This window comes from Ctenopharyngodon idella, chromosome 24, assembly GCF_019924925.1.
Source record: "Ctenopharyngodon idella isolate HZGC_01 chromosome 24, HZGC01, whole genome shotgun sequence".
NCBI lineage: Eukaryota > Metazoa > Chordata > Actinopteri > Cypriniformes > Xenocyprididae > Ctenopharyngodon > Ctenopharyngodon idella.
Genome location: NC_067243.1, coordinates 28,087,523 through 28,210,009, shown reverse-complemented (window position 1 = coordinate 28,210,009; position 122,487 = coordinate 28,087,523). Strand labels below are relative to the sequence as shown.

The window sequence follows — 122,487 nt, the reverse complement described above, 5'->3', positions numbered from 1 at the left end:
GCTGGGTCTGTGCCAGTTGCGTTTTAGTCTGCTTTTACAGTCAGCATTCACAATCATGTGGTGTGTTCAGTTCAGTCTTAGAATGTTTCAACTATAGTCGTTAAGTGTGTCACCGGATTAAGACCTTTTCACTGCTTTTGAAAAATGCATTTGAATGTGTGTGAAGTTTCAGACAATTTGCCAAAAATAATTTACCATACATAATTTTTTTTTTTTTTTTTTTTTTATGGAAAATTATTTTAGATTTAAATATATGTAAAATATAGTCATCTGAAGTTTTTTTTTTTTTTTTTTGCTGAGATTCCATAATTAGTCCCATAGAAAGTTATGATTGTATTTACTATATGTGACCCTGGACCACAAAACCAGTCATAAGTCACACAGGTATGTTTGTAGCAATAGCCAACAATACATTGTATGGGTCAAAATTGTTGATTTTTCTTTTATGCCAAAAATCAATAGGATATTAAGTAAAGATCATGTTCCATGAAGATATTTTGTATATTTCCTATCATAAATATATCAAAAATGTATTTTTGTGAGTGGATATGCATTGCTAAGGACTTCATTTGGACAACTTTAAAGGCTATTTTCTCAATATTTTGATGTTTTTGCACCCTCACATTACATATTTTCAAATAGTTGTATCTCGGCCAAATATTGTCCTATCCTAACAAACCATACATCTATACACACACACACACACACACACACACACACACGCACACACACACACAAAACACAACTTTATGGAGCCCTGCATTAACAATAAATGTTCAGCATGTGAATCTGTCACGTTGTATAGCACCGCCTTTGCATGTTTCAAGTAGGTCCTGTAAGAGAATGTAAATTTCTACTCGCACGCCTTCAGCTTTTACATATTCTGCTGGGAAGAATAGGTTGAATAGTAGCTTGACGATGTCAGGAAGAGGCAAAGGCGGTAAAGGACTTGGGAAAGGAGGAGCCAAGCGTCACCGTAAAGTTTTGCGTGATAACATCCAGGGAATCACCAAACCCGCCATCCGTCGTCTCGCTCGTCGTGGCGGTGTTAAGCGCATCTCCGGTCTGATCTACGAGGAGACCCGCGGAGTGTTGAAGGTGTTTCTGGAGAACGTGATCCGCGATGCCGTCACCTACACCGAGCACGCCAAGAGAAAGACCGTGACCGCCATGGATGTTGTGTACGCGCTGAAGCGACAGGGACGAACCCTGTACGGCTTCGGAGGTTAAACTTAATTGTTCTGTTGAACGAACCCAACGGCTCTTTTAAGAGCCACCCACATTGTCAAAAAGAGTATTAGTATTATTATTATTATTATTATTATTATTATTATTATCAGGGCCTTGATATGTACGGAAAATATTTGTTTCCAGGCTTTTGCTCCCATTTAGTTTTATAAAAATGTTCTCATGGCAAACGTTTAGTGATTGTGTAAAACGACTGAATGAATTCAAGATGCACATTTTCATTACATTTGTCTTTACCATACATTTGTCTTTACTGTTTTCACTAAAATAATATTTTCTCAAATGCCACTCAAACCAACAGATAAAAAAAGTAAACGTTCATCTAAATCAGACTATACTTTGCTTTTTGGTGATTGTGAAACATCAAACCATATTTACAGTATGAAACTGATATGTCAGGTGAATATATATGTTATTTGGTTGACTTTCTCCTCATCATGTAAGTTATTTCGAGAAAACTAATGGGGTACAAATAAAAGTATCATGCAGATGACTGCACATGCCAAACAGTGTTGCCAGATTGGAAATGTCCAAGTATCGTACCAGAAGCTCAAAATTATCGTATTTGGAAGAAAATTATCGTTCACGAGTTTTTAGTATAGGTAAATGAACTAAATTAAAACTATGATTTTTACAACGGAATGAATCAATACTTAACTTACTTAAACTGGACAATCACACTATTTTAGCTGCTGAACAACCAAAATTATGTTCCCTCTATCTCTGTAAAGCTATACTTTGACACAATCTGCATTGTAAAAAGCACTATATAAATAAAAGTGACTTGACTTCACGAGTCAAATGTACGGAATACAGCTATTTATCTAGACCAACAGCTTTTTGACATGACTTGCAAATTACCAAAATAGATAAATAGGCGTACCTTAGTGGGAAACAACTGACCTAAAAGCGCTGCAGCAGGAACATTAATTTGTGTTTGTGAGAGAGAGTCATTCTCCACGATGATTGGTCGAGAAGACGTAACGTGAGAGGAGATGGAAGACATGCCTGACAACATTCACGTTCTCCTTACAATCATGATGTAGAGGATCCACAGCTAGATCAATGAGTATAAACTGATTATAACGACCATCATTTGAAGTGTCACAAAATTCTGAAATTATCGTAGATTATGGGATTTTTTTATTATTATTGATCGTACATCGTACAGAGGTCAAAATGATCGTACAAATACGATAATTATCGTACATCTGGCAACACAAATATAATGCTGTATGAACCATTTATGTTAAATATGGTCTGAAAAATCTGTTTGGAAATTTGAGTCTGGAAAAGTATGGAATTTTGAAATTGAAAATGTTACACTATTTTATACATTTTACACTAAGGCTAAATAGTTCGAACACATCGCGAGACAATCTGGTACTTAATCCCCAGGGACTTTATTTGTGTATTGATACTGATGTATGATCTTCAAATATACACGTTCTCCCAGAGTTACTTTAATGATCACAATATCAAGTAAGAACATTGCAGAATTACAATTGTTAATTTAAACTACTTTATTGACATGATTGTGATCTGCATTGACATCTTTTGAGTGGGAAAGTCAGACAAAGAGTCACTGGCGGTTCTGGTTCTGCTGAATTTAGATGCTTTCAATTGGCAGATGTGTCACTCTAGCCAGCCAATTTCTGACCAATGAAAACAGGCAATCCAGCCCTCTGAAATTAGCATAAACTGTGTAGTGCACACTTTAAATAGCCACTCATGTTTTTGTAATTTTCTTGAATTGCTATATGCACATAAATACACGCATTCAGAAATTGCATAAATTCAATTAGTTGACCTTCAGAGCCGTAAAATGTTGCAACCGTTTCTGAAAATGCGAAATTTCCGTCACTCATATATTTTTTTTTTTTTTTTTTTTTTTTTTTTATGTCTCCAAAGTTGACGTCCAACCAAGGGTCAAGTTGGTGAAACTTTGGGAAACTGCCACACCTTTACCCAAAACGTGTGAAAGTTAAGATAATGAACCTGAAACTTGTAGGGGAGTGATTCAGGGGTGCTATAAGAGGGGACAAAGGAGCAGACGTCTATGCAGCGCGCCTTTTCTACCCAATGAAATACTTCCAACCTTTCATTGCGTGAATTACAGCCAATCAGAGGGAGATAATCCAGCCATGTGAAATTATCATGAGCTTCAAATACAGATCCAGTGCAAATCTCCGTTTATGCTGAACAATAACATTCCTGAACCAGTGAAATATGTTCTTAAAGAAGGCTCAAGAAATGAATGAAATCCAGAACAAAAGAGACTTAAGCAAAAATACAAAGTTCAATGGGTTTTCCTGTTCTAGTTTTTTAGCGCCGGTCTGGCCACACCCACCCGCAGAGCGCTTTATTCATATGCTAATAACCTGAAATAAGACAAGAAATGTGGTAAACACCCCCTATCAATACGATAAAATTAGCAGCAAACATTTGTTTGGCTTTATTGACCTTTCATCAGGATGGCACGTCACGCACACCAGGAAGATCTCCTTATGACTGTAGACAGCGAGGAAGAATTAAGTGTTTCATCAGAAGACGACGAAGACATTGATGATGAAGGCCTGCACTTTGAGGAGGGCTGTGATCCAGCGCAGGACACATTTTCTGATGAGTAAGCCGTTTATTCTTAATTTAGTTATTAGAATTGCTTACACGCGCGGTTTCAGTCCCATATGTCCAGTCAGAAATCTACCAGTTTGTAATATTATGAAATGTTGTTCTGTGGACTTTTCATTACATATTTAAATGTTATACGAAACGAGCATTTATTTTATACTCTATAATGTGGCGGGGGGAAATGTTTATCCTATTCTAATGGTCTAGTTTGGGTTTGCTCAGGACGGTGTTTGCTGCCACATCAACAGAGCTTAAAGGGATAGTTCACCCAAAAATGAAAATTATTCCATGATTTATTCACCCTCAAGCCATCCTAGGTGTATCTCTGATTGTGTTCGTCTGAAAGAATATAGTCATATACACCTAGGATGGCTTGAGGGTGAGTAAATCATGGAATAATTTTCATTTTTGGGTGAACTATCCCTTTAACTGTGTTCTCCATTATCTGCTTAGGTGTAAATGTTTCAAACTTGCATGACATAAGGTTGCTGATGCCCCATCAACACATATAAAGTGTGTGACCATATCTATTAATTGCCCATCACTTATGCATGCACTGGTATGCCACCTTGGACAACCTAAACTGAGAAATGTTACAAACATTTACCATTTCTTTTCTTAGGGATGTGATTCCTTCACGTGCACCTCATACAGGAGCGGCACACAAGCATCGTTCAATTTTCAACGCAGTTGAGAATCTTAATGAGTAAGTGTGCTTTTACCCCTCATTTTACAGATGACAGTTTCATTTTGTTTACATACTGTGAAATAATACACACAAAGTATACGTGTTTGTAATGAGTGGGCAATATATAAGTTTTAGTAATTGATAATGTTCTGATCCTGTTGCCAGCATGCTCAGTTTTGTTTTCTCCCCCCCACAGATGTGAGAATGACAGCAAACAGATACTTGTTGGAAAGAGAGACAGGAATCTGTCATGGAAAGCAGAGACTGATGTCGACATGACTCCAAAGACTCTGAGATTCCTGCCTGCACGGAAACCTGGGCCGCAGTTGAGTCTCGCTGACTCACACTCCCCTATGAGTCTTTTCAAACTTTTTTTCTCAGAGAGCGCTGTGTCAAATCTGTGCCACAACACAAACGCTCAAGCTGCCAGGGCACTTGCAAAGGGTCGCAAATACAGTTGGACAGATGTCAGCGTTGACGAGATGTACCGCTACATTGGACTCGTTTTCTACATGGCCACGGTGAAGATGAGCTCCATTGCCGACTACTGGCGGCAGGACAGTCTTTTCTCTTTGCCTCTTCCTGCCACAGTTATGTCAAGGGACAGGTACCGCACCATTTCATGGAATTTGCACATGAGTCACCCAGATGCAGACAAAGAAAATGACAAAAAGAGGGGCACAGCTGAACATGACCAACTTTTCAGGCTCAGACCCCTCTTGGACACTATCCGTCTTGCATGCAAAACCTTCTATCATCCTAGAAGAAATTTAGCTGTGAAGGAAAGACTGGTGGCATGCAGAGCAAATGCAGGAATGACACGGTTCACGAAAGCCAAGCCAACAAAGCTGGGCTTCAAGTTTTTTGTCCTTGCTGACTCATCAAATGAATATACTGTGGATCTCTCTGTGTACACGGGCAAGAACAGCTTTCCTACAGGCCATGGGATTTCGTATGATGCTGTGATGTCTCTTCTGGACAAGAAAGCTTTGGGCTCTGGGTACCATGTTTACATGGATGATTTCTTTACAAGTCCAAAGCTCTTAACAGACCTGCTTGCAATGAAGTTTGGTGCTTGTGGGACTTACAGAGACTACAGGAGGCGCTTCCCACAGAGTGCATCTAATTCACTGACCAAAAAATCCACCAGGGGATCCATTAGGTGGATTCGTGATGGGCCTCTTGTGTGCGTGAAGTGGATGGACAAAAAAGAGGTGTCTGTTTGTTCCACCATCCATGCTGCCTATACAGGAGACCGTGTGCAAAGAAAAGTGAAAGCACAAGATACATGGAGGACAAAGACTTTTCCGTGTCCCTCACCCGCGACTGCGTACAATCATCACATGGCGGGTACCGACCTGTCCGATCAGCTGTTGGAGTACTACACTGCACAGCACAAAACCATGAAGTGGTACAGAAAAGTCTTTCTACACTTCTTGGACATTGCTGCCACCAACGCTTTCATATTGCACAAGGAGCTACATGGCAACATGACGTGCAATGAGTTTATGGAGCAGCTTGTTGCAGATCTCTGTGGTGTGTCTCAGAAAGAAGCACCGAAACAGACTAGTAGTGACCACGTGCCGGTTCCAGGAGCTGAGCTGACCTCAGATGTCAGAAAAATTGCCACTACCGGTCGCCGCATATGTGCGCATTGCAAAGCAGTGTGTGGCAAGAAGCAACAAACACCTTGGAAATGCCAGGCATGTGACGTTCACTTGTGTCTTCAGTTGAACAGGAACTGTTTCCAGGAATGGCACAAAAGTGTGTGATTTCAAAATGTGCCTTTAATCACACACCCCTTTTTTTATTTGATTTTATTGAGTATATTGTGCACTATGTTTGTAAATAAACTACAAAAAAAAAAAAAAAAAAATCTCACATTCTCATACATTTTTAATTTTCATATTAATAGGGAATGAACCAATAGGGAATGGGGTGTTAAAGGCACCGTATTTATGACCACTGGCACGGTCTTGCATACTGCCTTTCTAAAACAAGAAAATCTATTTAGCATTTTAATTGCACTACAATCTGGGCTGAATACAGTGTAGTGAGACGTTTGCCTTACAGTACACATAGCTGAAATAAGCTCAAATATAGAGAATGTCCAACTTTTCAGGATCCAAAAAAAAAAAAAAAAAAAAAAACACCTCAGGTTGTATGTGTTGGGAGATTTTAGACCTCCATGTACTACTCTGAGAAATTCAGAACAGGTAACATCTACATGTATTCTCTTAAAGAGTTTTCCCAAAAACGGCCTTTGCTTTTGCCAGCATAATCCGTTAAACATCTTCCTGTCGTTCTCTGTGGCACATTTACTGAATGATTGGTTGTTCTAGTTCATCCAGGGAAGGTTTCTCAGGAAAACAGGAACGGAGCTAGTACACAATTCAGAAAAGTGTTTCATCCCCTCTAAGATTTCTTAAGTTGAACTACTATTATTTATTTATTTTCAGAACAGTCCCTTGTGTGCTTTGTAACCCAAAAAACCTTCCCTTAGGATGATCATAAATGTGGTAGCTTCACATCCATTTGGAGTTAATGTAATAGAACCTGATTGCTGGAAGCTTTTAATAAGCTGACTACACAGATGAGAGAGTTGGACAGAGAAGGTCCTGCACCATAAACGACTCTATAGAAATCCCAAATTCCAAACATCCATTCTCCCAACTGCAGCCAGTGTCTCAGGCCACAGAAGAGAGAAACACCCTGGACTGATGGTCAGCCCATCACAGGGCAAACACACAGACATGCACACAGTCACACCTAAAGACAATTTACTGTCTCTAATATCAAAATTACCCAGGAGGAGGAAAACAGTCATATTTTACACTATTTACAATGAAGTCAAAGGGCACCACTTGCCACAATGGGGGAAGAAAAAACAAACAAACAAACAGGTAAACAGAATAAGAAATAAACATACAAGAGAATATATTATTCCACAATATAAAACAACCTGTACAAACTCTCCATTAAGACTTGTGAGACCTGTGCCTCAGGTTTTCCTTCTCGCCTCCCATCTTTTATTTCACCTGGGCAGACTACAAACCCTCTGACAGAGGTTACAAGCCAAAGCTTTGTTTTCCTATGTAATGCATTAGCCATGGTCCCACACCAGCTAAAACTGCTTGCTCCACCTGCTACAGTTGCCCAAACTCTCACTATAGACTGCAACGATCCCCTCCCATTTATTCAGTGGCATTGGTTCTGGAAATTTTTTTCCATCCATTTGTCCCACAGGAATTTTTAAAAAAGTCTTTGTTAAACCTTTATAAGCCATCAACCAAGCCAACCAGCTAAGGTGAATCGTAACATTAGAAACTTTGATTAGAAGCAATACTTTAAAAACAATATATTTTAAGATTGTTTCAAAATATGCATACAGAAATATTCAAGTATTTTGAGAGTGTACAGAGTTTCATGGGAAAGTGGGCGGCGTTAAAGAGATCTTTTGGTGCATTTTGCTTTTGGCAAGTCTGGTGGAATTTTCTGTACAGCATAATGGGTAATGTACATAGTTTTTCACCAATTTCAATGAACCGGTTGAAAAAAACTAATTCACCAGTTCATTTATATAATCACACAATGTCACGTATACACAATTCTATTATTAAGGCACCCAATAATGATGTGAAAGGTGGATGTTTGACATGTCTAAAGTGAATAGTGCATATATAGTGAATAAATTTAGGAGAACTCTTAGTGGTAAGATTAAATGTTTTGTGAATACGGCCCCGGAATTATTTGTTGAGATGTCAAAACACTAACTGCTCTCGTTCTTTATCAAAATATCTTCTGGTATGAGACAATGTTGTTGTTTTTTTTTTTTGTTGTTTTTTTGTTGTTTTTTTACAGAACTTTTTGCCTCTGACCTGTTAGCTTTCAGATTGTACCTTTGCTTATCATCTATAATTTAGTCATTTTAAACTGTCTTTCTGCTTTACATCTGTGGACCAGCAAGCTTATTTTATGATGCTTTTTGTATACTATTACATGTTGGCCTACAACATACTGCACCTTTTTGCCACACACTATAGATCATACAAAATAAGTGTCTCTTTTTTTAACTAGTCAGTAATAAATCTGACTGGCTGGTAATATTAGCAAAGTTCATAGGGACAGTTTCCAAAAAAGTGCATCAGGTACAACATTAGGCTTCAGTATTCGGGTGATTTGCATTATTAAGACAAAACTGAAAATGAATTGTTAGATCCTTAAAACGTCTTGTCCTCAAAATCTCACTGACCAGCCAAACAAAGTTAGAAATGATACTGTTAGTTTATGAATAAAATAACTCTATCATTGTTCAAGCAGTTTTAAGAGCAAAGTTATATCTATTTAAGTTCAGCAATGTCCAAAGTATGTTGTTTTAGGCTCATTTTTGGTTCAGGGTAAAAGAGAGATGGTTTATAGGATTCAGGTCTCATCATAGCACAGAAACTGCGCTCGTTAAAATTACAAATGACTTACTTCTAGCTTCTGACCAAGGCTGTATCTCAATACTAGTGTTACTTGATCTCAGTGCTGCGTTCGACACTATAGATCATAAAATACTCCTAGATCGACTACAGAATTACATTGGTATCCAGGGACAGGCATTACGGTGGTTTAGGTCGTATCTATCAGACCGTCACAATTTTGTTTATTTAAACGGGGAAAAATCTAAGATAACAATAGTCAATTATGGAGTGCCTCAAGGATCTGTGTTAGGCCCTCTGCTATTTTCAATATACATGCTGCCACTTGGTAATATTATAAGAAGACATGGAATTAGTTTCCACTGCTATGCCGATGATACTCAATTATATATTTCAACACAACCAGATGAAAACTCTAAATTATCCAATCTGACAGAGTGTGTTAAAGAAGTAAAACATTGGATGACTAGTAATTTTCTTCTATTAAATTCAGATAAGACTGAAGTATTACTTATTGGGCCAAAAACCTGTACACAGAATCTCTCAGACTACAATTTGCATTTAGAAGGATGTACTGTTACTCCATCCTCGACAGTTAAAGACCTGGGTGTTATATTAGACAGCAACTTGTCCTTTGAAAATCATATTTCATATGTTACAAAAACAGCCTTCTTCCACCTCAGAAACATTGCTAAGATACGGAATATGTTATCTGTTTCTGATGCAGAAAAGTTAGTTCATGCTTTCATGACGTCTAGACTAGATTACTGTAATGCTTTACTAGCTGGTTGTCCTGCTTCCTCAATAAACAAGCTACAATTGGTACAAAATGCAGCTGCTAGAGTTCTTACCAGGTCAAGAAAATATGATCATATAACACCAATTTTATCATCTCTTCACTGGTTACCTATTAAGTTCCGTATCGATTATAAAGTACTGCTAATGACCTATAAGGCTCTAAATGGTTTAGCTCCTGTGTACTTAACCGACCTTTTATCGCCCTACAATCCTTCACGCTCTTTAAGATCACAAAACTCTGGACTTCTGGTTGTACCTAGGATAGCTAAGTCCTCTAAAGGAGGGAGAGCGTTTTCACATTTGGCTCCTAAACTCTGGAATAGCCTTCCTGATAATGTTCGGGGCTCAGACTCGCTCACCCAGTTTAAATCTAGATTAAAGACACATCTCTTCAGCCAAGCATTCACATAATCCATCTCATATCAGATCAATTGCACATGACTATCTTTGCTTAATGTTATGAACAGCAGCTATGCTAATTATTCTCCATTTGCTTTTCTGTCCCGAGGTGACTAGAGAGTACATCAGTTTCAGTTTGGATCCAGCCTCTTAAGAAGACCTCAGATGACTAAAACTTTGGAAGAGACGGCGCCAACTCATGCGATGACTTCAGAAGATGCAACATCTGGATCAACACGCACATTCACATTCTATAAATCCTAATTATTGTTAATATGTAATTCATTTTTCCAGGAGCTCTTTGCTTCTACCTCCAATTACATTGCTAACAGTGATTGTATGTTAATCGCCTAAATTATTACATTATTAGCTAACTGCAGTCTCCAAATTGTAATGTTGATATGCTTTCTCTGTAAAGCTGCTTTGAAACGATATGTATCGTGAAAAGCGCTATACAAATAAATGTGAATTGAATTGAATTGAATTATGTTTGGTATTACGTGTGAGGCACAAAATATCCTCACTACTCAAAAATATCCTCACTAATATAGTGGACCACAAAGAAAATGTATAATTACTGTATGTCATGAGAGCCCCATTTCTTTTCACAAGAACAAAAGTAAGAAAAATATTGTCCTGGGTCAGAAAACCGTGGTAACCCCTGATGTTTTCAGTTCAAAGAAACAAATTTTAGGAATACGTTGTAAACTTCTAAACAACTGAGACTAAAAAAAAAAAAAAGGATTTTTAATTGCTTTTGAATGTTGAAATTCAAAATGTTTTAACGTGATTTAAACGCTTATTATCAGCTCTTCATTTAATAGTGGTTAAACCAATATATATATATATATATATATATAAACAAACTACAGTAAGTGACCTTTGCTTTATTGTTTACATTTATTCATTTTATCAGGTGATTTTATCGGAATACAATCTTAAGGAGGCAATGACAGAGAAATGCTAGCGTTGCAATACAAAGTTTCAAACATTGTCCAGAAAAGTACAAGCTAGAACAAGGAGGGAAATAAGAAACAGTGATACAAATAAGTTTTATTTTAAGGAAAATATTAATAAGGAGAAACAAATATGACGATTTACATTTTAATTTAGCATGGTGTACATCACCTTATGAAAGCGTATTTAAGTTAAAACATTAATACTTGCGTGATCAGACTTAGGCTACATATTTAGTAATTATTATTCTTATTCTTATTATTATTATTATTATAAGGACAGATCATCTGCTGGCAGAAGATGAGGGCCAGACAGGAGAGTCACAAACACTCGGATCTTCCGGATGATGTTCGTGTGCTTCAAGCTGCCCAAAACAACAGCTGTATGAAAGCCTCCTCACGCCCCTCACTAATGCTGAATTCATTAAAGTTGCGTTCAGACTGTTTTCTGAACACACAGCGGACGCGTTCAGGTTTTTATCAACTTTTCCATTAAAACTATCCATCAAATTTACACGCGGCTTTTCCCCGTGGCTGATGCTCGCCTTGGATTTGGTCTGACGGAGGCAAAAGAAACATTTCCTCTCCGCGTATTTTATTTTTTAGCTCGTATTTTAAAGCTCAGAACCTCTGCTTGGTGTTCACTTTATTTTTTCTGCGCCAAACTATTTTACTGCTTCAGTTTTGCTCCAAATGTAAGAGAAGAAAACACAAGCGCGAGGGGCTCGTGGAGGCGCAGAGACACCGAGCAGGGCTAGGTTGAGTCTATAAGGTTCTCATGTGTTATTTAAGAGCGCAGCGCCGGTTGAGAGCTGTTCATTGCTGAAACCAGACAGTGTTTGATACAGCACAGATCCGATTCGAGAGAGATGGCAGAAACCGCTCCAGCACCGGCTGCTGCAGCCCCGGCCAAAGCGCCCAAGAAGAAGTCAGCTGCGAAAGCCAAGAAAGGAGGTCCAGGCGTCGGTGAGCTCATCGTCAAAGCTGTGTCCGCATCCAAGGAGAGGAGTGGCGTGTCCCTCGCCGCTTTGAAGAAAGCTCTCGCTGCCAGCGGCTACGACGTGGAGAAGAACAACTCTCGCGTCAAGATCGCCATCAAGAGCCTGGTGACTAAAGGCGCCCTGGTGCAGGTCAAAGGGACCGGCGCCTCGGGCTCATTCAAGCTCAACAAGCAGCAAGCCGAAACCAAGAAGAAGCCGGCCAAGAAAGCGGCTCCTAAAGCGAAGAAGCCCGCGGCCAAGAAACCCGCTGCTGCCAAGAAGCCCAAGAGCGCAGCGGCAAAGAAGCCCGCCGCAAAGAAATCGCCCAAGAAGGCCAAGAAACCCGCCGCCACAGCCGCTAAGAAGGCGACGAAGAGCCCCAAGAAGGCAAAGAAACCAGCAGCTGCTAAGAAACCAGCCAAGAGCCCCAAAAAGGCCAAGGCGGCTAAACCTAAAGCGACAAAGCCTAAAACCGCCAAGCCTAAAAAGGCAGCGCCCAAAAAGAAATAAAGTCTCTACCGTTTTTTCTCAACGGCTCTTTTAAGAGCCACCCACTAACTCCGAATAAAGAGCAAAACTCGTGTATATTATATCGCTTAAAGTAAATAGCCAAGTTTCATTTTAGACCTCTTAGACTGCATTCAGAACAGACAAGCCACCCAATTCTGAAAATAAACTCGAATGAACCGTTTTTATATGTGAAAGCTCATGAGGGTTCAGACAGTGATCACAGTCCAAATGGGATGTTGTACAACAAAGTACAGACAGAATATTTACACAAAACACTCCGCTGGAGAATTGTGACAATACAAACAACAGTGAAAACACTCCAATATTACAACAGGAACATAATACTGTACAGTATCAACGTGCACAGAATATAGTGTGTGAAAGGTGTAGCACTTTTAGCTAAAAGAGCGTACAATATATATATATATATATATATATATATATATATATATATATAATGTATTTCAATGGGTTAATGGTTTCATGTCTTCTGTCTTAATAGTCAGAAATACGTGTGCATACATAATTATTCTCGGCCGAAAGGGGGTTGGTCTTTGGAGGGAAGTTCAGTGATTGGTTTGAATCTTTACAGACTCTAAACCAATGAGCGACTGACACTCTAGTTTAAAGACAATATGTGGAAACCAAAAGTCTCATTTTGTGCTTTCTGTATGTGAAAGTTACAACAACTGAATTAAAAATGAGTGGAAGAGGCAAAACTGGAGGTAAAGCAAGAGCAAAAGCCAAGACTCGCTCATCCAGAGCTGGACTGCAGTTCCCCGTCGGCCGTGTCCACAGGCTTCTCCGCAAAGGCAACTACGCCGAGCGCGTCGGTGCTGGTGCTCCTGTTTATCTGGCGGCTGTACTCGAGTATCTTACCGCTGAGATCCTGGAGTTGGCTGGAAATGCCGCTCGGGACAACAAGAAGACCCGCATCATTCCCCGTCATCTGCAGCTGGCGGTGCGCAACGACGAAGAGTTGAACAAACTTCTGGGCGGAGTGACCATCGCTCAGGGCGGCGTGCTGCCCAACATCCAGGCTGTGCTGCTGCCCAAGAAGACCGAGAAACCCGCCAAATCCAAATAAAACTATTAGAGATTGTTTAAGTGATCTAAAGGCTCTTTTAAGAGCCACCCATTTTATCTAATAGAGAGTGCTTTTCTTTGTTAATATTAAAAAGCATCATAAACTACTTGAGGGGAAAACAAAAACCTATTAAACCAGTCAAATGTATAAGGTGTGCATTCTTATTAGAAGCACATGATGATCCGCCGACGTGTCTGTAGAGCTCGTTCTTTAGGAGGCGTGTAGGTTGGTCAACTAACCTTAAAATACAGTTACATGTCTGCTTCGATAATGTATCGAATATTATTTTGATAGATTACCCAAAATAAAAACCAATATACACGCTGCTTTATGTATTTACAGGACTTTATGCTGCTTTTATACAGACTATAATGTGACTTTGTTCTAATTCAAAATCTGCACAACCACTGGGAATTAAGGCGAGTATTTCAGAATAAATATATACAACAACTTGAATATAAAGCTCATGGAGGTGTCCTGTACACTGAGTCAACCAAACAAAGCACATCGAGCGGGAAACCCTCTGTTTGTTTGAAAAAGAGGAAACGCGCAGTCATTGGCTAGCACTCATGTAGAGACGTCACATATTAGCCAATCACAAAGCTTGCACCCTCGCGACACTATGAGCTCATGGCCTCACAATGCCTTAAAAGCAGGCGTGTAACACAAAACAGTATTTTCTATACAAGTAGGCTCGAGAGAGAAGTAGACTGCAGCAATGGCAAGAACCAAGCAGACCGCTCGTAAATCCACCGGTGGTAAAGCCCCGAGGAAGCAGCTCGCTACAAAAGCCGCCCGTAAGAGCGCTCCGGCCACCGGCGGCGTCAAGAAGCCCCATCGTTACAGGCCCGGGACCGTGGCTCTCCGAGAGATCCGCCGTTATCAGAAGTCCACCGAGCTGCTGATCCGCAAACTGCCCTTCCAGCGGCTGGTGAGAGAAATCGCTCAGGACTTCAAGACAGATCTGCGCTTCCAGAGCTCCGCTGTCATGGCCCTGCAGGAGTCCAGCGAGGCTTATTTGGTCGGTCTGTTTGAGGACACCAACCTGTGCGCCATCCACGCCAAGAGGGTCACCATCATGCCCAAAGACATTCAGCTGGCCCGCCGCATCCGCGGAGAGCGCGCCTAAATCCATAACCACATCAAACCCCAAAGGCTCTTTTAAGAGCCACCAAAATTACACTGAACGAGACCATTTCCAGTTTAACTAGTTTCCAGTAATCCTCTGTAGTAATTATTTTAGTTTATTTTTGATAAAATAAAACATTCGTTTCGTCAAAGAAACATTGTACCATAAGGAAATCGCATGAGGCCATACAGGCATAATAGGTGTGAATACAAATGTATTATATTTGTAAGGAAAAGAGTGAGAATAATCTAAATATATTTACATTTTCACATGATTTTGTAATGCACTTATAAGAATAGTAATTCACAAACTATATCTGCATATATTATGATCTGCACATTTTCTATAGCACTTAAAAAAGCTATAAAATACGGGTAGCGCTACCGGTTGATGAGGAAGATAAAGTCATAGTGACAATCCGTCCCGGTGAGGTTGAGAGCGAAGATGGAGATGGGGATGAAGATGGATATGAAAACTTGATATAATAACATAATATGATGGTTTGATAATACTTGTGTTCCACTATGGTAAAATGTTATTTTTTTTTATTAAATATGAAACTTTAAATATATTAAAAACGGGATAAATTTGTTTGTTCAAGTGTCTAGTTAAAGACTGATGTTTTCAATATATATATATATATATATATTTTTTTTTTTTTTTTTTTTTTTTACATGAAAATGCCAAATGTTTCAAGTTGTCTTGTGGTACAATGTTGCCTCGAGGCAACAAATTTATAAAAAATAAAGTATTTATTTATTTATGAAAATATTTATTGATATCGTTAAAGTGTCCAATTTTAAGATTTTATTTTCCCTCATTGATATCATATTGCGTACCATAGAGGGTTAATTGGAGTCGAAAGGATCAAATTAGATCAGAATGCGACCAAAGTTAGTAGATTTGAAAAAGAAGAAAACATTAACGAAACTGGCATTTGTTTTACACAAATGGGCTTTTATTTATTATTCGTGTAGTTTAAACAGTTCAACAGTTTCATGAATCAGTTAAGTCCCGAGGAAAAACTGCTTTTTTAAAGGGTGCCTAACCTATAATGGTCTCTTTCCTCCAACACTCCCTCAATGGGTCTAAAGGGCTTTTAAAATTAAATTACACAATTGTTCACAATATTTGTCTAGAATCGCTTGTAATAATAAAAAGAGCGGAAACGAAACAAAGGAAACAGGTTGTAGTTCAGTGGTTGGCGGCGGCGCATGTGATTGGCCCTCATTCCGCTCGTGATGCTTTTGAGTTGTCCAATGAAATACGAGTTTATGGATTTGGCCTATTAAAAGAGGCAAATCAGATAGTTCCTGTATCTCTTTGAAAATTAGCATAGGGCAGTGAATAAATACCTCTGTGTCGTTTCTGATCTTATATTGCTTTGTGAAGTTTGCATTTAAAAAGTATCATGCCTGAACCAGCAAAGTCCGCGCCTAAGAAGGGCTCCAAGAAGGCCGTCACCAAGACCGCCGGTAAGGGAGGAAAGAAGCGCAAGAGGTCCAGGAAGGAGAGTTATGCTATCTACGTCTACAAAGTCCTGAAGCAGGTTCATCCTGACACCGGTATCTCTTCCAAGGCGATGGGCATCATGAACTCTTTCGTCAACGACATCTTCGAGCGCATCGCCGGTGAGTCGTCTCGTCTCGCTCACTACAACAAGCGCTCCACCATCACTTCTAGAGAGATCCAGACCGCCGTGCGTCTGCTGCTGCCCGGAGAGCTGGCCAAACACGCCGTGTCCGAGGGTACCAAGGCAGTGACCAAGTACACCAGCTCCAAGTGAGGTGTGATGTGACTTTAACCAACCTAAAGGCTCTTTTAAGAGCCATCCATCTCTTAGTTAAAGAGCTTTTGTTTGTAGAATTTGTTGTAAACGGATATCAAGTATCGAAAATTGAGATTGAAATAAGTGGATTTTCTAAAGTATCTTATAAAATTCAATTCGAGTTTAATACAAAGCTATAGTTTTCGTTGTTATTCAGCGACAGTTACTCGTTTTTTTTTTTTTTTTTTTTTTTTCTTCGTTATTTCGGGGGGAAAAAAGTTAATCCAGGTAAATTATGGGGTTGGAATGACGTGGATAAAGGTTTTCAGTTTTGGACAAATTATTAATTTAAATACACAGGTGAAATCTCAATTTTAGCTCTCAAAAGTTCCAAATCGTGTACTTTTATTGCTGTTAAAGCTCTTCAAAACTTGAGCTAATTAGTAACACTTACTACATCATGAGAGATCTGCATATTAATGGGAATTAAGTTTACTATATGCATTTACAAAGCATGTGATATAAGGTTCATTACTGTGGACCGGAGCATTTGGGCAAAAGTAAGTTGATTTCTGATTAATTTTAATAGTCTACCCTAATAAAACAGTTTAGTGAAATTCACTTGCCAGGAGGGTGTTTTTACAATAAATTCTAATCTTTCAATCTTTGGATTTCTCATTGTCAGCTTATTATGGACTAATGCACTGCAGCTGTCTGAAAATGTTTTTTAATAAAGTATCTTCCAACTAACCTGTCAAATGATGATGACTGAAGAACACTAAGGAGAACTCTGAATATTACACTGCTCTCATGCAGCTATTATGATGCTAACTGAAAGAAATTAAGTTGTCAAATATTGGTGGTGATATAGCATGAGAGGTTTTTGAGCAATTTTATGTAGGCCGATCACTTTTGACCTGGAACACCACAAGTGTGATTTTGCACCAAATAAAATCATTTCAAAACAAGCTTCCTAGTTACACATTAAAGCACATTAGTGTGAAAAATTGTAAAGAATATATTAATTTCATTCAATTTTGCCAAAATTTCTCTTAAATGTTTTTTTTTCAGTCAACAATTGAGGTGCATAAGTACAGAGTAATGAGGCCTGCAATCAGCCAGATCCAAAAAGAAATACAAAACCTGTGCTAATCGAAAGAGAAAATAAGCTGACAAAAAAGTTTGAATCCAATATTTAGAGATAATAAAGTGTACTGAGAGACTTGCAAGCAATTTTAAAAGGTCATCATTTTTGACCCGGAACACCAAATTAGGCAAAGGGTTTTGATCACCGCACAAGGGTTAAAGAGGTTGTTCATGGATGAAATGGAGCAGATAGAGAAAAAAAATCAAGTGTCCAGCATACATGAGAACAGTTTAACCAAACTGAAAGACTACCTGCTCCATCTCATCCACAAGAATATCCATTAAAAAAAAAAAAAAAAAAAAAAAAAAAAAAGTCCAGTTTGCTTAACATTGCTGGAACATTATCTTAAGGTTAGCATAACGTTCCTGCAATGTTCTTTTGACCTACATTTTATTAATACAACATTCTAGGAATGTTGATTTGTAATGTTCCAAGAATGGAAAAATTTAGTTTTGTTTAAATGTTAACAAAACATTTTAAGTTTATTACACGGCTGGAATACTTGATTCTCATTGGCTGATTGGCCAATTGCGCCATCCAGCGGTATGTTGTTCCCCGATAACAACCTCTGAAAACAGATAACACAGGCTCATCCGGTTTACTAAAGTCAGCAGCACTTGCTAGGAAGGTTTTTTTTTTTTTGTCAAAGTTTTGTGTTTGGTTAGCTAATAAAATATTAAAACTCAGTCAAATCAATATTTTGTGTACAGTTATTTAATTATGTCATCCAGTATCGTGGACCTGCTCTCTCTTGTTTCATACAAATGCAGCTGCTGCCATTTTGCAACTATTGTTTTGTACACTGTTGGATTATAAGATAACAGGTACGATTTTAAAACAGTTTCATCTCAGATCAATATCTCTTATCCCCATAATTATTTAAGTGCCGAAATGCCATTTAATAAGTGGTGTGACTGTGTCTTATCCCTGAAATGTCCATCTAGTTTGAACTTGGTCGCTAGCAACTGCTCTCTCCACAGAAGCTTTGCGTTCAAAGAGCTAACAAAATATTTCAACTCAGATCAATATTTCGTCTATTATTTATTTATGTGGCAAGTAGCCGTGTAATAAACGGGATAATATACATCCAGCCAGTTGTTATCTCGGAATAAACCCCTTCAGGCTGATGGAACCTCCGATTGGAGTTTGGGTCCTGATCACCCTGTCGGGGTTTATTCTGAGATAACCGGCTGGATGTATTATCCCTTACTTAGCATAATGTTCCTGCAACATTCTCCACTAAATTTCATTAACAACACAACATTCAAATAACGTTTATTTGGAACATTCCAATAATGTTAAAATGTCCACATTCTTTAATGTTAAATGTTATTTTATGGTTAGAATATTGTTCCTGCACTAGGGGTGTAACGAGATTTCTCGTTGAGTTGCTTCAATTGTAAACTATTGTAAACATCTGCTCTGCAGCACAAGCTGCAGAGTTGCACACAGTGCAGCAGGAATCATAGTTCTCTGATCACATGACGAGAGTAAGGTAAGATCACTGATAAGTATTTGTTGCGCGCAACTGAGCCTAAGCGTCCGATAAATGTCTCATCTTGTAGAGTGCACGCTCTGCACCGTGAATTTTTGAATTTCAAAGCGAAAGTAAAACGCAAGCTCCCTGGTGCACGCAAAATACATACAATAGCGTGTCTCCCAATATCAAACCTATCTTAGGCTGGACAGTTGTAACCATCTCTTAGCTCTGGTCTCTGTTTGCACTTTGTATATTGACAGAGTACTTTGATTATGGTTGCACTTATTCTTTGCACTTAATAAGACTAAGAAAAAACTTATTTGTTTTTGATATTTATACTTTTTTTGTTTTGTTTCTGTGTTCAGTTTATGGAAAGGAGTTCAATTAGGAGGTCACACACAGCCTCAATCAGAAGCTCTGGAAGCTCATAATTCATGTACAGTAAGGTCTGAAGAGACTCATGTGAAATCATACAGGAGAGAAGCCAGTCAATAACATATACATTTCAAAAGGTGTTTGGAATATATAACTGCACACTTGGAACAAAACAACAACAACAACTGATTGTTTTTTTTCTCTTTTCTTTTAAGGTAAACTAACCCTTTAAAGGTGATTACCCTTGCACAAATCAAAGTGAACCAAGCAATTACCAAACAGCCCAACTGGATATGTATACATACAACTACACATTCGCACTAGACACACACAAACAAACCAACTGGACAGTCTTACAAACATACAAAAATAACTGAAACATCTATCAAATAAAATGGTGTGTTTGATCAGGGTTGGAACTAAACTCTGCAGGACAGTAGCCCTTCAGGCGCAGGGTTGGACACCCCTGTTCTACCTTAAAATGAGCTGTGTGAAACTCTGCAAGGGTCTTACGGGTCTTCCCTAGGGGGACCCACAATCTGCCTCTCACTCATCACCCTGGAATTCACAATAATGCAATGACCAGTACAGGGAGCCCAGTTTACACTGAGACACCATTCATTGTCAATACTGTGGATAATCCCTTTTTATACCCTAAACAGGCAACGTATCTCAGGAGATACAACTCATAACTACATCAAATATTTAAAAAAAAAATCATTTGGATATGTTTTACTTAAGTCCAGATGATATAAAAAAATGACATGAAATTATTTTTTGCTGATCATTTTCCTGTCTTGCCTGTTTAAGGGTTAGAGAATGTGGACATTTTATCGTTCTTGGAATGTTCCAAATAAACGTTCTTTGAATGTGGTATTGTTAATGAAATTTGGTGGAGAATGTTGCAGGAACATTATGCTAAACTTAAAATAACGTTTTTAGAATGTTGTATTGTTAATAAAATGTAGGTCAAAAAAAATTGCAGGAACATGAACGTTAACGTTAACATTAACACAGGAACCTTAAGATAACGGTCCAGCAATGTTAAGCAAACTGGATATTTCCACGTTTTTAGAACATTTCATATCACCGTTCTCACAACCAAAACAGAATGTTTTGAAACATAACTTTGTTACCTGGGGATGTGTCCAGTGTGTCTGGATCTGTACCGCGATCCTCACCTGCTGCCCTGGCCTGTGGTCATAACTGTCTGTCACTCAGACCACAGCCGTTTGAGATGTTTGTGCCGACAGTCACTGCAGCTCTAAACTAGAAGTGCAAACTAAGCCCATCCCAAATTGACTTCCATATTCACATGTGGTACCCTGAGCTTTGAAACATACCTGACTGGAATTTTGTTTCCAAAAAAAATGAAAATCAAGCTGAAATCTTGTTTTTCGTTAAAAAACTAAACAAAAACGAAAAAAACTAATTTTCTCGTTTCTGCTTATTTAATTTCAAATTGGAAAACAAACTATCAAAATGTACACGGACCATGCTTTAATGTTTAACTAGGAAGCTTGTTTTGAAATGCTTTTATTTTGTACAAAATGGCACTACGTCATACTGGTGTTCCAGGTCAGAAATGGCCGGCTTTCTCAAAATGCTTGTTAACCTCTCAATGTGCTATATTATCACCAAAATTTGTCAACTTGATTTCTTTCAGTAAGCATCATAATAGCTGCCCCAGTAATATTCAGAGTTCTCATTATTGTCCTTCAGTCTTAGATGCTTCAGTCATCATTTGACAGGTTAGTTGGAAGATATTTCATTAAAAAACATTTTCAGACAGCTGCAGGGCTTTAATCCATAATAAGATGACAATGATTAATCCAAAGACTGAAAGATTTATCAGATTTACAATAAAGTCTGATAAATCTTTCAGTCTTTGGATTTATCGTCAGCTTTGGATCTATCATTGTCACCCTCCTGGCAAGTGAATTTCACTAAAATAATAGCTATTACTATGAGTCAGAAGTCAACTTAATTAGGCCCAAATGCTCCTGTCTACAGTAATGAACCTTATTTCACATGCTTTGTAAATGCATGTAAACTTGATCCCCATTAATTGAGATTTCACCTGTGTGTATTTAAATTAATTTGTCCAACACTGAAAACATTTTTTTTTCTTTATCCACGTCATTTCAAACCCCCATAGTTTACATGGATTCACTTTTTTCCCCCCAAATGATGCAAAAAGACAAAAAAAAACAAAAAACAACACAATTCTCAATAACCTTAATATAATTAAACTATCAAGTTTTCTCAAAGGGATAGTTCACCGAAAAATGAAAATTCTGTCATTTACTTACCCTCATGTTGTTCTAAACTTGTATAAATTTCTTTTTTCTGCAGAACACAAAGGAAGATATTTTGAAGAAAGTTTATAACCAGGCCGCTTTGGGGCACCATTAACTTCCATTGTAGGAAGGGAAGGGAAAAAAAAAAAAAAAAAAAAAAAAAAAAACGCACTATGTAAGTCAATGGTGCTTCAGAACTGTTCAGTATCCCAAATTCTTCAAAATAATCCTTTGTGTTCAACAGAACAAAGAAATTTATACAGGTTTGGAACAACATGAGAGCGAGTAAATGACAGAATTTTTGTTTTGGAGTGAACTATCCCTTTAAACTACACCGTCATTTTTGCAGAACAGAACAGGTCTCTGAACAACGACCAAAACTAGCTTTGGATTAGACACGGACCAAATTACATTACGGTTTAAAAATCTAGAAATCCACTTATTTCCAACACGTAACACATTTAGATTTCAACATATTATACAAACAACAGAAGCTCTTTAACGAGAAGATGGGTGGCTCTTAAAAGAGCCTTTGGGTCGCTGAGAGTCTCGGTTAAATCTCTACTTGGAGCTGGTGTATTTGGTCACTGCCTTGGTGCCCTCGGACACGGCGTGTTTGGCCAGCTCTCCGGGCAGCAGCAGACGCACGGCGGTCTGGATCTCTCTAGAAGTGATGGTGGAGCGCTTGTTGTAGTGAGCGAGACGAGACGACTCACCGGCGATGCGCTCGAAGATGTCGTTAACGAAAGAGTTCATGATGCCCATCGCCTTGGAAGAGATGCCGGTGTCAGGATGAACCTGCTTCAGGACTTTGTAGACGTAGATAGCGTAACTCTCCTTCCTGGACCTCTTGCGCTTCTTTCCTCCCTTACCGGCGGTCTTCGTGACGGCCTTCTTGGAGCCCTTCTTAGGCGCGGACTTTGCTGGTTCAGGCATGATACTGCGTAATGTCAAAACTGACAAAGGTGAAATCAGAAGCGACACAGAGGTATTTATTCACTGCCCTATGCTAATTTTCAAAGAGATACAGTAAATATCTGATTGCCTCTTTTAATAGGCCAAACCCATAAACTCGTATTTCATTGGACAACTCACGAGCGGAATGAGGGCCAATCATATGCGCCGCCGCCAACCGCTCATGTTTGAACTACACCCTGACTGTTTTCTTTGTTTCGTTTTCCGCTTTTTTATTATTAGTTTGAGAAAACAAGATATACTAGACAAGTATTGTGAACCATTTTAAAAGCCCTTATGGACCCATTGAGGGAGTGTTGGAGAAAAGAGACCATTATCAGTTAGACACCCTTTAAAAGAAGTTTTTCCAAGGGACTTGATTTATGAAACTGTTGAAACTAAACTAGTAAATAAAAGCCCTTTTGTGTAAAACAAATACCCATTTCGTTAATGTTTTCTGCATTTTTCACTCTGCTAACTTTGGTCCCATTCTGATCTAATTTAAAGTTAGTTACATTGTTAAACATTGTGTAATACAAAAGGTCTTTGTGCGCCACTTAAACCAACATATTCTGGGTATAATCACCTAGTACTATAAGAAAAGACACTGCTAGTCCCGATACTTTACCGTGAAACACCGTTTATAAACTATTTAGTAATACTTTCTCCGAATCCAAAAAACAAAGCGTTTTATCAATTAAATTCCTTTGACTCTTTATGTGACAGAGTGGGTGGCTCTTAAAAGAGCCGTTGGGTTTGTGTAGTTTTTCCTGATTTCAAGAGTTTAACCTCCAAAGCCGTACAGGGTTCGTCCCTGTCGCTTCAGCGCGTACACAACATCCATGGCGGTCACGGTCTTTCTCTTGGCGTGCTCGGTGTAAGTAACGGCATCGCGGATCACATTCTCCAAAAACACCTTCAACACTCCGCGGGTCTCCTCGTAGATCAGACCAGAGATGCGCTTAACACCGCCACGGCGAGCGAGACGACGAATGGCGGGTTTGGTGATTCCCTGGATGTTATCGCGCAAAACTTTACGGTGACGCTTAGCGCCTCCTTTCCCGAGCCCTTTACCGCCTTTGCCTCTTCCAGACATGTCTTACACAACTCTATCAAACGATGATAAAAAATGGTAAAAGAGTATTACTAGGAGGCCTTTTACATTTGCTCACAGGACCTGAGAGAAACCAACGCCGAGTCACAAGGCGCAACACGCACCTCCCCTCAATATAGTTCGAGCACAAAATACTGTGATTTAATCCTAACACGGATCTAACGAGGCCTGTCCTTTGTTTAATATGAAAAATTAAGTTTTATAAGATTTATTTAACAAAGAAAATATTATAACATTGTCATATCATATAGAGATACTGAATGACAATGAAATGTGACAATATATTTATTAGACAGTTCAGATATATTTGCAGAATATAAATTATTTCAGGCCTCAAGGATTTAAACTGTAGGTCTCAGCTGAATATGCACCTGCATAATCTCTTCTCTGGCCTTCAAGCTGCGATAAAAGTTTCAAAACAGACCATGCCGCTAGGGAGTAGCTAGAAGATTTAATAAAACTGTGGATGAGCTAATTAAAAAGAGTTGTAAAATACCAAACTATATTTTTTTGGCAGACTGTTTGAAGATAAAAGTATTGTCAAACATCTGGATACAAGGTCACTGGTTAAAAATTGTATAAAAATTAGAGTTTTTCACAACTGCTAAAACACTAAACTCCATTCTCTGAACCAAATGGTGAGTGGCAGGGACCCATTTATCGAATAAATCAGTCTTTGTGTAAAATCTTAAACAGGTTCAGGCAGTTAAACAAAGTTTGCAAATTTTATGCTTTTTTTTTTCTTCAAAACTCTAAACACATTCTCACTCACTAAAACATATCACACTGTGATGCACTTGTGTTGGACAACAGTAAACGCAAGTGGCAAAATTAAACACAACTACAACAGTTGTCGTTTACGAACAACGGCTCAAAATTGATGTGATCAAACCAGCTGTGGGAAATATAAGGCAGCTCAGAGTGCACAGGTGCATTGAATGGTGATAGGAGCAATGAATGGAAACATTCTGAGAGGGAGAGGAGGAAGAGTATGTGTAAGAGGATGAGGAAGAGCAAGGTGTGTTTTCAAGTGCTGAATATACAGACATACAATACTATTCAATATTCAATACAATACTAAACTACATACATACAGTGTACAATATATTCACCCTAGTTGCAATTATACTTTCATAATTACAAATTGTGTTCACATTTTGTTCTGTAACTAAATGCTCTGGATGCTGTTTATGTAGTGTCTAATGAATGATCTGTAGTGTTTATATTGATCTGTAAGCTTGATTTTGCCATAAGAATCAGAAGTTTTGTCAATGTAGTTCGAAGAATTGGTTTTGTGTTTAATACTGAGAAACTGGGTGAAGGTTTCACGAAATGTCATAGCAATTGTGAAAAAAACTGTAAAGTCTGTTTATACACTATTATTGACTATTTGTACAAATATTATTCATTTAAGTATAAAATTAACTTTGTATTTCTCAAAGATATTAATACAAAGAATATTTATGTATATTTATTTTTCTTTATTATTAAACTGGAAATGGTCCCGTTCAGTGCAATTTTGGTGGCTCTTAAAAGAGCCTTTGGGGTTTGATGTGACAGATGCGGGTTTAGGCGCGCTCTCCGCGGATGCGGCGGGCCAGCTGAATGTCTTTGGGCATGATGGTGACCCTCTTGGCGTGGATGGCACACAGATTGGTGTCCTCAAACAGACCGACCAAATAGGCCTCGCTGGACTCCTGCAGGGCCATGACAGCGGAGCTCTGGAAGCGCAGATCTGTCTTGAAGTCCTGAGCGATTTCTCTCACCAGCCGCTGGAAGGGCAGTTTGCGGATCAGCAGCTCGGTGGACTTCTGATAACGGCGGATCTCTGAGAGCCACGGTCCCGGGCCTGTAACGATGGGGCTTTTTGACGCCGCCGGTGGCCGGAGCGCTCTTACGGGCGGCTTTGGTAGCGAGCTGCTTCCTCGGGGCTTTACCACCGGTGGACTTACGAGCGGTCTGCTTGGTTCTTGCCATTGCTGCAGTCTACTTCTTACTCTAACCTGCTCGAGCTGGAAATGATACATTCTATTACACGCCTGATTTTAAGGCATTGCGCGGCCACGAGCTCACAGAGTCGTGATGGTGCGGAGGCTTGTGATTGGCTAATGTGTGACGTGTGCTTATGACTGCTAGCCAATGACTGAACGCTCCCTCTTTTCAAACAAGCAGAGGGTTTCCCGCTCAGTGTGTTTTTGTTCGGTTTAATACTTTGTACATCAGTGTAATACACTCAGAGGCTTTATACTCACATGCTGTATTTGTAAAATATTCATCTTGTTCTTAACGGTTGTGCAGATATCTGATTCCATCTCAAACAAGTTACGGGGCTATATTTGATCCTGCTACTATTGTATAAATATAACATTAATGCCCATACGGGGTAATCTACATTTGATAGGTCATCTTCCTTTTTTTTTTTTAACTTTATTATTATTCATGTATTTATATAATCCACCGACTGCGTTTGTATTATTAAGTTATTGATGAAAACAGCTCTTTAACAGATTAAATGGGTGGCTCTTAAAAGAGCCTTTGGGTTTCAATAAGGCAGATTTGAGTCCGTTTATTTGGATTTGGCGGGTTTCTCGGTCTTCTTGGGCAGCAGCACAGCCTGGATGTTGGGCAGCACACCGCCCTGAGCGATGGTCACTCCGCCCAGAAGTTTGTTCAGCTCTTCGTCGTTGCGCACCGCCAGCTGCAGATGACGGGGGATGATGCGGGTCTTCTTGTTGTCCCGAGCGGCATTTCCAGCCAACTCCAGGATCTCAGCGGTAAGATACTCGAGCACAGCCGCCAGATAAACAGGAGCACCAGCACCGACGCGCTCTGCATAGTTGCCTTTGCGGAGAAGCCTGTGAACACGGCCGACGGGGAACTGCAGTCCTGCTCTGGATGAGCGAGTCTTGGCTTTCGCTCTTGCTTTGCCTCCGGTTTTGCCTCTTCCGCTCATTTTTACTTTCAGTTATAACTGTTCTTTTAAATAGTGTTGAAAGAATGGAAAAACTAGGTTTCGAGGTACTGCTTTTAAGCGAAAGTTCTAGTCGCCCATTGGTTGACATCCTGTTAAGATTTCAAGCCAATCACTGAATTTCCCTCCAGAACACATCTCTAAATCCCACCCCCTTTTGGTGATCAAGAAAGAAAGAAAGTTTCTTTGTTGTCCACAAGTGGATATTTGTCTTTGGCTTCTCTATACACCATACAACATAACAATATACATAAAAATAAAGATATAAAACAATGACATTTCCATGTGTACATATACAATATATGCATTCATGTCCAAACCTCATATTCATTTTTTTAACAACTGTTTATTGAGTTTTCTTTTTTTTTCTTCTTCTTTTTTTAAAGGCAAAGAACTTCAAGAATACAATTAGATAAATCTAGAACCCACACCAAACCATCCCACCCCTGGTAGACTTCCAAAAAATATAATACAAAAACAGATGATTTAATATAATACAAATTAAATTAAATTAAATAAATAAAAAATAATAAATAAAATAATAAATAAAAAAAAAATCAGATTTACAAAGTTGTTAAAAAAGATGTTAATAAAAAGCAGCAATCCATAAATGCAGTCTTAACATTGGATCCATGCATACGAGAAGTTGAGAGTTCCATTAAAATAATGTCCAACAAAGACACTGTCCACATTCGTCTGTCCATTGTGTGAGGTGGATTCCAACGGTTGACTAAATTTTTTTTTTTTTTTTTTTTTTTTTTTTGCCACTGTGAGAGCAGCTAACAGTAAACGGGCCATTCCACCGAATCGGTGCCATTTCTGTCCCCAGGACATTTTATGTATAAATATGCATGAAAATGAACTCTAAAATATATTTTATTATTAAGCAAAATGTCCTGAACATTACTCTAACTGCAAATTTAAAATATATAATTTAAAACATTATTAAAAACTACTGAGAATACTAAAAAATAGCATTTGTTACATGTCCCCGCTATCTAAATCTAAACTTTATCATGAAATATAATCATTAAAATCTTTCAGAAATCTTATTATTTTTGAATTGTTGTGTTACTCCATATACCATCTATGCTAAACAAAAAAAAAAAAATCATAAGAAATCTATAATATGTTATATAAAATACACATTTTAGTCGTGTCCCCAGGTTTTCACTTAGTCCTGTTACCCTTACACATTTCCCCCTCTAAAAAACTTGGAACATTCCACAAGACACATTTTCATCAGGAAGTTGCATCATCTGGATCTTATGCAGGCCATAAGAAGTTCTCTCATTTTAATTTCTGTATATTTGATGAAATTGTAACTATGACTGAGAAGGTCAATCTCAACGTACTGTCCTGTTACCTAAATTATTTCTTTGATGTTATTTGTTTATTTTAAAAATATTAACTTTAGGTAAGTCACTAGAATTTGCTCAGTGTCCTCATCCTATTAGCATGTACTCCATGTGGCCATACGTCATGTATTTCATCATTTTTGCTTAAAAACTCAATCCTGTTACTTTCAGTCCTGTTACTTATATGAAAAATAACACTGAGTTAAGAGTAACAGGAGTGAGTAGAGTCCTCTGTTTTGTTGATTTAATTGTGTGAATATTAGTTGATATAATACTATTCACCTGTATCATGAGTTTTACAGTTGAAATTACTTAAATTGAAGATTTTTAGGATTAGTTTTACAGTATGAATGCCATACATTGCAGGGAGCCAGTCCACCACGACGTGACTTCATCTTTTTGTCTTTCTCTTTCTTATCTTTTGTAGAAGATGGAGAGAACCTATACTTTGCAGATGCAAGAAACACACACCCATGGCATACTGCAAGGGAAGGAGTGAAACACACCCGCAACCCTACCTTTTTCCCCCTTTTTTGTCTTTCCTTCCCTCCCTCTCCCCCCTCTCTCTTTTCCTCGCTCTCCTTCTTTCTCTTTCCACCTCCTTCACTGTGATGTACTACTATCACATAGAACAATCCTTTCAACAAAGACATCTCACTCGCACACATAGCCATGTACACACTCTCTTTCTCACACACATACACACACATATGGACACTCAGTCCTGTTACCCAGTGTTCATTCCTGTTACAAAGTATTTATTTATTTTTCTAGAAAAATAAAGTTAAACCACTGTTTTTATCAGTTTTGTTTGATCCACCATTTACACAATTGTTAAATAAATTAAATTATTTAAAAATATATAAACTTGAGGCTTTTGTTTTCTTTTAAATGAGAAAATTGCTTTGAGCTTTTTATTAAAATACACCTTTGTAGCGAATTAACTCAAAGGGGAAATATTAATAATTACTCATAACTCATTATGATTATTAATTATGATTAATTATGAATATGTAAATCAGTTAATCAGATTAACTGGATGTAGCTACATTAAGATTAACATTACAATCAATTAACCTGTTCGTCCAGTGAACACTCAGTGTTGATTGTTTATTAATTCTAAGAAATGTTCATTTCCAGGTTATGGAAAAACAACATTCGTATTGTACAGTACTACTCAGAGCATGTAGTCAGGATCTAAATCACTTAAGAGGCAATTTATTAGCAGACGGAGTCAGAACCAAACATGTATTGTGCACAATCTTTATTAACTACCTCACAAACACATAACTAAACTAACAGACACATAACATGCACGCAGGTCACACACATGTGATGATAGAGTTGAACCGGAAGTGGAACCGGGAATGGAGCTATAGGAAAAAGTCAAAGACAATCTGGAAAAGAATCATCAGTTTCCTCAGTAATAAAACACCTTTGCTGACAAAGGTAAGTTTTACAAATCAATACTAAATCGCTGTTTAGTGTTCAAATCTACGATACTTGCAAGATGCCTTTAGGCTGAGGAGCATCGGATCTGCAGGCTGGGTTGTAATCTTGATGGTTCGGTCCGAAGTTGTTGCCAGTATCTTCTGCATTAGATGAAGTAATATGAAACCACTTATAGATGAGCACATGGCTGGGTTGTAGGCCGAGGCCTGCAGCAAGAAGGGGGTCTCTTCAGTCGTCCAGGAAGCAAGGAAAGAGAGGGAGTGGCATTGTTCACTGGCTTTTAAGCTCTGGTCAAAGTTAGTTGTTGACCAGACCAATGAAGATGTTGTATTTCCGGGCGACACCACACCTCCTGTCAGGGCTTTTACAACCGAGCAAGATTAACTGGCTGAGTTTTTGAAGAAGAACTATTAAAGATTCTTGTAATACTGATGTGTTGCACAGGTATGGACATACCGCATACACAAGCATTTAAATCTTCTCGATACAAACCCATAGACACTAAACATGGCATAATTGAAGTTACCTTAAATGTATCATAAAACATGTGAATACAATGAGTGCAATACAACAATAGTAATAATGGATACCATTTCCTGGGGATGTGCATGTTCATTTATAGAACAGTCTGTCTATACATTAATGCAGGAGAGTCTGTGTTATGTGGGGATAATGCAGGAAAGATGCATGTTTCCTGTGTCCCTTCTCTGCTCTCAATGTGGCAACCACATGCTTTAGCGCAATAAAACTTGTAACTGAGGACTTCTTGGGGGATGGGGGACAGGCCCCAGAGTGCTTTAAACAATTATTGGTTAACTATAACAAATAATTGTGTCTGATTTGTCTCAGTCGTTACACCTTGCCTTAATATAAAGTGATTTTTTGTCACAAATATCAATCATTTGAACACATGACCAACCATTTCTTCAAAATAAACACTTTCTTCAGGTGAATACAAAGGAATTAACCGACATGCTTTTAAACATGCCTTTTAAATGGCACGTGAGTTTTGGTAACAGGACTGAGAAAACGTGCATCCATCTTCTGCTTTGAAACCTTGTAAAAAATTAAATAAAGTTGCCTGAGATTGACCAATACACATTTTGAATAGTTAAATGTGTGTAGTATTAGATTCAGTGTTGAAAAAAGATAAAAAATAAAGTTTAATTTTGAAGAGTTACAACAAGCAAATGTCACCCATTCGGTGGAATGGCCCAAACATTTTTGTTGAGTGGATAATGCAAGGTCCCCAAAATCATAAAAAAAAAAAAACATGGAGTCAAACATATCAGTGGCCAACAGATACGATGAGTCCTGTGAGAGCTGGGTCCAAAAAGGTGAGAGAGAGGGACAATCCCTAAAGAAGTGCAAGTACGTGCCTGAGTTCAAAACAGAGATTACATTTAGGAGTGGAGGATATTCATGTAGAAACGTTTCATTGGAGTCAAGTAAACCCTATGTAGTAATTTCCAGTGTGTCATTTGATGATTGGGGTTCTTTGAAGACAGCTTAAACATCCCCCATACCTTATCCGAAACAGTTGTAATAGATAAGGGACCTACTCATATTCATGTCTCAACATTTAAAATTCTAATGGCAGATCTAGTACACATTTTTACTCGCCCGAGGTTGTCTAAAACGTCTCCTTGATGGTAACAACTGAAATTGAGAATGTAATGAATGAGAAGAATCCTCATATAACAACCAATGCTTTTTGTTCAACTTTTGGTAAATATGTGTCATTCAGTTGTCTTACCTACAATTGCACTACCTACATGAACCACCCAATTTTTGCTTTGCTTTAATAGTCAGAACTCCATACCACAGCGTCATATTAAAAGACATAGTACTTTCCACATGATTCCTATATTATAGGCTTGCTTATGTCAAAGTGTTTTAGCCTCCAAATAAGATGCGATCTTTGCATTGCCTCTTTAAAAACATAATCTACATTTTCAACAAAACTCAAATGACTATCTATAAATGTTCCTCAATATTTAAACTGTTTCCACCCGATGTCCATTGAGTATCAAGGGTTGCAATTGTTCAGAGAATTCACATTTGTTTCTACTAATCACTAAGTCCTTAGTTTTATTCACATTTATCTCAAGTGCACTCAGTTTGCACTAATTCTGAAAGGAATTTATATATGATACAGTTTGTTCCTTTCAGTTCCATCTTTGTACACAAAGCTGACAAGTGCCAAACCATCAGCGTATTTGAGTAAACTAAAGTATGCATCTTAAATTTTAAGTTAATTTATGTAGAATGAAAATAATAATGGTGATAGTATAGTTCCCTGCCCTGTGTTTAAAATAATAGTCTTTGACACTTTACCATTAGCAAGCACTCTTTGTGGATGATTTAAAGGAAAGTCTCTAATCCACCAGATGAGGCCACCATTCACCCCTAGGTCAAGTAAAAGAACATCTATCTGAATTGTACTAAAGGCTAAACTAAAATCTAGAAATACAATTCTAGCATACTTTTTGGTCCGCTGAATATGTTCAGCCACTAAATTACATAAGGTTAAAGTAGCTTCACCAGTGCCCCTAGAAAACTGAAGGGGGTCAAGTCTTTAACAACATGAGTCCTAATATGCCTTTTTAAAACTCTTTCCATACATTTACCTAAAATAGATGTAAGAGCTATTGGTCTAAAATCCTTTAACTGAGTGGCATTAGATATTTTACATACAGGAATAATATTTGATCATTTCCATGAACTTGGAACATCTTTATTATTTAACAGGAGCTGAAACAGCTTGGTAAAAACCCCAGTCAATTGAAATGCATAATCATTTAACACTCGACCCTTTAATCCATCTGGACCTGGCGCTTTATTTGGCTTAATACAAGCATGATTAGCTGCAATTTCATACTCCTGGCCTTTATCACAGTATGTGTGTCGTCACACCCGACTTTGATTATTAGCGTAAAGGAATTTCCACCTGCATTATTGTCAATGGACAGGAGCCAGTATTGAGAAGAAAATTATACTTGTTTAGTTTAACTTAACAATAAACTTCAATATTTAAAACTGTTTATTTAGACTTACATGATATCCTACAATGTATGTCATCTTTCATTTTAATGTGTAACATAATCTGAATGAGGCGATCATCAGTGCTGCCAGTGTACTGACGGCATAAATTTAACGAGCAGCGCGCAGCTCAAGTTACTGCTAGATGAATCATCAGACTGATTTCATTTTATTTATGTAATGTTATTTTGTTTATTTTTGCAATATAACCACCCATTGTCTACAGCATAATGTTATCCAATATTGCACTCAAACACGGAGGATATGGTTTGTTTACGATAACCAGTTATTTTTGAATAATCGTCTATTCAATTTGATGCCAGCATAGTGAAGTAAGTCCATGAAAGAAATGTGAACATTTTTGTTTAATACAATGAATTTACCCCCAAATTTTTAATTTATCCACCCAAAATAGACTTTAGTCATAGTTAATAATTTAAGCTTTGTCTAATTAAAGCTCTTTAAAGTGTTATGTTGTTTGTATTCTATTTTTGCAGTTCTTTGATAAAATAAGGTGATAAGACTGAATGGCTTGTGCGCTCCTGTTTAAATAACGAAATATGCGTCAGAATATTATGACGCCTTTTTTCTTTGTTTCACAATACTCAATTAATGATTGTAAACAGAGGTTGGTGTCTTTAGAATAAGTATCTGTGCTAAATTTTACAAAAATAAATCACAACATTCCCATGCTATGGGCACGGCCAATGTTAAAGGCTGCAGCGGAAGTTATGTTATGCTAATACTTGAAGCAACCACTTTACGAACGCGGAAGTGTGATAAAGGTCTATTGGCTCATATACAGGAAGGCACAGCCCATCCCATTCAATATTACACTGCCCACCATAGAGACTACTAAAAAACACATTCAGATCATGCGTGTTTTGCATTACCCATATATAACCTACTTTCAACATTATTCTTAAAATCTAATGTATTAGCCTTCTTATTTGACCCCAAAGTTTGTTTCTTTTCTCTCCAACCAGTTCGTTATTAAGTTTTTTTTTGTTTGTTTGTTTGTTTTTTGTACCTATTAGTAACCTCAATAATGTAAGGTTAATCATTTAAAGTTACTAAGATTAATACATTTTAATAACCACTGTTGTAGTTTATGGCATTTCTGAGTACACGGTCAGCATGTGTAAAACAGTCAGTTGAACTAAAGCGGTGAAACAACATTTTAACATAAGCTCTAATAATTAACTTTGCCAAGATTAAGAGTGCAGGTCAAATTGGTTGCAGCAGTGTCAGTCGCCCATTGGCTTACAGTCTGTTAAGACTTTAAACCAATCACTGAACTTCCCTCCAAAACCCACCCCATTCAGCCGGCATTGATTATGAGCACTTTCTTCATGTGACGTCACATTTATAGTAACGCCCACCTGGAAGGATTAAGGATGTATGTACAGAATTTGAGCTTTTGAAACCACTAAGTACATTAAGCCATGTTAAGTGTCTTTTACGTTTTTTTCACATTAAGCATTGTAGAACATCCCTCTGCTTTTGAGTGACTGAAATACTGTGCCCAGAATATGTCATTATATATATATATATATATTTTTTTTTTTTTTTTTTTTTTTTTTTTTTTGTCTAATTTCAGCAATGAACAGCGCTTGAACGGCGCTGCGCTCTTAAATAACACATAAGAACCTTATAGACTCAACCTACCCTGTTCAGTGTCTGTGCGCCTCCACGAGCCTCTCACGTTTGTGTTTTCTTCTCTTACATTTGGGACAAAACTGGAGTGGTAAAATAGTTTGTCACAGTCAAAACAAAGTGAGCATCAAGCAGAAGTTCTGAGCTTTCAGTGGAGATTAAAATTCGCAGAGAGGAAATGATACATAAAACATATTTTTTTCATTTGATCTACTGTGATTTTCATGTTGAAATATTGGGGGGATTGTAACTGATGGATTTGAATATTGGGGGGGGGGTACCAAAACTGAGAAAAGTTCTCGGCTTAAAACAACATACTTTGGACATTGCTGAACTTAGATATAATTTTGCTCTTGAAACTTATTGAACAATGATAGTTTATGAATAAAATAACTCTAACAGTATCAAGGTTTCCAACTTTGTGGCTGGCTGGAGATTTTCAGGACAAGAGGTTTTAAGGATCCAACAAATAATTTTCAGTTTTGTCTTAATAATGCAAATTACCCAATTACTCAAGCCTAATGCTGTACTTGATTTACCTTTTAGAAACTGTCCATATTAACTTTGCTAATATTAACAGCAAGTCAGATTTATTACTAATTTAAAAAAAAAAAAAAAAGACATTTATTTTTGTATGATCTACATTGTGTGGCAAAAAGGTGCAGCATGTTATAGGCCAACATGTTATAGTATATAAAATGTGTCTGACAATAAGCTTGCTGGTCCACTGATGTAAAGCAGAAAGACAGTTTAAAATGACTAAATTATAGAAAATAAAGAAAAGCAAAGGAACAATCTGAATGCAAACAGATCAGAGGCAGAAAGTTCTGTAAAAAAAAAACAACAACATTGTCTCATACCAGAAGATATTTTAATAAAGAATGAGAGCAGTTAGTGTTTTGACTTCTCAACAAATAATTCTGGGGCAGTATTCACAAAACGTACTCGGTTACTAACGTAACCTCGGTTCCCTAAGATACGGAACGAGTACTGTGTGTGGGGAAAAACTCCTTTTTTCCTTGATACTGAAGCCTTATTCAACAACGCAGTGTTCCTAACAGTCATTACTTCGGCGCGAAGGACATGAGCCTGTGCACCGACACAGAGAGCATGTGTCATGTTCAGCTGAGCATAAATGGGCATTGAGCTTGCTCTCTCAATGAGAGCATTCATCCTCAATGAACGCGGTTTGCAAGGGCGGGCCAGCAAGCGATGCGCTGATAGGCTCGGCCCCTCAGGAAAAATATGGTCTCGCGCCCCTATTGCATTGAGCTTGATTTCTCAGAGAGCGTTCGTCCTCAATGAACGAGGCTTGCAGGGGCTGGGCCGGCAAGCAACACGCTGAGAGGCTCGACATCTTAAAAACAAACGCCGGAAAAATATGCTCTTGCGTCCTCATAGTGAGAACTCTCATTCTCAATGAACGCGGCTTGCGGGGTGAAACCTGCAAGCGACGCACTGAGAAACTCAGCAAACACAACAGAAGAGAGCACGGTCCAGCAGGCGAGAGAAGGCGAAGGCATTCAGTCTCAAAGTCCAGTGAAGAGAAGCGTTGTCGTCACTGAAGATGAAAGATCTTAAATCCTATGGCAAAATGCTCGCTTATATAGCCAGTCGCCCCTCCCATTTTGGCGGGCTCTGGCGCGCTGCATCGCCATAGGCTCGCTCAGCTCCGCCGCGCCGTTATTGGTTCAAAAAGTTTTCCAGTTTGAACCAATAGCCATGCAGTTACACTGCATTGTTGAATAAGGCTTCAGTATCGAGGAAAAAAGGAGTTCCCTTTCGATACTTCACTTGTACTGCGTATGGGGAAAGGTCTCCTTTTTCCCCATTACTGAAGCCTTTTTCAATAATGCAGTGTAACTGCATCATCATTGGTTCACTCATAGAAAGTTGTTGAACCAATAACGGCGTGGCATAGCTGCCCGGCCTATGGCGACAAAGCGCGTGAAGAAGCCCGCCAAAAGGGGCGGGGCTTACGGCTATATAAGCAGGCATTTCGCCATAAGATTTCAGTTCTATCTCTTTCAGCAACGACAACGCATCTCTTCGCTGATCTCCGAGCTGAAGCCTTTGCCGCCTGGAAAGAGCTCTCGCCTGAACAAGCTCTCGCCTGAACTGAGCTCGCCAGACGAAGACAGCGCCGGCGCCCTCGCAGACTGCCGCCTCGAGCGCCGCTCTCGAGCCGCCTGCTTCCCGCTTCCGGCCACCTCTCAGCGCGTCTTCTGCCGCCATCCATAAAGCAGTTTTCCATGGTTTTTCGCTGCTCTAAAAGAGCTTTTTCCCACGGCTCTCGCCGCTCTAAAAGAGCTTCCAGCGGCCCTCGCCACTCTAAAAGAGCAACTCAAACGCCATTTTCACGGCGGCGGCGTTGCTGCAAATGCCGCGCCACTCTTGTGGCACATGCAGATCCCCTCTGCATGATGACGACGGGCACGGTGAGTGCGTCGGCTGCCTGGGCAAGTCCCACGCGGAGGCCGCGCTCACCAGAGTCTAACCTCTCTGCGCTCGCGGATCGCTTTCTTCACTGAAAGCGGTCCCGCCGCTTGCGCCCTCCCGTCTTCTTCCTCCCGCGAGCCGGCTAGGAAGAGACAGCAGGGCAGAGCGGTTCAGCGCCCGGAGTTGTGTGAGCTCACGTCGGCTCAGCCCCTGCATGCCCCGCCCTCTCCCACTAGAGAGCAGTCCCCCGTCCTGTTCTCCCGCCCTGAGCTGCGTCCCTCTGCAGATGCGAGCGACCTCGTCTCATTCGGCGGATCGGACGAAGAGCCACTCGACGACTCCATGTCTCTCGCGGCCTCTGAAACAGAAGGATTGGCCGGTGACTCGGAGGACCCCGCCCACCTACCCTCGCTGGAGCCCATTGACTGCAAGCCGGGTTTGGACGCCGAGCTTTTCCGCGTCCTCTCGAAGTAGAGGAACTGGACCTCGAATGGGCCCCGCCAGAAGAGCCATCGCGGAGTAGGCTTGATGAGTGGTTCCTGCTGGGTCGTCGCCAGGCTCCTCGCCAGCGCTCCGCTCCGTTTTTCCCAGAGGTGCATGACGAGCTGACAAAGTCGTGGCGCGCTCTCCCTATCCTGCCCGCCTACGCACTATGCACCATTCAGCTCTCACCACTGTGGACGGCTCTGAAGAGAAGGGCTACGAGCACCTACCGCCCCTGGATGAAGCAGTGGCAGCTCACCTCTGTCCCCCCGTGGCTGTGGGCTGGAAGACGAAGAGGGCCCTTCCATCCAAGCCCTGCAGGACCACCTCTGCCCTGGCTGGCAGAGCCTACTCGTCCGCAGGCCAGGCTGCCTCAGCGCTGCACACCATGGCAATCTTCCAGGTGTTCCAAGCAAAGCTCCTCCGCTCTCTAGACGAGTCCAGCATTGATGCACCTGCCTTTCATGACCTCCGCAGCGCCACCTACTTAGCCCTGCGTGCCACAAGGGCCACAGCCCAGGCCATTGGACGATCCATAGCCAGCCTGGTCATGCTCGAGCGCCATTTGTGGCTCAACCTGACCGAAATATGGGACCTGGACAAGACGGCCTTTTTGGATGCCCCGGTCTCTCCTTCCGGTCTCTTCGGGCCAGCGGTAGAGAGCTTCATGGAACGCTTCACCGCAGCACAGAAGTTGTCCCAAGCCATGCGACACTTCCTGCTCAAGCGCTCCAGTTCTGCTTCCAGCCGCCCCAGGCCTGCGCCGGCTCAGCAGAGCAAGCCTGCACCCTCTACCTCTCAGGCAGCGCCTCCCAAGGAACAGCGCCAGCGTTCACGCCCCGCAAAGCGCCGCTCCTTCCCGAGACGTCAGCTCCTTCGTTCAGTCTCCCCTCCACCCCGTTTAGTTCCAGGCGTGGGAGATATGTTCAGTGTTGTGCTAACTGGGCCCACAAATGTTGCGTCCATGCAAAACGCCGTTCCCACGGTGAACACAATAAATATTTTATCTTCTCAAAGAAAGAGCAAACTTCCTCTTCCACTCTCTCCGGTGTACGGGCCCCCGACCGGTGGTCCGTCATCCGATGCCATTCAACCCCTTTTAACGCTCCTATCGCTGGCCAGTCAGTGGGATGAAACAGCCTTGTGCCGCGTTTCTTGAGAGGTTCTAGGCGATTGAATCCACCTCAATCTCTCACTGTTCCCACCTGGGACCTCTCTTTGGTCCTCAGAGCTCTCAAAGGGCCCCCCTTTGAGCCACTGCGTTCAGCTGACCTCAGGCCCCTGACGCTCAAAACCGCTCTGCTACTTGCACTAGCATCGGTCAAGCGTGTTGGCGACTTGCAGGCCCTCTCTGTGAGCCCTGCATGCCTTGAGTTCAGGCCTAACGACTCCAAAGTCGTTCTGAAACCTAGGCATGGCTACGTTCCTAAGGTGCTCTCGACTCCATTCAGAGCACAGGTCATTTCCCTCTCAGCGCTTCCTCCCTCGTGATGAGAGAGCTGGAATTACTCTGCCCTGTCAGGGCATTGAGGACCTATGTCGAGCGATCACAGCCTTTCCGGCAATCCGATCAGCTCTTTATCTGCTTTGGCGGCTGCACCAAAGGGTCTTCGGTCTCAAAGCAACGTCTTTCGCGTTGGATAGTCGACGATATTGCTCTTTGCTACTCCTCTATGGGCCTGAACTGCCCCATGGGAGTTAGAGCCCACTCCACTAGAGGAATGGCTTCCTCTTGGGCATGGTCCAGTGGAGTTTCTATTAAAGACATCTGTGAGGTGGCCGGTTGGTCCTCGCCGTCAACTTTGTCAGATTTTATAACTTGGATATCCCGATCTTACAAGCTCGGGTCCTCTCGGTATGACTCAGCGGCCTCTATCGAGCTCCGCCTCATGCCACTTCGGGAGTTAGCTCCCCTTTTGCAAGTGTAACACTTGGGTTCGACGGCTCCGGCCCTCTCACTTGTCCGCTGGTTCCCTCGCGGTGTCCATGACAAATTCAGTCGTTCCCTGCTGTGGCACGCCGCAGTTGAATTTGTTCCCCATACGCAGTACGAGTGAAGTATCGAAAGGGAACGTACTCGGTTACTAACGTAACCTTGGTTCCCTGAGATACGGAATGAGTACTGCGTTACATGCCGTGCCACGAGGCTGCGGCTTCAGTGTCGTCGCTTCAGTCGTATGACCTGAAATCCTATGGCGAAATGCCTGCTTATATAGCCGTAAGCCCCGCCCCTTTTGGCGGGCTTCTTCGCGCGCTTTGTCGCCATAGGGCGTGCAGCTATGCCGCGCCGTCATTGGTTCAACAACTTTCTATGAGTGAACCAATGACGATGCAGTTACACTGCGTTATTGGAAAAGGCTTCAGTAATGGGGAAAAAGGAGACCTTTCCACCATACGCAGTGCGAGTGAAGTATCTCAGGGAACCGAGGTTACGTTAGTAACCGAGTACGTTTTTCCCCACACGCAGTATGAGTGAAGTATCGAAAGGGAACTGATTTTTGGCAGTATTCACAAACATTTTTTTTTTTTTTTTTAATCTTACCACTAAGAGTTCTCCTAAATAGCAGTAAAAGTTCCTAGTTAAGAGTTTCTCTTAAAACCTATTCACAAAGCTGCTGAGACCAACTTTTACTAAGGAATAGAGAGAAGTTTTAAGCTAAGATAAAGGGTAGTTGATCTTGTTGCTATGGATGATGTCAACACACTTACTATTCACACAATGATTGGCTGGGATCTCTGTCAGCAATTTAATCATAGAAATATTGTAGAATGAAATATCATGTTGCCATATTCAAATAAAGATTTTAAAATAAAAATGTCATATTCAGATTAAGATTTTAAAATGAAAATGTTGTCATATTCAAATACAGATTTTAAAATGTAGGCTAAGTGTCACTAATTAAACAAGAATATATTCAGCTAACTGTCAGTCTCTTACATGTCTGCGCCTTGAAAGATTGAAGAATTCAAGCGACAAATTATGTTTTATAAACAAAGTTCAGGAGAAGCCTGATCAAATAGTCCATCTAATCAGCTCGAGAGGAGGCTTATATATACACAGCCGACACACCTAGTTACCTCGACAGTTTTCTGCATCTCTCCGCAAGGCCGACTCCTCACTCTCGGCTGATTCTTATTTCCAGGATACGGGGGAGTACTCTGGGTTTGGGATAAATTCCGAGCTCGAAGCCCTCAATCCCTCAGACAGCATGCCAAATACACTTATTTTACTCTTTTACTCTATTTGATCACATGTAAGTGTGAGCTCGTGAAAACAACTGCTACAGGTAATTGGATTTTTTTTTTTCTTATTTATTTATTTTCGAAGATTTTATTTATTTATTTTTTTTTATCTTACCACTAAGAGTTCTCCTAAATATCAGTAAAAGTTCTTAGTTAAGAGTTTTCTCTTAAAACCTATTCACAAATCTGCTGAGACCAACTTTTACTAAGAAATAGAGAGAAGTCTTAAGCTAAGATAAAGGGTAGTTGATTTTGTTGCTATGGATGATGTCAACACACTTACTATTCACACAATGATTGGCTGGGATCTCTGTCAGCAATTTAATCATAGAAATATTGTAGAATGAGGTATCATGTTGCCATATTCAAAGATGTTACAAGTTTGGCATGTATGTTCTTAAGATGTTTCGTGAATACGACCCCTGCCTTATGGCCAAACACCTCCACTTTGGTCTCGTCTGTCCAAAGGATGTTTGTCTTATGGTTTGTTCAGATGCAACTTTCCAAACCTAAGCCATGCTGCCATGTTCTTTTTAGAGAGAAGAAGCTTTCTCCTGGAAACCCTTCCAAACATGCCAAACCTCTCCCGTATTTTTTTACTTGTACTCTCATGAACTTTATCATTTAACATGTTAACTGAGGCCTGTAGAGTCTGAGGTTATAGTTCTTGAGTGTTGTTGTGATTGCTCTGAGCATTACACAGTCTGATCTTGGGGTGAATTTGCTGGCTCGTCCACTAATGAGAAGATTGGTGTCTGTTTTGAATGTCTTCCTCTTGTGAATAATCTTCCTTACTGTAGAATGATGGAATTCAAATTGTTTGGAGATGGCTGTATAACCCTTCTCAGATTGATAGCAGCAACAATTGCTTCTCTATGATCACTGCTGATGTCTTTCCTCCTCATCATTATTGTGTTAAAACACACCTGGATACTCCAGACCAGTAAACTGCCAGAACATCTGCTTTTTTAGAGGTGATCACACTTGCTGATGATCAAATAATCAAAAACATTTGATTAGCAGCGTCTGACTGATACTTAATTTATAAGGAAACAGTAAGGGTGTCCTTAGATTGTCTCCAATGGCGTTTCCATTTTGGCCTAGTTTTTGTTAAATAAATAATGACATGGTGTGTGATATGTCATGTGTTGTTGTTCATCTGAGGTTGTATTTACCTAATATTAAGACCTGTCAAGGACCAGATGATTTTTATTTTGTCCCGTAAATATAAAACCATAGAATTCAATTGGGTGTCCTTTCTTTTTCACATGACTGTATATATAAATATTTTTTCCAGTTGATTTTTTTTTATTTTATTTTTTTTTTGAGTATCAGAGCATTTGTTTAATTTATAGTGTTACGACCCAAAGTCACAACATAAAAGAGGGATCAAACAACAAAGTCTAATCAATGTAAATGGTTTTATTGAATTAAGCTAATACAACAGAAAACAGCAATAATAATAAACAGAAGTCTAGGGATAATAAAAAAAATAAAGAAATAAGAAATATAATTAAAACAAAATCAATTACTTCATGGTATAAGAAATGCAGAAGAAACAAATGAGACAAGAGTCAATAAGGTCTTACATATTGCAAGAGCCCCAAATAATACACAACACTCTTATATATTCCAACTAATTATCAGTTAAAACAAGGAACACCAATCAAAAACTCCCAGTCTGTTAATAAAACTTAATAAAAAGTTAATAAAATATGGTTTACATCTCACACATGGTTCACATTTCACATTATCACAATAAAATTATTGTCGTAGCTGTGATTTCAGCTATGACCATTTGAGAAGTCAGTTGAGTTGTGATAGAGAGTGCATCTGTTCACACTGATTTCATTAGCAGCTTATTATAATGTCCATTGGAATCTGCCTTATTACTTTCCTGAAAACATTTGGTAACACTTTAGAATACTGATCCTTCATTAATGAATAACTACACAGGAACAAATGAGTAATGCATTATTAACACTCTAGTAACTACTATTAACTAATAAGAAACTTTGATTAATGAATTAGTAAGTAATAGTGCTCAGTTGAATGTGGTAGTTCACTATTAGCTAATCAGTAACTACTGTTTTTTCATTCCTCCCAGAGAACTACTAAGAACTACTATATACAGGTTCATAATTAACATGAATGATGCATAATGTATAATTAATTCTAAAGAGAAGGTCATGGTAACCCAATAGTAATGACTGAAGTATTACCAAATCCTTCAGAAGGAGTTACTAATTATTTGGATCAGTATTCTAAAGTGAGAAACATGATAACTCTCTAGTAACTACTGGAGTCATTGTAAACTTTTGAGCAAGTAACCCCAAAGGTTTTTTTAAGAGCCACCCATCTTTTTTAAAAGAGTTTATTATGCTTGTTTATTCAAGTTGTAACTTCTGCTTTTGTGTCTCCACCTCAGTCTTAGATGTTTGTTTTTGAAGATGACTATCATCCTTAAGACTAGTACAATTTTCAGTTGTACCCACCTGCATATAGTTTGTTTCATGTTATGTGCAGCCTTGATCCTACGAGAATTATGTATTATGAACACTGACAAAGATCTTTCAGGTATTTGAGGTTGAGAATACTTTTTGTGCGCCAAAAATAACAAAATAGCGACTTTATTCCACAATATCTAGTGATGGGCGATTTCAAAACACTGCTTCATGAAGCTTTACAAATCTTTTGTTTCAAATCAGTGGTTCAGAGCCCAAGATATCATGATTTCAGTAAATGAGGCTTCGTTACATCATAAGTGTTTTGAAACTTCAATAGTTCACTTGACTCTGGCAGTCTGATACACGCTCCAAACCACTGATAGTCACTTTATAATATTAAGGTTGAACCACTGTAGTCAGATGAAATGTTTTAAATATGTTTTTAGTAGCTTTCTGGGCAGTGAAAAGGGGAGTGTTATTGCTGGTGATGCAGGCCTCACTGAGCCATTGGATTTTATTAAAAATATCTTAATTTGTGTTCCGAAGATGAACAAAGGTCTTGCGGGTGTGGAACGACATGAGGGTGAGTAATTAATGACATCATTTTCATTTTTGGGTGAACTAACCCTTTAATTACTCACTCTCTTGTCGTTCCTACCCCGTAAGACCTTTGTTCATCTTCAGAACACCAATTAAGGTATTTTTGATGAAATCCAAGAGGTTTCTGAACCAGACAAAGGCTGCAACATCATTGCACTTTTCAAGGCCCAGAAATGTAGTAAAGACATCGTTAAAATAGTCCATGTGACTACAGTCGTCCAACCTCAATGTTATAAAGTGATGGGAACACTTTTGTGCACAAAAGCAAAACAAAAATAACGACTATTCAACAACTTATTTTCTTCCCTGTCAGTCTCCTATGCTGTTTATGTTGTATAGTCAGTGAAGAGCTTCCGGGTTCTCAGTAAGAATGCCCTCTCAGTATCGGCCAGCTCCTGCTTCAGCAGCATGACGCATGCGTGTGAATTGGGACACAGCTCAAGTTTGCCATTTGGGACTGTGCCTAATACTGTTACTCTGTTACCCACTTCTCACTCAACTCTTGAAATGGGTTGAACTGGAACATCTAAAATCTTTATCCTCTATGGAGCTGATTTATTATTTACTTTTTTTTCCCCTTATGAACTTGTTTGATGCACCATACTAAGACACATGAAAACTGTGACTGAAAATCAGTGTTGTACCACCTATTATTTATAAAAAAAAAAAAAGAAAAAAGTAATGTGTTATTTGCATTATTTGAGGTCTGAAAACATTAACTTGGATATTGTTATTATTGTTTTTATTATTATGTATTTGTTATTTTGACCAGTTGTCATTTCCTGGAAATAAATGCTATAAATGACAATATGTTTATAGAATGTTGATTTTACTCAAACATAAATATGAATAGTAAATCCAAAGAAATAAAGTTTTTGCATTTAACATTTATCTTCTGTCCCTGGCTGATTACGTTAAAACAAAATGTAGCTAAAGCATATGAATTCAGTTTTAAACTGTTATATATATATATATATTAATTTTATTATATATATATATATATATATATATATATATATATATATATATATATATATATATATATATATATATATACACACACACACACACACATACATACATACATATTAAAAAGGTACAAAACACAGCCACCATTCTTTATTTTCTTTGAAGATCATTTTGAATCAAGGAAGTTTGATGATTTTACACAACAAAAAAAATGTGTGCTCCCACACTCATATATATAGTTGAAAAGTGAAAACTTCACTTTTGAACTTCATGTAAGTAATACAGTTGTGGTTTGGTGTCCATGACATCTACACAAAAGTTGGTGAAGGTAGTGATAGTAAGCCATTTACACAAGCAAGGAATAAAAAGACAATGAAGCAAGTTTTTCTTTTTTTTCCTAACAAACGGCAGCCTCTGTTAGTGTTATGCTTAATTTATTTAAAAAAAATTCTCTCAAATATCTGAGACAGCGTTGTCAGCATTTATATTTAATCAAAACTCTCCTAGCAATGCTGCAAACAACTTTACAACAAAAGCTCATTTGTTGAGAACATGGGTAGCTCTTAAAAGAGCCTTTGGGGTAGTCAAAGTCACATCACACCTCACTTGGAGCTGGTGTACTTGGTCACTGCCTTGGTGCCCTCGGACACGGCGTGTTTGGCCAGCTCTCCGGGCAGCAGCAGACGCACGGCGGTCTGGATCTCTCTAGAAGTGATGGTGGAGCGCTTGTTGTAGTGAGCGAGACGAGACGACTCACCGGCGATGCGTTCGAAGATGTCGTTGACGAAAGAGTTCATGATGCCCATCGCCTTGGAAGAGATGCCGGTGTCAGGATGAACCTGCTTCAGGACTTTGTAGACGTAGATAGCGTAACTCTCCTTCCTGGACCTCTTGCGCTTCTTTCCTCCCTTACCGGCGGTCTTCGTGACGGCCTTCTTGGAGCCCTTCTTAGGCGCGGACTTTGCTGGTTCAGGCATGACGCTGCGTGAATACAAAATCGACGAAGTAATGTATTCTCTGACGCGAATGCAGAAGCATTTATTTATTGCCCATGCTAATTTTCAAAGTGATATGGGAACCTTCTGATTGCCTGTTTTCATTGGCCAAACCCATAAACCCATATTTCATTGGACAACTCAAAGTATCATGTGAGGAGCGCGGGCCAATCACAGGCGGATAAATGATAGTCCCGCCCACCCTGCTGAAAAAACCAGCATATGCTGGTTAAGGTAGGTTTTGGAGCTGGTATGCTGGTTTGAGCTGATCCTGTGCTGGTCTTATGCTGGTCCATGACCAGCATTGGACCAGCATAAACCAGCATACCAGCTCCAAAACCTACCTTAACCAGCATATGCTGGTTTTTTCAGCAGGGTACCGCTCTATTGTTGAACCAAAGTCCCTATAGTCTTTGGTTTGAATGACACTATCAGTTTCATTTATTTCGTTTCCACTCTTTTGTAGTAATATTTTGAGTAAATAAGTGGTTCAACGTAAATATTGTTTATAATCTTTAAACAATTTCGTTCGTAATTTTAAAAACACCGTATAGACCCATTGAGGAAGTTGGTTAATAAGACAATCTTTACAAACAGTTTTTCCTCGGAACTGATTCTTGCAACTGTCTAAACTACAGGAAATAAAAGCACATTTTGACCGTGCATTTTCACTTTGGTACTATTTTGATTTAAGTGCTTTTGGTTAATTTTGTAAAAAACAAAAGAACATTTTCGGTATAGTTAATCCTGGATTCAGGGAGAGAAATTCAAAAAAAATAAAAGTTTTGTAACTAACTTCACATGGTTAAAACATTGGACTCTTAATGTGATAGAGTAGGTGGCTCTTAAAAGAGCCGTTGAGTTTGTGTAGTTTTTCTTGATTTTAGGTTTTTAACCTCCGAAGCCGTATAGGGTGCGTCCCTGTCGCTTCAGCGCGTACACAACATCCATGGCGGTCACGGTCTTTCTCTTGGCGTGCTCGGTGTAGGTGACGGCATCGCGGATAACGTTCTCCAGAAACACCTTCAACACTCCGCGGGTCTCCTCGTAGATCAGACCGGAGATGCGCTTGACACCGCCACGGCGAGCGAGACGACGGATGGCGGGTTTGGTGATTCCCTGGATGTTATCGCGCAAAACTTTGCGATGACGCTTAGCGCCTCCTTTTCCGAGCCCTTTACCGCCTTTGCCTCTTCCAGACATGTTTAACTGAACGCTCCGTTGATTAAACAGTGAAAACGAATAAATAGTGAGCGTTCCAAGGAAGCCTTTTACACTTGCTTACAGGACCTGACAGAAACCAGCGCCACGTCACATGACACACACCCCTCCCCCAAAATAAAGCTAGAGCACGTGATTTAATCCCAGCCCTGACATTTGTTGTATATTAAAATGTTTCGTAAAATGTATTTCACAAAATCATAATTTACAGTAGTACTGTTTGATAATGAAAAGGGACACAAGACGTCACATCTTCTGTTTATGTCTGCATGCATATTTAAGATGTGACGTCTTGTTCTTTTTGTGTTCTTTTTTACCTTTTTAGTAATGCGAATTTAGAAAACGCAAACATTTGGAGACAAAATTATTGTATTAAAACTGCAATGCTCAAATGCAGGATTATGTTTTATACTTTTCCACATCTTTACTGACTGCATACATTTTAACCCTTAAACAGGCGGCAAGAGTAGAAAATGATCAGCAAAACATCCTTTCATGTCACTTTTTATATAATCCATACTTAAGTAAAACATTCAAATGAATTTGATGTATTTTGATGTATATTATATTTTGATAGATTTCATGAGTTGTATCTCCCATGATACATTGCAAGTCATCAATAAAATAAAATAAAAAAAAAAAGTAATATGCTAAATATGCTGCATGCAAGTCTCCTAAAACTGATGCATTTAAATTTCTTGTTTTTTTACACTGCTGCTGTCCTGCAGAGTTTAGATTCAAACCTATTCAAACACACATGCCTGTAATTTCCAAGTAAATCTGAAGACTTTAAGCAGGGTTTGGTGTTTTTGATTGGGGCTGGAGCTCAACTCTGTAGGATGGTTGGCTTCCCCTGTTCTACCCTACAAGAAAATATCTAGTTGAAAATGCAAAGATGTAGGCAACTAAATATGATAATGTCAGTTTAACATGTGAATATTAACATTTGTGCAGTTTTTAAACACAAGATTGTCAATATTGTGGATTAACCTTTTTTTCTTACCCAAATCTGGCAACGATATGGATGTTTCAAAATGTGATGATAAAAGCATGAACAACATGACTTAATTTTCTTTTTCAGCATCTTAAGACAGTTAACAATTAATATTAGCAGTTTTTTTTTTTTTTTTTTTTTTTTTTTTGAAAAGTAAGATTAATATACAACTACTTTCCACAGTCAGAATGTCCGGCACCATGGGCGAAAAAACACAGAAAATCAGGGGCCGCATGTATAAAGCCGCTCAGAGTAAAATTTTAGTCTTAAAGGAACACTCCACTTTTTTTGAAAATAGGCTCATTTTCCAACTCCCCTAGAGTTAAACAGTTGACCCGGAGATCGGCTGAATGGATTCGAAAACGGTAAAACTCAACTGTTTAACTCTAGGGGAGTTGGAAAATGAGCCTATTTTCAAAAAAAAGTGGAGTGTTCCTTTAAGTGTGTCAAAATTCTAAGAATGGCCTAATTTTACTCTTATTCCTAAACTTAAAATAAGTGTGATTCATAAAGGTTCCTAAGGGTCTCAGCCCATAAATTATTTAGGAGAGCTGGAGAGGTCTCCTAACCTAGATATAAATGTTTAAAGTTATTTGATGACATGGAGTTGCTAAAACAATACAAACTCAGTTAATTCTTTTTGTAACTGACCTAGTAAGAATAACTAATAACTTTAAATAAATTAAATCAATTTCTAAATTAAATCAGTTTTAAATTCATTTCTAAGAAATGAAAGTAGTAATTACATTTTTTTGGTAACTGGAAAAATGCAGCAGTGCACCGGTAATGACTTGGGCCCATCAGTGATGGGTGTTAAAGGCACAATATATAATATATTTGGATTAAAATATCCAAAAAAGCACTAGAACAGTGTCTTGTGTACTTACATTATTGAAGATGTTTCCAAGATAGTTTAAATCCAGAAAAATAAGCAATTTACCAAGGACATGGACCATGTCTATGGATCCCCTATCAATGACATCATACCCGTGTATATATATATATATATATTAATTTAAATGTCTTAAAATACGAGGGAAGAATAAAACGCTAAACTAAGTGAAACTACAGCTACAGGTTTTAGAAACAAAAAAGCAGCAGAGTTCTGGTTACTGCCTGTATGGTCCGGGTAATTAACTATTAAAATAATTAACTTTCAATATCAATACTTTTCACACATTACAAAGAATAAATATCTGAATTTATGATTTATAAAAATGTTTTTAACCACTATTTTCAAGACTGCCCCTCCCCCACCTGTGGGACATTTACCATTATATATTTATAACAATATCTTAGTCTAAACCTGATGTAATCTTGACAAACTATATATAATTTGAAAGCTTTCAGACTCTAGTTTTCATATTTGTTGATTTCTTTTTTTTTATTTTCAAAAGAAATGACAGAGCAATAGATAAATAGTGATATATTTTTCATTTGTGATGTGGAGCCAAACTATAACACACGCTCTGATCCTTTCCGTATGTTTTTTACATGCGTTTTAGAGATTGAATTCAAATCAAAAATTAACATTACTGCACAAATTTCTTCTGAATAGGATGTCTACTTTTGAAAAGTATGAAAAAATATGGTTCAGATCACTCAAACCTCTTCAAGAAACTGAAGAGAGCTTATATGGTCACCGGTGGAGTCTGGATGTCATCTAGTGGAAAAGTTTGATACAGCGCACAAAATAAATAAAAAAATAAATAACTTACTGAAAGTTCTTTTATTGAGATATCAACCTAAAACTTGGAACAGACCTTGTTCAGATATTTAGTTTGATTGTCTTGAAGTTTTAGAGTTGAACATTGCAACGATGACTGACTCGGTTGAATATTTGAATCCAGTTGTATTCAGCACAACAGTACAAAGTTAGATTCAGAGCAGGAAGTGTGGTCAACAAACAAGCAAAGGGTCAATAACAATAGCGGCAGTCCAGACAGCAAACTAATCCAAAACAGTAATCCAAAAGTTGCGTTCATAAACAAGCAGAGACATACACGTGGCAAACAAACAGGGTAATATGAACGCTTGGTAGAGACAGGGTAAACTGACAATACTTCGCAACATGATGTACAAACAACATGGCTTATAACAGGTAGAGACAGGAAGTGAAGAGAGAAGATCCGGCAGTGTTCAGTATTCGGGAGATGGCTCCCTCTGGCGGTTGGAGGAATGGATGGCGGATGCAGATGTTACAAACATGTTCAGTAAAATAATTATTTTATATAAAATATATGTTTTAAATTTTCATAAACTTCTACAACTTTTTTTAAACTTTAATTTTCCATTTTTTTTTTTTTTTACCTTCTACAATAATCTGTAAAGTTCCCTTTAAAAAGATGCCAAACTGAAGTATTCAAGATTTTAAAAAAAAAAGTTGGAAAAGTCATTTTCATATCTATGATCAAAAAGTGGGACAGACAATTAACAGGTAAAACAACTTTATATTTTCAAAAACTTTGAAAATAAAAAGTTGTTAAACTCAGCAAGACACTGGCACTTCAGGACTAGAGTTGAAGAGCTGTGACTTACAACACAGAAGTGGTTTGTATTTTGGGTCTAGTTTTTGAGTTGCTGTTTATATGGGTAAAATTGGCCCACGAACAGTAAGAAAGTATAAAGTTTCTGTAGCCTATGCACCTTTCACAACACATCAGCGTGTTGAAACTTTGCATGTATGTTCATGACCCTAATTGGGTTAATCACAATTTCTAAGAAAAAAAATAAATAAAAATAAAGGGTTAATTTACGTTTCAACTCAAATTAAAACGGGTCAAATTCACCCAACAGCATATGCGGGTTAAACGATCGCCCGCTCCCTTTATGTTGCTTATTATTCAGACTTAAGTTATTAAAATATTCGTTATTTTAAGCATTACATTGGAAATTTTCATTCAGTCTGATTTTGGTGGCTCTTAAAAGAGCCTTTGGGGTTTGATGTGGTTGATATGGATTTAGGCGCGCTCTCCGCGGATGCGGCGGGCCAGCTGAATGTCTTTGGGCATGATGGTGACTCTCTTGGCGTGGATGGCGCACAGGTTGGTGTCCTCAAACAGACCGACCAAATAAGCCTCGCTGGCCTCCTGCAGGGCCATGACAGCGGAGCTCTGGAAGCGCAGATCTGTCTTGAAGTCCTGAGCGATTTCTCTCACCAGCCGCTGGAAGGGCAGTTTGCGGATCAGCAGCTCGGTGGACTTCTGATAGCGGCGGATCTCTCGGAGAGCCACGGTCCCGGGCCTGTAGCGATGGGGCTTTTTGACGCCGCCGGTGGCCGGAGCGCTCTTACGGGCGGCTTTGGTAGCGAGCTGCTTCCTCGGGGCTTTACCACCGGTGGATTTACGAGCGGTCTGCTTGGTTCTTGCCATTGCTGCAGCAAACTTCTCTCTATTTTTCTTGTGCTAGAAATACCGCTCTGTGTTACAACGCCTGCTTTTAAAGCATTTTACCACCACAAGCTGATAGTGTCGCGAGGATGCAGGCCTTGTGATTGGCTAATATGTGACGTCTGTGCATGACTGCTAGCCAATGACTGCGCGTTTCCCCTTTTCAAACAAGCAGAGGGTTTCACGCTCAATGTGCTTTGTTCGGTTTACTACTTTGCGCATAAAACAAACGGTATACATGACACCTCCATGAGCTTTATACTCACATTGTTGTATTTATTTGTTCTAAAATACTCGCCTTAATTCCCACTGGTTGTGCATATTTTGAATTATAACAAAGTCACATTATAGTCTGTATAAAAGCAATATAAAGTCCTGTAAATACGTAAAGCAGCGTGCGGCTGTGATAACAGAACAAAAGACCCAGAGTAACATTGACCAATTTCTGTTACCCTGGCGCCGATATGCATATCTTTTTATTTTAGATTATGTATTAAAATATTATCCAATACATTATCATAAGCTTGGCAGACATGTAACTGTATTTTAATATGAGGGGAGATGGGTTGGGTGACAATCCTACACACCTCCTAAACAACGATCTCTACAGACACGTCAGGGGATCATCATGTGCTTATAATAGGAATGCACACCTTGTAGCTCATACGATTGTATTTGTAATCGTCGATACAGAGCAATCACACATTTCTTCTGGTTTGACGGGTCAATTTTCTCCCCTCAACTAAACATGCTTATGGTATTCGTAAATATTAACAAAGAAAAGTACTCTCTATTTAATAAAATGGGTGGCTCTTAAAAGAGCCGTTGGGTTTCAACAAGACAGACTTGAGTCCACTTATTTGGATTTGGCGGGTTTCTCGGTCTTCTTGGGCAGCAGCACAGCCTGGATGTTGGGCAGCACACCGCCCTGAGCGATGGTCACTCCGCCCAGAAGTTTGTTCAACTCTTCGTCGTTGCGCACCGCCAGCTGCAGATGACGGGGGATGATGCGGGTCTTCTTGTTGTCCCGAGCGGCATTTCCAGCCAACTCCAGGATCTCAGCGGTAAGATACTCGAGCACAGCCGCCAGATAAACAGGAGCACCAGCACCGACGCGCTCGGCGTAGTTGCCTTTGCGGAGAAGCCTGTGAACACGGCCGACGGGAAACTGCAGTCCTGCCCTGGATGAGCGAGTCTTAGCCTTGGCTCTGGCTTTGCCTCCGGTTTTGCCTCTTCCACTCATTATTAAGTCAGTTACTACAACTTTCACAAACAGAACTAATAAACTGAGATTTCTTGTCTCCACATACTGTCTTTAAACTAGACTACCAGTCGCTCATTGGTTTAGAGTCTATAAAGATTCAAACCAATCACTGAACTTCCCTCCAAAGACCAACCCCCCTTTCTGGCGGGAATAATTATGCACAAGTACTTGTGACTATTAAGACAGAAGAGATGAAATATTTAAGATATTGAAATATCTGTTATAGAACATTTAAATGAATTGTATATTGTTCCTATTAAAAGTGCTATTCCTTTTACACCCTGTATATTCTGTGCAAGTTGATCTTCTGATATTGTACTACAGTATTATGATCCTGATGTAATACTGGAGTGTTTTCAGTTTGATTGTCACAATTCTATAGCGGAGTGTTGTGTGTAAATATTCTGTCTGTACTTTGTTGTACAACATCCCATTTGGACTGATCACTGTCCGAACCCTCATGAGCTTTTTTTTTTTTTTTTTTTTTTTTGCTGTTTTTATTCAGTTTCTTTAATATAAAGATGATTTACTAGTTGCTTTGTTTTGTTTTCCAAAAAAAAAAAAAAAAAAAATTGACTACGTATTTACAAAATTAACACAAATCATTAAAATACACGAGTTTTGGTCTTTTTTTAGAGTTAGTGGGTGGCTCTTAAAAGAGCCGTTGAGGAAAAACAGTGAACACTTTATTTCTTTTTGGGCGCTGCCTTTTTAGGCTTGGCGGCTTTAGGCTTTGCCACCTTAGGTTTAGCCGCCTTTGCCTTTTTGGGGCTCTTGACTGCTTTCTTAGCGGCTGCTGGCTTCTTTGCCTTCTTGGGACTCTTCGTCGCTTTCTTAGCGGCTGTGGCGGCGGGTTTCTTGGCCTTCTTGGGCGATTTCTTTGCGGCGGGCTTCTTTGCCGCTGCGCTCTTGTGCTTCTTGGCAGCAGCGGGTTTCTTGGCCGCGGGCTTCTTCGCTTTAGGAGCCGCTTTCTTGGCCGGCTTCTTCTTGGTCTCGACTTGCTGCTTGTTGAGCTTGAATGAGCCCGAAGCGCCGGTCCCTTTGACCTGCACCAGGGCGCCTTTAGTCACCAAGGTCTTGATGGCGATCTTGACGCGGGAGTTGTTCTTCTCCACGTCGTAGCCGCTGGCGGCGAGAGCTTTCTTCAGTGCGGCGAGGGACACGCCGCTTCTCTCCTTGGATGCGGACACGGCTTTGATGATGAGCTCCCCGACGCCTGGACCTGCTTTCTTGGCTTTCGTAGCTGACTTCTTCTTGGGCGCTTTGGCCGGGGCTGCAGCAGCCGGTGCTGGAGCGGTTTCTGCCATCTCTCTCGGATTGGATCTACCGTCTATCAAACGCTGTCTGGTTTCAGCAATAAACAGCGCTCGTGCGGCGCTGCGTTCTTAAATAACATATGAGAACCTTTTAGACTCAACCCGCCCTGCTCGGTGTCTCTGCGCATCCACGAGCCCCTCGCGCTTGTGTTTTCTTCTCTTACATTTGGGGCAAAACTGAAGCGGTAAAATAGTTTGTCACAGTCAAAACAAAGTGAGCACCGAGCAGAGGCTCTGAGCTTTCACTGGAGACTAAAATACGCGAAGAGGAAATGTTTCTTTTGCCTCCGTCAGACCAAATCCAAGGCGAGCATCAGCCACGGGGAAAAGCCGCGTGTAAATTTGATAAATAGTTTTAATTGAAAAGTTGATAAAAGCCTGAACGCGTCCGCTGTGTGTTCAGAAAACAGTCTGAATGCAACTTTAATGAAATCAGCATTAGTGAGGGGCGTGAGGAGGCTTTCATACAGCTGTTGTTTTGGGCAGCTTGAAGCACACGAACATCATCCGGAGGATCCGAGTCTGTTTGTGACTCTCTGGCCCTCATCTTCTGCCAGCAGATGATCTGTCCTTATAAGTTATATGATAATAATAATAATAATAATAGTAATAATAATTAATATCCTATCTCTTGTCACGCAAATATTAATGTTTTAACTTTTCATAAGCTGATGTACATCATATCACGTAAATAAAAATGTAAATCGTCATATTTGCCATGTGAATGGGGATTGTGTAATGCTCATTTAAAGCAAGGCATAGCAGGTGACTCAAAAAAAAGTTATTTTACTATAGATGTTAAAACATTTTGAATTTAAACATTCAACAATTTGAAGTGTAGTTGTGTTTGGTCGTTTAGAAGTTTACAATTTATTCCTAAAAGTGTTTCTTGGATTTGAAAACGGGTCACAAGGGTTTTCTGATCCAGGACAATATGTTTCTTTTGCTATTGTGAAAAGAAATCGGGCTCTCATGACACACAGTAATTATACATTTTCCTCATGTTTCACTACATTGCTGAACTTAAATGGATATAATTTTGTTCTTAAAACTGACTGAACAATGATAGAGTTGTTTTGTTCATAAACTAACAGTATCAGGTTTTATATTTTTTCTTACAAAAACCCATCGTTTCGCTTCAGAAGGCCTTTATTAAACCCCTGGATCTTTATAGATTATATTTATGATGGATGGATGCATTTTTTGGGCTTCAAAACACACCCACTGTTCACTACCATTATAGAGCGTGGAAGAGCCACGATATTTTTAAATATATCTCTGATTGTTCCAGCAGTCATATCACCTTGTAGCCCAAGACTGGTTGCCTGCTGAAGCTAAGCAGGGCTGAGCCTGGTTAATACCTAGATGGGAGACCTCCTGGGAAAACTAGGTTTCTGTTGGAAGAGGTGTTAGTGAGGCCAGCAGGGGATGCTCACACTATGGTCTGTGTGGGTCCTAATGCCCCAGTATAGTGACTGTACTGTACTGTAACAAGCACCGTCCTTCAGTTATCATCACTCAATGGCTGGCTGTCTAAGTGGTGTCCGCAGAATAATATAGGTTTCATAGACAATTGGAAAAGTTTTTGGGGCAGACCTGACCTGTTGAAAAGAGATGGTATCCATCCCTCCTGGAATGGTGCTGCTCTTCTCTCTAGTAATATGGCACATAGTCTTAGAGCTGAAACATGACAAACTGGGGCCCAGGTCAGGAAGCAGCAGACAGACTGGCTAAACCGACCATCTGCTAGCCATCTCACGTCACAGAAGTCAGATAATTTCCAACACATAGAAACTCTTTCACCTAGATATTATCACATAGAGACTGTGTCTGTACCCCAAATTAGTATACAAAAAACTTTCAAAAAAGCCATTTAAGTGTAAAAATTTAATTGATGTTCAACAAATAAAAAACAGATAATACTGATAAATGATAAAGCTTGGGATGGTGAATATTAGATCCCTTTCTTCAAAAGCACGTATTGTAAATGATATTATCACAGACAATAAACTAGATTTGCTGTGTTTGACAGAAACCTGGCTAAAACCAGACGATTACATTACTTTAAATGAGTTTAGCCCTCAAGGTTATGATCATCGACACAATCCTCGTCCAAAAAGCAAAGGGGGAGGTGTTGCTGTAATTTATAGTAAAATCTTCAGTATTACTTTATGTAATGTTATGTAAGTTGACATTTGTGCTGGCTACTGTATACAGGCCACCAGGGCACCATACAGACTTTATCAAATAATTTGCTGATTTTCTATCAGAGTTAGTGCTAGCTGCGGATAAAGTCCTTGTTGTTGGTGATTTTAATACCCATGTAGATAATGATAAAGATGCATTGGGGTTGGCATTTATAGACATTCTAAACTCTATTGGAGTTAGACAACACGTGTCAGGACCCACTCATTGTCGTAATCATACTTTAGATCTAATATTGTCACATGGAATCAATATTGATGCAGTCGAAATTCTGCAGCAGAGCGATGACATCTCAGATCATTATTTAGTCTTGTGTATACTACAGTTAGCCATGGCTGCAAAACCGCCACCCTGCCATAAATATGGTAGAACCATCAATTCTACCACTAAAGATTGCTTTATAAATAATCTTCCTGATCAGTTTCATCGCCTTAGCATACCAGATAGCTTAGAAGACCTCGGTGTTGCAACAGAAACTACTGACTATGTCTTTTCCAGCACATTAGACTCAGTTGCTCCTCTGCGCTTAAAGAAGATTAAGGAAACTAATCCAATGGCGTGGTACAACGAGAACACTCTGGCTCTTAAGAGAGCTGCCAGAAAAAAAATGGAGCGTAGCTGGAAGAAAACAAAACTAGAAGTTTTTCACATTTCGTGGAGAGAATGATTGAGTACAGAAAGGCCTTAACTTCTAGATCTGCTTTTTTCTCAAATCTTTTAGAAGAAAATATACAACCCTCTGTATTTATTTAATACAGTGGCTAAATTAACGAGAAATATGGCTTCAACTTCTGATGTTTCCAAGCAGCACAGCAGTACTGACTTTATGAACTTCTTTACTTGCAAGATTGACTGTTACGTCCCCAGCTAGTCTAGGGTTTGAGGAACAGGTAACAGAATAAAAATGGTGAGATGTGTGGAGGCAGCAAAGGTGCAATTCCCAACCCCAGGGCTTTAACAAAGACCGAAGGCAACTCAATGTCAAAAACAAGTTATTTTATTTACTAATGTGGGAGGATTTTAAGGCTTCAAGAGGGGGGCAAGGCCAAAATAACAAACATAAACCCTCTAACTATTAAGAAGAAACTAAACTACAAAAGAAAAGAAAACAAAATACAATACACATACTCCCTAACTAGCTTAAACAAGAGAAAACAAGATATAAAGAAAATGGCACCCACCTCTCTACTAACCCTTCCCCAAATAATTAACAATATAAACTTAGTAGAGAAAGAAACAATAACAAAAGTATGTACAAAAGAGATAACTTACAAAAACAAAAGGGTTTTCTGGTAGCAACAAGTACAACAAGAGTGTCAACACAATATCACATAACAAAAAAAAAAAAAAAAAAAAAAAAAAAAAATCAATCAACAAGGTATAAATCAAAACAACAATAAGGCTTTTGGGGTTGGGAAAAGAAGCCTTGCAGCACAGCCTCCACGCACACACACCCTGCTCTGTGCAATGGTGCTGCTTAAATCCCTACAGCTTTCTCTCCTCCTCCACTCAAGTCAGATCACCAATCATTGGAGTCAGGTGGCAGCCATTACTTCTTGCTTATGAAAGTAGATAGAGAGGAAAAACAGGGAGAAAGGGAAAAACAAAAACAAAACAAAACAAAACAAAACATACGTCCTTGGACGTAACATTGACAATATTAGAGAGAAAATTATAACCATGCAACTGTCTACTACAGTAATGCGTCAGACAGAGCACTGTAGTGTCCCTGAGGAAAAATTCCATTCATTCGTTGCTTTAGGATAGGAAGAATTGTCTAAACTTGTTAAATCATCCAAATCAACATGTATGTTAGACCCTATACCGACTAAGCTATAGAAAGAGATGCTTTCAGAGGTCATAGATCCTCTTCTTAATATTGTTAATTCATCTTTATCACTAGGATACGTACCGAAAACTTTTAAGCTGGCTATTATTAAACCTCTTATTAAAAAAACACAACTTGATCCTAGAGAATTAGTCAATTACAGGTCGATCTCGAATCTACCTTTTCTGTCAAAAATACTAGAAAAGGCAGAATCATCGCAACTACGTTCCTTCTTGGAAAGAAATGGTATCTGTAAGGATTTCCAGTCAGGATTTAGACCGTACCATAGTACTGAGACTGCTCTCATTAGAGTTACATTAGCTAATTTTGACACTATCGACTACAATATTCTTTTGAATAGACTTGAAAATTATGTTGGCATTAGTGGAATTGCATTGGCATGGTTCAAATCTTACTTATCTGAACGTTATCAGTTTGTAGAAGTAAAAGAAGAGATATCGATCACAAGTTCAATATGGAGTATCGCAAGGCTCAGTACTAGGACCGTTGCTTTTCACTCTGTACATGCTACCCTTGGGAGATATCATTAGGAAGCATGGCATTAGTTTTCACTGTTACGCTGATGATACTCAGCTCTATATTTATTCGAGCCCTGAGGAAACTTACCAATTCACAAAATTAATCGAATGCATAGCTGATATAAAAAAATTGGATGATCAGTAATTTCCTACTACTAAATTCAGAAAAACAGAGATTCTAATTTTTGGACGAAAAACTTCTTCACGTAATAACCTAGAACACAGCCTAACACTTGATGGCTGCTCGGTTAAGTCTTTGTTGTCAGTTAGGAACCTGGGTGTGCTCTTCTTTCATTTGAAAGCCATGTTTCTATCATCTGTAAAACCGCATTCTTCCATCTTAAAAATATATCTACACTACGACATATGCTCTCAATGACAAATGCGGAACAGTTAGTTCACGCTACAGCTGGTCCAAAACGCAGCAGCCAAAGTTCTTACTAGAACCAGGAAGTACGACCATATTAGCCCGATTCTGTCAACACTGCACTGGCTCCCTATTAAACATCGTATAGATTTTAAAATCTTGCTACTTACCTACAAAGCGCTAAATGGTTTAGCTCCCCAGTACCTGAGCGAGCTCTTAATGCATTATATATCCTTCACGTCTATTGCAAACTCAGAATTCAGGCCAGCTGATAATACCTATCAAAATCAACTGCAGGCGGCAGGTCCTTTTCCTATTTAGCACTTAAACTTTGGAACAATCTTCCTATCACTGTTCGGGAGACACACTCCGTCAGTTTAAATCTAGACTGAAAACACATCTGTTTAAACTTGCATACACATAACACATTATCTACTTCTATAATTCAAATCATGTAAATTGTTAGGCTGCATAGATTAGGTCAGCCGGAACCGGGAACACTTCCCATAACACCTGATGTACTCGCTAACGTTACATCATAAGAAGAATGGCGTCTACGCTAATATTAGTCTCTCTCTGTTTGCCGCAGCCTGCCAGATCCAGGCCGTATCTAGATGAGATGAAGGACCTGCATCTAAACACGGTGATAACCCAGCCCTGACGTTTCAACTAAATTATCTCCTGCGAAGGCCTTCTTTCCTTTCCTTTCCCTATGTATAGATAAAATGTTATCAAAATTATTCCAGTTCGCATAGATCCGCGGACACAACTAATTTTTTTCTGTATTATGCGGACCAGACAAGTAATTTGGCAAATATCACTTTTTTTTTTTTTTTTTTTAAGGAAAGCTTCTGCGCACATACACACTCAAACATGCAAACCTATAGACTAAACAAATGGCAAGAATGCATTAAAGGTATTCATTTTTTTTTGTTTGTTTTTTTTTTTCAGTAGGAAAGGTGTCATTTAAGCAGCCCCTAACGTAATAATTAACAATTTTTACAACGGAAGTGATTCAATCAAAAACCAGCTTTAGCTCAATAATAATTTTCCTATTGTCACTGTGAAGCTGCTTTGAAACAATATGTATTGTCAAAAGAGCTATATAAACGAAGATGACTTGACGTTAAACCGAGGTCCTGACTCTCTGTGGTCATTAAAAATCCCATCGTAAAGAGTAGGGGTGTAAGGGTAGGCCCAGTGCCTGGCCAAATTCCCTCCATTGGCCCTTAGCAATCATGGCCTCCTAATAACCCCCATCCATTGAATTGGCGCTATCACGCTCTCTCCTCTCCACCTACAGCTGGTGTGGTGAGCGCACTAGCGCCGTTGTACTGTAGCTGCCGTCGCATCACTTTTCGGTGAACTATCCCTTAAAGGATCCAACAATTCATTTTTAATTACGTCTTAATAATGCAATATGCAAATTATCCATGTATTTAAGCCTAATGTTGTACTAGATACTTTTTTTAGAAACTGTCCCTATTAACTGTGCTAATAGTACCAGCCAGATTTATACTGCCTAGTTTATTAAAAAACAACAATGACATTTAGTTTTGTATGGTCTACATTGTGGCAAAAAGGTGCAGTAAATAGGCCAAAATGTTATAGTATATAAAAAGTTGTAGGTCATACAATAGAAGCTTGATATAATCAGATGTAAAGCAGAAAGACAGTTTAAAATGATTAATTAGATAAGGAAAAGTAAAGAGGTCAGAAGTAGCAAGTTCTGTAAGACGACACACATGCAGCCCCTGAATACATTGGTAATTGTTCTTGAGTCTAAATGTAGAGGACTCTCGTTACCGTTTCCAGCGTAAATTTCATTTATGGCAGTGTGAGACGGAAGTTGTGTGTTGGCAACCCTACAGTTTTATCGGTGTCATTAAACAGATGGATGTGCTGAACGCTTGGAAAGGCTGGAAAAACAGTCTCCCATATCAGAAGATATTTTAAATTAAGAACGAGCGTAGTGTTTTGACTTCTCAAAAAATAATTATCTCTGTTTTGCTAGTCCCATACAATGCTATACATACACATTTGTACACAAGCTGATATAAGAACTTGTAATTATCATTGATTTTGAATAAGTTCAATATACAGGGGGATACACCTGAAAACAGTAAGTGTTTTAGGGATGGTAGTCACATCTTGGTTTTTCGGAGTGTTAAAAGATTCAAAAACAAGCATCCAAGACTGAGGCGGAGACAAAAACAAGTTAAAACTTGAATGAACTGCAAGCATTATAAACTCTTAAACGAGAAGATAGATGGCTCTTAAAAGAGCCTTTAAGGTGACTGAGTCTCGGTTAAATCTCTACTTGGAGCTGGTGTACTTGGTCACTGCCTTGGTGCCCTCGGACACGGCGTGTTTGGCCAGCTCTCCGGGCAGCAGCAGACGCACGGCGGTCTGGATCTCTCTAGAAGTGATGGTGGAGCGCTTGTTGTAGTGAGCGAGACGAGACGACTCACCGGCGATGCGCTCGAAGATGTCGTTGACGAAAGAGTTCATGATGCCCATCGCCTTGGAAGAGATACCGGTGTCAGGATGAACCTGCTTCAGGACTTTGTAGACGTAGATAGCATAACTCTCCTTCCTGGACCTCTTGCGCTTTTTTCCTCCCTTACCGGCAATCTTCGTGACGGCCTTCTTGGAACCCTTCTTAGGCGCGGACTTTGCTGGTTCAGGCATGATACTGCAAAAACCCAAAACTAAAGAATCAATGGGAACTCATGAAAGATGCAGAGGTATTTATACCCTGCCCTATGCTAATTTTCAAAGAGATACGGAACTCTTCTGATTGCCTGTTTTCATTGGCCAAACCCATAAATTCGCATTTCATTGGACAACTCAAAATATCATGAGCGGAACCACAGGCGGTTAAAAGATATAACCCCGCCTACCGCCAAATGTTTGAGTGACACCCACACAACTCCGTTTCCCCTTTCCCGCTCTTTATTTTCGTTTTGATACAATTTTGAAAAGACAAGTATTCTGTACTATCGTATAATTTGAAAAATCATTATAAACACATTGCAAGAATTCGAGGAAAGTAATAAGATCTTAGCTTTTCATACCAGAAAGTCTCTCTAACACAAAAGCTCCTTTACTGCTAATGTAACAGAGTTGTACATATATATTGTGTGTCTCCACTTGCTGAATGCAAATAATAAGAATGTTACATAATCACACTGAAAGATCATTGGACGGAGTGAGTGTTGGCCGGATCACTTTTAAGCTTGCAAGCCTTTCAATCATGTAGGAAAGACATACTGACGGAAATTCTGATTATTTCATTTAGATTAAGACAACTGGGAATTGTAGTGCAGTACCAGCACATGTTGGGATACAAGGAAATGAAACGGCAGATAAAATGGCTAAGGAGACACTCAAAGTGGATAATATTAAAAAAGCAGTCACTTTAAGCAGGGCAGAAGGGAAGTCTTTGATTCAACAAGCTTGTGGGAGTAAATGGCAGAAATACTGGGACTCATGTAAGAAAGGAATTTTTATAGAAAACAAAATAATATAAAACAAGGTCAAATTAGTCATAATATTTAAAAAGAAAAGAATCTATTATATTTACAAGATTAAGAATGGGTCAGACCAATTTTAATGCAACACTACATATCATGGGCAAACACAACTCTGGTTTTTGTAATGTATGTCCAGAAATGGAAACTGTAGAACATGTTTTGATGTAAAAAATTTGAACAAGAAAGAATTGAGCTTATAAGAGATATGCAAGCTTTGGGTATTACAGATTTCACCATATACAATATTTTAAAGACAGGAATAGAGTCTGGTAGAAAAATTACAGCATTAATGACGTTCTTGAGGAATAGTGGCCTGAAATACAGAATATAGAAAATCTTCCATGTATCAGCTTCGTCATACTCCAGCACAGTAGGTGGCGGTATGCACCTTACCAGTTGGTTTGCAACCCGCCAATAAATCCACAGAAGAAGAAGAAGAGCGTTGGAGGGGGCCAGAGCCGTTGAGAAACAAAAAGTTGGATTTGACAACAACGTTTATTTGCTTATCAAATTTAAAAGCTTTGTCAAATAATTCGTCATAACCACTTTATTATATGGGGCCAGTGGACCAAGATTGAGATTAGGAGGCACAAAATCCAAAATCCTTGGGCCCAGGGGCGCCACCAGCAATTTTGGGACCTATGAAAGAATATGAAGTTGGGCCCCCTACGGCACCCATTCCGCACCAAACATACAAGCCAAGCTAGCTAAGCTAACCAAAATCTTTGTCTGCTATTGTGTACTATTACTATATTACTATTGCTTTTGACCACTAGGCATTAGTATTTAGTCAGAGACCTACAACGGCTGTAGCTAGCAGATGATTTATTAAACAAATGAAATGTAATAGAAAAATACAGTACTCAAATATTTATAGAAAATGCAACATTCTTAAACAATGTTTAAACATATATTATATTAAATACAAACATATAAACAGAGTACAATATGCAATACACTGCAACAGTGACTTTTAACAAACAATTAGACATAGCATAAATAAGAATATGGTCTTTTCTTTAACCCAGTGCCAAAAGTCAAACTCCTTGGTGGCAAAATCCACAATAAAAAATATTCAACATAAACGTATATACAGAGTGCAAAATGCAATACACTGACTGCAACAGTGAATTTTAACAATAAATTAGACAAAACATAAATTAGAAAATGGTCTTCTGTTTAACCTTCCAGTGACTTAAATGCCAAAAGCTAAACGCCTGGCATTCTTGCTGGCAAAATCCTCAATCAAATCCTTAAAATCCAGTCTTAAAGCCAACTGGCTTTCAATGGACAGTATGGCAAGGTTGTTCAACCTCTCCTGAGACATGGTTGATCTTGAGTAACTCTTTATCAATTTAAGCTTACTAAATACTCTCTCTCCACTGGCAACAGTGACGGGAAGAGTGCAAAATATCCTCAGGGCAATGCACACCTCTCCAAAAATGCTCTGGAGTTGCATTTTATGAATTGCATTAAGGAGAGCAAGAGGAGAACAATCAGAGGGGAAAGTGGCTGAAAATATTGAATTGAGATGCATGATTTCAGCCACAAACTGAGGTGTGAGATCCCTAGTATACTTACTAATATGAGTGGTTGACACACAGTTGCAATATCACTGTCATGCAACTGCCCCAGTTTTAATATGGCAGCAAATTCCTCTACAATACCTGCAGTTGTTTGGAAGTGCGTGTCCAAATCACGTCAGATAATCTCTTTCTCTTCCTCTCATGACCCAGCTCCTTATTAAATTTAGATGGCACCCCCATCTGACTGGCAATCAAGGATGCCTCTGAGAGAAGAGCATCCCGACTATCCCTGAGATTTTGCATCTCATTTTTAAGATCCCTTACATTAGCTGCCTCAGCCTCAAGGGATATTTTCCCTGACTGGAGAAATTTACTCCTGTCATCAATGCACTGCAAAACTTTTACCCAAATGGTCAAAAGCACAATAGCATCAAATGAGGTAAAGTACTTTCTGAGCCCAAAAGCTTCCGCCCTGGCCTCATTTGAAAGACTGCATGTGCTCAGTATGCCACAGGCTTGACAGCATCAATTCGAGCACTCCAGCGAGTGTCAGATAAGCTGTGTACAGAGCAGCCTATTGTGTCTTTGTATATAGCCCATCGCTGTGGACTGGCACTTACAAAACTGTACAGGCGATTGATGTAGCCAAAAAATGTTGACACTTCAGGGCCTGACCCTGCAGCATGCACACCCACAAGATTCAATGTATGGGAGGCACAAGGTGAAAATGTGGCAAGATTATTTTTTTGTATTATTTGGGCCTGGACTCCCTTGATCTTCCCTGACATATTTGCCCCGTTATCATACCCTTGCCCCCTGCAATCACTGATGTATATCCCTCGATCCATAAGCACACTATCATCCCTGCTATTTCCCTTCCTGTTTTCTTGTAGAAATCCTTGAATTCAAGGAATCTTTCAGTAATCTCCCATTCATCCACATTTTTATTATAATGCACATATCGCATGAGCAAAACATTCTGCTCAGTGTGGGAAATGTCAGGCGTAGAGTCACAAATTATCCCATAATATATGGCATCATCCCTTTCCTTCAAGATTGTTTTCTGTACTCTTTTGCCACACAATTCAGTGAACTCGTTTTGGATGTCTTGGCTCAAATAATGGGTTAACCTGCATTCTTTTTTGGATGCCTTGACTTTCTCTAAGTGGTCTTTCAACAGTGGATCATAAAGGGACAAAAGCTGTAGAGTGCCTAAGAAATTGCCATTATGGACATCACTAAGTCTTTAGTTTTACCTCTGAATGGTGAATTCCTTGACGCCAAGTGCAGTCACAGCAAGGAGCCTCTGCAAGAGAGCTTTGTTTCTCTCAATTTCAGACTGTAACTCTCTCTGCATCTGAATGTCTATGCCACTTGCAGATCTTATAGAACACTGCAGGTTTTTCCATTTATATAGCAGTCCCTGTGAGCCCTGTTATTTTCATGGTTTGGGATTTTTTAATCATACATACGATGCCACTTAACATCACACATCTTGTACCCCTGTTCACTATTCAGAGGACTATAAGAAGGTCTTTTCTGCCCATGAGAGAAAAGAACACATGGGATGCAAAACAGTGCATCTGCACTCTCACTATAAATTAACCAATCCCTTTTCATCTTTTCTCTACCATTTGCTGCCTTACTGTATTTCAAGTAGTCTGGAAATGGCTTTCCCTGTGAATCATTAGACATTTCTCTTTGTGCCAATTTACTAACGATAGTTGTTCTGTCTTTGTCACTTAATTTTGTAGGCCACAAACCTGGGTCAGCTGACAGCAGGTCATGTGGCTCAGTATCTAAAGTGTCCATCTTAACATTACTCTGTTCCTTGTACTGTAAGCTCCTCACTGCTTCCTCCTCCTCATCCGTGCTACTACTGATACTGTCCTGAGCCTCATCTGCTGTTTTTAAATCACTTTCTGTGTCCTCTCTGACAGACTGGCTTGAGTAACATCCTGGCTCTAGAATATCCAAAAAATATAAATTCATTCAGAACCTGTTCTACTTGGACATAGAGTTTCTGTACCACACCATTCTGCTGAAAGAGTCTGACTACTTAATCAGTTATATTAATAGAAATGGTTCACTGGGGCAAACAAAAAAAATCCTAAAATAATAAATAGAATACCTTTGTAATACCAGCATTTCCAGCAGTATCCAAAATTTCTCAATCATGATCTTCTAAGAAAACTAGATTCAGCTAAATGTGACAATTAGCTTAACAGCTGTATTGTGCTCGCTAGCAACCTATGCACATACAGTATACAATGTTAAAAGTGTTCTACATTATGAACCCTAACCCAAAAACCTTTAGCTTCATATACTGTAGATAATTGTGACCTTGCCTGTGAAAACTTTTTTTTTTTTTACGGTTTTCTACATAAAATCATTCTACATAATGTAAAGAACATTCTGTGAAAATATAACATTGATATCTTTAATATTGACTGAGTAAGATCATGCCAGAGTTTGAAATCATAGTAAAAATGAATGCTTGATATCAAACTGCGATGTTCTTTATCTCATAATAATTTAGATTTGATGCTTTAGTCTGGTTTTCACAGGCAAAATCTCAGTGACATACTGATTACTTCCTTCTTCATCTGGGAGAAGAGTTGTGGGAACTTCCTGGGGAAGAGTGGGTGAGGGCGAGGTTGCATCTGTGTATGAGGTGGACGTAGACGTCATTAGTGAACTAGTTATTCGCTAGCTAGAATGCACGGTTGTAGTTAGCTAAAGTCTGCTAACATAGTTAGACAACAAGAGAATGCTGGCAATTGGCTACAAATTAAAGATCCATCTGGACCGAGATTACATTATTTTCATTTTCAGTGGTGAAAAACGTAACCTATTGAACATTGAATTGACTGTCAGGTAGTGCTTGGCCACTCAACTAGCGCTAACATTACCGCAAATAAAGCTCCGATTTCTATTTGTAACTCTTTGGTAGATTTTACATTTATAATTTCTATTACATTATTACTAGTACTGTAACTACTAATAAAACGGATCTCTGGTGGCCCCAAAAGTGCGTGGGCCCTTAGAATCGTCCTAACTTTCTACCCCTTAGCGGCACCCCTGCTTGGGCCAATAACATTAAAAACCTCTTTAAAAACATGCGTTGAGGAATAAGATCTTGAGGACTGTCTGTAGGCTTCAAATGTTTAACAAACTCCTGTTACCCTCAAATCTAGCAACATTTTTTCCCCACTGGGGTCAATTCTGGGGTCAGTTCTGAAGCCTTCTTCATTGCAGTTGAATTTCTCATCTTGAAGTTCTTGATGATCCAGTAAATGTGTCTTTCAGGTGCACTATTCTTTGCATCAAAATGGCCTCACATGCAAAGAAATTGCTGCAAAGTGATGATGGCTGCATGTCTTTCTTTAGAGGTAACCATTGATGACACAAGAATACAATGATTAGAAGCTCTTCTTCCTACTGACTAGAACTTGTTCGCACTTTCCCATGTGCTGATGTGATTCTTATGCTAGCTGGTCACTTTTTACCGGGGACAAAAACAGGTCCTTTTTTTTTTTTTTTGGCCAATGAAGCGTTTTGCAAATACAGTATGTAAAATGCATCTGATCACTCTGCACAATAATTTAGAAACTATGTGAATCTACACCACAACAACTGAAGCAGCTAACTTTGCAAAACACAAAATTTAACAAGCAGTTCATTTAATTAGGGTTTCTGAGACAACGACCCACTGCAGAGAACTGCCAAAACTTTTGGCCATGGCTTTACCCTATCATTCACGTGGGGAGCAGGGCCATAATAAATTGCCATTTTTTAAAGGTAATATACCTCCTTGTGGTTGAGAGACAACAGGGGATTCAACACTAAGAGTCTTATTTCCCATCTGAGGAGGATGCCTCAAAATTGGGGTTCTCCTCAAGTTCTTGTGAGTATTATGATTCCCCACGACTGATGACAGTGTTTCTCGCAATACTACAGGTATGGTTATGATAGGTTAGAGCCCTAAAAGTTTGAAGATTATGAAATTGCATTTCATAATGACCTCAGTATCTAAAACAAATATGTGTAAAAATTGTTATATTTCTAATATGTTTTATACAGATAAATGAGCCTGGGGTCAAATTGACCCCAAAGATCACCAATGCTACAAAATGTGTACAGGACACTGAAAACATATCATCGTGAAAAATGTATGTTTACCCAGTTTTCCCCATTAAATGAGGAAAAGTCATTAAATATGAAGCAAAAAAAAATAAAAAAAATGATGTCAATCATATGTTTAGAGGCGTTAAACATTGCATGGGGTCAAATAGACCCCAAAGATAACAGGAGATGTTGCAGTAATACTTGCTAGTTGACAAATTAGAAATACTCTTAAATTACCTAACTTGCGTGATTGACTAAAATTGATAGTGTTTGTAATATTATCTATCCAGTGTGTTATTAAATGTTGTGATGAAGACAGCAGCCATGCGTTCTTGTGGTGAAACAGTTTGCAGTAAATGTTACAGTAAATTGTCACTGTTCCATACGACTGAATCTATTCTCTAGCTGACATTTTGTCATTTTCATATGAAGGGTGAGTTACAGTAATTAATTATGGTATCTACCATATTAAGGCCCTCTCTCTTTATTCCTCAAACTATACATTAGATTTGGTTATCTGCTTCAGAAATGTAGCACGCTGATCTGCTAGTCATGAGGTTTTCATGAGGAGAACTCTCATCATGTGTTTGCAATTTGCATAGCTTAATGATGCATTTAAAAGTTAATGACCAAACATATCTTTACAAAAGTTCACAATGCTGTTGCAGATGAAATATAATATGGATAAAATTGGACAAATATCTTTGTTAGGTTAGATACTGATTATTAATCACTCAAACCCCTCTCCTTAATCGTCAGACTAGCACATTTGTAGTTTTAACACTTTTTATTTGTGTTTGTAGTTCTAATCGAATCCTCATCCAACATGCAATGGGTTGTGGGCAATATTAGCCATTAGTGTGCATGGATCTGCACTTCGGAAAAAGTAGACCATTCGGGTATCTTTGGAATGCTCTTTTCAACAAACTACGATTTCGGACACACTAATTCTAATTTCAAATACTATTTAGGATGTATAGTATGCTAATTGGGAAGCAGCAAGAGAAAGTATTAGTTCACCCCTAGAGTCTTCAGATCTGAGTCATTCGTTCATTCCGTGACAGCCCCATAGACCCAAAGACTCGGGAGGAGAACTATAATTTCGGTTTCCGGGAACAGTCTGCATAGCTTAAGCCTATAGGGATGTAGTCTCGTGTTGCCAGAACTTCAGACTGACGACAAAAGTTTGGACTCCATAGCAGCTTTCATTTGGCCAAGGACCGCCCAGAGTCACAGTTGGTTTTGTTCCACATCATGTTTAGGGGTGCGAAAATGCAATGTTGAAGTCCGCCTCGGCCTTCATCCTCCCGTCCCACCGACAAACAATGAAATGGGGCCGGACTGAGTCTTTCCCATCCCGGCCTTCATTCTCCCGACTCGCAGCGTGAGATAGGACTAACTGCAGAACTGCAGAACCATACATCATGACAGTCAGAGGACGACAGCGCTAGACTAACAGCCTGAGGCCGGAAGTGGGCAGAGCAAATTTATCTTCGTAGGCATTGCTCCATTTGGAGCTTTTTAAAGTTTAAAACCGTTAATGTCAAATATTTTATTAAAACGATCTAACTGAAATGATAGATTAGATAGATACTCGCATTGTGTTAATAGCTCAATCATATACACACAAACACATAAAAGTTACGATATATATATATATATATATATATATATATATATATATATATATATCGATTTTTTTAAATCATTCAAATTTGGCTGGGTGGTTAATAACATATTTTTCTGTGGCGTGACAAACTCAGAACACATACTTTAATATGGCTTTACAGGGTGTCACAGAGACGAGCTCCGTGGTTCCCTCCTCTGGCCATCGGAGGGAGCCGTCTCCCGAATACTGACACACACACTCGCATACACACTACATTTCCAACAAGCCCGTGCCTTGGACTGATTACAGCCACAGCTGTTACTCATTACCCAGACTATAAAGGACTCCATTGTACCATAGTTCATTGCAAAGTCTTGTTTTGCCTTGGTGAACATTTCTGAGGGTTATTATCCTGTCTGATTACCTGTTGCTGATCCTGTTTGTTACCCGTCCACGACTCTCTGCTGCCTGCCTTTGACCTCTGCCTTGTGTTCTGATCTGTGAGTGATATCTGCCTGTCCCGTACCACTGCCTGTTTCCTGACCTCGATTCTGCCTGTCCCTTTTGTACCTGTCTGCTCCTGTTTGACCCTGCCTGTACGACCACGCTCTTATTCAATAAAAGCATGCAAATGGATCCCAGCCTGAGTGACGATTCGTTACACAGGGACTTTAATGTTTAAAATATTACTTAAGGGCCTGTTAAATAGCTGGTTTGCTGCTCATATCCGTCACTGTTTGATAAACTGGGAAATGCTGTTGGCTGTTGTTGTGTGACAGTTTCATCTATTTTGCAAACTCGCATGTTTATCACAAGGTTAAATCCAGTTAGTTAAGTTAATAGCTAATTATTGAGGTTTTCCTTTCTATCTTGAATATGCTTCCATAATGCATATATCCAATATACCGTTGTTCCCATAACAATACATTAAAAAAATACACTGTTTCTCTGACATTTTTAAATGGTGCACAAAATATAATAGTTTGCTTCCATAACACACAATAATGGTCTAACGAAATCTAAATTTTAAACATCTGTACCATTGTACCCTTTACTTCCTTTCTAAGTAACGTGACCGCCCACGATTGTAAAGCAAAACGTGATTGGTTGTAGCGAGATTGTGCTGCGATTGGTCAGCGCAATGTAGCCGTTACAAACAACAGCACTTTTTGTCCACAAAAGCGTTAAATCCATGAAATATTGATATATTGTCCATTGTTTACATCACATTTCTTCTGAATGATCTGCTCTCCATGTTCGTTCTTCGAGAAATTATGCAATCTGAGCAGCATTTATGTTGTAAAACTGTATATGATTGTATAGACTCTCACAAAACAAATGAGCCCACGTCATGAGAGGCATATTCTCCAGCCATTGCTATTGTAGTAAATCTGGCGGACAAAACTTTTAGCCAATGCCAAGACAATCCAACAACGTGTGTACTGTTTATCTTCTGCATGTGTGCACATGTGCACAGACGTGCATCTCGACCATAAGTGTAACTGGCCTGTTTTCTGCGTTGCATTTTGTCTGCGTTGTGTTATGAAAAACTGGACAGCAAGTGACAATTTCACTGATCTTTTATACCTCTGATAGGCCTGATGTGAAAACAACAGAAAAGTAGCCTCTATGAGTGACTCAGCCTTATCATGCTCTCTCAAGTGCATTAACAAAGCGAAGAGAAAATAAATCACATTAAACAAGAAAATAATATAACAGAAAACATACCTGATGTGAAAACAACAGAAAAGCAGCCTCTATGAGTGACTCGCCCTTATCGTGCTCTATAAAACATATGATGTACACTTTTCACCATGTGCTCTCTGTTCCACATTTAGGCCCAAATGCAAAAATATAACTCAAACAGGGAGAAATGACAAAAATAACCACAAAGATAGGTAAAATAACATTATACACATGAATTAGAGTGAAAATATAGACATAAGAGCATTAATTAAAATAAAGATTGAAAAGATTATCAGGAGTCCAAAATAACCTCACCTCTCCAGTGCATTGACAAAGCGAAGAGGAAGAGGAGGAGACAGAACAGGAAATTATATTGACTCATGATGTCATCACCACAATTAAAGGGGAAAGCACTCACATTTCAGTTAGGCAGTTATATCAGATGTATGTAAACAAAAAAATTTGTGTGAATTCTAATAAACAATATAAGTTTTTAACAGTAAACTTTCTGTACCTGTTATATAAGCACAGCAAGCCATATTATTTGGTAATTGTATGAAACAATCCTGAAAAAGCACAACGGCAGAGATGGCAAGTTCAGCGGCTGGAATTAGCTGAGGTGACGGCACACAGACAGCAGCGCAATCCACCTGTCACTCAAGTGGCCACACCCTTAATTAGGCAGAACTTTAAGGCTTAATATAATTTAAACAGATGAGTTCCAATTCATCAAAAAAATTCACCCCCCTCAGAGTTGTCACGAAGGGCAAAATTAGCTGTATAGACCAAAACCACAATTTGTACCAGGCAGTAAAAGTTTTTTTTCCTGCTGTAAAGCTGGGCATTTTAACATGAGACTCCATGAGATTCTGCTCTCTTTTGGAGCCTGTCCCTAGCGGCCAGTCGATGAATTGCAGTTTAAGTCATTTCCGTATTGGCTTCAAGAGAAACTGGGAGGTTGGCTTATTCTCACACCTTCAGTACTACTAATGCTCAAAAATCTGTATTTTTTGGTATTCTGGAAATTATAAGGTATTACATTGAGTAACTTAAGTGACGTGTGTACACATACCAATCATAGATCAAAACATTGTTAAACGTTGCTGAATTATAAATAATTATGCTACTAATATATAAAAAGCTGTTTTGGGACTTAAAGAGCATGAGTTGAGCGAAGTCATCTGGCTCACTGAAATGAGCCCGAATTCCCATCACTACACTGAATAGAGTACCTTAGGGATGACGTGTTTTTGTAGGCAAAACCCGGAAGCAAGTTAGCATTTTGGGCCTTCCGGTTCCATCGCCCCGAAGTCAATGGGTTTTTTGAATGGGTTTTTGCTAAATCGCCTGAAATAAGGTCTGTGGTTAGCAAAGCCTCTAAATATTTCCACGTTTTGATCTGACATAAAACACACCAGTTATAACCCACTTGTGATTTTTTAAACCTTTATTGTGTCTTAAAAACGGCGGTTGCTAACAAATTGCTAAAAGGGACTACTTCCTTTGGCAGGGACTTTAGACGTCATCATGACAAACAGGACATTTGGACAGCATTTCTCATGGAAAAAGTGGATAAGTATTCATACACAGCGCAGATCATAATCAGCGAGCATGTTTTTAAATAAAGTTGTTTTTTAAATAAAGTGTGAGGAAGCTTGGTGGTGGTGGTGACGTTGATCCGCGACCATGGTGTGCTGTAGTTCGTTTATAGCCTACTGTTAGCTTTTTATATCTGACAACTTTATTTAGGCTTCAAAATGTATAAATGTTGTGTTAACTTGTAAGGATTATCTTAATAGACAAAACGTGTAGGTGTCATAACCCTTTGTTAAACACAGAGCTTATTTTTTGCGATTTTCCAAAAGTCTTTGGGAAAAATGCATAGGCTTTCGATCGAGGGAACCCGTGCGCCGCTAACTTCCGGGTTGGCCTACAAAAACACGTCATCCCTGAGGTACTCTATAGACGATCTTTGAACGAAACGCACTGTCATTGGCCACCTCATGCTGTGACTCAATAGCCACATGCGCTTCTGCCGACGCACTGCCCAATGAGCGCAACGCAGCCGTAGGGTTTAAAGAGCTGAGGCAAACGGGTAATGACTTTACCCGTTTGCCTCAGCTCTTTAATAAAGACCCGGAAGTGCGCCGCCAACCCGGAAGTTAGCGGCGCACGGGTTCCCTCGATCGAAAGCCTATGCATTTTTCGCATGTGGCTGTATCAGAAAACAGCACCGAGCATTTGGGAAAATGGCAAGGACGAAACAGACCGCTCGTAAATCCCCCGAGGAAGCAGCTGAGGAAGCCGCCAGTAAGAACGCTCTGGCCACCGGAGGCGTCAAGAAGCCCCATCGCCACAGGCCCGGGACTGTGGCTCTCAGAGAGATCCGCCGTTATCAGAAGTCCACCGCCCTTCCAGCGGCTGGTGAGAGGAATCGCTCAGGATTTCAACGGATCTGCGCTTCCAGAGCTCTGCTGTCATGGCCCTGCAGGAGGCCAGCGAGGCTTACTTGTTCGGTCTTTTTGAGGACACCAACCTGTGCGCCATCCACGCCAAGAGAGTCACCATCATGCCCAAGGACATTCAGCTGGCCCACCGCATCCGCGGATAGCGCACCTAAACTCTTACCTGTGTAACATGTGAATCCCCTGAGTGTATCTAACCTCAGTGTCTAACAAAGCAGAATTTCCTTTCAAAAGTGTAATGATTCCAAAGGCAGAATGGTAATATTTCGTATTAACAGTAAAACAAAACGTTGAACATAATTGAACTTTATGGCATCATCCTCCGTCCCCAGTGTCACCTGTAGTGTAAATACACTTTGCAACTAGATTTTTAGTTCTGGGTGCATATAATACTATATGGGATTGCAAAGTTAATGGGTCAAAATCACTATAAAGTGCCTTTGAGACTTCACAATTTCCAAAATAAAAAGTTGAGATTTTCCATTTAACTTCATATTTGTTGTATTAAGGAGACCTTAGGCTGTTAGAAATGCATGTTGGTCAAGCTCCAGCACTTTTTGTAAATTAACTGTAAGCAGACAATGTACGAGCAACCCACAAAATATGTCCACCCTTCCATGGACAAAATCAAAGTAGTTTAAATATATTTTCATTGCATAGTGATTTTAAAATGTACATTTTCAGTAAGATACTTGGTCCCTTTCTCAACAATACATTTTAGTTGATCAGAAAAGTCTTTTGATAATAATGAAACTGCAGAAAAATATTTGTTTCCCTATAAAATATGCAATACTTGCAATTTCTTTTCTAAATAACGTCTAACAACAAAGATATCTGGTCAAACTTTCATACAATATTAACTGGCCCTCTTTTCTTTATAAAGAAATCACACAAAAGGTTTTGCTAACTTGTTAAAATAATTTGCTAATTTTCATAAAAGATGAAAATGACAGGGTGGACAAAAATATGACAGGGTGGACAGAGACTTTAATGGGTGAATAAAACAGGAATATCAGAGAAAACAACAGAAACAAGAAGAAACCCTTAAGCAATATATGATACTCTAACTATTAAACTAAAACTGCTCACTTGATTCATTAAAAACCGTGGCTTCATTCATAACAAATCACCGATTTATTTTACTGTTGTATAAAATAAATATCACATTTGCAAATTGAGCAGATATTCAGGAAAACAGCACTTTTTCTCGTGTGATTGCTTAATTATGTCATATGATATAAATATAAGACAAAAACCCATTCAGGGCATTTTTTATCCTCGTATCTTGAATTTTAGGCACATTCTAACTACATTCTAACAGGCTACATCACACAGTGAGTCGTTGTATTACATCATCTTCCATCTCTATGCCATGTAAGATGGTGAACAGCTCTGGACCGGGACAGGGTGCACTAAATGCGTTAATTTCAATGTGTTCATTTTTCCATAATTAATCGCACCAAATTAACACGTTAACACAGCCCTAGTGAAAACATTTATCAGAATGTGGCAAAAATTATGCACATGTCCACCCTGTCAAGTACCATGTCCACCCTGTCATGGAAGGCTTGATGACAGGGTGGACAAAGACAGGGTGGACATTTTTGGCAAAATTTTGCATTTAATGGACACATGGTGTACCTTCAGTTAGCAAAGTGATTCATTGTTGAAGCTGACTGTGTACTGTTTAAAATATATATTTTAAATTTCTTAAAAGTTTTTATATTAATATTTCACTATGGCAGGGTGGACACAATATGAATCCAATATGAATCAAACACAATATGATGAAAATTAGGAAATATAAGTGTAGATAATCAGTGTACTTACAGCAGATGTTTAACCTCCATTGAAAAAAGACCAAATGGTGGAGGGGATGTCACTGACAACATCAGTTGGTTTCTTAAAGGGGCGTTTACTTACACTTACACGTGCAAAATGCTTAATATTACTATGAAAATAGAATATAAATGATCAAAATTTCTTGTTTTATCAAATAACTTGTTGAGGACAATAAGAACATTCAAAAAGTTTTTGAATTTTATGTCATTTATTCACTTTTTACACTGAAGTTAGCTGAGCAGTGTCTGGGACATGCCAAAACCGCATACATCTAATCAAAGAAAATGGTATAAAATGAGAAAAAAAACATTTCAAGAGATTTATCAATGTACATGTATGTGTGTAAATGTTTGGCCATTTATAATAAAACCTCAGAATTTCATTATTTTGCATTATATTCATGATGACTGAGCGATTATGATGAGGACACCTAAGGCACTTTATAGTGATACTGACCCTAATGAACGCGTAAAGAATTACGTTGTATTGCTTATCCCCGTGAAAATAACATTTAGAGACAGCCATGAAGGGAACTGACTTTACTAAAATGTATTGTTTACATAACATGTGAAATCAGTTTCATTTCCTATGTCAAAATTATTTGCATTTATTTTTTTTATTCATCCACTCACTCTTTCGAGATGGAATATATTTGATAAACGCTGATTGCTTCTTTGAAAGCAACCTTCAGTCTGCTGGAGCGACGCGCCTCATATGACGTTGCGTAAATAACTCCGCCTTCATGTGTTTCAACAAGGTCCTGTAAGCGATTGTAAAAGCTCTTCTTGCACATCCTGCTGTCATCCAAAAGTTCAGCTGTGAATAAACCTTGTTAATAACAACAATGTCTGGAAGAGGCAAAGGCGGTAAAGGGCTCGGCAAAGGAGGCGCCAAGCGGCACCGTAAAGTTTTGCGCGATAACATCCAGGGAATCACCAAACCCGCCATCCGTCGTCTCGCTCGTCGTGGCGGTGTTAAGCGCATCTCCGGTCTGATCTACGAGGAGACCCGCGGAGTGTTGAAGGTGTTTCTGGAGAATGTGATCCGCGATGCCGTCACCTACACCGAGCACGCCAAGAGAAAGACCGTGACCGCCATGGATGTTGTGTACGCGCTGAAGCGACAGGGACGCACCCTGTACGGCTTCGGGGGTTAAATTTCTTCGTTGTATTGAACGGACCCAACGGCTCTTTTAAGAGCCACCCACGTTTTCAAAAAGAGTGTTTTAAATGACTGTCAGCTATTATTTGGTAGCTATACTCCGGTAGGATATTAATACAGTCTGAAAAAGTATGGGATTTGAGTAATTTCCAGATCTAGGTAGTGTTGCTCCTATTGTATGGCTTATACAATTTAAAAATTATTCATCTTATAACTATCATACAAGCAGTGTTTTTATTGCGAGATGTATTCTTTAGTGATTATCAAACATGACTGAATTCATACAGGTTCTAAAGTGTTTTAAGTTTCTTATCGTGTAAGCATGTACATGTTCGAGAAAGCAATGATTGGAAAATGAAAACTATGAGAGAATTTGTATAAATATTCGAAGATCAAAGAGTTGATGTAATGTACACAATATTATGTAAGGACATTGCGGAATTACAATTGTCAATTTAAAGTGCTTTATTGGCATGATTGTGATCTGCCATGACACCTCATGAGCGGGAAAGGCAGACAAAGAGGCGTGTGGGGGAAGTATGTAACTGGCGGGTCTGGAGATGGGAAGTGATTAACATTTAGAAGCTTTTTTAGAAGGCAGATGTGTTTCTCTAGCAGCCCGTTTCTGACCAATCCAGCCCTCTAAAATTAGCATGAGCTTTCAATAAATACCCAGTACACCACTCTTGACGGACCAATATTTTGTAGTACGCAAGCTTTCTTGTTTTGTTATATGCACATAACACGCATTCAGAGATTGCATTAATTCAATGAGTTGACATTCATAGCTGTTAATTTTTGCCGAATAAATAACCGTTTCTGTGAGTGGAGAAGTTTAGAAACTTGTGGGAAGAGATTCACGGGTGGTGCTAGGAGGGGACAAAGGAGCAAGACGTATCAATGCAGCGCACCTTTTCTACCCAATGAAATACCTTCTAACCATTGGTTGCGTGAATACAGCCAATCAGAGGGAGAAAATCCAGCCATGTGAAATTACCATGAGCTTCAGATAAATATCCAGTGCATCGGTATCCACGGAACTGTTTATGCCGAAGAAGAATATTCCCGATCAGGGAAATCTGTCTTCAAAGCAGGCGCGCTCACCAAGACAGCCGACGAAAGAGAAAAGAAACGTATGGAATCTAGAATAAAAGAGAGTTACGCAAAAATACAGTTCAATGGGTTTTCCTGTTCTTATTTTTTAGCGCCGGTCTGGCCACATCCACCCGCAGAGCGCAGCATTCATATGATAACAACCTGAAATAAGCCAGAGAAATGTGGTAAACACCCCCTATCAATAAGATAAAATTAGCAGCAAACATTTGTTTGCCTTTATTGACCTTTTATCACGATGGTACGTCACACACGCGAGCAGGCTCTCCTTATGATCGTAGACAGCGAGGAAGAATTCAGTTTTTCCTCAGAAGACGACGAAGGCGACATTGACTTTGAAGAGGGCTGTGATCCAGCGCAGGACACGTTTTCTGATGAGTAAGCCATTTATTCTTATTTTGGTTATTAGAGTTGCCTGTATAGCTGTTTCAGACCTATATATGGCCAGAGTGAAATCTATCAGTCAAATGTGTTGTCCTGTGGACTTTTCATTACATCTGAATGTCTTCCAAAACGAACACATACATTTTATGCTCTATAATATAGAGAAGAAAAAAGATTATACTAATGGTCTAGTTTGGGTTTGCTTAGGACCGGCATTTGCTGTAAAATACTGCCTCATCAACGGACCTTAACTGTTCTCCATTATCTGCTTAGGTGTAAATGTTTTGAACGTGCATGACATAAGGTTGTTGATGTGCCCCATCAACGCATATAAAGTGCGTGACCATATCCATTAATTGCCAATCACTTGTATGCCACCTTGGACAACCTAAGCTGATAAATGTTTACTAATATTTGTGCTTGTATCTATTTTCTTTTCTTTTCTTTTCTTTTCTTTTCTTAGGAATGTGGCTCCTTCCAACCCTATCTCACGGCGAATTCGTACTAATTCGTACGAATTAACCAAGTGGCTAAATCGTACGAATTCGTACGATTTGTTCATTGCATTTAAAACAACCTCGTCAAGGCGAATTCGTACTAATTCGCACGACTTAATTACGTGGTTAAATCGTACTGTATCGTACGATTTCTTGTTCGCGTTGAATAAGCGTGACCCAACTCTCCATTGGAAAGCATCGCGATATTAAACAGCAGTTACACGTGCCACATCTCGGTAAGTAGTTTGTCATATGCTGTCCTAATGTCCTAATATAATGTTCTATATAAGTCCATTATATGTTATGTATTAATCAGATCGGCTCCATAATGCTCGCTGGATTTTATCTGCCATCTCTTACCATGTTTTGTTCCAAAAAGTTGAACATATATCGCTAGCTAGGGTGATTAAACGCTAGAGTTAGCGTTAGCTAGCTTCGATCAGTTTATTACGTTCATATTGGTGGAATTATAGAAGTAGTGACCACCACTGTACTTCTATTACTATTTTGAAGTTTTAGCTCAATAACGGCAATGCTTAGCCTACTATGCTTTTACCATAGTTACTGTGGTAATTGGTAGTTTAAGTACAGTTACCGCAGTAACTGTAGTTCTACCTTGATATGTGTAGTAAAAGCACAGTCATTGCAGTAGTTGCCATGCTGTTAATACCTTTTATTTAATATGCAAAAATTGTAATTCAGCATTTCTTTTTCTACCTTGCAGTTACTTCAGATCCCACACTACTCCATACAGACTTCCTACAACTTATTAACCCAACGGCTCTTTTAAGAGCCATCTCTTGCAAATCTCTTGTCTCTCTGACACACACTCACACTCTCTCTCACTCTCTCACTCACACACACACACACACACACACACAGACATACACAGCGACTCTTTCCCCCTCCATTCCTCTTCTCTTCCTTCACCTCTTTGTCTTTCGACTTTTCTTTGATTATTTCTCTTTCTTTCTCTTCTTCAATATGGCATCTTGTCAAAACTCAGGTTTTGACCAATTATGTCAGGAAGCTGCAATTATTACAAGGGAACTTGAACTCAAAGCTGCCAGTGCTGAACTTGAAGCAGCTACCAAGGAGGCTGAAGAAATTCTACTAACCTTCAACCCTCCACCAGTAATGTTGAATACATTTCATTTCAATTTTTTGTTTTGTTTTCATTTAACTACTTTTTAATTCAAATTAATTTGCTGTATTTTTAGCTGTTAATATATTTAAAAGACCTAGCTTATGATCATCTTGGCATTTTGTTTCAACATGAATTTACAAAAGAAAAAATAAGTCCTCTTTTTTTCTAGTTGAAAAAGAAGACCAAACAAGCCTGTAGCACTCGTCTCAGACCAGTCTCTTTTGTAGAGAGGGATGAGTTTGGGCATCTTGTGCCAAAACGGAGAAGGCCAAAACTTACCAAGGCAAACATCTCCAAAGGTACATTTGTTATATTTTGCACAATGTATTCTTGCAGCTTATACATGTTTCTCCTCTCATAATGAGTAGCATCATATTTTGTCTGTTCTGTATGTTTCTATTAATCTTAATCTGTTTTTTAGCTACAACGATTAATAGTCCAGCTATGTCATCATCTTTGGAGTCTGGGCAAGTAGACATTGATCATGGTGAGTAATGACATGAACACTTTTCAAAATAACTAGTCATGCAGAGTTATTAGTGACTTTTTGTTGTTTCATTGTTCTTAGGTGAAATTCCATCACTGCCTTCTCACACTGTTTGGCCAGCAGTTGAAGATATAGGTGTGTATATGTGTATTGTTTAAAGAGTTCTCAGTATAATCACTGCTTTGTAATGATCAGTCTAACCAACTGCCATGAACACTATAATTACTTTAGTTTTTTTCTAATTCAGAAACTCTTCATCAAGAGGTAGAGGATCTATTGGCTGATACTGGAGACATTCAGGGCCCAAATCCGACTTCCTCAAACACATGGTCAGTTCGCATGGCCCAGACTAAAAAGAAGTGGGCAGCTTTGAGGCCAGAGATGGTGGAATCTTTATTAACAGCTGAGTACACAGAGATCAGACAGTGCCAGCACTGCCAACTGAAGCGATCTGTTATCCGCTGTAAAGACTGTGTTCCTAAACAGCTGTACTGTGCAGACTGCGATATTTTGGCCCATGAAAGGAAACTGCACAACCGAGAGACAGATGTAGAAGGATTCTTTCGGGCCATATCCCCATCAACTTTGGTGAAGGTGGATATTGACGGCCAATTCCATTTTGAGGAAAAAGGCATGTAATTCAGTTGTTTTAGAATTTATAATACCTTCATGTGAATCTATCATGTGAATTTCCATGTAATCATAATAATAACGCAGCTATGGTATTTTTGGTAAAGGTTGAATTTTCTAGCCTTACTTTTTTTTTTTTTTTTCCAGATTGCCTTTTGCCTCTAGCGACACCTGATCAAATTTGCAGCTGTGCCACTGATACCATTGTGGTGTCAGGAGGTAAAAAGGCTATTCTCATTGGAATTGATGGTGAGTCCAGTGTATTTATAAAAAAAAAATAAAAAAAAATTATTGATTATTTTGTTTTTATACTATACATTATTTCAATAGGTCGCTACAATGTCAGCTTGCCAACCTTCACATGCTCAACATGCCATATGAGCAGAACGACCAGCATCCCACAACTGATCAAGTCTGGTTACTGGCCTGCCACAGCAAGCTGTGAAACGCTGTATAAAATTGATGTGTTTGTGTCATATGACCACATGAAATTGACTGCTCCTGGACTTTCTAGACAGTCCTTCATCAGTTTATTGGAACAGCGGACGGAGTTCTTTGGCCGAGTATTAATTGAATGAACTACTGAATCATTTCCTTTTTTCTTCTTTTCATGTTTGGAAGTGAGCTATTTCTTACAAGGTTTATGTTTTTTTGTGTGTGTGTTATTTTACAGGATGGAAAGATCTGCACAGATGCTTTTCAAAGAAGTTTTTTCGAATGGAGATACTGCCAGTTCGAAATTGATCAGCTCTGTGGACTGAAAGTGTTTGACTGTCCAGCCTGTTCTCCATTTATGCTTGCTGTGTCAGTAGATGGTAACAGGAAATTGTATCGCTTCAAAAGAGGGTAGGAGAAATTCTATATCAGTGTGAAAAGCATTAAAAAGATATTTAATGCCAATTAGCTTTTCATTAAATAATTATGTAATTATATTCAAGGGCTGAAGATCATGGTCTGTTCAAGGGTGTCTTTGTCTGTGAGGATGAAGATGTTTCCAAGTTCGTGGACTACATTAATAAGAAGACAAAGCACGTAGGTTGTATTGTTTTGTCATAGTGTTTTCTAAAATTGTATTTCCTGAACAAAAAATAGCAATGGACATATTCATGTAAACCCAATAGCAAAATTAAGACCAATGCATTGAATTGTCATATCTTTCTATCTCGCATGGCTTGCAGTAAAGCAAAAATTCAACTAGTGGTCATTTGAAATGTCTGTTGGCATTTTTTCACCCCACATATTTCCTTAGACATTTGTCCACAAACATCATTTAATACAATGTTGTTGGATCATCACATTTCTTTCACCTCTTGATAGTCCGCTGGAAAAGGTGTCTGTGGATCGAGTCAGTGGACTGCAGCACGGGAGTCCATCCCAAAGAAAATCAGCAAGCTGGATGAGGAGGGGATGGAGGTGGCTGTCTGTCGGCATGGTGTGCTGCTGAGAAGTCTGAACATGATGAGGGGGGAAATATTTGCATATCCTTTGTTTCTCCAAAAGGAGCTGACTCCAAGGAATGTTCAGTTCATGTGCACTGACGTAATATGCAAGTACTGGCCATACCTGCAGAGAGTTGTTAATGATTGTCCAGAGCTTTCTCCTCTCCTGCACATGAAGCCATTCCTGTCAGTGATGCATGCAAAGGCCCACTCTTGGAAATGTGAGGTAAACTGTTTTCCAGAACATGAGGGTACCAATTTGTGACTTGTGTATTTATGATCAGTAATTGTGAAATTGTGTGTATATTCTAAAAGATGTGGTTGTTTTATTTGTTAAATATTTGATCTCCATGCACAAGATTAAGTGGGGTGGCCGAAACCAAGAAGGAGCAGGCACCACCTTGGGTGAAGAGGTGGAACAAGTAAACAGCTTCTTGTCGAGAACTGCTATATGCAGTAAATACATGACCAAAGGAGGTAAGTGCATAACTACAAACATATACAATGCAAAGTTACTAAATGGGACTCAAAAAATCCATTCATTTTTAAATGGCATTAGTATTAAACTTTTACCTGACACTTGATCATCCCTAGAGGTGTTAATGCAAGTCCAACATCATTTTCATATCAGTCTTCTAAACGAACCAAAATGGAAAAAATGGTATGCAACATTAATGGGAGCTATCGATTATTTATATTATTTTATATTGTTTAGCTAGGACAGACATGATTACTATCCAGGCCATGGCATGGAATCAACGCAAAATTGACAACCTTGCAAACGTGCTGTCCCGAAGATTAATAAAGGTATGTTTCTAAATTGCTTTTCTCTTTTACAGGTGACAGTTGTAGTCTTTTAGTGTTTAATTTTGATGTAGTATTTGCTGTGGTTCAGTAGGCAAGTGGCAACTATAAAGTCAAAACTGTGAATTCCAAGACCAACTTTATGTATTAATAAAAGAAAATGTATATCCTGTTTTTCCATTTGAAAAGGGTCATTAATCATGTATGCATCTGTCATTAGTTTTTATCTCTTAACAAATGCACTTTATGGTATTGTTCATTAGACAAAAGCACAAATTCAGGAGGAGTCCCTAAACCTTGATGCACTAAAGACAGAGTTTGAAGTAACCGATGACACGCTTAAAGACTGGACCAGTGAAATCCAGCAGTGGGCTGATACAGGTAGGCATATTTTAGATTACTTTAGCACTGTACTTATTGTTTTAACCCTTTCAGTAACAGAACTTTGACTGTAGTGTTGTGTATGACTTTTCTGTTTCTACTTTTTTTAAATTTTAAGCCTCATCCTTATAATCATAATGTACATGTTTATTTCTATTGTAAAAGCATATTTTATCAATAATTTAGCAACAAGTAAGGAGAATGCAAGCAGTCAACAGGGACTCCAGAAGACAATTGAGACTCTTTATGTGAGCATCAGGCAGAGGAAGCGAGATCTTTACCGTCAAACAGGTTAGATCATTTTAAACATTAAATAATTTTAAAGCTTTTAAAGGCCAATTCACACCGCTCAGACAAACACCAACAAATGCATCAAGTCTGTTGGTGTTTGTTTTCACCTGTCTCAACATGTTCAATCAGCATTTGTTGGTGTCTGTTGGGGCAGTTATTTTCATAAATTTCTAAATCTAACGGCCAGCTTGATTGTTGGTGTTTGTTGGCATTAATCTGTGTGGTGTGAATTGGCCTTAAAGGGGAAATATTATCCCCCTTTTTTACAAGATGTAATAAAAGAATGTGTCTGAAGTTTCAATTCAAAATATCCCAGGGATTATTTATTATAGTATGTTTTATTTGGGTGTGAGCAAAAACATGGTGTTTTCATGTGTCTCTTTAAATACAAATGATCAGCTGCTTTCACTCCCTTTTCAAAAGAGTGTGTAGCCTTTTATAGCTTGCGCTAGTTTGGATACTCCAGCAACAATAACTGGAGTCTGAAGAATCTCATACAGTGAATAAAATTCCCAAAAAGATTAATACCAACTGTTTGTGATCCAAATTCATATTCAGAACATGTAAGTACCACGTTATATATTGTGAATGTTTGTGTGTGTTTTTTTTACCATACTGTATGGCTAATGTGGCTAAACTTATTGTCTCTGTATTCACAGAGATCAGAGCTATGTCATTAGTTTTGTTTTTAAGTACTAAAAGTGTGCTTCAGAATTATAGACAGTGAGTGTTTTCGGGTTAAAAATAACAAGCTCTGGTCTCTGTGAATACAGTTAGAGACAATGGTAACTTTAGCCACATTAGCACATTCAGAAAGGCGATTTGCGAAAACACACGTTATAAGGTACGGTACTTGCATGTTCTGGATATGAAAAGTTGGATCACAAATAGGGCTGAACGATTAATTGCATTTGTGATAATATCACAATATGATAAAACAAGATTTTTTAAATGCAAAGGCTGCGATTACACTCTGGTCACGTCACGTGACATGCGAGAGAGTAAAGCAGTCTTCAGAGTAAGCATCAACTTGGCATGTTACGCATATAGGCCTGGCCTACAGGAACAGTTTGTTTAACCTAATATTGTGTTGGTCATACTAGGGGTGGGAGAAAAAAACAATGCAACGCGATTCTCTCTCCAACGATTCTGGATCGATTCTGAGCTTAGTTTTTAACCACAGATATTCATAATTACAGCCATCAACAGATTAGTTATAATGTATGAATAGCTGAAACATTATATCACTATCTGCTCTAGCAAGGGTATAAACATGGCGGACTGTGTGCGGCTCCCTCAGGGCAGGATCTATGCTAATAGTGCAGAGATCATTGCCAGTGAATGGGGCTTTTCCCTACAATGATGTCACAGTAGGGAGAAAACTGGAACAGTGCATTTTCAGACACTGCTTCTGATTTATGGGGATTATAAAAAAATAGATTTTTATGATTGTAGGGTGGTTGGTTATACACACGGGGACACAACATTCAAACACCATGTAAAAGTGAATTTTACATAATAGGCCCTTTTAACAATTTCAACACTGGTTTGCGTTGTTTTATAATAGTGAGACCTTGGATAGCACTAAGCTGAAGAACTTTGGGAAAGAAATAAATGTTATGTACTTTAACAAATATGTACAGTATTTTGCAAACTGCTTTCTGAATGAATTTTTTTGCCTATATATATATATATATATTTTTTTTTTTTTTTTTTTTTTTTTTTTTTTTTTTTTAAATTTAAGAAAGAGTCTTAAATTGCACATATTATGGCATTGCATTGTCTTTTCAGATGGAAACAAAAGAAGACACAAACTCCGTAGAAAAATTTTGGAGGAAAAGGCCAAATTTAGTGCAGCTGTAGATGAGTACAACAGGGAAGCACCTGAAAAGCTGCAGTCAGCTGACACAGTTCTGGCATCTGAGAGCTATGCATGGCCATGGGTACTGGATGAGCGTGGTATGTTATGTTACTCATTCAAATGTATGTACTGTATTTACAGTATGTAGCAGCTTATCTGCTTGCAGTGGATATTGTGTATACCTATTGTGCAGCAGGACATCTTGCATGATTTCAGCAGCATGTTCCCCCAAGACCAAATACAATAACTTATCCATCATAACTTATATTCATCATATCTATCAATATACTACAAACTTATTAAATAAGTTTGTAGTATATTGATAGATATGATGAATATAAATGAGTTGTCATTAATGAAATGTATAATAATACATTCATAAAAATTGTAGCTTTGATAATTGTTTCTGTTTATACATGCAAACGTCAGACAAAATGCTTGTTTAATTTATATTTATTTTTTAATTATATATTTAAACACCTTTGTACAAAGTATATTGATACACTATCCATGTCATTATTTTTGGAAATATCTTCACAGATAATCTTGTCACCAAAAAAAGGGCCTTTGACCAACTGATGCTGCTGAAGCGCCTTACCGAAGAGGAGTGCATTGTCCTGAATGAAATCAGGAATCACTGGAAAAGCCTCAAAAAGGATCTATCTCTTCTAAATGACCTTTCATGTCATGTTGCTGTTGATATAAAAAAGAACAGTAAGCACTACATACTTTTCTGTTAATTTTGTTAAAAACAATATTAACATCAATATGTCTATAATATCATGCTCTTTAACTGAATCTCTGTTAATAATCCATAATCACTTTCTTCAACTGGTGAATAAGTTAATTGATGCTGTAAAGTTTGCAGAAAATTAAAGCAGAATAGAACCTCCTTAAAATGACTGATTTATAATTTTGTTTTTTGTTACTTACAGAACAGGACTCTGGACTTTCCAAAAGTGGAATTCTGGGACTTCACGCTCTACTACAGAAAAAACTATGCTACCTAAAAAGTCACATCTCCTCGGTTCAGCAACTGTATGGTAGTGTCCTAGACAATTGTGAGGTGTGTGAGAAACTGCAAGATGATGATTACCTTGACATGGATGAGGATTATATCCAGTATGGTTCAGAGGATGAGGAGGAGGATGAAGATGAAGTTTCATTTGAAATTTAAAAACTTTGTAAATCATTACTGTGGAAAAACTGAGCAACATACACTAATTTATGATACTCATTTAATTTCCATTAAATCTTAGCTGTCTATATTACTTGATAAAACACTGACAAGGTGTTGTGTAAATGTGTAATCCTACTGTTAAATTTCATAATTTACATGGTAAAAATTACACTGTAAAACATTACTTGCACTATTATTTATTGTAAAATAGCTTCTTGATGTAACAAACCTGTAATATTCATGACTATCTGTACATTGTTTTACCAAAATGTACTAAATTCATAACAAATTCAGACAGAGAACCTGCCAACCAATTTTATTGTTTTCAGTATGAGTGTGCTGAAGATTTTATGTAATGGGGTAGATGTTTGAAAATGCATGTACTGTATGTGTTTGCAGTGACCTGTCCAATAAATGTGCTAAACTGCTTTGCTCTAGAGCTGATATGTAACTAAAATGCCTACCTAGGTCCTTTTTCATCCTTGCCCTAATAGACTGATTGACAACTGGTTAATCTGATTTATAGCCCATTTCAGGTGAGTACTATTGGATCTGTGTGTAATGATTCAAACTCAGGATCTTATTTCAGGCTTAAGACTGTTTTCAGAAGCTTACATGTGCCACATCTTTTTAAAAGCCTAAAAACAGCTCAAACATGCAGTTTATTCCAAGCCTTGTCTGTGAAACCGGGGGTAAATGTTTATGTATTTAATATGTGTAATTTAATTAATATATTTAATAAATATTACTTAACCCCATGGTGTATGCAATGGATGAAAACCATTTGGCCCTTGCTTGGAAGAGCCTTACTTAAAGCCTATTTCTACATCAGGTTAACCACACAAAGGAAGCTATCGTTTAAAAATGCTAGTTTACGTTTAATGGGAAATTATAAATGTATAAAACATAACCAAATATATTTTTATAGGAGTCTTATGCATTCATCTCGTTAATAAATTCGCCATATAAAACCGGAAGATTCTGTCGTAATTGACCATATATGTAGACGTGTGCATGGCGCCTCTTTTGCACTGCTTCGTCATTGGCTCCACAGCACCGGCAGGAACCGCTCTGGTTGGTCGATCTTTAAACACCTATTAAAAAGCGCTTCGTGTTGCAAACTACGTTTTGCTGTTAATATTATGCCAGTTATACATTCAGTTAACAATACCACGTTGCTATGTTGAGAGAAATTATCCCATTATCGACATCACAACCCTAACCCTAACCCTAAGCCTAAGCACACACTTCAAAGAACTACAAGTATCAGCGCCATGATTTCACGTTCCACCGACAGAATGGCGGAGGCTTATGGGTAATGTAGTTTAAAAACGTTTACTTATTAAATAAAATAAATTCCATCTTTAATGAATCAATGGATATTTAAATATGTTCATTGGGCAAACCTCTGTGACATATTTAAGAGATAGGCTGAAATTTTGTATTTTACTATGCACACTTTTTAAAACGCATTTATACCACCTTTCTATAAATGTCAGGAAGCTGTATCTAACATTATTTATTAAACACACCATAAAGAGTTGTCCTGCAAATTTTCTTTTAAATACACTAATCAGACTTTGATTTACAGTCATTCAAAGTATGCATTTTTTTGCTCTTCAAGGGGGCGCTACTGGGCCCCAGGGGGTGGAAGGGCAATAAAACCTACACATATGTATTCTCCTCATCATGTACAACAAACTACGTTGAGTCACATTTATATTCTAGAATTTTATCTTTTTCCTATTTTCCATATTTTCATTATGCTTGTATCAGTTTTTGATGGGTATTGTGAGACTCTGATCTGATGAAATGAAAATAAAAATATATATAAAAAGAATCAAAACTTAATCACTTTTACTTTGCAACATTAATATTTATGATATGTTTTACATGCATAATTCTAAATAAATACATGCAGTGGTTATTTCGCTGTGATTTGTCTGAGATACACCTGGCTGTGAATTAACACGTCAAGGGCATTGTCTGGAGTCCTGCCTGCTTACTTCTGTGCAACAAGATAGTGAGGCACAAGAGATTCTTAATTCCTAAGTTATAGTGATCACAGGGGCTGGGACACCATCTGACTGAGTGAGGGCCACCAGAGGATAACAGAGATCTGTGGTGACTGAAGCAGTTTTACCTAGCTTATGCATACAGTGGGAATTTCTACCACAAGCAGTTGTCAAAAATGTTAAAAACTTATATGGCTATATTACATACTGATTATCTCTTTATATATCTGTGTTTTTTAAACAGTGGCAATGGGTGAACCTGAAACAACTAATCCAACTTATATGTACAACAGAAGTTGTCACATTTATTGTTGTAGTGCTTTATACAACAGATTGATTCAAAGCAATCATCTCAGTAATAAACAGAAAAAAATTCAAATATGACATTCAAATTCTATTCAAAGCTGCTCTACTGTAGTGGAATTATTGAGATATTCGTTACATTTAAGAAAGTATTACACAGTCTGACACACCTTGCAATATTACACAAGGCCAATATGTCATTCACTGAGATAACAAGGTACATATTGTTACTATGACATAGATCAAGGTGCAAAAATGCATGCAATATAAATAATTACAATATAAAAGACCTTCTGTAATTTGAAAAAAATTACCTTTTTATCCTCATCTTCTTGCACTTCCTTAAATGCTTCCTCGGTACGGTGTATGTTCTATTTTCTAATGCAGTAAAGGATCCATGTTGATAATGCCCTAGTACATATCCTAGACAAAGTTGTGCCAAAAGTGTCTGTAGAATTATAACCTACTACAGTTCTGTAATGATTTTTGCAGCATTCCTAACAAGTAACTGAAACATGGCATGTTTACTGTATTTACCACAGCATGTTATATCAATGTTACTGCATCATTTTATTAAAAGAATCAGGATACTTTTCTTACAAATCAATCATAAAATAATTTTTTAATGAAACCCCATTTTTAATGTACAACATTAAACACTTCATTTTAGAACACAATACTTTATTGTAGGATGTATTATATGATAGATGCTTTGCTGTTTTGCAAGATTAACATAGGCATGCATCCACTGTTCAAGTACAATGTATTTGTTAAAACAAATTCATTGAAACACAATTACTACTCATATTTTGTATTTATTTCATTATATGCACTGATATGTCAAATGTGTATGAATTTAAACAGAAGCAAATAGTTCGCAAACTACTGTACAGCATCCTCGGACACCCATGTACTCCGCCACTTCTTGCCACTAAGAAAAAAAAAAGAAAGACAGTAGTTGTTATAAAAACTTGAAATCACCCTGTCAAAAGATGTGCCCAGTCTTTTTGACCATTCAATTCGCTCATAGGAAAGTTTAGTTTAACAATGGAAAAATGAGAATTTGACTCAATTTGACTCATGTCCTTCACTTCAATAGTTCAATAGTTTAGTCATAAGTATTGTTATGAAATATAATAATATAAATACACTAAACGTTGTGTCAGAATGATGGCTGGCAATAATTATATGACCAGCAACATTTCTCATGTGCCTGTTTCTTCAAATGGCATTAATAATTAACAATTAACAAAATAATTACATAATTAACAAAAATGAATGTTTTATGATCAAATGAAAGAGGTATCAGTGGCCCTATATGTGCAAATGAAACAATAAATACCAATTTACACATAATAATGCAAAAAAAAAAAAAAAAATTATATATATATATATATATATATATATATATATATATATATACACACACATATACATATACACACACACACACACACACACACATACATACATAATGGGCAATATATGATAATTATAAATAATAATGCAATATTTCTTTATTAAGGTGTTATACCAAAATTTGTGTTAAATACAGCTTCCAAACTTATTATACAACTATTGAATAGTTTCCTGTTGAATGTCATCTATCAGAACATCTGCCAGTTGGCCGGTTAAGGTTACAGATGCTTATGCTAAATGGGCTCTGAAGATTTGCTCTTTTTGGATGTCTGACATATCGCCCATCTTACACACGGCTTGTACCAAATACTGCTGAAAACCACTTACACTGCATTGATATTCAAACTAGAGAAGATAAACAGAAAAAAAATTAAAAAAAGACAAATTGTAATGTTTGTTTTTTCACCAGAGCCTTCACAAATGATATTGACCCCTATGATAATGGGTGTTCAGATTATTTTGTCCAACCCCTGTAAAATTTAGGTCAAAATGACCCTGAAGTTCATGGATGAGTACAATTTTTTAGAACAGTGGTTCTCCTGGAGGCCCTCCAACACTGCACATTTTGCATGTCTCCTCAATCAAACACACCTGATTAAGGTTATCAGCTCATTAGTAGTGACTCAAAGATCTAAAATGTCAGACAAAGGACACATGCAAAACGTGCAGTGTTGGTGGGCCTCCAGGAATGTGGTTGGGAACCACTGTCTTAGAAGAACAATACGGTCAAATAAGCTACCAAATAAAATGTCTGTACTTACCAAGATGTGCAAGGCTGCCAACGAAAAAGATATTCTTTTCTTCCCTTTAAAGAACGGACAGACAAAAAAAATGTATCAAGATCTGTTACATCATTATACTTCAAGCTAAACAGCACAAGGAATAAAATAACTGATTTATGCTAGTTATTTTCATGTACTTGTCAACCTAACAATAATATAATTGGACAATTTACTGGTCAGTGAAACTGTTTAGGGATGTTGCCAGTTACCAGTGCTGTTAACTTACTGTTTCAGTAGCAAAAGTTACATGTAACATTACAATTCATTTGAAGGTTTTAAAGAGGAATAAACAGTAGTAATGAAGTGGCTTTTTTCCTTCTTTATTCTGACCAACCTCCCTATCTCTCTCCCTCACAACCTCTCCATGGTACACATCCTGGCTGCTATGTGAACATTCTGTAATGCAACAACATGCATCCATAATTACAACTGGATTAGTCTTTTTTTTCAGTGTTATGTGTTAATTTTCAAATGAACTGAATGTAGTTCAACAATAAGCATTACAAAGAAGGAAACATTACCATTATGTATTTGTCTCCCCTTTCTCTTTATTGGCTTGTAGAACACATTGGAAATATTGACTGTAAAGGTGGAGTCGTTGGGCACAGAGGTGTGGTCGTTAAATGCAGGGGTGGGGTCATTTGACAAAGAAGCAGTTCCACTGGTCTGAAAGGCGGAGTTGCTGGACACAGATGCAGGGTGATTGGCCGCAGTGGTGGAATTGATGGATGCGAAAGCGGGGTCATTGGACACAGACGGAGGGTCACTGGCTGAAAAGGTGGAGCTTTTAAACACAGAGGCGGGGTCACTGGATGCAGAGGCAGAGGTGTTGCACACAGAGGCGGGGTCACTGGACGCAGAGGTGTTGGACACAGAGGCGGGGTCACTGGACGCAGAGGTGTTGGACACAGATGCGGGGTCACTGGACGCAGAGGCAGAGGTGTTGCACACAGAGGCGGGGTCACTGGACGCAGAGGTGTTGGACACAGAGGCGGGGTCACTGGACGCAGAGGCAGAGGTGTTGCGCACAGAGGCGGGATCACTGGACGCAGAGGTGTTGGACACAGAGGCGGGGTCACTGGATGCAGAGGCGGGGTCACTGGACGCAGAGGTGTTGGACACAGAGGCGGGGTCACTGGATGCAGAGGCGGGGTCACTGGACGCAGAGGTGTTGGACACAGAGGCGGGGTCACTGGATGCAGAGGCAGGGTCACTGGACGCAGAGGTGTTGGACACAGAGGCGGGGTCACTGGACGCAGAGGTGTTGGACACAGATGCGGGGTCACTGGACACAGAGGTGTTGGACACAGAAGTAGGGTTGTTCCCTGTAGAGGGTTAAGAAAAAAGAACAGTATTTAACTTAAAATATACACAATTACATATTCATTATAAACCATTATATATATATATATATATATATATATATATATATATATATATATATATATATATATATATCTCAACACATTCTGTATAATTTATAAAATACTGCTACTTAACTTACCTATACAGCCTATTTGCCTATAATGCTCTAGCTCAGGGTTCACAATCATGTTCCTGGAGATCTTCAGTACTGGTCAAAAATGGAGACATTAATATTTTAATGTTTTTGAAAAAAAAAGGCTCTTCGCTGTTCATCAAGCCTGCATTATTTTACCAAAAGTAAAGAAAAAAACTGTAATATTGTGAAATAGTATTACAATTAAAACAAAAAATAATGGTTTTCCATTTTAATATACTATACGAAACAATTTATATCTTTGATGCAAAACTGAACTTTCAGCATCATTACTCCAGTCTCAGTGTCACATGATCCTTCAGAAATCATTCTAATATGATGATTTACTATCATTGTTGGAAACAGTTGTGCTGCTTAATATTTTTTATAACTTGTGATACTTTTTCAGGATTCGTTGAAGAATAAAATGTTTAAAAAGAAAAGCATTTATTTAAAATAGAAATCTTTTGCAACAATATACTTTTTTTCTCTTTAAAAAAAAAAAAAAAAAGGAAATAAAGAAATTAATACTTTTTTTCAGTAAGGACATGTTAAATTGATAAAGTGACAGTACAGACATATATTGTTAGAAAAGATTTCTATTTTGAATAAATAAACTTTTTATGCATCACTGAATCCTGAAGACAATATCACAGGTTCAAAAAAAAAAAAATTATATTAATCAGCACAACTGTTTCCAACATTGATAGAAAATCATCATATTAGAATGATTTCTGAAGGATCATGTGACACTCAAGACTGTAATGATGCTGAAAATACAACTTTGAAGTCACAGGAATAAATTACATTTTAAAGTGGTAACACTTTACAATAAGGTTCATTAGTTAAACATTAGTTAATTAATTAACTAACATGAAGTAACCATGAGCAATACATCTGTTACTGTATTTACTAATCTTCGTTAATGTTAATGAAAATACAGTTGTTCATTGTTTGTTCATGTTAGTTCACAGTGCATTAACTAATGTTAACAAATTCAATTCTTGATTTTAATAATGTATTAGTAAACGTTAAAATTAACATTAACAAAGATTATCAAATGCTGTATAAGTGCAGTTCATTATTAGTTTATGTTAACTAATTAACCTTATTGTAAAGTGTTACCTTTAATGTATATTAATATGAAAAAAACATTTTAAATTGTTTTTAAATAGATTTTAAATAGATTTTCACAATATGACAGTTTTTTCTGTATTTTTGATAAAATAAATTCAGGCATGATGAGCATAAGAGACTTCTTTCAAAAACATTATAAATAATAATGTGTCCAAACTTTTTGAACAGTAAAGTTCAGCTCCATTTCTGATCAAACTATCACTAATTAAATATACAGACCGCACAGCAACCAAGACACATTACAATACGTGCACAAGAAAATATGTCTGAAGTTTTACATCAACCCATACACGTCTGATGACTGTGAGCTGCATTACATGCAAGACTGAAATGGTGGCTAACAAAGAAATTTCTAACATTAATTTTGATCATGGCTTGTCTTGAAAAATAAAGACAATTTGATTGATGTCATAGAAGTCACACTGCAGGATTGTGTGACACTGCTACAATTTTGTCTGAGGTAAAATCTGATCGCAATGTCCTGTCAGTGAACATGTCAAACTAACAATCAAAGACTACATATTTTAGCCTAGGATCAGAGGAATCTTTTAGTATTTCTAAAATTTGTCCGAGGTGGCCAAATTGTGAACCTGGTTTAAGATCTTCAGGAGCACTTGATAATTAAATACAGTTGTGTTAGATAAGGGTTGGGTCTGAACTCTGCAGGTAGGTAGATCTCCAGGATTGGGCACACCTGCACTAGATCCTTTGTATTTAACCAATCTTCTATCACGCTATACATCACGCTCTTAGGTCACAAATCTTTTGATAGTACATAGAATAGAACTAAAGAAGGTAGAGCGTTTTCACATTTGCTTCCTCGACTCTAGAATAGCCTTCCTGATAATGTGAATCTAGATTACACACATCATATAAATTAGCATTCACTCACTGCATCTATACAAACAATGGTATCTGATGAAGTAGTACGAAATATACCTGATCGTCTTCTGCCTGAAATGCAATGAACTGCAGCTATGTTAATTCTTTTTCATTTGTTTTCCTGATTTTAACAACAGCAACTACAGATTGTGCTAGTTCCAGTCTTTCCGAAGATTTCAGGTAACACTGACAATTGCAAAGATTTCAGATGACTCCAAATTTGGATTGTAATTCAAAACTGTCACATACATTTCTTATATTTTAGTCATTATGAGCAGAAACTGCTTACATTAAGAACAATTTCATTGAGTCAGCTTAACTGAATACATGATATTAACTAACCACATAACATGTATTATATTATAGCTAAATATTAATTCCTGCTATATGGATATTATTTTGACAAAAAAAAAAAGGGTTAAAAAGATATGCTCAACCATCTAAAGAGGAGGTACTATCAAAAAACATATGTTCATCTTAATTGAAGAAAAGGTACAACACTCAAGGAAAAAAAAAAAAAAAAAAAAAAACTTTATTCACTTCCAGGCCAGTAGTTGGTGTCACTTTGTCAAAGAAACACGTAATACACATGTGAACATGTAATACGCATTACCATGATGTCACCATTTTCACAAATTCACATTTTTGTTGTTTATGTGGTGACTGTAAAGGCATTGTTTTCAAAAACTTGCACTTAAAATCCCATTTTCAAAAGCTTGTTTTCATGCCCCAAAATGTCGTTGTCGTGTAAATGAATGGACAAAATGCAAAATGTATAAAATGTTTCCATTTTCAGTTTAAAACAGTGTCATGTAAACAGCCTCTCAGTTTAAAACAAGCAACGTTTTAGCCACTGTCAAGGCCTTCATTAGACATCAAAAACAACTTCATCACACACTGCTTTAAACATTCTTACAATCAGCAGCAGGTGTACTCTACTAACTGTGGGAGTGGCTTTTTTTACAAGATCAAAAGGGAAAAAGAGAAATTTCAATAAAACATACCATAGCCTATTACCTAAATAGGCTCTTTGGGAAACAACAAATCTAAAGTAAAAATCCCAAGTTTCCCTGGACCTATGATTCACATCAATATCTCCTCCCAGGCCTAATAAATGAACTTGTTCAATGTGAAAATAAAAGGACTCACAGATAGAATGTGAATGCTATTTGAAATATTGTGCTACAGGGTTACTAACATCCTCATGTCTTTTGACACTACAATGTTCGCATATACAAGTTCTCAGTTCTCTTGATGTTTTTCAAACATACAACAATCCCCACATGAGAAATATATTGCATACATGACATTGCATAAATTACAGGTGATGAAACTTTTTATAAATACATCTATTTTTGCCTGTTCTAGGGGTGAAAAATATTTCTGCATCCCAGACTTTCAGTAATGGTCTGTACTTAACGACTGTCCAAACTTGGTGACATGGACATCCAAAATATCTAAAGGTGATTGTGAGTAGGTGTAAAGCATTCTGTGATATAGTTGTTCTTGACAAAGGCCTTAACAATGGCTAAAATGTTACTAATTTTAAACTTTTTTTCTCTTCTAGGGCGAGTGTTGCAACTTTTCTTCAATTGACATTATTTTGACACTCATCTACGGCTGATAACAACAATCCTTCCTAATTATAATATAATAATAATAATTTTAGAGGAAGTTATGATTTAAATCTATAGATGAATACTAATAAAACACTAACAGTAGTTATGCCACTACATGCACTCTATAAAACATATATTTAGTGTGACATCATAACAATCTTTTGGAGACAAGGGTAAATGAGTAGATATTACAATGAGAAAAGCTTTTCAAATTGTGAATGCAAATGTACAAATAAATACCTCTTGTAACAGCCTCATAAAGCCTCTGCATAACTGGAACTGAGGGATGGCTCTGAATGTACGCACTTTTAACTAAAACTTTTGTAGAGCGGTGCTGGCCTTTCTGTGTTGTGATAAAAAGCATCGGTGAGACACCTAGTAATTCCAACTTATGGAGCTGAGAAGAGAGAACAAAATGTTTTTAAACAAGAGTATACATTAAAGTTAAAAACTCACTTTAGTGCTAACAGGCTTTTTGTTTCAATTTAAAAAAAAAAAAAAAAAAAAGTCATATTAAAATAAAACTTACAATCAAGTCAACAGAATTCATGATTTTGCAAATATTTCCATCTTTTTTTAATTTGGCTGCCCATTGGTAATTAAATTTAAGTTTTTGGTGTTCCAGACTTTTCTTCTGTTTAACTGTTATTCCACAATGTTTACATGATTTGGAGGCGCTGCCGATCTCTTTATAGCAAACAGTACACTGCCGTGTTGTGGCTCCAGGTGCCATGCTTTTGTGTGTGAGAAAATGATGTAATGTCCCTAAAAATCTATAATTAATGTAGGCCTAAGTAAAGCATTGGGTAGGAATAAAAGGTGACAGCAATAATGTGCGTGTGTGTGTGCAAGTGTGAGTTTGAGTGAGTGTGTGAGAGTAAGTGAGAGTGTGTGAGAGAGTGAGAGAGAGAGAGAGAGAGAGAGAGAGAGAGAGAGAGAGAGAGAGAGAGTGTGAGTGAGTGAGTGAGTGTCAGAGAGAGAGAGAGTGAGTGAGTGAGTGAGTGAGTGAGTGAGTGTCAGAGAGAGAGAGGGAGAGAGTGAGTGAGTGTCAGAGAGAGAGAGAGAGCTTTTGCAAGAGATGGCTCTTAAAAGAGCCGTTGGGTTAATAAGTTGTAGGAAGTCTGTATGGAGTAGTGTGGGATCTGAAGTAACTGCAAGGTAGAAAAAGAAATGCTGAATTACAATTTTTGCATATTAAATAAAAGGTATTAACAGCATGGCAACTACTGCAATGACTGTGCTTTTACTACACATATCAAGGTAGAACTACAGTTACTGCGGTAACTGTACTTAAACTACCAATTACCACAGTAACTATGGTAAAAGCATAGTAGGCTAAGCATTGCCGTTATTGAGCTAAAACTTCAAAATAGTAATAGAAGTACAGTGGTGGTCACTACTTCTATAATTCCACCAATATGAACGTAATAAACTGATCGAAGCTAGCTAACGCTAACTCTAGCGTTTAATCACCCTAGCTAGCGATATATGTTCAACTTTTTGGAACAAAACATGGTAAGAGATGGCAGATAAAATCCAGCGAGCATTATGGAGCCGATCTGATTAATACATAACATATAATGGACTTATATAGAACATTATATTAGGACATTAGGACAGCATATGACAAACTACTTACCGAGATGTGGCACGTGTAACTGCTGTTTAATATCGCGATGCTTTCCAATGGAGAGTTGGGTCACGCTTATTCAACGCGAACAAGAAATCGTACGATACAGTACGATTTAACCACGTAATTAAGTCGTGCGAATTAGTACGAATTCGCCTTGACGAGGTTGTTTTAAATGCAATGAACAAATCGTACGAATTCGTACGACCCAGCTCGTACGATTTCGTACGATTTAGCCACTTGGTTAATTCGTACGAATTAGTACGAATTCGCCGTGAGATAGGGTTGCTCCTTCACGTGCACCTCATACAGGAGCGGCACACAAGCGTCGTTCAGTTTTCAATGCAGTTGAGAATCTTAACGAGTAAGTGCGCATTCACACCTCATTTCACAACTGACAGTTTAATTACATACTGTGAAATAATACACACAAAGTATATGTGCGTTTGTAATGAGTGGGTAATATGTCAGTATTAGTAATTGATAATGTTGTTGTGATCCTGTTGCCAGCATGCTCACTTTTGTTTTCTCCCCCCTCAGATGTGAGAATGACCAGATACCTGTTGCAAAGAGAGCCAAGATTCTGTCATGGAAAGCAGAAACTGATGTCGACATGAATCCGAAGCCTCTGAGATTTCTGCCTGCGCGGGAACCTGGGCCGCAGTTAAGTCTCGCTGAGTCGCACTCCCCTTTGAGTCTTTTCAAACTGTTTTTCTCAGAGAGCGCCGTGTCAAATCTGTGCCACAACACAAACGCTCAGGCTGCCAGGGCACTTGCAAAGGGTCGCAAATACAGTTGGACAGATGTCAGCGTTGACGAGATGTACCGCTACATTGGACTCGTTTTCTACATGGCCACGGTGAAGATGAGCTCCATCGCCGACTACTGGCGGCAGGACAGTCTTTTCTCTTTGCCTCTTCCTGCCACAGTTATGTCAAGGGACAGGTACCGCACCATTTCATGGAATTTGCACATGAGTCACCCAGATGCAGACAAGGAACATGACAAAAAGAGGGGCACAGCTGAACATGACCAACTTTTCAGGATCAAACCTCTCATGGACACTATCCGTCTTGCGTGCAAAACCTTCTATCATCCTAGAAGAAATTTAGCTGTCAGGGAAAGACTGGTGGCATGCAGAGCAAATGTAGGAATGACACGGTTCATGAATGCCAAGCCAACAAAGCTGGGCTTCAAGTTTTTTGTCCTTGCTGACTCATCAAATGAATATACTGTGGACCTCGCTGTGTACACGGGCAAGAACAGCTTTCCTACAGGCCATGGGATTTCATATAATGCTGTGATGTCTCTTCTGGACAAGAAAGTATTGGGCTCTGGGTACCATGTTTACATGGATGATTTCTTTGCAAGTCCAAAGCTCTTAACAGACCTGCTTGCTATGAAGTTTGGTGCTTGTGGGACTTACAGAGACTACAGGAGGGGCTTCCCACAGAGTGCATCTAATTCACTGACCAAAAAGTCCACCAGGGGATCCATCAGGTGGATTCGTGATGGGCCTCTTGTGTGCGTGAAGTGGATGGACAAAAAAGAGGTGTCTGTTTGTTCCACCATCCATGCTGCCTATACAGGAGACCGTGTGCAAAGAAAAGTGAAAGCACAAGATACATGGAGGACAAAGACTTTTCCGTGTCCCGCACCTGCGACTGCGTACAACCACCACATGGTGGGTACTGATCTGTCTGATCAGCTGTTGCAGTACTACACTGCACAGCACAAAACCATGAAGTGGTACAGAAAAGTCTTTCTACACTTTTTGGACATTGCTGCCACCAACGCTTTCATATTGCATAAGGAGCTACACGGCAACATGACACGCAAGGAGTTTATGGAACAGCTTGTTGCAGATCTCTGTGGTGTGTCTCAGAAAGAAGCACCAAAACAGACCAGTATTGACCACGTGCCGGTTCCAGGAGCTGAGCTGACCTCGGATGTCAGAAAAATTGCCACTACCGGTCGCCGCATATGTGAGCATTGCAAAGCAGTGTTTGGCAAGAAACAACAGACACCTTGGAAATGCCAGGCATGTGACGTTCACTTGTGTCTTCAGTTGAACAGGAACTGTTTCCAGGAATGGCACAAAGGTGTGTGAGTGTGTTCAAAATGTGCCTTTATTCACACACACCCCTCTTTTTTTTTTTTTTTTTGATTTTATTGAGTATGTTGTGCACTATATTTGTAAATAAACTACAAAAAAGTCTCCTCACATTCTTGCACTTTTTTTTTTTTTTTTTTTTTTTTTTAATTTTCATATTAATAGACTTATGAGGGAATGGATGAATATCTCCCTGGGTGTTGAATGACCACTGGCACTGTCTTGCATACTGCCTTTCTATAACAAGAAAATCAGCAGTACAGTCTGGGCTGAATACAGTGTAGTGAGATGTTTGACCCTAGAAATCCCACATTTCAAACATCCTATCTCCAAACTGCAGCTAATGTCTCTGGCAGCAGAAGAAACACCCTGGACTGATGGTCAGTCCATCACAGGGCAAACACACAGACATGCACACATTCACACCTAAAGACAGTTTAATGTCTCCAATTTTAAAATTAACCAATGCTACATGTCTTTGGATTGTGTGGTGAACCGGAGCACTTGGCGTAAACTCATGTACGTAGGAAGAGCATACAAACTACACTACACTACTACAAACATCACTAACCTAAAAGTGAAAAATAAAGCAAATACATTAAAATAGACTTACATGGCTTCCTGACTGCAACAAAGACAAGAAAAAAAAAAAGTATTTACAATCAAAGAAAATAGCACCCAATCGCTGCAGCCTATGTGGTGAAGGAAAACAGTGATATTTACACCGTTTACAGTGAAGTCAAAGGGCAACACACTTGCCACAATAAAGAAAAAAGAACAAACTGGTAAACAGACTAAAACAATCAATACAAGGAAGAGAACCGTCAACCATGGTCCCACAGCAGCTAAACACCCGCTTGCTCCACTTGCTACAATAGCCACTCCCCAAACTAACTTTTAGCACTAAATCTAGCTCCTAAATATGTGAAAATTTAGGAGTAGTCAAGAGGACTCCTACGTCACTAAGACCAAATCACAAACAATCCTAAAATGGCTGTGGCCGGCAATCTGCCACAGCATTTGGCCCAAAGACACTGTACACCATTGAGGTAATAGAGACTTGGGTGCTGAGCGTGGTCTTCATGAATGTGATAAATATTTTTGATTCATAGATTTTAATCTGCGATGACATAACATAAAGGTTCATTTATGTACAGGCAAAATGTGTTGAATAATGGAGAATAAAACATTGTGGTTAAGTTGAAAATAATGTCCCATTGTCTGCGCCAACAGCCTTGTGGGGCAGCTCGGGTGACCCGAGTTCAGTTCTGGCTCATGGACCTTTCCCGATCCGTTCCCCCCTTTCTCTCTCCCACTTCACTTCCTGTCTACTCACTGTCCTATCATAATAAAAAGGCAATAATGACAAAAAAAAATTTTTTGAAGAAAAAGAAAATAATGACACTTACAAATGATTGAACAGAGTAAAAGAGTAAAATAAGCGTATTTGGCGTACTGTCCAAGGTGAGGCTCTGAACTCAGAATTTAGCCCAAACCCAGAGTACTCCCCCATTATCTTGAGAATAGGAACCAGCTGAGAGTGAGGATTCGGGCTGGCAGAAGGATGCAGAAAAATGTCAAGGTAACTAGATGAGTTGACATCATGTTGACATCCTTATCAACGAGGTCAACTACCCTTTATCTTAGCTTAAAGGGATAGTTCACCCAAAAATTTAAATTACCCCATGATTTATTCACCCTTAAGCCATCCTAGGTGTATATGATATTCTTCTTTCAGACAAATATAATCAGAGTTATATTAAATAATGTCCAGGCTAATCCATGCTTTATAATGGGAGTGGATGGTGCCCCAAAATCTAAAAAAAACCCTGCACTCATCCATTATAAAAGAAGTTCACACGGCTCCGGGGCGTTAATAAAGGCCTTCTGAAGCGAAGAAATGCATTTGTGTAAGAAAAATATCCATATTTAACACGTTATAAAGTAAAATATCTAGCGTCCGCCAGACCGCCTTCTGCATTCAACTTAGGAAGAAAGCATAACTGATGTTGCATCAGTTACGTTTTTTTCGTAAGTTGAATAAGTTGAAGGTGTAGGACGTAGCATAAACGCATATGCAGACCAGACAAGTATTTTGGCAAATGTCACTTTTTTTAAAAACAAAGACCAAGCTTCTGTGCACATACACACTCAAACACGTAAACCTATAGATTAAACATGTAAATGAACGGCAAGAATGCGTTAAAGGTATTCGGTTTTCAGTAGGAAAGGTGTCATTTAAGTGGCCCCTAAATTAATAATTAAAAATTTTTACAACACAAGTGATTCAATCAAAAAACTATTTTAGCTCGATAATAATTTTCCTATTGTCACTGTGAAGCTGCTTTGAAACAAAATGTATTGCGAAAAGCGCTATATAAATGAAGATAAACGTTTTGAACTGGGAGAGGCTTTACACTTTCTTCATAAGTTGAATACAGAAGGTGGTCTGGCAGAAGCTAGATATTTTACTTTATAACTTGTTAAATATGGATTTTTTCTTACACAATAAGCATTGCTTCGCTTCAGAAGGCCTTTATTAACCCCCCCATTCATCATTATGATGGATGAATGTGGATGGATGTACTTTCTTCAGCGCATACTCGTTGGTCCCGTTCACTGCCATTATAAAGCTTAGATGCGTCAGGATATTTATTAATATAACTCTGATTGTGTTCATCAGAAAGAAGAAAGTCATATACACCTAGGATGGCTTGAGGGTGAGTAAAGCTTGGGCTAATTTTTATTTTAAAGTGAACTAATCCTTTAATTGCAGAAAAAAAAAAAAAAAAAAAAGATGTTTGGTAGTGACGTTACTTAAAGTTACACACAGATTTTCAGACTTTTGAACACATTTAACTCAAAATGATGGTAGATATCTACTATGAAAGAGAGGCTATGAGAGGACAGAAATATTTCTTGATCAGAAATGTAGGGGTGTGGTTAAAATCAGTCTCAGCCTATGGACTAAAACATTCACTGAAACTTTATGTAATAAAAAAATAATTGCGGGAAAATTATATTTTTTTATTACTTAAAGTTTCATGATACAAAGAAAATATAAAATATTTATTTTTTTAATTTAACTTTTTAATTATATATATATATAATTTTTTTTTTTTTTTTTTTTTTTTTTAGGGGTTAGGCTTCAGGACAGCCACCTCCCAATTGAAAGTAACCAATAAATTATGATTTTATATTAAGCTTACAGATATTTTAAATATCTTAGTAAATATCTAAAATTTAAATATTTAATTGCTTTTTAAATGTGTTTTTGGTTGTGGGACAGCAGTTTGCACCAACTCTGTAGAATGGCCCATTTAGTTGTCTTTTTCTGCTCAGACGGCTAAACCGCCCTTGGAATTTTAGAAATGGGAGAATTGTGTTTGTCTTCATGAAACGCTATGTAGGACACTACTGTTCTGTAGCTGTATGTCAACCAATAGTGAATACCACAGCAGATAATTCATCAAGGGTCCATATGGGTAATACCTGAATATAACTTTACATATAAATTCACAACAACATATATATCACACGTCTGCTGTATATATGAAAAACTACTGAGAATATAACTAGGCTACAGTAGATCATATATCATTACATTGTCCATCTGATCCAACTATCTGTAATCTGTATTAGTAATTTTTCATTTCACAAAAACACAGTCAAATGCAACTCAATTGTCTATGTAGGCTATGCATGAAGACCAACATTGAATTATCTACAGATATTTAATCCTTAGTGCAGCTCATTATACTATCTGATGTCTTAATGTAACGTTTATATTAATTTATAAAAATAAAAATAAAAAACTCAATAAATCATCGTCTATAGACGGGACTAACGTGTAAGTTTCGAGCGTCGATTTAATGATGTTTTTCGCCTTATATCCTCCTCCTCTATTGTCTGCATCAGGAACAACAGAAGAACAAAACCGCTGGTTCGTGTATCTGAGAATCTGCCTGCTCCAGATCTGCAGCATCCTCAAACATGGAAAGACGGGTACCGTATGACGTTGTATAGCACCGCCTTTGCATGTTTCAACAAGGTCCTGTAAGCGATTGTAAAAGCTCTTCTTGCACATCCTACTGGCATTCAAACGTCCAGTGCAAAGAAATTTTGTTAGTTGCAGCTATGTCAGGAAGAGGCAAAGGCGGTAAAGGGCTTGGGAAAGGAGGAGCCAAGCGTCACCGTAAAGTTTTGCGCGATAACATCCAGGGAATCACCAAACCCGCCATCCGTCGTCTCGCTCGCCGTGGCGGTGTCAAGCGCATCTCCGGTCTGATCTACGAGGAGACCCGCGGAGTGTTGAAGGTGTTTCTGGAGAATGTTATCCGCGATGCCGTCACCTACACCGAGCACGCCAAGAGAAAGACCGTGACCGCCATGGATGTTGTGTACGCGCTGAAGCGACAGGGACGAACCCTGTACGGCTTTGGAGGTTAAACTCTTGAAATCAGGAAAAACTACACAAACCCAACGGCTCTTTTAAGAGCCACCCACTCTGTCACATAAAGAGTCAAAGGAATTTAATTGATAAAACGCTTTGTTTTTTGGATTCGGAGAAAGTATTACTAAATAGTTTATAAACGGTGTTTCACGGTAAAGTATCGGGACTAGCAGTGTCTTTTCTTCCAGTACTAGGTGATTATACCCAGAATATGTTGGTTTAAGTGGCGCACAAAGACCTTTTGTATTACACAATGTTTAACAATTTAACTAACTTTAAATTAGATCAGAATGGGACCAAAGTTAGCAGAGTGGAAAATGCAGAAAACATTAACGAAATGGGTATTTGTTTTACACAAAAGGGCTTTTATTTACTAGTTTAGTTTCAACAGTTTCATAAATCAATCAAGTCCCTTAGAAAAACTTCTTTTAAAGGGTGTCTAACTGATAATGGTCTCTTTTCTCCAACACTCCCTCAATGGGTCCATAAGGGCTTTTAAAATGGTTCACAATACTTGTCTAGAATATCTTGTTTTCTCAAACTAATAATAAAAAAGCGGAAAACGAAACAAAGGAAACAGTCAGGGTGTAGTTCAAACATTGAGCGGTTGGCGGCGGCGCATATGATTGGCCCTCATTCCGCTCGTGATGCTTTGAGTTGTCCAATGAAATACGAGTTTATGGGTTTGGCCTATTAAAAGAGGCAATCAGATATTTACTGTATCTCTTTGAAAATTAGCATAGGGCAGTTAATAAATACCTCTGTGTCGCTTCTGATTTCACCTTCGTCAGTTTTGACATTACGCAGTATCATGCCTGAACCAGCGAAGTCCGCGCCTAAGAAGGGCTCCAAGAAGGCCGTCACGAAGACCGCCGGTAAGGGAGGAAAGAAGCGCAAGAGGTCCAGGAAGGAGAGTTACGCCATCTACGTCTACAAAGTCCTGAAGCAGGTTCATCCTGACACCGGTATCTCTTCCAAGGCGATGGGCATCATGAACTCTTTCGTCAACGACATCTTCGAGCGCATCGCCGGTGAGTCGTCTCGTCTCGCTCACTACAACAAGCGCTCCACCATCACTTCTAGAGAGATCCAGACCGCCGTGCGTCTGCTGCTGCCCGGAGAGCTGGCCAAACACGCCGTGTCCGAGGGCACAAAAGCAGTCACCAAATACACCAGCTCCAAGTAGAGATTTAACCGAGACTCTCAGCGACCCAAAGGTTCTTTTAAGAGCCACCTATCTTCTCGTTAAAGAGCTTTTGTTGTCCGTAGAATCAGTTGCCAAGTAAATGTTAAGTATCGAAACTTCCATGACTGTAATTTGATCCGAGTCTAATCCAAAGCTAGTTTTCGTGTTTATTCAGCGACCTGTTTTCCAAAAAGTATGGCAGTGTGGTTTAAGAAAGCTATTTAGTTTACTTAAGATTAATTATTGCTGGGTTATTGAGGTAATTGAATGAAGAAATTTAAAGCGTTAGTTAACCCAAAAATGAAAATGTCACTTATTACTCACCCTCATATCGTTCTACACCCGTAAGACCTTTGTTCATCTTTGGAACACAAATTAAGATATTTTTGACGAAATCCTACGGCTCAGAGAGGCCTGCGTAGACAGCGTTGGTACTTTCTCTCTAAAAATCTATAAAGGTACTAAAAACGCTTTTAAATCAGTCCATGCGAGTACAGTGACATGACGAACATGAGTACAGAACGACATGAGGGTGAGTAATAAGTGACATTTTCATTTTTGGGTGAACTAACCCATTATGTCTAGTTAAACTCATTTCCTTGCATTATATTTGGGAAAAAGAAAGATCACCCAGGTAAGTTATAGGGGTTTGGGATGAAGAAGAAAAAAAAAAAAATTGATGTTGGACAAATTATTCAACACTCATGTGAAATCTCAATTTTAGTTCCAAATCGTGTACTTTTCCCACTGTTAAAGCACTTCAAAACTTGAGCCCATTAGTAACTGTTTCAACATCAGGAGAAATCTACATATTAATGGGAATCAAGTTTATGTATTTACAGAGCATGTGATATAATGTTCATAACGCCACATTCACACGGGGCGTCAGCGTTAATGCTTCTCCTTTACTCTGAATTGGTGACATCATGCGTTGCCGAACTGAATTGTAGGTTCCATCGCGTCGCGATGCAAGTGGCAGAAGTTGAAGATTTCTCAACTTTTCAAGCGCCAACACAGGCGTCAGCCAATCAGATCGCCATGCAAACACTCTACAGCAGTCGCTAGCCACTTGCATTCATGCAACACCGGAAAGTAAGTTGATTGGCTGTTATCGCTATAACGGTTGCGTCAACACAAGCTTCAGACACGCCCTCTGTCAAGCGTTGACGTCCCGCGTGAATGCAGCGTTACTGTAGACAGGAGCATTTGGGTTTGGTCGATTTCTGATTCATTTTACTAGTCTCCGCTAATAAAATTATTTTAGCGAAATTCACTTGCCAGTAGGGTGTTTTTACAAGTCTGATAATAATTCTTTCAATTTTTGGATTTCTCATTGTCAGCTTATACGGACTAAAGCCCTGCAGCTGTCTGAATATGTTATTTTTAATAAAGTATCTTCCAGCTGACCTGTCAGATGATGATGACTGCAGCATCTACGACTGAAGGACAATAAGAAGAACTCTGAATATTACACAGCTGTCACTGTACTGGAGCAGCTATGATGCTTTTTAAATAGTACTTAACCCTCTGGTTGTGTTAATGTTATCGCAGTGGACTAAAACTTGCCATGTGTGGTAATGTTGGAAGGATGAATAGATATTGGGTGCAGACAGTTCAGAATAGGATGAAGTTAATCTCTGTGAAAAGAGGCTTACAATCATTCAGATCCAAAGAAATATAAAACCTGTGCTAACTGAAAGAAATCAAGTTGACAAATATTGGTAATAATATAGCATACTGAGAGGTTTACAAGCAATTTTGAGTATGCCGGTCATTTTTGACCTGGAACACCACAAGTGAGACTTTGTACCATTTTGTACAAAATAAAAGCATTTCAAAACAAACTTCCTAGTTAAACATTAAAACTAGTGCGAATAATTGTGTAGAATATTTTAACATTTTATTTAATTTTGCCAAAATTACCCTTATAATGCTTGTTTCAGTCCCTTTGTTGTGTGTTCTCAGGGCAGGTTTATGTACATTGTAAAAAATATTGCCTTGGTTTTGACTCAAAAATAAAAATAAATAAATAAATAAATAATAATAAATTAAATAAAATTGAGGCAACTATTTGCATCAGACTTTTAAGTATTTTGAACTCATCTAATTTGTGTTTGACCAAATAGCCTTTACATGTCTTCAACATGCACACTTAAGTAATTTCAACTCAGTTTTCCTTGTAAAAACAACTCAAATTCAAACTCAAAGGGTTTCTCCCTTCTCCCACTGCGCTCCGTGTCCATGTTTTTGGCAGGGTTCTCCTGGTAAAATTCTCATTCCTGGGGCTAAATATCATATTATTTGGGGTCGCTTCAATTCGCGGCAACAGTGTAAAAGTAGCCCAATTGCGCGGGAAAACCGCACACTTGACAACACTGAACAGCTGCTCATTCATTAAAGCATTTCATATGATGCGATGTGCTACATCCTAATGTCAGGCTCCATTTGTCACCACAACGGTAACTCCCAAAACTCCCAACATGAAAAAAAAAAACCTTTCTAAACCCCACCTTAATAGAACATTAAACAATAATAAATCTTCTTATTTATCTTGCTTAAAACACATAAAGATAAACAAATTCAACATTTTCTCTTCCAGTTAAATCCCATGCAAAGCATTCTGAGAACTAGAAATCTCCTTACCTCCAGTAAGTAGATTATACACAATAAAATTAAGTTAATGCTAATTTAAATATAATATTGAACAAGCAGCAAACATCCTTGTTTTGAGTGAGTGCTTCCATTTCAGCCAAGCGGCAGCCTCCTTCAGTTTCTAATGAAGCCAATACGGAAGTGAATTAAACTGCAATTCATCAACTGGCCGCTAGGGACAGGCTCCAAAAGAGAGCCGAATCTCATTGAGTCCCATGTTAAAATAGCAAACTTTATAGCAGGAAAAAAAAAACATGTTTACAGTTGGTACAAATTGTGGTTTTGGCCTATACTGTTAATTTTGCCCTTCATCACAACTCTGAGGGGGGTGATTTTTTTTTTATAACTCATCCGTTTAAATTATATCAAGTCTTAAAGTTCTGCATAATTAAGGGCGTGGTCATTTGAGTGACAGGTCAATTGCCGCTGCTGTCTGTGAGCCGTCACTTTACCTCAGCTAATTCCAGCCGCTGAATTTGGCATCTCTGCTGTGTTTGTGCTTTTTTCTGAATTATTTTATACAATTATAAAATAATATGGTTTGCTGCGTCAATGGTCGAGACTCGAGACAGATGTGTGTCTGTGTACATGTGCATGCATGCGGAAGATAAACAGAACACACGTTGTTGGATCGTGGCATTGGCTAAAAGTTTTGTTCCTGAGATTTACTACAATGACAATGGCGGGAGAATATTAATTTGTTTGTGAGAGTCTAATGTACTATCATATACAGTTTTACATCATAAACGCTGCTCAGGTTGCATCATTTCTTGAAGAACGATGATGGAGAGCAGATCATTCAGAAGAAATGTGATGCAAACAATGGATAATATATCTATTTCATGGATTTAACGCTTTTGTGGACAAAAAGTACTGTTTTTTTGTTTTGCAATGGACAATTTTCATGTTATTTCCACACTCGACACAGATTAATTACTGGTGTTGGAGCATCTATATCGTAAAAAAGACACCATAGATTGACAGTAAATCTTTAGAACTTTCTAATGATATAACTTGTTATCTTTATTAATATTTTAGATAGTATAGATAGATAGATAGATAGCTCCTTTGCCTGCTAACATGATCACGTCGAGCTAGGCCGGCGGGCGTGGTTTCAGCAACCAGTCACCTCGGTTCCAACCACGTCCCGCCTCTATGGCCATTTTCAGTTATCCGGGAGTGACGTGCGGTGACGTGGAGCTAAGATGGCAGCGGCCTCATTTGCGCTTCAAAAATGCTATTCAGAAATCTACGGGTGACGTCACGGACACTACGTCCATGTTTTTTTAGTCTATGATTTCAGCAGCAAAACTAAAAAAAATCCATGACTTTTCAAACAAGGAAATAAATTAAGACAAGTTTTCGGCAAGGTGCGAGCAGCACATCGCTACGCGTCAAAAGCAAGAAACCATTACAATCAGTGAACTATACTGGATGCGATGCAGCGCGATGAGACAGTAAACGGATGCCCTGTATACCTGAGGTAATCCACACGGTTGTGAAGCTTCCAACAGCAGAACTAATGGATTTGTAAAGTTTGCTTTGATGCGTCCAGTATGTAGACTGATTCAAGCTGTTGCGGTGCGGTGTGAAACGACAACGGTCACGACTGTTGTAGACAACGCTGCTATTGAATTATAGTGAAATATGAAATATGAGAAAAATTGCTAGATTTATGTTGCAATATAAAAAGTACATGTAAACTTAATAAATGAAAATTATCATGACAGAATAATACAAACAATTATCAATCAAATTCTCTGAAATATTGAAGTCCAAAATACAAATAATATCAAATAAAAATGTTAGTAAAAATCTTAATAAAAGCTTAGTAAAATCTTAACCCAATCTAAATATGTTAATCAAAAATCTAAGTATAAATCTATGAGTCTGAGTGAAATGCTCTTGCCTACGAAGACTAAAGTTTGATGAGATCTCGTTGGTATAAAATGCAAAGAGCAATAAATTGAGAAGGTGTCAGATCGAGAGATCGAGAAAGGTGTCAGATCGAGAAAAGGTACCCTAAAACTAGACATCAGCAAGTTCCTCTTTTGGGCATAGCCAACACCAGTAAACCACAAGAGCTATTAAAGCAAATCTGCACTTTATCACCCTTGTATTTACATATGCCAATGGAAACTTTTAGACAATGTGTGCATGTGTGAGTACAGCTTTAGGAAAACACTCTGGTCAGCAATGTAACCCTAAAAGACTCTTCATGAGAGAAACAGTGTACATTTGCCATAAAAGAACTGTGTTTTGTCATAAAATCATAAAAACATAAAACAATAACTGATTACAATATAACTTGATTCAATGATTGATTATGGGCAAGAAAAACATCTTCATTTTCAATCTTCACTCAAAAATATATGATTTCTATAAAAATATAATTAAGATGTTAAAACATAAACATTAATCTTCTCATCAGTTTTAGTCTTTAAACTTCTTTGTATATCTCCCTTTGCACTGAACTTTGAGCGTTGTAACTTTGCAGATGTTATTTATGCTCAAACAGCAACATTACACACTAACTAAAGTTAAAAAAGTCAAATCATAATCAACCACCCCTTTAAAGTCCCCGTGAACCTGAAGTTGCAAACTACTTTTCTCCAGTGTTGTGACATTTTTCCAAGTGAAACAGAATATTCAATAGAGGGTGGGTTTTAACTTTAGCGCTCCTCCTCTCCATCTCTCGCTCATAGCAGACTAACGGTTGGAGGGGAGTGGTTTAAGCGTTTTCAAACCAAGCCGTCAAACTGACGCCATTCCAAACCGGAAGTAACTTTTCAGATTTTGATTATCATGGCAAACTTTTTTTTTCTTTTCTTTGTATTAACTTGCAAGTATTAATTGTTCACCACAAGATTAGTATTATATGCTAACAAAGTAAATAGGGTCAATTTTTATTTCATGATGACTTTAAATAATGTTCTTAGTCTTTCCAACCTGTGACGGGCGGCCGCACGTTTACCTTGAGTGAAATGCCAGTTACGGTTTGTGTAAATATACTACAGTAATGTCCAGAAAAGGTTTAATTCTTTTCATTTTAATTATAAACAAGCCTGAAATTCACTGGGACTCTTATTTTGAAATAGCTCTGCTTCTCTACTTCCAGCTGCTCATTCAGAAAGATTAGGGAGGCAAAATATGCACTTTTACAACCATCTAAACCATATTACAATATTAAAACCATGAAGGAAACATTGCCATAATTCATAAACAGTATAAGATCATAAGTCTAATAATGACTAATGACTTATTGACTTTTGTGTTTTGACTTTCAATGAACAATGTTCATGTTTAATAAAATCATAGCCTTTTGAAGTTAAATGAAATTGACTCTGGTCTATGCTGTGTTCATATTTCAGTTGAACCACACCAAAGACATCTAAACAAACCAAAAACAGGACATGATGTCACAAGATGTGACCCTAAAATGCAGAATGCTCAAGCATACCTGGTTCTTCTCATCATAGTTGTGATGTTGTTTATTACAGTTCAGTATACAGGCATCGGAAATACTGTCTCCTTGCAGCAGATCTTTGTTTGTGTGTAATTCCAGCTGCTGTTTTGACTCCTTTACACATTTTATAAAATCGTCGCAGCTGGTAAAAAAATACCATCATATATGCGCATTTAGCCCAGAACACAGCACTGTTTTGGATGTTCAGCAAGTTCCGTCGCAAAAATGTCATAACTGTTTATTTTTAAGTTTTAAGTTTTTTTATTTTACTGTTTTATTTTTTTGTTTGTTTGTTTTGTATCTTTAGGTTTGTTGTTTAAAATGACAGTGTGAACGCTAAGTGAAACACAACTAAATGTCAAAATCATTTTATTTTTTGGTCTGGACCAAAAGAAGCAAGAGAACCGAACTGAACACACCATAACTCTACATGGCTTAACATTTTGGCATGGTTTACTTGGTTTATTAAAAGTTACATCCGTTGATGGGATTTCAACCCGAGAACATTAGAGCGAAAGCATGATTTATACCACATATTAGATTTTGTTCTCCCACCTCCAAAAATCACAATTCCTGGTTGTCACTCCCCAAAGTTATATGGCCATAAAGACTTCAGGCTGAGCTCCGTTGACCTGGCATAGTAAGCAACCAACGAAAATCCACATAGCAATGCTTTAAAACCCCTCAGAACATATTTGTAACGGGCTGACAACCACACACAATCCTAGTGGGGTAGTGGGTTTTTGCATCAACAAGCACTTCTTGCATTTTTCTTTGCAGAAAGTGTTAACAGTGTATCTTCTTGCTGTAGGGCAGGGGTTCCCAAACACATTCCTGGAGCCTCCCCAACACTGCATGTTTTCCATGTCTCCTTAGTCAAACACACCTGATTCAGATCATCAGTTCATTAGTTGAGACTCCAAGACCTGAAATGGGTGTGTCAGAGGAGACATGCAAAATGTGTAGTGTTGGGGAGGCTCCAGGAATGTGTTTGGGAAACCCTGCTGTAGGTGATCCATGCATCCTGGTCATGTCTCCAGCTCAGTCTCATGGCCTGCCAAAGTTCAGTCATCTAACTTCAGGCACACTCAACAATTCAATCCCCAGACTCAAGAATCGCAACAGCACCACAGGAGTGAGTTGTTTTTGTTAATAATAACTTTTAATAATAGATTTTATTTAAATACTTAAAAACTTACAGTTGATTTTGAAAATGCAGCAAAAAAAAAAAGATGAATAAATCAATAAATAAAAATCTCACTTCCTAGCGCAGTGTTGGTGTTTTGGCTATAATTTCATGGGTCAAAATCCCACAATAATATTTAAAATATCAGTAAGCTTAATATATATAAAATCATCATTTATTGGGTACTTTCAATTGGGAGGTGGCTGTCCAAAACCCTAACCCCTAAAATTCAACTTGTGAAAATCATATTGAAATCATTTTTGCTATTTTTTTTCCATTGTTGTTTTTAAATATATATATTTTTTATGTTTTATTTTTATTTTTAAATGTGAAGTTAAAAAAAAAAAAAAAAAAAAATCATGAAACTTCATGTAAAAAAGTGTGTCCCGCTGTCACGATTGAGTCAACTGCACCAGATCTCCCGAACCGCCAGAGGGAGACGTCACCGGAGTATTAGTTTACATTGGACTTAATTTCCCATACACCCACATACCTGGGACTGATTAGTCTTGCACCTGCCACCAATCATCTCCACGCACACTCACTATAAAGCTCTCACTCACACTCAGTCCTTTGCGATGTCTTGATTAGCCACGGTTGTCATTTCTGAGCGTTTATTCATGATTGTTGTTTTGTTGCTGACTTGGACTATACTTTGGATTGTGATTGCTGCCTGTCCCGACCTCTGCCCGTTCATTGTTTACCCCTGCCTGCCTCGACCCTTTGCCTGTTACTGTTTATGCTGTCTGCCGCCTGCCACAACCCTCTGCCTGTTTCCTGGTTTATGTCATCTGTATTGTCTGATTTATTGAATAAACTGCAAATGGATCAATACACTTCTGACTCGTCACACCTGCATTTTCATGTCGCTACTGAAACAGTGTATGTTTTAGTCCATTGGCTGAGACTGATTTTAACCACACTTCTATTTTTTTTTTGTGTCCCTCCCTCTCATAGCCTCTCTTTCATAGTAGATAGGTACCATCATTTTGAGTTAAATGTGTTTGAAAAATCTGTGTGTAACTTTAAGGAATGCCACTACCAAACACCTTTTTTTCTGTAATTAACTGTTTTGGGTGTTTTTTCAATAAAATTTAAATTTTATGTGTGTACAACAGTTCAGAACTGTGCTAGCTAACCATGTACTGGTTATCTTTTTTGAGCTAGGCTCAAAAGTATCTAAAATTGTCACTACAGAAACCATTGTTGTTTTTGGGGGGTTATTTGATCAAATTTAGTTTTTATGTGTGTATAACTGTGCTAGGTAACCATGTGCTGATTATCATCTTTGAGCTCAAAAGCATCTAAAATTGTCACTACAGAAACAGTCACAACCCAAAAAAACAACATCATTGTTTTTTGGGGTTTATTCGATAACATTTATTTTGTGTGTGTGTGTGTAACTGTTCAGAACTGTGCTAGCTAACCGTGTGCTGATTATCATTTTTGAGCTATAGGCTCAAAAGTATGTAAAATTGTCACAACCGAAACTTCACCACATGTTTTGTTTTTTGACTGTTTCGGTATTGACACCATTGTTTTGGTAGTGACAAAAGAGAACACATTATCGTTTATTTGGGGGAAATAAACAAAATTTAAAAAAATTTTTACAGTTATGTAAATCAGTTAAAATTCTGAGTTAAAATCAGTTAAAATTCTGAGTTAAAATTCTGTAATGTGATGTGGTGGTTGTAATGTGATTACTGTCACTACCAAAAACATGGGATGTTTTGTCAAAAATAAAGTATCGACTTTAAAGAATTATCAACTAAGATGTTATTATAGTGTTTGGTTCAATGTATATTCAAACTAATGAATCCTTAACTTTGAAATCAGTATGATAAACTTTCTGCCTTTTACAAAGAAAGATTGGTTTCAAAATACAACAAATCTCAAATTACACTTGAAATATTGTTAAAATTGTAATTGTTATTGATTTACCTGTGAAAACTTAAAAAAAAAAAAAAAAAAGCAAAAAATATATTTACAAGGTAGATGCAAACAAAATCATAATAGGTCAATGTAACCCTTCTTATTAAATTATTTATTATTGTGTTTCGGACAAATTTGGGGAGAGGATGAACTGTACAATTACTAGAAATGTGTACCTTGGCTATGATACAATTTGCATACATACAAAATTTGTGGAAAAAGACATTTTTTTTAAGACGTTTCCAGCTCTGACTTTGAACCAGTTCTGTAGAATGGCCCATAAAGTAGTTTAATGTACTGCCACTGAAGCTCTGTCAACTTTTTTTCCTCACACAGTAAAATGGCTATTCCCTAAATTTAACCCCTTAGCATTCCTGTAAAATGTGCATGCTATTCTTGAACCATTTGGTGTATATGCATGGTTTTGGTCTCTTTTGAAAGGTATGTGTACCGTGGGCGGTACAGTGGAACGCTAACATGTTAAAGAGTTAGTTAATCCAAAAATTTAAATTCTGTCTTCATTTAGGCCTACTCACCCGTGTTGTTCTCATATGTCACACATGCACATACATTTGAACTTCCATGTTTATTACAGTATGTGTGTTGCTCAGTTTGTCATATAAAGCTTTGTCTCTTCAGAAGACTTGGATTTTGCTGTTTAACTCTCTTTTATTTGTTAATGAACTCGTGAAAATACATAAGCTAAGATTTCTCTCAAGTTTATTGTCAAGTACATTAACCTGTTCTCACTCCACTGACTCCCAGTTGCTGCCAGATTTAAACTGAAGCCTTTGATGCCGACTTTCAGGACCGCCACTGAAACCGCACCTCCCTACCTCAGTTCACTCCTATTGTCCCTCCCTCAGCTCCTCATTGATTCATCACTGATGCACCTCCATACCATGAAAGATGTTTGTTTTTGCGCCTGTTGCTGATGAAAGTCTGGATGGTTTTGTCTTTGGGACTGAGAACTGGATTTCCAACTACAGCACACATTTCCACTGTCTTTTGAACCATCTAAGATGACCCCGACCCAGAAGATGCAGCATCTCTGCATAGAACAGGTTTTTCCTTGTGTAACAGAGATTCAAATTGCATTTCTTGATCCAGCGGCAGACTTTATTAAGTGACAACAGTTTTCCAAAGTACTCCTGAGCACATGTGGCTATTTTTATCACAGTAGCATGACAGTTTCTCATGTAATGCCGTCCACATTCAGTGGAGGTCTCCCGCCTTGTCCTACACAGCCTGAGATTTCTCTGGATTCCCTGAATCTTTTCGCAATATTATATATGGCAGATGGTGAAAGACCTAAATACTTTGCAATCTTGCATTTGATAAATGTGATTTTTGAATTGTTTGACAATTATCTCATGAAATTTGGCACAAAGTGGTGAGCCATGACCCATCTTTGTTTTTTTATATACACACACACACACACACACACACACACTGCATGCTTTGCCACACAAAAGATCATACAAAAATAAATGTCTTTTTTGTTTTTGTTTTAAATAAACTAGTCAATCAGAAATCTGACTGGCTGTTAATATTAGCAAAGTTAACAGGGACAGTTTCTAAAAGGTGAATCAGGTACAGCACTAGGCTTGATTAATTGGGTAATTTGCATTATTAAGACAAAATTAAAAATTAATTGTTGGATCCTTAAAATCCATGATGTTCTCAAAATCTCACTCCAACCAGCCAAACAAAGATGGAAACCCTGATACTGTTAGTTCATGAATAAAATAACTCTATCATTGTTCAATCAGTTTTAAGAGCAAAATTATATCCATTTAAATTCAGCAGTGTCCAAAGTATGTTGTTTTAGGCTGAGACCTTTTCTCAGTTTTGGATTAGGGTTAAAGAGAGATGGTGTATGTTTGGTTTTACGTGCGAGGCACAAAACATCAATCTTAAGGAGGCAATGGCATAAGAAATGCTAGCGTTGCAATACAAAGTTTCAAACATTGTCCAGAAAATTACAAGCTAGAACAAGAAGAGAAAAAAGAAACCGTGATAATAAGTTGTATTTAAAGCAGATATTTAATAAAGAGAAACAAAGATGACGATTTACATTTTCATGGTGTACATCAGCTTATGAAAACGTATTTAACAAGTTAAAATATTAATACTTGAGTGATGAAACGTATATATTTATTATTATTATTATTATTATTATTATATGGACTGATCATCTGCTGGCAGAAGATGAGGGCCAGACAGGAGAGTCACAGACTCGGATCCTCCGGATGATGTTCGTGTGTTTCAAGCTGCCCAAAACAACAGCTGTATGAAAGCCTCCTCACGCCCCTCACTAATGCTGAATTCATTAAAGTCGCATTCAGACTGTTTGCTGAACACACAGCGGACGCGTTCAGGCTTTTATCAACTTTTCCATTAAAACTATCCATCAAATTTACACGCGGCTTTTCCCCGTGGCTGATGGTCGCCTTGGATTTGGTCTGACGGAGGCAAAAGAAACATTTCCTCTCCGCGTATTTTAGTCTCCAGTGAAAGCTCAGAGCCTCTGCTCGGTGCTCACTTTGTTTTGACTGTGACAAACTATTTTACCGCTTCAGTTTTGTCCCAAATGCAAGAGAAGAAAACACAAGCGAGAGGAGCTCGTGGAGGCGCAGAGACACCGAGCAGAGCGGGTTGAGTCTATAAGGTTCTCATGTGTTATTTAAGAGCGCAGCGCAGCTCGAACGCTACCATTGCTTAAACCAGACAGCGTTTGATACAGCACAGATCCGATTCGAGAGAGATATGGCAGAAACCGCTCCAGCACCGACTGCTGCAGCCCCGGCCAAAGCGCCCAAGAAGAAGTCAGCTGCGAAAGCCAAGAAAGCAGGTCCAGGCGTCGGCGAGCTCATCGTCAAAGCCGTGTCCGCATCCAAGGAGAGGAGCGGCGTGTCCCTCGCCGCACTGAAGAAAGCTCTCGCTGCCAGCGGCTACGACGTGGAGAAGAACAACTCCCGCGTCAAGATCGCCATCAAGAGCCTGGTGACTAAAGGCGCCCTGGTGCAGGTCAAAGGGACCGGCGCCTCGGGCTCATTCAAGCTCAACAAGCAGCAAGCCGAGACTAAGAAGAAACCGACCAAAAAAGCGGCTCCTAAAGCGAAGAAGCCCGCGGCCAAGAAACCCGCTGCTGCCAAGAAGCCCAAGAGCGCAGCGGCAAAGAAGCCCGCCGCAAAGAAATCGCCCAAGAAGGCCAAGAAACCCGCCGCAACAGCCGCTAAGAAGGCGACGAAAAGCCCCAAGAAGGCAAAGAAGCCAGCAGCCGCTAAGAAAGCAGCCAAGAGCCCCAAAAAGACCAAGGTGGCTAAACCTAAGGCGGCAAAGCCTAAAGCCGCCAAGCCTAAAAAGGCAGCGCCCAAAAAGAAATAAATTCTTCACTGTTTTTCCTCAACGGCTCTTTTAAGAGCCACCCAATAACTCTGAATAAAGAGCAAAACTCCGATGTTACTGATTTGACCTGCAATTTCAATAGCTAATGGAAGTAAATTTTTGTAAAAGCTTAAAATCTGTTAACATGCGTGTTCTGGGCGCAGTATTTAAATCACACAAAAGCAAAGAAACATTCTACAATGCTTTACTTACTGGTTTTAAAAGTTGAAATTCAGTATACACCTGCAAGCGGACAAGCCCGGAAATTTAGTATTAATGCTTGGTACAAAACTGTTTTATTTAATTTATATATTTATTTATTTTAAATAATAATGGCGGGCCTCGTTTACCCTTCGAGGTGGACGTAGGAAAAAAAAAAAAAAGTTTTGGAGGGAAGTTAAGTGATTAGTTTAAAGTCTTAACAGGCTGTAAACCAACGGGCGACTGGCACTGTTTCAACCGGTTTGACCCCCGGATTCACAGACAAGGCTTAAGCTAGTCCTAGACTAAAATGCATGTTTGAGCTGTTAACTGAAAGTAATTTGCACTGACATATCTTAAAGTACGTCAGCGCCATTGTTTTGTCTTGAGATGCACACAAGTGATGTTTTTTTTTTTTTTTTTCTAAGGTACATTTATAAAAGCTACTTAAATGTCCTAATAGAACTAAGGCCAAATCCTGGCTTAGTCTAAGCCCTTTCTGTGAAACCGGGCCTATTGGCAAAGTAAATTATTTGTAAAACTTATGTTAAAATATTGTTTCACCACTTTAGTTTTACTGACAATGTTTTACACATGCTGACTGTGTATTTAGAAATGCTATAAACTATGACAGAGGTTATTAATATTTATCTCAATAACCTTAATAAATAATTAACCTTACTTTATTGAGGTTTACTGGTGTTTTTATTGAGGTTTACTGGTGTTTTTACTCCGCTCCTGTTAAATAATAAGGAGGTTCCTAGTTCATGGAAATTATCAAATATTATTCCGGTACATAAAATATCTAATGCCACTCAGTTATTGGGAGCATTGGTTGTTGTCAGAGGAGTTTTCTCATCCCTTACATTCTCAATCTCAGTCGTTACCATCAAGGAGTGTACTAGATGTCGTTTGTGCCAACATACAGTTAGAATTTTAAATGTTGAGACATGAATATGAGTAGGTGTGGACATGGATGGATATATTATATATGTACACATGGGAATGTCATTTTTTAATTGTTTTGTTTCTTTTTTTATATATATTGTTGTGTTGGTGTCCTCGTGTATGGTGTATAGTGAAGCCAAAGACAAATTTCCACTTGTGGACAACAAAGGAAATAAACTCTTTCTTTCTTTCTTTCTTTCTTTCTTTCTTTCTTTCTTCCTTTGTCTAAAGTCTATACTGCATAACCCGGTCACTAAAAGGGGGTGGGGTTTGGAGGTGTGTGTTGGAGGGAAGTTCAGTGATTGGCTTGAAATCTTAACAGACTGTCAACCAATGGGCGACTAGAACGTTCGCTTAAAGGCAGTACCTCGAAAACTCACTACTTTATTCTCTCAGCGTTGTTTTGAAAGAACAGTTACTTAAAGTAAAAATGAGCGGCAGAGGAAAAACCGGAGGTAAAGCAAGAGCCAAGGCTAAGACTCGCTCATCCAGGGCTGGACTGCAGTTCCCCGTCGGCCGTGTTCACAGGCTTCTCCGCAAAGGCAACTACGCCGAGCGCGTCGGTGCTGGTGCTCCTGTTTATCTGGCGGCTGTGCTCGAGTATCTTACCGCTGAGATCCTGGAGTTGGCTGGAAATGCCGCTCGGGACAACAAGAAGACCCGCATCATCCCCCGTCATCTGCAGCTGGCGGTGCGCAACGATGAAGAGTTGAACAAACTTCTGGGCGGAGTGACCATCGCTCAGGGCGGCGTGCTGCCCAACATCCAGGCTGTGCTGCTGCCCAAGAAGACCGAGAAACCCGCCAAATCCAAATAAACGGATTCAAATCTGTCTTATTGAAACCCAAAGGCTCTTTTAAGAGCCACCCATTTTTTCTGATATAGTGCACTTTTCTTTAATTGTTCTGGAACAATTATGTATCATGCACCAAATAGACTAGTTACTAATACGAACTATTCTCTTTTAAAGTGGACATAACTACATACAAGCCAGGAAATACACTGGTATGTTTTTATTTATAAAGCCTTGTCAGGGTTATTACCTAAATATCTCCTAAAATTGCTGAAACTTAAAACTAACACATACAACTAGATCTGATCATATCTTTTTGATTTCATCTAAAAAGAAAACTACTTGTGGTAGTTCCGCTTCTGAATTTACTGCCCCAAATGATTGGAATGTGTTACAAGCTATTGTATGTCTGCGCATTTAAAACATATTGGCGAGTCCTTTTATCTGAAAATGTTTAAAATTGTGTGTGTGTAATATATATATAATATATATGTGTACACACACAATTGTACTGTATGTGTATTGCAATGTATGGTTGTTTTTCAGTAGATCTTCACTCTTTTGCCAGGCTGTTACTGAAAATAAGATCCTGCTCTTAATAACTTTCCTGGTTAAATAAAGGTTAAAAGAAAAATGAAAAATAATTTAACACCATAAACGCAGTTGGTTGATTAAAAAAAAAAAAAAAAAATCGGCAAATTACCCTGAAAACAGTTAAATATACGATTGCAAATACAATAGCAGCAACAAAGTGTTACAAATGCATGATAATCCCTTGTTTGTTTGATAGAGATGTTTTTTTTCTCTCTCTCTCTCTTTTTGGCTAGTGTGTTCTGTTTGGTTGTAGTGCTTTTATACAGATGAAGCGATTTTGTTTGAATCCGAGATATGTACAACCATTAGGAATAAGGTGAATATTTCAGAACAAATAAATACAGCATGTGAGTAAAAGGCCTTTGGGTGTGTGTTACACGGAACAAAGTATTAAACAGATCAAAGCACATTGAGCGGGAAACCCTCTGCTTGTTTGAAAAGAGGGAGCGCGCAGTCATTGGCTAGCAGTCATAAGCACACGTCACACATTAGCCAATCACAAGCCTCGGCACCCTCGCGACACTGTGAGCTCGTGGCCGCGCAATGCCTTAAAAACAGGCGTGTAACAGAAAATCGCATTTCCAGCTCAAGCAGGTTAGAGTAAGAAGAAGACTGCAGCAATGGCAAGAACCAAGCAGACCGCTCGTAAATCCACCGGTGGTAAAGCCCCGAGGAAGCAGCTCGCTACCAAAGCCGCCCGTAAGAGCGCTCCAGCCACCGGCGGCGTCAAGAAGCCCCATCGTTACAGGCCCGGGACCGTGGCTCTTAGAGAGATCCGCCGTTATCAGAAGTCCACCGAGCTGCTGATCCGCAAACTGCCCTTCCAGCGGCTGGTGAGAGAAATCGCTCAGGACTTCAAGACGGATCTGCGCTTCCAGAGCTCCGCTGTCATGGCCCTGCAGGAGGCCAGCGAGGCTTATTTGGTCGGTCTGTTTGAGGACACCAATCTGTGCGCCATCCATGCCAAGAGGGTCACCATCATGCCCAAGGACATTCAGCTGGCCCGCCGCATCCGCGGAGAGCGCGCCTAAACCCGCATCAGCCACATCAAACCCCAAAGGCTCTTTTAAGAGCCACCAAAATTACACTGAACGAGGGAGTTTCCAGTTTAACGCTTAATATGGGTCGAAAGTTGCATTAACACTACTTCAAAATCTACAATTACTATTTATTAATAAGAAAAATAAGACTTTTAAGCATAAAGTGTTCGTTGTATTTGTTTTAGTATGCCTTTGAGAAATCGAGAGTTGATTATATATTTAAATGAATGTTTGTACAAATGGTTTAAAAAAAAAAAAAAAGTGTAATTACAAAGTTTTTCACAATTTTTACAGTTTTTTTTATAGAAGCTAGGA

General features: G+C 38.5%; 18 protein-coding genes, 1 long non-coding RNA gene and 1 pseudogene across 24 annotated transcripts; 12 read left to right on the top strand and 8 right to left on the bottom strand.

The window, feature by feature from the left end:
- The first annotated feature begins 11,983 nt into the window (after window positions 1-11,983).
- LOC127506817 (histone H1-like) lies at window positions 11,984-12,634 on the top strand. Its single transcript, XM_051883649.1, has one exon. It carries the CDS (start codon window positions 12,014-12,016, stop codon window positions 12,632-12,634), a length of 621 nt encoding a protein of 206 aa, XP_051739609.1. The 5' UTR covers window positions 11,984-12,013.
- Window positions 12,635-13,308: 674 nt separating this feature from the next.
- Window positions 13,309-13,769, top strand: LOC127506879 (histone H2A). Its single transcript, XM_051883717.1, has one exon. It carries the CDS (start codon window positions 13,335-13,337, stop codon window positions 13,719-13,721), a length of 387 nt encoding a protein of 128 aa, XP_051739677.1. The 5' UTR covers window positions 13,309-13,334; the 3' UTR covers window positions 13,722-13,769.
- A 656-nt stretch (window positions 13,770-14,425) lies between these two features.
- On the top strand, window positions 14,426-14,898 carry LOC127506854 (histone H3-like). The gene has a single exon (XM_051883689.1). The coding sequence runs from the start codon at window positions 14,440-14,442 to the stop codon at window positions 14,848-14,850; it is 411 nt and encodes a 136-aa protein (XP_051739649.1). The 5' UTR covers window positions 14,426-14,439; the 3' UTR covers window positions 14,851-14,898.
- Window positions 14,899-16,248: 1,350 nt separating this feature from the next.
- LOC127506889 (histone H2B) lies at window positions 16,249-17,696 on the top strand. Its single transcript, XM_051883730.1, has one exon. It carries the CDS (start codon window positions 16,262-16,264, stop codon window positions 16,634-16,636), a length of 375 nt encoding a protein of 124 aa, XP_051739690.1. The 5' UTR covers window positions 16,249-16,261; the 3' UTR covers window positions 16,637-17,696.
- A 4,636-nt stretch (window positions 17,697-22,332) lies between these two features.
- On the bottom strand, window positions 22,333-71,621 carry LOC127506883 (histone H2B). 2 transcript variants are annotated; one of them, XM_051883722.1, is made up of 3 exons: window positions 71,567-71,621; window positions 71,294-71,349; window positions 22,333-22,860 (listed from the first exon to the last, which is right to left on the bottom strand). In XM_051883722.1, exon 3 carries the CDS (start codon window positions 22,854-22,856, stop codon window positions 22,482-22,484), a length of 375 nt encoding a protein of 124 aa, XP_051739682.1. In that variant the 5' UTR covers window positions 22,857-22,860; window positions 71,294-71,349; window positions 71,567-71,621; the 3' UTR covers window positions 22,333-22,481. The 2 variants fall into 2 exon arrangements, with proteins under 2 accessions (XP_051739682.1, XP_051739684.1); XM_051883724.1 differs by lacking the exon at window positions 22,333-22,860 and adding an exon at window positions 57,014-61,461.
- Window positions 25,498-26,103, bottom strand: LOC127506856 (histone H3-like; annotated as a pseudogene).
- Window positions 26,505-28,864, bottom strand: LOC127506869 (histone H2A). The gene has a single exon (XM_051883705.1). It carries the CDS (start codon window positions 26,939-26,941, stop codon window positions 26,555-26,557), a length of 387 nt encoding a protein of 128 aa, XP_051739665.1. The 5' UTR covers window positions 26,942-28,864; the 3' UTR covers window positions 26,505-26,554.
- Window positions 44,784-45,845, bottom strand: LOC127506888 (histone H2B). The gene has a single exon (XM_051883729.1). It carries the CDS (start codon window positions 45,623-45,625, stop codon window positions 45,251-45,253), a length of 375 nt encoding a protein of 124 aa, XP_051739689.1. The 5' UTR covers window positions 45,626-45,845; the 3' UTR covers window positions 44,784-45,250.
- Window positions 49,605-51,252, bottom strand: LOC127506847 (histone H3). The gene has a single exon (XM_051883683.1). The coding sequence runs from the start codon at window positions 51,227-51,229 to the stop codon at window positions 50,819-50,821; it is 411 nt and encodes a 136-aa protein (XP_051739643.1). The 5' UTR covers window positions 51,230-51,252; the 3' UTR covers window positions 49,605-50,818.
- On the bottom strand, window positions 51,963-52,509 carry LOC127506868 (histone H2A). Its single transcript, XM_051883704.1, has one exon. It carries the CDS (start codon window positions 52,488-52,490, stop codon window positions 52,104-52,106), a length of 387 nt encoding a protein of 128 aa, XP_051739664.1. The 5' UTR covers window positions 52,491-52,509; the 3' UTR covers window positions 51,963-52,103.
- Window positions 52,913-54,936, bottom strand: LOC127506815 (histone H1-like). Its single transcript, XM_051883647.1, has one exon. It carries the CDS (start codon window positions 53,816-53,818, stop codon window positions 53,198-53,200), a length of 621 nt encoding a protein of 206 aa, XP_051739607.1. The 5' UTR covers window positions 53,819-54,936; the 3' UTR covers window positions 52,913-53,197.
- Window positions 71,622-78,656: 7,035 nt separating the features above from the next.
- LOC127506752 (uncharacterized) lies at window positions 78,657-87,618 on the top strand. 3 transcript variants are annotated; one of them, XM_051883563.1, is made up of 18 exons: window positions 78,693-78,949; window positions 79,438-79,847; window positions 80,030-80,159; window positions 80,282-80,347; window positions 80,429-80,482; window positions 80,595-80,978; window positions 81,125-81,226; window positions 81,308-81,540; window positions 81,651-81,823; window positions 81,916-82,009; window positions 82,295-82,642; window positions 82,776-82,893; window positions 83,132-83,223; window positions 83,484-83,601; window positions 83,788-83,892; window positions 85,684-85,851; window positions 86,294-86,467; window positions 86,689-87,618. In XM_051883563.1, exons 2-18 carry the CDS (start codon window positions 79,698-79,700, stop codon window positions 86,928-86,930), a joined length of 2,751 nt encoding a protein of 916 aa, XP_051739523.1. In that variant the 5' UTR covers window positions 78,693-78,949; window positions 79,438-79,697; the 3' UTR covers window positions 86,931-87,618. The 3 variants fall into 3 exon arrangements, 2 of the variants coding, with proteins under 2 accessions (XP_051739523.1, XP_051739524.1); XR_007928117.1 differs by lacking the exons at window positions 83,484-83,601; window positions 83,788-83,892 and having other exon boundaries at window positions 78,657-78,949; XM_051883564.1 differs by lacking the exons at window positions 78,693-78,949; window positions 79,438-79,847; window positions 80,030-80,159; ... (1 more) ...; window positions 80,429-80,482; window positions 80,595-80,978 and having other exon boundaries at window positions 81,122-81,226; window positions 81,308-81,823.
- A 2,179-nt stretch (window positions 87,619-89,797) lies between these two features.
- On the bottom strand, window positions 89,798-98,500 carry LOC127506768 (polycystic kidney disease protein 1-like 3). 3 transcript variants are annotated; one of them, XM_051883593.1, is made up of 5 exons: window positions 98,228-98,500; window positions 96,829-96,985; window positions 91,974-92,777; window positions 91,432-91,475; window positions 89,798-90,182 (listed from the first exon to the last, which is right to left on the bottom strand). In XM_051883593.1, the coding sequence occupies exons 2-5, from the start codon at window positions 96,950-96,952 to the stop codon at window positions 90,108-90,110; spliced, it is 1,047 nt and encodes a 348-aa protein (XP_051739553.1). In that variant the 5' UTR covers window positions 96,953-96,985; window positions 98,228-98,500; the 3' UTR covers window positions 89,798-90,107. The 3 variants fall into 3 exon arrangements, with proteins under 3 accessions (XP_051739553.1, XP_051739551.1, XP_051739552.1); XM_051883591.1 differs by lacking the exon at window positions 98,228-98,500 and adding an exon at window positions 97,118-97,514; XM_051883592.1 differs by lacking the exon at window positions 98,228-98,500 and having other exon boundaries at window positions 96,829-97,515.
- LOC127506965 (uncharacterized) lies at window positions 94,490-97,072 on the top strand. The gene is made up of 2 exons (XR_007928200.1): window positions 94,490-96,432; window positions 96,537-97,072. It is a non-coding gene; the product is annotated as an uncharacterized LOC127506965 (long non-coding RNA).
- An 11-nt stretch (window positions 98,501-98,511) lies between the features above and the next one.
- Window positions 98,512-101,126, top strand: LOC127506767 (piggyBac transposable element-derived protein 4-like). The gene is made up of 2 exons (XM_051883590.1): window positions 98,512-98,582; window positions 98,759-101,126. Exon 2 carries the CDS (start codon window positions 98,832-98,834, stop codon window positions 100,326-100,328), a length of 1,497 nt encoding a protein of 498 aa, XP_051739550.1. The 5' UTR covers window positions 98,512-98,582; window positions 98,759-98,831; the 3' UTR covers window positions 100,329-101,126.
- Window positions 101,127-104,468: 3,342 nt separating this feature from the next.
- On the top strand, window positions 104,469-104,780 carry LOC127507747 (histone H4). The gene has a single exon (XM_051885041.1). The coding sequence runs from the start codon at window positions 104,469-104,471 to the stop codon at window positions 104,778-104,780; it is 312 nt and encodes a 103-aa protein (XP_051741001.1).
- Window positions 104,781-105,512: 732 nt separating this feature from the next.
- LOC127506880 (histone H2B) lies at window positions 105,513-106,019 on the top strand. Its single transcript, XM_051883719.1, has one exon. It carries the CDS (start codon window positions 105,596-105,598, stop codon window positions 105,968-105,970), a length of 375 nt encoding a protein of 124 aa, XP_051739679.1. The 5' UTR covers window positions 105,513-105,595; the 3' UTR covers window positions 105,971-106,019.
- An 11,921-nt stretch (window positions 106,020-117,940) lies between these two features.
- On the top strand, window positions 117,941-119,483 carry LOC127506809 (histone H1-like). The gene has a single exon (XM_051883639.1). It carries the CDS (start codon window positions 117,976-117,978, stop codon window positions 118,594-118,596), a length of 621 nt encoding a protein of 206 aa, XP_051739599.1. The 5' UTR covers window positions 117,941-117,975; the 3' UTR covers window positions 118,597-119,483.
- Window positions 119,484-119,792: 309 nt separating this feature from the next.
- Window positions 119,793-120,612, top strand: LOC127506863 (histone H2A). Its single transcript, XM_051883698.1, has one exon. The coding sequence runs from the start codon at window positions 120,176-120,178 to the stop codon at window positions 120,560-120,562; it is 387 nt and encodes a 128-aa protein (XP_051739658.1). The 5' UTR covers window positions 119,793-120,175; the 3' UTR covers window positions 120,563-120,612.
- Window positions 120,613-120,819: 207 nt separating this feature from the next.
- Window positions 120,820-122,209, top strand: LOC127506832 (histone H3). Its single transcript, XM_051883665.1, has one exon. The coding sequence runs from the start codon at window positions 121,753-121,755 to the stop codon at window positions 122,161-122,163; it is 411 nt and encodes a 136-aa protein (XP_051739625.1). The 5' UTR covers window positions 120,820-121,752; the 3' UTR covers window positions 122,164-122,209.
- Window positions 122,210-122,487: the final 278 nt, after the last annotated feature.

Excerpts from the sequence above, each read along its gene's own strand:
- LOC127506817 (XM_051883649.1), top strand. The coding sequence starts at position 12,014 with ATGGCAGAAACCGCTCCAGCACCGGCTGCTGCAGCCCCGGCCAAAGCG.
- LOC127506879 (XM_051883717.1), top strand. The coding sequence starts at position 13,335 with ATGAGTGGAAGAGGCAAAACTGGAGGTAAAGCAAGAGCAAAAGCCAAG.
- LOC127506854 (XM_051883689.1), top strand. The coding sequence starts at position 14,440 with ATGGCAAGAACCAAGCAGACCGCTCGTAAATCCACCGGTGGTAAAGCC.
- LOC127506889 (XM_051883730.1), top strand. The coding sequence starts at position 16,262 with ATGCCTGAACCAGCAAAGTCCGCGCCTAAGAAGGGCTCCAAGAAGGCC.
- LOC127506883 (XM_051883722.1), bottom strand. The coding sequence starts at position 22,856 with ATGCCTGAACCAGCAAAGTCCGCGCCTAAGAAGGGCTCCAAGAAGGCC.
- LOC127506869 (XM_051883705.1), bottom strand. The coding sequence starts at position 26,941 with ATGAGCGGAAGAGGCAAAACCGGAGGCAAAGCAAGAGCGAAAGCCAAG.
- LOC127506888 (XM_051883729.1), bottom strand. The coding sequence starts at position 45,625 with ATGCCTGAACCAGCAAAGTCCGCGCCTAAGAAGGGCTCCAAGAAGGCC.
- LOC127506847 (XM_051883683.1), bottom strand. The coding sequence starts at position 51,229 with ATGGCAAGAACCAAGCAGACCGCTCGTAAATCCACCGGTGGTAAAGCC.
- LOC127506868 (XM_051883704.1), bottom strand. The coding sequence starts at position 52,490 with ATGAGTGGAAGAGGCAAAACCGGAGGCAAAGCCAGAGCCAAGGCTAAG.
- LOC127506815 (XM_051883647.1), bottom strand. The coding sequence starts at position 53,818 with ATGGCAGAAACCGCTCCAGCACCGGCTGCTGCAGCCCCGGCCAAAGCG.
- LOC127506752 (XM_051883563.1), top strand. The coding sequence starts at position 79,698 with ATGGCATCTTGTCAAAACTCAGGTTTTGACCAATTATGTCAGGAAGCT. Across the intron at positions 81,227-81,307 it reads TATTCTCATTGGAATTGATG|GTCGCTACAATGTCAGCTTG; the intron begins GTGAGTCCAGTG and ends TTATTTCAATAG. Across the intron at positions 85,852-86,293 it reads ATGGGTACTGGATGAGCGTG|ATAATCTTGTCACCAAAAAA; the intron begins GTATGTTATGTT and ends ATATCTTCACAG.
- LOC127506768 (XM_051883591.1), bottom strand. The coding sequence starts at position 97,321 with ATGGCACCTGGAGCCACAACACGGCAGTGTACTGTTTGCTATAAAGAG. Across the intron at positions 96,986-97,117 it reads TGAATTCTGTTGACTTGATT|CTCCATAAGTTGGAATTACT; the intron begins GTAAGTTTTATT and ends CTCTCTTCTCAG. Across the intron at positions 90,183-91,431 it reads TGGCAGCCTTGCACATCTTG|TGGCAAGAAGTGGCGGAGTA; the intron begins GTAAGTACAGAC and ends TTTTTTTCTTAG.
- LOC127506767 (XM_051883590.1), top strand. The coding sequence starts at position 98,832 with ATGAATCCGAAGCCTCTGAGATTTCTGCCTGCGCGGGAACCTGGGCCG.
- LOC127507747 (XM_051885041.1), top strand. The coding sequence starts at position 104,469 with ATGTCAGGAAGAGGCAAAGGCGGTAAAGGGCTTGGGAAAGGAGGAGCC.
- LOC127506880 (XM_051883719.1), top strand. The coding sequence starts at position 105,596 with ATGCCTGAACCAGCGAAGTCCGCGCCTAAGAAGGGCTCCAAGAAGGCC.
- LOC127506809 (XM_051883639.1), top strand. The coding sequence starts at position 117,976 with ATGGCAGAAACCGCTCCAGCACCGACTGCTGCAGCCCCGGCCAAAGCG.
- LOC127506863 (XM_051883698.1), top strand. The coding sequence starts at position 120,176 with ATGAGCGGCAGAGGAAAAACCGGAGGTAAAGCAAGAGCCAAGGCTAAG.
- LOC127506832 (XM_051883665.1), top strand. The coding sequence starts at position 121,753 with ATGGCAAGAACCAAGCAGACCGCTCGTAAATCCACCGGTGGTAAAGCC.